The 139,734-nt window shown below is 34.1% G+C and overlaps 10 protein-coding genes across 14 annotated transcripts; 3 read left to right on the forward strand and 7 right to left on the reverse strand.

Annotated features, from left to right (window-relative positions):
- Positions 1–16,290: 16,290 nt before the first annotated feature.
- LOC123924239 (protein DMR6-LIKE OXYGENASE 1-like) lies at positions 16,291–18,349 on the reverse strand. The gene is made up of 3 exons (XM_045977064.1): positions 17,680–18,349; positions 16,838–17,165; positions 16,291–16,637 (listed from the first exon to the last, which is right to left on the reverse strand). The coding sequence occupies exons 1-3, from the start codon at positions 18,240–18,242 to the stop codon at positions 16,380–16,382; spliced, it is 1,149 nt and encodes a 382-aa protein (XP_045833020.1). The 5' UTR covers positions 18,243–18,349; the 3' UTR covers positions 16,291–16,379.
- A 13,736-nt stretch (positions 18,350–32,085) lies between these two features.
- Positions 32,086–34,248, reverse strand: LOC123924241 (protein DMR6-LIKE OXYGENASE 1-like). The gene is made up of 3 exons (XM_045977065.1): positions 33,676–34,248; positions 32,809–33,136; positions 32,086–32,463 (listed from the first exon to the last, which is right to left on the reverse strand). The coding sequence occupies exons 1-3, from the start codon at positions 34,143–34,145 to the stop codon at positions 32,206–32,208; spliced, it is 1,056 nt and encodes a 351-aa protein (XP_045833021.1). The 5' UTR covers positions 34,146–34,248; the 3' UTR covers positions 32,086–32,205.
- Positions 34,249–34,792: 544 nt separating this feature from the next.
- On the reverse strand, positions 34,793–41,465 carry LOC123924243 (jasmonate-induced oxygenase 2-like). 3 transcript variants are annotated; one of them, XR_006814649.1, is made up of 4 exons: positions 37,499–38,057; positions 35,951–36,281; positions 35,201–35,528; positions 34,793–34,929 (listed from the first exon to the last, which is right to left on the reverse strand). XR_006814649.1 is itself a non-coding variant. In XM_045977069.1 (4 exons), exons 1-4 carry the CDS (start codon positions 37,966–37,968, stop codon positions 34,919–34,921), a joined length of 984 nt encoding a protein of 327 aa, XP_045833025.1. In that variant the 5' UTR covers positions 37,969–41,465; the 3' UTR covers positions 34,793–34,918. The 3 variants fall into 3 exon arrangements, 2 of the variants coding, with proteins under 2 accessions (XP_045833025.1, XP_045833023.1); XM_045977069.1 differs by having other exon boundaries at positions 35,357–35,528; positions 37,499–41,465; XM_045977067.1 differs by having other exon boundaries at positions 34,793–35,528; positions 37,499–41,465.
- LOC123924242 (pentatricopeptide repeat-containing protein At3g57430, chloroplastic-like) lies at positions 37,839–41,412 on the reverse strand. Its single transcript, XM_045977066.1, has 3 exons — positions 39,355–41,412; positions 39,153–39,199; positions 37,839–37,973 (listed from the first exon to the last, which is right to left on the reverse strand). Exons 1-2 carry the CDS (start codon positions 41,410–41,412, stop codon positions 39,176–39,178), a joined length of 2,082 nt encoding a protein of 693 aa, XP_045833022.1. The 3' UTR covers positions 37,839–37,973; positions 39,153–39,175.
- Positions 41,466–47,068: 5,603 nt separating the features above from the next.
- Positions 47,069–49,218, reverse strand: LOC123924244 (CCG-binding protein 1). Its single transcript, XM_045977070.1, has 3 exons — positions 48,852–49,218; positions 48,668–48,741; positions 47,069–47,578 (listed from the first exon to the last, which is right to left on the reverse strand). The coding sequence occupies exons 1-3, from the start codon at positions 49,102–49,104 to the stop codon at positions 47,270–47,272; spliced, it is 636 nt and encodes a 211-aa protein (XP_045833026.1). The 5' UTR covers positions 49,105–49,218; the 3' UTR covers positions 47,069–47,269.
- A 5,510-nt stretch (positions 49,219–54,728) lies between these two features.
- Positions 54,729–64,921, forward strand: LOC123924245. Its single transcript, XM_045977071.1, has 16 exons — positions 54,729–54,936; positions 55,062–55,165; positions 55,814–56,216; positions 56,303–56,480; positions 56,573–56,712; positions 58,443–59,289; positions 59,475–59,575; positions 59,715–59,859; positions 59,960–60,028; positions 60,159–60,204; positions 60,906–61,375; positions 62,128–62,207; positions 62,846–62,981; positions 63,750–63,942; positions 64,226–64,308; positions 64,425–64,921. The coding sequence occupies exons 2-16, from the start codon at positions 55,075–55,077 to the stop codon at positions 64,548–64,550; spliced, it is 3,108 nt and encodes a 1,035-aa protein (XP_045833027.1). The 5' UTR covers positions 54,729–54,936; positions 55,062–55,074; the 3' UTR covers positions 64,551–64,921.
- Positions 64,922–69,125: 4,204 nt separating this feature from the next.
- LOC123922224 lies at positions 69,126–73,255 on the forward strand. The gene is made up of 4 exons (XM_045974965.1): positions 69,126–69,678; positions 69,843–70,312; positions 70,361–72,509; positions 72,879–73,255. Exons 1-4 carry the CDS (start codon positions 69,126–69,128, stop codon positions 73,253–73,255), a joined length of 3,549 nt encoding a protein of 1,182 aa, XP_045830921.1.
- Positions 73,256–77,333: 4,078 nt separating this feature from the next.
- Positions 77,334–86,801, reverse strand: LOC123924246 (DNA polymerase I). Of its 2 annotated transcripts, XM_045977072.1 has the most exons (15): positions 86,532–86,801; positions 86,200–86,425; positions 85,550–85,629; positions 84,931–84,969; positions 84,756–84,774; positions 83,726–83,779; positions 82,468–82,595; positions 82,325–82,393; positions 81,880–81,965; positions 80,892–81,001; positions 79,657–79,707; positions 78,670–78,728; positions 78,387–78,431; positions 78,169–78,243; positions 77,334–77,825 (listed from the first exon to the last, which is right to left on the reverse strand). In XM_045977072.1, exons 1-15 carry the CDS (start codon positions 86,697–86,699, stop codon positions 77,706–77,708), a joined length of 1,329 nt encoding a protein of 442 aa, XP_045833028.1. In that variant the 5' UTR covers positions 86,700–86,801; the 3' UTR covers positions 77,334–77,705. The 2 variants fall into 2 exon arrangements, with proteins under 2 accessions (XP_045833028.1, XP_045833029.1); XM_045977073.1 differs by lacking the exon at positions 83,726–83,779.
- A 3,525-nt stretch (positions 86,802–90,326) lies between these two features.
- LOC123924247 (something about silencing protein 10) lies at positions 90,327–99,201 on the forward strand. Of its 2 annotated transcripts, none has more exons than XM_045977074.1 (17): positions 90,327–90,529; positions 90,759–90,891; positions 91,002–91,093; positions 91,271–91,340; positions 92,707–92,852; positions 92,997–93,119; positions 93,298–93,410; positions 94,687–94,774; positions 95,441–95,620; positions 96,891–97,061; positions 97,169–97,246; positions 97,347–97,486; positions 97,566–97,692; positions 98,109–98,380; positions 98,488–98,551; positions 98,642–98,710; positions 98,815–99,201. In XM_045977074.1, the coding sequence occupies exons 2-17, from the start codon at positions 90,774–90,776 to the stop codon at positions 98,944–98,946; spliced, it is 1,983 nt and encodes a 660-aa protein (XP_045833030.1). In that variant the 5' UTR covers positions 90,327–90,529; positions 90,759–90,773; the 3' UTR covers positions 98,947–99,201. The 2 variants fall into 2 exon arrangements, with proteins under 2 accessions (XP_045833030.1, XP_045833031.1); XM_045977075.1 differs by having other exon boundaries at positions 90,354–90,529; positions 96,891–97,058.
- A 1,400-nt stretch (positions 99,202–100,601) lies between these two features.
- LOC123924248 (eukaryotic translation initiation factor 2A) lies at positions 100,602–105,315 on the reverse strand. Its single transcript, XM_045977076.1, has 13 exons — positions 105,080–105,315; positions 104,611–104,965; positions 104,088–104,274; positions 103,712–103,946; positions 103,548–103,616; positions 103,070–103,171; positions 102,767–102,807; positions 101,848–101,981; positions 101,642–101,705; positions 101,458–101,554; positions 101,245–101,363; positions 101,114–101,136; positions 100,602–101,026 (listed from the first exon to the last, which is right to left on the reverse strand). The coding sequence occupies exons 1-13, from the start codon at positions 105,117–105,119 to the stop codon at positions 100,942–100,944; spliced, it is 1,551 nt and encodes a 516-aa protein (XP_045833032.1). The 5' UTR covers positions 105,120–105,315; the 3' UTR covers positions 100,602–100,941.
- Positions 105,316–139,734: the final 34,419 nt, after the last annotated feature.

Raw genomic sequence — 139,734 nt, forward strand, 5'->3', positions numbered from 1 at the left:
GTTCTCACAATTAATTTTTCACGTTCAAAAACTGCAACTCTCTCTTCTCTCTCTCAATATTATTCTTACTTCAAATTAATTTTTCTTGTTGTTTCAGAGAAAGTGGTTTACCACTTCGAATTGATATTTGCATATCAATCTAGACTGGTTCGTAGTAACCATCGGAGGTGTTTTTCTGACCGTTTTCTACAGTGCAGTAGTTAACGGTATTTCGCTTGAATTGGCTGTTTTATCCTGGGGACTTCACGGTTGATAGTCTACCTTGCACAATTTGGGTAGTGCCGTGAAACGTCTTAAAGAGAGCGTATCGAACCGCGACTCGGCCGATAAATTCACAGTTGCTATTATTTTCAAAAACGATTTTCCAAAACCGAAAAATAACAATTTTAAGACGTTTCAAACTATCATGGCAACTGAAGAAGTTATCGGTAATTCTGCTGTTGGTAACACTGAGAAACCGTTTATTTTTGAAGGTCTTCATTTCAAACGTTGGCAACAAAAAATGTTTTTCTTTCTAACTTTGAAAAAATGTGCCTACGTTCTGAAAGAGCCTATTCCTGTTGTTCCTGAAATCCCTGCTGCTTCTGGTTCAGGAACAAAGGACCAAACGGTTACCAACGGTGAAAAATCTGTGTCTGGTGAAAAAGATAGTGACACAGACCAGATAAGAGCCCAGGCTTTGCAAGCTGAAAAGGAAAAACAAATTTGGATCAGTCATGATTATGTTTGCAAAAACTACATAATTAATGGACTGGAAGATGACCTGTATGATTACTATAGAACATACAGTACTGCTCGTGATGTTTGGGAAGCATTGTCAAAGAAATATGATACTGAAGAGGCTGGTGTGAAAAAATATGCTGTGAGTCGGTACCTGAAGTACCAGATGGTGGATGAAAGGTCTGTAGAGGTGCAGTCTCATGAACTCCAGAAAATAGCTCATGAGATAATAACAGAAGGTATGCCTTTAGATGAACAATTTCAGATTGCTGTAATATTCCTAGTGACGCCAGTGTAAAATTATTTAAGAACACTGGTGATAGTATTAGACAGTCTGAGTATGCGAGCGTCATTGGCAGTCTTAGATATGTCACTGATTGCACTAGACCCGACATTGCATATGCCGTGGGACAGCTTTGCCGGTTTACCAGTAGACCTGGTAATGAGCACTGGGAAGCTATAAATAGAGTCATGGGATATCTTAAAAAGACCATGAACCTCGGATTACATTATCTGAGATTTCCTGCTGTACTTGAAGGGTACAGTGATGCTGATTGGAACACCTTGTCAGATGATTCCAAAGCAACGAGTGGCTTCATTTTTAGTATAGCCGGAGGAGCTGTATCATGGAAGTCTAAGAAACAGACCATCTTGGCACAGTCCACTATGGAGTCTGAGATGATAGCACTAGCAACTGCTAGTGAAGAAGCAAGCTGGTTGAGATGCTTGCTATCCGAGATTCCCCTATGGGAAAAGCCAATGCCAGCTGTGTTGATCCATTGTGATAGTACCGCGGCTATCGCAAAAATTGAGAACCGTTATTACAACGGTAAAAGACGTCAAATAAGACGAAAGCACAGCACCGTGAGAGACTTGCTCACTAAAGGTGCTGTTAGAGTGGATCATGTACGCACTGATGATAACTTAGCCGATCCTTTGACGAAAGGACTAGCTAGAGAGAAAGTCTACAATACATCTGTTAAGATGGGACTAATGCCTACTGTGAATTACTTATGATGGTAACCCAACCTAAAAGACTGGAGATCCCAAGAATTAGGTTTCAATGGGTAAACAACAAGTCATGAGTAATAGGGAATGAACATGCAAGTATAAGAAGCATGTATCCTGAAGTGAAAAAGGATGAGTTAATAAAACTCTTAATGAAATCTATTCTCTGTGTCAGAGGAGTACCACACTTCAGGGGTACTTTAGATAGACTCACCTATATGAATGTGGAACTGAGGCCGGTTCCTATGGAGTTTATGGGGCGAACTCCTAGAACGTTCATGAAACTGGGATATACGTGCAGGGCCAGAAATGCACGGGCTGAGAAAACACCTTAGGAAAAGGTTATGTGCGGGTTTGAGAAAAATCTGAGATAGAGTTCAAGACAAGCGTCACTCTTGTTAAATCGGGCTCTTACTCGCTATGTAAAGGTTCAAGACAAGCGTCACCTTTGCTTATGCATAATCTTAAAGAAACGTTTATCGTTACTTCTGAAACAACTTTTTTTAATTCAAGTGGGGGATTGTTGGAACATTGTTGAACAAGTTAGCAACTTAGCTACTTGTATGATGAACTTGGCATAGATGTAAACACAAGTGAAAGAACTAAAGGTGTGAATTTGAAAAAGTTCACTTTTAAGTCCCACATTGGATGGGTCACTACCTTTAGTAGTGTTTATATACCACAAAGTGGCAACCAAGGGTGTGCCCTTGGGGTACCCACTTTTGTAAGAAAGGGAGACCGCACACAATGTCGAATATCACACGCGCGCGCGCGCGCCGCCGCCGCCGCCGTCCGTCCGGCCGGCTCGGCTCGGTTCGGTTCGGTTCGGGCCGGGCCTGGGCTTGGGCTTGGGCTTGGTGATATCCTAATTTTTAATACTCAGAAGTGAAAAAAATTAATTAAAAATTAATTTTCACTAAGTGTGCTTACCGTTTCAAATGCGCACATGTTTTGTGTGCTGAATGTCAAGTCAAACGGAATTGTTACCGTTATTATTTTGAACTCAGTCATAACTGAGATTCCTGAAATCATGGCCACGTTTTTGATGTGCTGGCCCTGATTCTCTCCCACTTCTTGCTCCACATCAGTTGCATTCTTTCCCTATAAATACACATCAGTTCTCACAATTAATTTTTCACGTTCAAAAACTGCAACTCTCTCTTCTCTCTCTCAATATTATTCTTACTTCAAATTAATTTTTCTTGTTGTTTCAGAGAAAGTGGTTTACCACTTCGAATTGATATTTGCATATCAATCTAGACTGGTTCGTAGTAACCATCGGAGGTGTTTTTCTGACCGTTTTCTACAGTGCAGTAGTTAACGGTATTTCGCTTGAATTGGCTGTTTTATCCTGGGGACTTCACGGTTGATAGTCTACCTTGCACAATTTGGGTAGTGCCGTGAAACGTCTTAAAGAGAGCGTATCGAACCGCGACTCGGCCGATAAATTCACAGTTGCTATTATTTTCAAAAACGATTTTCCAAAACCGAAAAATAACAATTACCCATTGAAGGTGTGAAAACACAAGAAGGGGGGGGGTTGAATTGTGTTTTAGCTAAGTTAAAACTTTTTCAAGTTCTTAACTCAACTACGTTAGCAGCGGAAAAGTAACACAATAAATAACAAGTTAAGGAGATAGAGAGAGAGATCACACAAGCAATTTATACTGGTTCCTCTCACAAAACGAGAGTAGTCCAGTCCCCTTGCACTTCCAAGGGAGTTCACTATAATCACACAAGATTACACCTGCTCAAGCACACAAGCAAGAGACTTCTCAACAATGCTCAAGCACACAAGCAAGAGACTTCTCAACAATGCTCAAGCACACAAGCAAGAGACTTCACACTTAAGCACACAAGCTTAAGTTACACACTTAAGCACACAAGCTTAAGTTTCCTCAAGTAAATAGTAAAGTATATAAAAATATACAAATGCTCTTAGATGAACCTAAATAGAGCAAATACAAATATTACAGAGTATTTGGCTAAAGTGCAAAAACACTTGAGAAAGGTTCAGAGCTTGTATATCACAGAGTTCAGAGTTTGTTCAGCGCACGTTCAATTCTTGATAATTGTATATATGTTGTAGCTGAATCTTCTAGTATATATACCACTAGAAAAGAGTCGTTGCAAGAGAACCGTTGGAGTTGATAAACTTTTGTCTTCAAGCAGTCTGTCTTGATGCAGTTGGTTGTATCCAAAACTAAGAAAGAGTTTCAGGTACTTTGACTACTGCAGAGTGGACTTTCCTTATTCAGCTAACAAAACTGAAGACCCACGTTCTCAAGACAGGACAGACAAAACAGAGGTAGCTGAACTGATCAGGCTTGAAAGGTCCTTTTCTCCATTGGTAGAAGAGTTGACTGGTGAAAGGAATCTTCACAGCTTTCAAAGAGATCTTCAGAGTTTGATGAAGCTCGTAGACAGACAGAAGTACTGAAGTCTTCATCCTCTGAACGTTGTAACCTCTGAAGTCCAACATCTTCTGAGCGCTTGTGAACTTCTGAGTTCACATCCTCTGAACTCCACTCAGGACTTAAATGATGCTTATATCTGCGCACTCAAAATAAATTTTTAGTCCTTCCAATTGTTAATTAATACTTTGTTATCATCAAAACCTTTATAGATTTAGGGGCAAACATTTTTAAATCAATTTTGTTCCAACAATCTCCCCCTTTTTGATGATGACAAACATAAGTATTAATTGACAATTGTTGTTAAATTAACTTATCATGTTTCTCTTAGGTTTCTGAGGTTTGCAAGCTCCCCCTAAGATTGATACTCCATAAAGTCTGAACTTTATGTTTTATCCATGATATTTTAATTTAGTATAAGATTAAGATGTTTGAAATAGAACAAATTTCATATCTTTCTTCAGAGTGAGAGGTTTGCAAGCTCTCCCCCTAAGTCTCATAAGGCTAAGTTAAAATTGCACTCTTAACTTATCCTTACTTATGAAATTTATTTTAGTTTCAACTAACTTAGTCTCCTCCTTGAAATACGTAAAACAACTTAAAAGTAACAACTTTTAACATAACAGATAAAAGCGAGATAAAAGGCGTGGTTTCAGTTTTGGAACATATCAATTAATGCGTAACTACTCCCCCTTTTGTCATTATCAAAAAGTAAGACAAAGTTATAAAACCAAGACAGTCAAAGAAGAAAGAGTGGTTGTTACAAAGGTGAATTAATTTTAAAAACAAAAACCAACGCGCTCAAGGGTTTATAAAAAGGAGCGATTTAGCATGCCTGCTTCACGTAAAATCAAGAAGAAACAAGTGAAGCAAGAGAAAGTAGGAATAATGAAAAGATTTAGTTTACGCATCGCAGAGTTTAAGAGAAAGAAGAACGAAGAGAAACGCGAAGACGAAGAGAAGGATAAAGAAGACAACAAGATACCACAAGATGCTGAGATAATAATCATCTCATCAGACTCTGAAGCTGAAGAGAATGAAGATGATGCTGATTATGTGGAGTTCTTGGCTAGCTATGTTCCAGAAGAGGAACAGGAAGAAGAAGAACAAGAGCAAAACCCAGATCCCATTGAAATTTCATCAGAGGATGCTGAGGAGAAATCAGAGATTTCTTCTGAGTTTTATCCATCTGATTAGGATTAGGTTGTCTTTTTCTTTTTCTTTTTACCAATGTACTCTACATTATCAAATCATTAATAAAAATTTTCGTTTTTAAAAGCATCTTGTGTTCTTATGTTCTTATTTATCAAAAAAATTAGCACAAGCAAAACAAACAAAACATAAACCAAACCACATAACAAATAGCTTAAAAAGAAAATTGTTCAGAGGATAAACAGAGCATAAAACATGTGCATAGAATCCTAGGGTTTCTTAAGAAAGGCTAAGAGTTGGTCGAATTTGTCATTCAAGGATCCCACATTGGAAACTAAACCATCCACCTTGGTTTCCAATGTCTCTTGAGCAGCTCTTTGACGTTCTAGACCTTCTTGCTGTTCCCTCAGTGCTTCTTGAAAAATCTGCAACTGATCAGCCATAGCAGGAGCTTGATCTTCAATTACAGGTTCTGGTTCTTCAATCATAGGTGCCTTGCCTTTATCAGAGGGTTCTCCTTCCTCTGGATAGTCTATCATCAGCACATCCTCTTGATTCTGAGAGGCAAGCACATCCAGTACATCCTCTTCTGTGGCATCCTCAGGAGGTAGCTCATTTGCCAACTCAGCAACTCTAGCAGCAGCTTCTTCCAGACGTTCAGTCTCAATCCTTTGATCCTCAAGACGTTGCAGAAGAGTAGAATCAACCCAGCAATCTTGAAATTCAGACAAACGCCTCACAGCAGCAGCTATAGCAACAAGCTTAGCACGCTCATGCTCTTCATGATTGAATGGCGTTAACCTTTTCAACTCAGCCCTAGCTAGATTGTTCCTCATGAAGCTTATACCTTCCAGATCCCGTTTACCAATAACAGCCTTAACCTTTGCAGCAGCAACATCCAAAGCATTGCAAAGCCTTGCCTTAATGCTTGATACTTCAAGATCCACATCAGAAGGACAAACTAAGAACCTGTCCTTTATTGTAGATAATCTAAGCAAGTCTTCATGAAATTGAGTGGATAGATTTCTAAAAGTGTTGGATGATGATGGTGAAGGATTGGGAATGGTAGAGAGAGTAGGTATTTCAGGAGTAGGGTTGTCAATAATCACAACTTCTACCTCTGAAGGCTTGGGAGCACAAGTGTGAATACGCTCAGGAGAAGCAGGTTCAGCACTTGGGTTAGAATGAGGTTCAGGGGTTGGTTCAGATGATGAGATGTCAGAAGTTGATTCAGGGTGAATATGTTCAGGAGATGGTTCAGGGGATTTATGTTCAGGAGATGGTTCAGGAGCAGTTTGTTCAGGGGTTGGTTCAGGAGATTTGTGTGGAGAAGGTTGTTTTGTGGGAGAGGTTGGTTTAATGACAGAAATATCTGGTTGAGGTTCAGATTGTGGAATGTCAGGTTGAGGTTCAGGTTGAGGTGATGAAGGTTTAGGAGGTGAGCTAGATTTGTGTTGAGTTTCAGGAGAAAAAGGGTGATTATTAAGAGGGTCAGGGCTCAGATGTTTTTCAAGCTCAGATAGGGGGTTATCAGAGGTTGGAATATCAGAGGTTGGTAAGATGGTTTTGAGAGGTTTGGTGTAACCTAATCCAATCTCATTTTCATTAAAGACATACGTAGAAGATTTACCTTTATCTTTAGGAGTAGGAGCAGGTCTTTTACGAAGGCTTTCAGCAATAGTCTCCTGATCAGAGTCAGTCTCATCTTCTGATGTAGATCCTTCAGATGAACTGTCAACTTCAACAACCATAGGCTTTTTAGAAGATCCTTCAGCAGCCTTGACAGCAGATTCTTCATGCTTCCTCTTAGTTCTTTGCTCAGCCATAGATTGCTCAACTTTAACTTTCTTCTGAGCCAGAAGATCTGGCTTTGGTAGATCATCTTGAGCTTCAGCCTTTCTTTTAGGTTTCCTCTTAGGATTATACTGACTTACAGGAGCAGGAGGAATCATACTTCTATCAACAACAAATCCTTCTTGTCTGAGCACCTCCAAATAGTCCTGAATAATGTGCTCAGCATCAGCTTCAGATATAAGTGGATAGCCTGCGACATACAGACGATCCTCAAGCCTAACAGTGAACTCTTGTGGGGGAGCAACAGGCTTAGATGCAATCAAACGCATCTTGGACAGAAAGTTAGCATTCAGAATTTCTGGATAGAACCTCTTCTCAACCAATTCAGGGTGGAACTTCCTCAAGTTCTGAACAACATGACCTTGATGCAGAAGGTCAGACAACAGCCTAGGATAAACTATAGTAGTTTTCCTCTGAGATTTACTTGCAAAAATGGCTTCACAGATACGTTCAAAGAAATAATCTCCAAGATTAACCTTCTTTTCAGTCAGAAGAAAGTACAGCAGATGACGATGCGTCCAGGAGATTGTATCAGTCCCACCAACCCTTGGACTGATAGCAGCTAGGATGATCTTGAAGAGAACTCTACATTCATCAGTCAAACCCTTGACCTTCCCTTTCAAAGAGAAATCTGTGCAGATGAGATGCAGAAGATCATCCCTGTATCTTGTATCCTTTTCAAACACATCTAACTCTATCCCAGAGTTAGGTAGACCAAGAAGAGCATTGAGATGGATAGGCGAGATTGCCATGTTCATCCCACAGATATTTGACCTAATCTGTACACCTGTATAATCCAGCAAACCCATTTCCTTCCTAGTTTTACCCTTCAGACTAGGATTCCTCTCAATAGCAGCAAGCTCTTCCTTCTTAGCTTCATGCTTATCAAAAACCTTTGCTTTCATCCAAAATTTCTTCAACAAATCTGGATAAATGGGACCATTAAGCATGTCGAAGTACTTATCCCATCCCTGAGCGATAAAGTACTTTTTAACATCAAACCCATTAGCTTGTAGACCATCAAAATCAACCATCTTCTCTGAGAGAAAAGTAAGTTCAGATTCTGGAAACTCCATCTCGTTCCCAACGATCTGAAGGTTCTTGAATATGAACGGTGGAATCCTTTTTGACGAAGAAGACGAAGTACCAGCCATTGTTGGAGATTAGGGTAAGGTTTGGAAGACTAACGAGAGAGAAAGAAAGTTTGTGTTGGAGGTTTAGAGAGAGTATGAAAGTGTAGGTTGTGAAAGTGAATAGTGTGCAAGTGTATTGTGTAAGTTTATTTAAATGAGGACAGTTAACACGAAAATAGCAAATTTGGGAAGTTACACTAATTGACAGAAAGTTGAATACCAAAAATCATCATTAACCACCCACTACCTGACACACGTAGACCACGTGCAGAAATTTACTCGGTAACTGCTATTTTAATGGACAACTGTTCAGCAGTGAATACTGAACGTTTCCCACTTAAATAGTTCAGAGCCTCTGAGTTATTTAAAATTCTCTATCAGAGTCAAGTACTTCAGAGCTTGTGTTTCAGATGTTCTGAATCATAAGTTCTGATATACATAACCTCTTACACTTTAATTGCCAAAAACAATTTTTCATTCAGAGATTGAAAACATGTTCAGATGTTTCTTTATAAAATCAAATCTTTCAACACATAAGGCTTTAGTAAATATGTCAGCCCATTGATTTTCAGTATCAACAAACTTAATATCTATAATGCCTCTCTGAACATAATCTCTGATAAAATGGTGTTTAATTTCAATATGTTTGGCTCTAGAGTGTAGGATAGGATTTTTAGATAAATGAATGGCTGCAGTATTATCACAATATAAAGGAATATTGTTACTGCTTACCTGATAATCTTCTAACTGATATTTTAACCAGAGTAGTTGTGTGCAACACTTAGCTGCTGAAATGTATTCTGCTTCCGCTGTAGACAAAGCTATAGTAGTTTGTCTCTTACTAGCCCAGGAGATAAGGTTTTCACCAACAAATTGACAATTGCCACTTGTGGATTTTCTTTCAATTTTATCTCCAGCATAGTCAGCATCACAGAATCCATTTAGCACATAATCATTGGATTTCTTATAGAGAAGTCCAAGATTAGTTGTTCCTTTCAGATACCTAAAGATTCTCTTTACAGCTGTAAGATGAGATTCTCTAGGATCTGACTGGAATCTTGCACATAAGCAAACACTGAATAAAATATCTGGTCTAGAGGCTGTCAGATAGAGTAAGGAGCCAATCATACCTCTGTAGACCTTTTGATCTACCTTTCCTTCATCATCTGACTTGCCCATGTTGGTAGTTGGATGCATAGGAGTGTTCATTATCTTGCAGTCATCTAGATTGAATTTCTTCAGAAGTTCTTTAGTGTATTTTGATTGATGAACATAAGTTCCTTCCTTCTTCTGATTGATTTGAATTCCAAGAAAGAACTTCAACTCTCCCATCATGCTCATTTCAAATTCATCCTGCATTATCTTAGAAAAATTCTTGCACAAAGCAGCATTAGTAGAACCAAAAATAATATCATCAACATAAATTTGAATAATTAAAATGTCTTCTTTGGTTGTTTTTCTAAAGAGTGTGCAGTCAACTTTTCCTTTTTCAAAACCCTTTTCAAGAAGGAAATTACTGAGTCTATCATACCAAGCTCTTGGAGCTTGTTTCAGACCATACAGTGATTTCTTCAGTTTAAAAACATGTTCAGGGTTTGAGATATCTTCAAAACCAGGAGGTTGCTTAACATACACTTCTTCAGAAATAAAACCATTTAAGAAGGCACTTTTAACATCCATCTGATATAAGGTTATTCCATGATTAACAGCATAAGATAGAAGTAACCTGATTGCTTCAAGTCTAGCAACTGGTGCAAAGGTTTCAGTATAGTCAATCCCCTCTTGTTGACTATAACCTTGTGCAACCAATCTAGCCTTGTTCCTTACCACTTCACCTTGTTCATTCAGCTTGTTTCTGAATACCCATTTTGTTCCAATAATGTTCTTGTGTGAAGGTTTAGGCACTAGAGTCCATACATCATTCCTTTGGAATTGATTCAGCTCTTCTTGCATTGCTACAATCCACGCATCATCCTTCAGAGCTTCATCAATCTTTGAAGGTTCCATCATTGAGATAAGACCAACTAATGATTCCTCATTTCTCAGTTGAGATCTTGTCTTTCTTGGACTATCTTTGTTGCCTAAGATCAGTTCCTCTGGATGTGATGACTTGTATTTGAAAGTATTTCTTGGGGGCTCATCATCTTCGGACTCATCAACTTCAGGTTCAGCAGATGCTTCAGTTCTTGGTTGTTCAGAGTCTGTAGGAACTATTGTGTTCAGAGGTACTTCAGAGAATGGATGTTCTGAGTAGTTTGGAATATCTGAATATTGATCCTCTGATACCTGAAATCTAGACAAACCTTCCACAAGCTCTGACACTTGGTCAGGCTCTTTGTCATCAAATTTGACATGCATACTTTCTTCCACAGTATGTGTTTCAGAAATATACAGTCTGTATGCTTTTGAGCGTTCAGAGTATCCTATAAAGATACCCTTATAACCTCTAGCATCAAATTTCTTTAGATGGACTTTGTTATTTAAGATGTAACACGTACATCCAAACTGATGAAAATAAGAAATATCAGGTTTTCTTCCTTTGAACAATTCATAAGCAGTTTTGTTCAACTTAGATCTGATATAGATTCTATTTTGAACATAACATGCTGTGTTTACAGCTTCTGCCCATAAAAACTTTGCTACATTTGTTTCATGCATCATGGTTCTGGCCATTTCTTGCAGAGTTCTATTCTTCCTTTCTACAACCCCATTTTGTTGAGGAGTTCTAGGAGAAGAGAATTCATGCAGAATGCCAAATTTTTCACAAAAGTTTTCAAAAGGTTCATTTTCAAATTCTCCACCATGATCACTTCTAACTTTTAAAATAGTGTAGCCTTTTTCATTTTGAATTTGTTTGCAGAAGATGCTAAACTCATCATAAGCTTCATCTTTTGTTCTTAGGAATTTTACCCAAGTCCATCTACTGTAATCATCAACAATCACTAATCCATACTTCTTTCCATTGATTGAAGCAGTGTTAACTGGTCCAAAAAGATCAATGTGAAGAAGTTCCAATGGTCTTGAGGTAGAGACAATGTTCTTAGGTTTAAAAGATGACTTTGTAATCTTTCCTTTTTGGCATGAACCACAAAGTGTGTTTGAGTGATATTTAATTTTAGGTAAACCTCTGACAAGGTCAAGCTTACTAAGCTTAGAGATTAACCTCCAGTTAGCATGGCCTAACCTCTTATGCCAGATCCATTTTTCTTCACTCAAGGTCAAAAGACACATCACTTTTTGTTCATTCAAATCAGAAAGATTAATTTTATAAACATTGTTCTTTCTCAGACCTTTGAATATCATGGTGTTATCAGATTGTTTAGACACAGTACATGATTCCTTATTAAAGACAACTACATAACCATTGTCGCAAAATTGACTTATGCTCAATAGATTATGCTTAAGTCCATCAACTAACCAAACATCATTAATAGATAGGGAGGAATTACCTACTGTACCTGTACCTATTATCTTTCCTTTCTGATTTCCTCCAAAACCAACAGAACCTCCTTCTTTCATAGTCAGCTTAGAAAATAGTTGTTTATCACCAGTCATGTGCCTTGAACACCCACTATCCAGATACCATGAATGATTCATGATACTTCTATGAGTGACAGGCTGTATGAGAAACAACTTTAATCACTACGGTGGAACTCTTTATCACAGTTAATGATAAGGTCATCCCAATATTCTTCCTCTTCATTTATCAAGTTCTGATTGTTATCTTGAGAACTTGTCAGCCATTGGTCAAGGACATAAGCCCTTCTTCCTTTGCATAGGACTTGTTTCCATACTTTAGGTAGGACATATCCTTTCCTAGTTGGTAAATCTGAATGATACATGATTTCAGCTTTTGGTACCCATCTTCTGGGTCCACGCTTGTTAGTCCAAACATGCTTATTATGTTGTCTAGTGTTAGAGAAAGATCTTGGTTTGGAATAATGACCTTTTTGAAATCTTTTCTTTTGAAATTTGTTATTATTCCAGGATTTGGATTGTTTATGATTCCAGGGTTTGTATTTATCATCAATCCCAAGTTCTGATTGATTATATCTACTGACTCTAGAATCATAAATAATCTGAGTCCTGTACTTCATCTGAGATTTGAAATTAGAATTTTTTCTTTTAAAAACTTCTGATTTTTTAGATTGACTAGCTTCAGGTACTGAAGTTCCTTTGGATTCAGAATTTGAAGTCTCAGATGTTGAATCTTTCAGAACATCTGAACTAATGTTCTCAGGTTCTGAACAGCTTCTATCTTCTGAACTTTTCTTTCCAGATCCTGAGGCACTTGGTTCCTCTGAGCTGTCAGCTTCTAAATCATTCAGATCATCATTGTCATTTTCAACACTACCAGGATTCTTTCCCTCTTCACTTGGTGGAACAACATAATAAACCCAAGATTTTCCAACCTTTTTGGCAAAGGTCTTCAGCTTTGAATATGTTCTACCATATTCATAGCCAAGTCCTTCTCCTCTATGTCTCAAGACATTATAAATTCTATTAGCAGCTTTGCTCTTCCCAAGGTTGAGATGCACAAACTGTTGAAGAGCTATTTCCTGCTTATCAATAGGTTTGTGACAAACAGCACAACCCTTTTCAAAGTCATCTACTCTATTCAGAGTTTCTTGATATAGACCTTGAAAATGTTCTGCTTGCTCAGTCAGAGTGTTAAGCTTTTCTTGTAAAACTTTTTGTTTACTTAACACTCTGAGATGTTTCTCAATGACCTTGTTAAGTGCAATTATAAGTTGAGATTTAGAGCAGTCAGAAAATACCTCATCAGTTACTTCTGAATCTGATTCTGATTCATCGTCTGAGTCTACATCTGAGTCAGCTGAAGCCATCAGGGCTAGATTTGCCTCTTCTTCTTCCTCAACTTCTTCCTCAGATGATAGCTCTTCAAAAGTAGCCATCAGACTCTTTCTCAATTTACTCTTGAATTGTTGCTTCTTTGAGCTGTATCTTTTGCTTTTGTCTTTAGCAGACATTTCTGGACAATCAGCAATAAAGTGTCCTGGCTTCTTACAGTTGAAGCAGTTCTTCTGATCATCCTTTTTGCTGACAAAATTTCTGGAGCTGTTACCTCTGAAATTTCTTTTGTTAAATCTGTTCCATTGCTGAAACTTGGTGAATAAAGCAAACTCATCCTCATTCATTTCATCCTCTTGACCATCAGCAGAAGATTCTTCTTCAATATCAAGAAGCTGAGTCTTAAGAGCCTTAGAAGTAGTCTTAGTTGACTGTAAAGCCACTGACTTAGACTTCTTCTTAGTTTCTGAGTCAGCATCCAGAACCATCTCATGGCTTCTGAGATTGCTTATCAGAGCTTCAAGACTCAGAGTCTTGAGATTTTGAGCTTCCTCTATTGCAGTGACCTTAGGTCTCCAAGCAATAGGAAGACTTCTCAGAATCTTCTGAACATGGTCATAGGTTGAATAACTTCTCTTAAGAGCTTTAAGACCAGATACAAGGATTTGAAACCTTGTAAACATAGTCTCAATGTTTTCATCTTGTTGCATAGTGAATAGTTCATATTGCCTTATCAAAAGACTAGCCTTAGCCTCTTGAACCTTTTCATTACCATCATAGGTAGCACACATAGAATCAAAGATAGATTTAGCGGTAGACTTGTTCTCTATTCTGACATAATCCTCATGTCTAATAGCACCAACAACAATGTCCTTTACTCTATGATGCTTAGTGTAGATTTTTAAGTTAGCTGGTGTGAGTAACTTTCTATGCTCAATGGACAATCTTCCATGTTCATTTAAGTTTTCAAAAGTTACTCCCAGCTCAACCAAATCCCACAACTCATGATCAATAGCAGTAATATTGCTATACAATCTTTCCTTCCACCACTCAAATAATGATGCATCACCATTGAATATAGGGGCTTTTCTATTGCCACTATGTTCATGTGATTCATTACTTAAGTAGTCAAAACCAAAAGCATTTCTAGGACCACCACCAGCACCACTGGCCTCACCTTCACCAGTAGTTCTAGTACTACTATCATCTCCTCCAGACATAGTGTTCTCACAAGATCTTTACTGTCTCACTGTTAAGTGAAAGTAACAGACCAGGCGCTCTGATGCCAATTGAAGGTGTGAAAACACAAGAAGGGGGGGGGGTTGAATTGTGTTTTAGCTAAGTTAAAACTTTTTCAAGTTCTTAACTCAACTACGTTAGCAGCGGAAAAGTAACACAATAAATAACAAGTTAAGGAGATAGAGAGAGAGATCACACAAGCAATTTATACTGGTTCCTCTCACAAAACGAGAGTAGTCCAGTCCCCTTGCACTTCCAAGGGAGTTCACTATAATCACACAAGATTACACCTGCTCAAGCACACAAGCAAGAGACTTCTCAACAATGCTCAAGCACACAAGCAAGAGACTTCTCAACAATGCTCAAGCACACAAGCAAGAGACTTCACACTTAAGCACACAAGCTTAAGTTACACACTTAAGCACACAAGCTTAAGTTTCCTCAAGTAAATAGTAAAGTATATAAAAATATACAAATGCTCTTAGATGAACCTAAATAGAGCAAATACAAATATTACAGAGTATTTGGCTAAAGTGCAAAAACACTTGAGAAAGGTTCAGAGCTTGTATATCACAGAGTTCAGAGTTTGTTCAGCGCACGTTCAATTCTTGATAATTGTATATATGTTGTAGCTGAATCTTCTAGTATATATACCACTAGAAAAGAGTCGTTGCAAGAGAACCGTTGGAGTTGATAAACTTTTGTCTTCAAGCAGTCTGTCTTGATGCAGTTGGTTGTATCCAAAACTAAGAAAGAGTTTCAGGTACTTTGACTACTGCAGAGTGGACTTTCCTTATTCAGCTAACAAAACTGAAGACCCACGTTCTCAAGACAGGACAGACAAAACAGAGGTAGCTGAACTGATCAGGCTTGAAAGGTCCTTTTCTCCATTGGTAGAAGAGTTGACTGGTGAAAGGAATCTTCACAGCTTTCAAAGAGATCTTCAGAGTTTGATGAAGCTCGTAGACAGACAGAAGTACTGAAGTCTTCATCCTCTGAACGTTGTAACCTCTGAAGTCCAACATCTTCTGAGCGCTTGTGAACTTCTGAGTTCACATCCTCTGAACTCCACTCAGGACTTAAATGATGCTTATATCTGCGCACTCAAAATAAATTTTTAGTCCTTCCAATTGTTAATTAATACTTTGTTATCATCAAAACCTTTATAGATTTAGGGGCAAACATTTTTAAATCAATTTTGTTCCAACACCCATTTCCATTCTTAAGGTCAAAATATATCCTTCTTAGTTAACAAAAAGTTAGAAATGGATTTGTTTGCTTGTTCAATAAAACTATCTTTGAAAGCGATTGAAATTTAGAAGATAGATAAATAAATCCAAATTCTTGCAACCAATGTAACATAGTTTATTTGCTTCTGACTCAGCACCCCAACAAAAAGGTCCTTCGATAATACCTCCAGAATCTGATTTTGGACGGTTGCTAACCGCTTAATTGTGCATAAACATCAATCATGATTTGCCTCATTTCAACATCATGAACAGAGTAGGGTGGAAAGTTTAGGTGAAGGCTAACTATCTTTTTTTGGATGTTAAAAGTTTAGGTGAAACGAACGTAAATTCATACTCTAAACGAATGTAAGTTCAACTAAACTCATACAGCTGCTATCTTTTTTTTGGTGTTAAAGTTTAGGTTGGGTTTGAGATCAAAGCAGACCTCAAAGTTTAGCAGAAGTTGAACTTATGTTCGTTGAGAGTATGAGTTAACTTTTGTACCAACTGAATTAACTCTGTAACTATTTTATAGTAATAAAGAAATGCATATATTGACAATAATCTAATCAAACATACTCATGTTACACCAAAGCCATGTGTGATTTCAATGGTTGAGATGAATATGTTATTTAGGGATATATATTTTCATAAATAATTATTCCACATACACACACTAGTAATATTTAACAGCAAATTCAATTGTAGTCACCCATCAGAAACACTGTCTTGGATCAATCTGCTGCAACATATTATTCAATTTATTCCAATATACCCAATTTATTTACATGCACAAGCTAAGCTTTTATTATAATCTCTTAAGCTATTTTATAGTGATAAATTTGGACGTTCTCCGCTTTTTTCTTCTGGAAATTGCTACTCTTTCTGTTGACAAGAAACTTGCCCCAATTGTAAGGTCTATATTTTGAAGGGTTTTCATCATTTATCAGCTCTTCCAAAGGCTTGACTTCAGTATCATGTGCAGGGAAGAAAAAGAAAGGAATTGAAAACCTTTCTCTTTGAGAGTTAACCATTACTCTATGTTCCACACTCTCATATGCGTCATTGCTCCAAACCTGCACAACAAAACAATTTAAATAATAAAAATAAGAAATAAAAAAAATGTAGCATAGACACTTCCGATCGAAGATGTGTTTGGTGCCTGATACGTGTTAGTATCCAATAATGACATGATATCAATGTGTTAATGTCGTGTTTGGTGTATGTATCAATGATTCATAAAAAAGCAATGTCGTATGACTTAGGCCAAAAGTACCTGAATGATATCACCAACGTTAATAATGTAAGCATCCGGAGTAGGTTTCACAAGAACCCACTCTTGATCTGATTTACGCTTCACTTCAAGTCCTCCAACCTCATCTTGGGCAAGAATAGTTAAGGCACCAGCATCTTTGTGTCGTCCGACGCCAAGAGCTAGGTGAGGATAAGGGCATGGAGGATAGTGATTGAATCTAATAAAGCTAGTTTGAAGTTTGAAGAATTTTTCAAACCTCTTTGCTTCAAGTCCTAAGCTCAAAGCTATTAGCTCCAGCAACTTATAGGCCAACTTTTCCATCTCTTCAAGATACTCTTCAACTATAGCCCTGCTCATGTTGACATAAATTTTAATCACAATTTGCACAACACCCATCAAATTGAGTATCAATCTACCTTTGAATATTCTAAATGATTCAAACAAAAAGAACACTACCTTTTTCAAATGAGATTATTAACTTTTTAAGTATCTATCTTATAATTTGGATACTCAACTATAAAATCGGCCGTAAGGTGAGAGATGTCCAACTTTATATCTTTTTAGGCCATATCACATATTCTTAATCCACCCTAGTCATACACTCTAGTCATACACTAGACATCCGGTGCGTGACCAAAGTGACTCAATAACTATGAAGCACCGACTCCGACACAGACACTGCTAATGTAAAAAACATAGGACACCGACGCAAATTAAACCAACATTTAAGGCAAACTCTAACATTTACCGACAAATTCGACTCAGAAGGTATTGAATGCTCATCCAATCTCTTAACTTGTAACTAAGTTGTACACACTAATGAATAATTAATTAGTAATAATTGAAGATGAAATAATAAGTACCTGAATTGTGGAGGATATGGAGGGGAAGGATTAGACCATTGAATAACTTGATGATCATCTTCATCAGAATTCAGAGGAACAAAAGTAGGATCTTGAGAAAGAAAATCAAACACTTCTTTCCAATCCCTAACATTCTTGGTATGCTCTGTATCATAATAACCAGTTGGATTAATCTCATCTCTCGCAACTTTCTTCTTATCCTCCAAACTCTGAGCAAAAAACAATCTAGAAGCTTCCTCAAGTCTCTGTCTAAGACTCAAAGGAACACCATGGTTTGTAACTTGAAAGAATCCCCACTCTTTGGATGCACTTCCAATTTCCTTCACTAAGGCATCAACAGCAGATTGATCTGGAACATCATGGTTGAATATTGGTGAGAGGTCAATTTCGGGAATTCCTTTGGCTTCGATTATGGAGAGTTTTGGTCTGTGTTCTTGTTCTTGAACAAAAGCTGGGTCTACTTCTCCCATGGTTGTTCTGTTGTTAGTGTTTGTAAAATCAATGTTGAAGATGGGTTTTGTTGTGTGTTCTCTTATATATTTAAGAGGTTGTTTCAAAAACATGACAAAAAAAGAGACGCAAGGAAATACGTAGATATTGTAAAGCAGAATCAATATAGTCGGCACATTTTATTATATACATTGAATCTGGACTAGTTTTAGCATATACTATGTTACTACTTTTTTTCTGGTGCATATTATATATGTACTCGTCACTCGTGATAAGTTTTATGGACAAATAAATTTAGCGTATGTTTGGTTTCAATTCTGGAGCAGTCAGAATTAATTCTAGACCCGTAGAATTGATTCTGGCTTGTTTGGTTTCTCAAAAGTAGAATTGATTCTGCCTCCAGAATTGATTCTATTTGAAGCTAGAAATTGTAGTTTCTCATTCTAAAATTGATTTTTACACTCAAATTTTTTGTTCAACTCACTTTTGTATGAATATATACAAACATAAATCAATTCTATCAAACTCAATTCTATCAAAATCAATTCTGTCAAACTTAATTATGTCAAAATCAATTTTGTCCACCGCGAAACCAAACACATACTTACATACTTAATCTCCCATGTGGGACTGAGAGCTTTCCAAATACTCTTTTACTCGCACCCTTTTTCAAAAAACAAATTTAACAGATTTCATTAATCAAATAGTAAGTATCAATACAACGAAAAATTGACTCGAAAATACAAGGATTAGTCATGGAATAGGCCGTCATATTGGTTACACCCTTAGTTCACTATTATAACAAAAAATAATAGTGATTTTCTAAAATATATACAGTCACTAATATACATCAATTATTAAAAAAAAAAAAAAAATGATTTTTTCCACATACGCTTTTGCTTACGTCCTTCATTTACTATTATAGCAAAAATCATTTTTGCTTGCCACTAATAATGATTTCCTATTCGGCATGAATTTATTTCGGTTGGTAGGGATATAGTTAGCGTTATAAACACAGGAGTCGGGGTATCGAACACTCCACTTGTTCATCATTGAATTTCTAGCCACTAGACTAGTTACTTAAAAAAAAATAACGATTTCCTAAAAAGTATTAAGGGTGCATTTGTTTTAACTTTTAAAAGAAAATATTTTTTTATTTTAAAAATGATTTTAATGATAATTTAATTAAAATTAGTAAATGTTATTTTAAATTCACATTTTTTATAAATTAAAAGAGTAATTTTGACATTCAATAATTTAAATATTCATGTTAGAGATTTTAATTTTAATTGAATAAAACTTACAATTTAAAAAAAATGAATTTCACAAAAATTATTTTTATGAAAAGCTATTTAAAATAAATTTTTGTTTAGAAATTTTTTTGAAATTTTATGATCTAAATTTTTTTGTAACAAAACGATGAAACACTTAAAACGATTCGTTTTAAGATCAACTATTTAAACAATTTGTTTTGGTAATAGTAAATTTAGGGTGAGGCGATGGTGCCCCAGTCCAATGGAGGAAATACTTTAGGGTTCAAAGAGCGCTTACAAAATTAATTACATTTACCTCCCTCCAAAGACACTAAACGAGGCTCGAACGCGGGGTCTCTCAGATTCAAGACATGTCTTTATACCACTAGACTAAGCCTTTGGAGTAACTTTTTAAACGAATTTTTCATTTTAAGCTTTTATAATAAAAATTTGTTAAAAAAAAGACTTAAATGCGGTTTTACCCCTTATTTTGAATAAATCGAAATTTTGCCCCCCCCCATTTCACTAAAATGGTAATTAATCTCTCTATGTAACTTCAAATTTAGTGTTGTTTGATTATGTGGAAAGCTAACTCGATTACGGTCATTTTGGTACCAGTTTGGTGAATTATTGATCAAAATTGAGTTACCAAAATTGAGGTACTAGTTTGCTTCTGAGCTTCAACTTCAAAGCTTCGCACAGAACTCAATTTTGATCAATAATTCACCAAACCGGTATCAAAATGACCGTAATCGAGTTAACTTTCCACAGAATCAAACTTCATTAAATTTGGAGTTACAGAAAGAAATTAATTATTGTTTTAGTGAAATAGGGGTAAAATTCCAATTTATTCAAAATATGGGATAAAACTGCATTTAAGCCAAAAAAAAAAACTAAACAAACGGGTTTAATCTATAATACTCAGATACACAAATTATTCAATAAATTTATAAAGTATTTTTTGTTTAGAAATTACTTTTTCTTTTGTCAATAGACGAAGTAATAAACATCACTGAAACTCAACTCGCAATTTACAAACAACTACGAGATACCGAATTTTTAAGTTTGTTTTTACAATCACAAAATTAAGACATTTCATTAATCAAAATAGGTTCAATACAAATAGGTAACAACTCAAAATAATAGCGACTAGCCCAAGAAATAACCACTCTAGCAAATGTATGAACAATCATGTTCGTTTGTCGCTTTGTAAACTTCACCTTAAAGTTTGAATTTAAAGACAAAATATTTTGGACATTACAAATTACAGGTAAATTCTAATATGGATCACTTCATCAAGTGGTCCATGGTGGACCAGTCATGAATAACATTATAACGAATATGAATTTTACAAAATCCACCGTTGGATTGAAAGTTTACATCATATAGATCATGCATAGAAAAATTTAGAAAAATTGAAAATCATTTGATATGTTATTGAGACACATCAAGATTAACGGTTTATTAAATAACGTAAATCTTGATGGGTCTCAATAACATATCAAATGATTTTCAAAAAATTTTAGAAAAATTTATGGATGATCTATACGATATAAACTTTCAATCAAACAGTGAATTTCGTAAAATTCATATTCGGTAGATCACTTGTCCACGGTGGACCACTTATGAAGGTGGTCCACCGTAGCATTAGCCCAAATTACAACACTAAATTCGGAAGTCTTCATATGTAGCATTTGTATTGCATCTACCACTCTTGAAATCGGTCTCAAGGATGACATTGTTGATGCCTCGACTAGCTACCTCTTTCATAGCTTCCATCAATGCCAAAGCTTCCCCTTCAAATTCATCAAGGATATTATTTATGATTTATGGAACTCTCTTACTTTTTACTTGTGGCTTTAAGGTTATTTGTGCGGACCAATTAAATCAAATTCATCAAGGATCCAGTGTGGATCTCTCCCTAACTCTAAGGCAGAAAAGCCGTGATGATAAAGTATGTTCTCCGATCCATTACAACTTATTGTATGAGTATCTTCCTAATTCCTTCTTCTCTCCGAGATAAAAGGCATGTTTGTTATAGATTTTTTTTAAAATAATTTCGTGTAAATTTTTTTACAAAGAAACTTTTTATGAAAGCTTCAATTGAAAATTTGGTTATAATAGTTATTCTTAAAATGTTATTTTAGGTATTTGATCATTTTATTGAAAAAATTTTGGATATCAAAATTTCGAAGCTATTTCAAATAGATTTTCATAAAAATCATTTTTGAAATACAACTTTTTGAAAAAATTGTGATTTTGACTATGTTTTGATCTTCAATAATGTGTGTGTATGTTATATGATGTCAAAATTAGTGTTTGAATTTAGAAAAAACGAATATAAAAAACTTATAATATTTTGGAAAAACAGTTTTAAAAAATCTATTTTCAAAAATACAAAAAAAAAAAATCTATTTTTCTAAATCTAAAACAAAGAGGCCCAAAATTGAGAACATCGTGAATTCATTTTGGTTGGACAATGGAGGAAATAGGAAGATGATGGATAATTTTCGCAAGTGAACGAATTACCACGTAGTAATAAAAATATCGATCCACAGGGATTGTGTGATTAAACTAGTCTAAGAGTGTTCATGAACATTATGCAAGAAATACACATAAATTGGGGGTATGTTGAGTGATGTTGTTTGTACGAAAACGTTGAGAAATCAATTGATTAAGAATGAGGTTGGATCGTCGACAATTCCCTAAACAATAGTATTCATATGCAATTCAATTGTATCGTAATGAATCACTCGAATGTTACAACTAGATCAACAATATGGTGAATCGCAATCTCTTGTCAAAATCCACCCTATCCTCTACCGATACTTCTCCAATCTCTTGGATGGAAGCTACCGATAGCGGAGTATTTGAAAACGCGTTGATCGTATGCTACATTCTATGTTTCAATCTCTCGACCGGAAACACTCAAATGCACAATGAATTCAGTTCTGATTTCAACTCATACTCTCGTACATAATCAAAATCTAAGTTCATTGCAAGATTGATCAGAAATTGTAAAGCATTAAGGATAGAACTTCATTGAATAACATTCATAAAAGAGAGATTCAGTACAGATACAATTGATTACATGGAATACATTGGTTTAGTTCCTCATCATGATCCAACCTCAATGGAGGTCTAGCCTCTCATCGTGAAGTAGCTCGATTCTTGCTCCAACTTCAAGGAATCCACTCCCATGATGTTGAATGCTTCCGATCTAGCCACCTTTTGCCTCTGAACACAGGATCAGTCTTCAAATCGTGCCTGAAATTCCCAAGATCAAGATCAGATTCCTCAATTTTCCAACCCTTTAACAGAATTATGCAGAAACCATATATACTGAACGCAACCACGCCGCGCGCCAGATCTATCACGCCGCGCGTGGTTGCAGATCCATCAACTACGCCGCGCGTGATAACGGTATCACGCGGCGCGTGATCAAGTCAGAGAGCAATCTTCTTGACTCAACAAGGCTTCACGCCGCGCGTGGTCAGGTATCACGCCGCGCGTGATCAGAGTAAAAAAACTTGGCTCCCTGTGATCCCCATCACGCGGCGCGTGATGGGCTACGCCCCCAGCGTAGTGAAAATCCTCCATTTCCTGCAATTTTTCCTGTTTTCTTGCAAAACAAGTAATCAACTTTATGATTAGATTTCTCTTATATTTATTGCTAAAAACCTACTAAAATGCATCTAATGTTGCTAAAATAGGCCTGGATTAGAGAGTGTGACGATTCGTCATCACAACCCCAAACTTAAACCTTTCCTTGTCCTCAAGGAAACAACTTTTACCTCAAGCTTTTGTGTCAAGACCTTGGCATTTTCCTTAAATTCACTCGAATCATACATACGTGAGAATCTCCTGATGATCAATGATCCACCTGCAAACAATGCTCAATTGCACAATCGTTCCCGCAAGACATTTTCAAGTAGTTCACACTTTCCGACCAAGGCTCTATGATTTCATCACACTACTCACATGCACTCTTCAGTTTTGGTAATTCACTCAAATCAACACATCAATGCAAGTCAACAATAATTTTGCAAGTAGTCTAAGAATTCATTCGGTTCACTTTGTGCACACACATTAGAGGTCTTTTAGGGTTATAACGTGGCTTGGCTAGGGTGGATGGTGACATTTTGGATAAGTAGTAGAAAAACTTGGAGTTAGATCCCCCTATTAGTCAAAAACTTCATAAACCAAACCCCTTTTGAAATATAGTGGACTAGAGAACTTTTTCAATTCATCAAACAAAATTTTGCAATTCTTTTGAATTCAAGGCTATCACTTCTTTTCCAAATATTTTTTTTTTATTTTTTTTATCGTGTTTGTTTGTTTTTTTTTTTGTTATTTTCTTCTTCTTTGTCTCTTCTTCTTTGCCTTGCAATTTTTGAAATTTTTCAATCAAAACTTTTATAAGTTCTCTAGTACCCTCACCCCAAACTTTATTTGTTGCTAATTCCAAAGAGCAACCCCAAACTTAGTGGTGAGCAATGCGCATCAACCACTAATTAGGTGTCTAACCTCCAAGAAAGTCATTCCTTTTTTTTCAACAAAATTTTCTTAAGGTTTTGCAAAATAACATTTTCTTTTTCAGCTCAAATTGGTTAAGCAAAGGATAATTATATGTAAGGGTGGATAGAAAGGCTCAAAGGTACCAAGGAACATGCCTCGTGTGTGCTACAAAAGTACCAATCAAATAAAAAGACGACAAGCAAAATCGAGAGACAATACATGAGTGGATATCACACATAGAAGAAAAAGGAGTGTTTGGCTCAATACCTCTCGGTTGGGTCGAATCAAAGAACCGGTCAAAAAGTGTGTGTTCCCTTCCTTTGCCTCTTGATCACATGAGTGCAACAAGCTATTGCACTGCAGGTTTCACATATCACACACGGAGAAAATCAAGCAATTGATACTCAAGTAACAAGAAGGAACATGCCAAAGTATTGAAACAAACTCTAAAAGTAAAAACCATTCCACAATCAAACAAAAGAAGATTCAAATTCAGAGTACACAAATAAAACATCCAGCCAATATCCAAGCAACATCAAAATATTATTACAAACCAATGCAAATAAAAGACAATTAAGTAAAGATAGAGTAGTAGAGTAGTAAAACAGCAGCAGCAGCGAATCATAACCAAGACGTCAAACGGTGTCATCCGGCTGGCCAGTGAAGTAGTTTGTGAAAGGGCTATTCAAGTTCAGATTCAGCCCGTCCACATCCAGCATCTCCCTTTCCATAGCAGCTGCCTCATCCTGCTCAACCCGGCGGCGCCTCTCGATCTCGGCCAACTCTGAAGCTCTCAAACCAGAATTGTAAACTTGTCTGGCCTGGAATGATGTCAGCTCCCTTGCCTGATGCGCCTCCCAATCCGCATCCACGGGATACAAAGTCCCGAAAGTGGGAGGAGGGAAAGTAGACCGGTAAGTCATCGCCTCGGTGTACATGGAAGAGGCGGTATCAAAGTAAAGATTCGGCAGCCCGGAGTATTGAGAAATCTCCATCTGATGCAACATAGAAGCAAGCTGATTCATATCATGAGAATAAAGAGGAGAAGCATGAGCTGGCATATCCTGTGGCTCATGTACCGGATCCCCCTGTTGATCCGGATGGTTACCTTCTTCAAAACGGTTGATTTCTTCCTCTTCCCTCATAGCTTCCTCTCTGACAGCATTCCCCTCACCACGGGGCACAATAGGACCTCTCTCATACTTCTTCATGTAATAAGACAAAGACAACGGACGGATAGGTTGGAGATCACCTTCTTGCACTGACATAGGGACATTGCTTGCTCGACACAATGCAGAAATTAAGTTGCAATGTCCCAAAGTAAATGTAGGATTTCCGTTGTTAGCCATCTCATGCAAATCTTTTTGCAACCACAAAGCAAGATCAATATAAGCTCCACTTGCCAACAACCTAACAGCAGCAACATTGTCCAACTGAAGCTCAGAATTGTTACCTACCACTCTCACATTCTTGAGCCAAAATTCACACCAAGCACGGTGAATAGGAGTGAAACTCGTCAAACTCAACCTAGTCGGAAGAGCAGTAGGCGAATGCTGCAGCCACACAGCACCAGGCCTACACACTAAACTTTTCAACTCCTCCCTCTCTACCAACGTCGCAGTCTCCATCCTAACTTTCTCAGGAACCAAAGAATCAGGTTGTCTATTTCCAAAACCAAACAAAGTATTAATATGAGCAGCAGAATAATTAACTCGAACACCCCTAACGGTTGAGTAGTACTCCGGCAACAACGATTGGTCCGGTAGATATGCATTAGCCAAGAACTCCCTCACCCACATTTGATTTCCAGGATTATCATCATCTTTCATTAACAACCTATTGAACTTTCCCCATTTCCTAGTCTTAATAGCATCTCCTAGTTCAGCCACACCCTTCAACAAATCCTCACCAAAACCCTTCTCTTGATTAATAGTAAAAGTTCGGATTTTCGTGTACCTTTTTTCATGAACTTCACTGATGAAGTGAGGATGAACTTGTGGCCGGGTAACAGTGCTCCGACGTGGAGGAGATGCTTGAGTAGTTCGAGAAGATTGGCCCTTGTTGGCACTCATCTTCGTCCTTGGTTTCTTCGGAGGCTCTTGTGTTGGATTAGCATCACTCTTCTTCTTCCCCTTTCCGGTTAGCCGTGTCAACATGGTGATATTAGGGAGGTTGAAATGGGTCAATTTGGGAAAGTGGTGAAATGAGGAATTTTGAGTGAATTTGAAATGATTGAAATGGGTTGTATGTGAATGTGAAGGAATGGGATGATTGGGAGTGATTAGAGATGAAATTGGAGAGGTTTGGAAGATGAAAATGGGTTAACAATGGAGTTTGCCGTGTGAGAGGGCGTGTGGATTGATGATGGGATTGATGGATTGGTTGGGAAGATGAAGAAATTCAAATTTTACACGCTTTCCTGTGTAACCACGCCGCGCGTGACCCCTACTACGCCGCGCGTAGTACCAATTGTAACGGTCAAGAACTTCTTTCAAACAGGCCACGCCGCGCGTAATCACCATCACGCGGCGCGTAAGCACTAGTCAGAGAGTCCATAATTCTCCAGGTTTCACGCAGCGCGTGATGCATCCCCACGCCGCGCGTAGTAGATTCTGCAAAACCCTTTCCTCTGTGTTGAGGGATCACGCCGCGCGTGATTGTACTGCGCCCCCGGCGTAGTAGAGCTCTGTTCTTCCCTGTTTTGCTTCCGTCCTTGCTTCTGCTGCACACCTACCTACATACTTCAAAAACAAAACAAACTAAATCATTAGAACCCGTTGGGTTGCCTCCCAACCAGCGCTTGTTTAACGTCCCGATGCTTGACGTTCCATGCCCCTAAGGGTCATGGAAAAGTAGTGCCACCATGTGGCAAGTAGTGTGCATTCCAAGGTAACTTAAGGGCATCTTTAACCATATGATCATAAACCTGGATTTTAAAGCATTGTGGGTCTCCATCATCACATGTCATCTTATCAAAGACATTGAATGTAACCTGCTGATCATCGGTCCTTAGCATGAGTTCCCCCATCTCTACATCGATTAGAGCACGGCTAGTTGCTAGGAAGGGTCTACCAAGGAGTAAAGGCTCCCACTCCCTAGTTTCTTCTATGTCCAAAACCACAAAATCTGCGGGAAACACAAATTCACCCACTCTAACCAACACATCATGGAGAATACCTTCCGGATGCACAATCGATCTATCCGCCAAAGAGAGACTCATCTTTGTCGGCTTTGCTACCGCTCCCGGTATCTTCTTCATCATTGATAACGGCATCAGATTAATGCTAGCACCCAAATCGCACAAAGCCTTTTCAATAGTGAGATTTCCAATAGAGCATGTAATTGTAAAGCTCCCCGGATCTTTCTTTTTCTGAGGTAGCTTCCTTTGGATGAGGGCGCTGCACTCTTCCGTCATACTTACCATTTCATCATCTAGCGGTTTCCTTTTCTTTGTGAGCAGCTCCTTCAAAAACTTTGCATAACTCGGCATTTGCTCCAATGCCTCAACCAATGGTATAGCCATCTCAAGCTTGTTCAACACCTTCATGAACTTCTTGAACTCCTTCTCTCGCTCAAGATTCTTAACTTTCTTTCTCCTAGGATATGGCATCCTAGCATATGGCGATTCATCAATTCCCTTACCTTTCTCAACCTTCTTGCTCTCTTTTTCTTTTATCTCCCTCTGTTTTTCAACTTCTTCTTCCTCATCCTCACTAATCTCCATTTCCTTAGACATAATTTTACTTTTCACTTCTCCCTCAAGTCTCTCATTTTCGACTACAACCTCTTGTTCATTTTCAATCTCTTCCTCAATGACCTTCTTTTTCAAAGGCTTCTCCACAGCTGGCCTTTCCGGTATCTCTCTACTCCTCAAAGTGATTCCATTGCAAGTCTCATTTTTAGGATTATCATGAGTGTTTCCACCGAAACCTCCTTGGTTTTGCAACATAGAAAACTGTCTTGACAGCTGACCCATTTGCACCTCGAGATTCTTTATAGAAGCTTCATGATTCTTGTTAGAGGTTGCTTGACTCGATTTCATCGCTTCAAAGTTGCTTTGGGTCATGAGCATGAACTGATTTAGAGTCTCTTCCATCCTTGATGGAGGCCTTTGCTGCTGTTGCGGTGCACCTTGACCTTGCATACCGTTCCCCCACCCGGAACCGTTGTTATTGTTGTTGTACGGCTTCCGGAAATTGGCTAAGTAGCGAGCCTCCTCTGAACCCTCCGGGAAGCATCCGCCATTTGGGTGGTCCTGCAAACAAAAATCACAGCGCACATTGTCAATTTTACCTATTGGAGAAGATTGAACTTGTGGATTGGACAGCAGCTTCATCATTGCTTCCATTTGGCTAGTCATTAGCTTTTGCTGTGCCAATAGTGCTGTTTGAGTATCCAATTCCAACACTCCGCCTTTCTTCTTGGCTCCTCTATCATTAGTAGCTCTATACTCGTTTTGAGCCATGCTTTCCACCAATTCTCTTGCTTCAGTTTCGTCACGGTTCTTCAACGAACCACCGGCTGATGCGTCAAGTATCATTCGCGTTTGAGCCCTCAAACCTTGGGTAAACATTTACATCTGATTGTGGCCATCGAAACCGTGATTCGGACACCTTTTAAGACAAACTTTGAACCTCTCCCAAGCATCATACAACGTCTCCCCATCCGCTTGCTCGAAGTTGCTAATTTCAGCCCTTCTTTCTAGAAACTTGTGAATGGGAAAGTAACGATCTAAGAACTTCCGCTCCAGCTGTCTCCAAGTCTCAATCGTTCCGGCGGGTATCGTGTCCAACCAATCTTTAGCACGGCCGGTGAGAGAATGCTTAAATAACCTCAGTCTTTTGTCCGATTCGCTCACCCCCGGTGGATCGGTATAGTCGCAGGCTTCATAGAAGTGAGACAAGTGTAAGTTCGGGCATTGAGCTTCCGATCCTGAATAAGGATTCTCTTTTAGGGCGGAGAGGACTGTGTTCTTGATGTCAAATGAGACAGGATTCGCCGGCTGAAAGCCTTGATTTGCCAACGCGTCATTGTCTCTTCTCCCATAATCGCCAAGAGTACGTCTTTGTGGTTGAGGAACCGGTGGAACGTGGACCGGTGGAACCTGTTCTTCTTCCATTGTGGCTGAGATCTGTCCTTGACAGTCCGGTGTGCCACCTAGCAAAGCTTGTTCTCTTGAAGCTTGAGCTTCTCTTGTTGCCTTCCGAATTGCGCGAGCTGTCTTTTCAATTTCGGGATCGAACTGTAGCTCAACGGGACCTGTCCTCCGCATGCACAAGGAAACACACAAGTAGAACGCTCCGGTAGAAAAAATATCAAACAGAAAAATAAAGAAAACACAGAAAATATGAACACTATCGCCTTGTCGAATCAATCACAATCCCCGGCAACGGCGCCAAAAACTTGATGGATAATTTTCGCAAGTGAACGAATTACCACGTAGTAATAAAAATATCGATCCACAGGGATTGTGTGATTAAACTAGTCTAAGAGTGTTCATGAACATTATGCAAGAAATACACATAAATTGGGGGTATGTTGAGTGATGTTGTTTGTACGAAAACGTTGAGAAATCAATTGATTAAGAATGAGGTTGGATCGTCGACAATTCCCTAAACAATAGTATTCATATGCAATTCAATTGTATCGTAATGAATCACTCGAATGTTACAACTAGATCAACAATATGGTGAATCGCAATCTCTTGTCAAAATCCACCCTATCCTCTACCGATACTTCTCCAATCTCTTGGATGGAAGCTACCGGTAGCGGAGTATTTGAAAACGCGTTGATCGTATGCTACATTCTATGTTTCAATCTCTCGACCGGAAACACTCAAATGCACAATGAATTCAGTTCTGATTTCAACTCATACTCTCGTACATAATCAAAATCTAAGTTCATTGCAAGATTGATCAGAAATTGTAAAGCATTAAGGATAGAACTTCATTGAATAACATTCATAAAAGAGAGATTCAGTACAGATACAATTGATTACATGGAATACATTGGTTTAGTTCCTCATCATGATCCAACCTCAATGGAGGTCTAGCCTCTCATCGTGAAGTAGCTCGATTCTTGCTCCAACTTCAAGGAATCCACTCCCATGATGTTGAATGCTTCCGATCTAGCCACCTTTTGCCTCTGAACACAGGATCAGTCTTCAAATCGTGCCTGAAATTCCCAAGATCAAGATCAGATTCCTCAATTTTCCAACCCTTTAACAGAATTATGCAGAAACCATATATACTGAACGCAACCACGCCGCGCGCCAGATCTATCACGCCGCGCGTGGTTGCAGATCCATCAACTACGCCGCGCGTGATAACGGTATCACGCGGCGCGTGATCAAGTCAGAGAGCAATCTTCTTGACTCAACAAGGCTTCACGCCGCGCGTGGTCAGGTATCACGCCGCGCGTGATCAGAGTAAAAAAACTTGGCTCCCTGTGATCCCCATCACGCGGCGCGTGATGGGCTACGCCCCCAGCGTAGTGAAAATCCTCCATTTCCTGCAATTTTTCCTGTTTTCTTGCAAAACAAGTAATCAACTTTATGATTAGATTTCTCTTATATTTATTGCTAAAAACCTACTAAAATGCATCTAATGTTGCTAAAATAGGCCTTGATTAGAGAGTGTGACGATTCGTCATCAGAAGACTCTTAAAGGCTCGATATTATCTAAGAGTAAAATTTTTGAGGCAAAGAAAGTTAACAACTGAGTTATATTTGGAAGATTATACATGAGGCTATCCCAATTGTTAAGTTCGGAACAAGTTAATTGGAAGATACTAGGTATCAGAGAGAATATAAGGGTGCATCACGATAGGTGGCGATCGAATGGAGCAGTGGCGCACATGGTTTTAAATTGTGGTCGCAGTATTTCTGATGTGATAGTTACTGCAACCGCATCAAACCGTAATTTCGGTGTGATTTTCATTTACGTGTACGGCAGTTACTTAACTGAACCAAGCTAGGAACCGCATAAGACGATTTTGGTCATATTCGTTCAAATTTTCTCACAATAAATTAATATTTATGAACTCCAAACCTAGTGGCTTATATATATTGAGAGTTTGAATTGTTTTATCTTTTAGCTTGTGCGAAACAATTTGTGCAAATAAATAAATTTTTGGGCCTGTTTGAATTTAGCTTATTTTTGAGCTTATGCAAATAAATAAACTTTTATGTTAATTCTTAAATTTTTACTAACAAAAATTGTATTTTTTTTTTTGAAGAAGCTAAATTAACCCACACAAATTGGCACAAGAGAGAATAGAACCTAACACTTTAAGGAGGAGCACACTCCTAGGTCTCGAGTCTATACCACCAGCCAACCTAAATGGGTTCAAAAATTGTATCCTTATAAGCTGTTTTTTCATAAACTACCTTGAAAATTTTATAAAAATACATAAAAGCTTATTTATTAGCATAAGTTGTTTCGTATAACTTCAAAAATAAGTCAATCCAAACAGGTCATTTATGTATTATTATAAGTTTTTCAAGGTAGTTTATGAAAATTTTATCATAAAAGTTTATTTATTTACATTAGCTATTTTCATGAACTAAAAAATAAGTCAAATCAAAACAGGTCATTGTGTATTTAGTTTTTTTTTTTAAAAAAAAAAATATTGTGTACTTGATTGTGACTTCGTTTTGGACAAATGAATTTTTACTATAGGAAAAAATAAGTATTGTGAATTTGAGTTAAGATTTTGATGAAAGTGTTTTGTCTAAAAAATTTAATATTAACAATTAAACTAAATTTTATAAGAGTTAGGATATGGAGAGAATCCAACTCATTTTATCTACGGTATAATCAATTCATTAAAAGTCTAAATCTTAAAATATTTTTGTAAATAAAAAAGTCTAAAAGTATTTTTATTTTTATCTTTATATATATAAAAGTTGTTACTCCTCCAAGTAACCCTAATTCACACTCATGATCTTTTAGCTACAATTCATATTACATTTACCACTAAGTCATTTCAATTAATCTGATATAGTTTTGCTATGACTTTTTATTATCGTTGGAACTTCGGAAATGACTGAGGCTAACTTTGGTTGGTTAATCCAATCAGTTCATCGGTGGTCAGCAAGTATAATGGTCTTAATGATGGTCTTGCACGTATTTCGTGTGTACATAATGCATACTAGTAATTTTAATATATTTGTAAAAAAAAAGAGTAATTTTAATAGTAAATTTGATTGCAACCACACTCACTCATTTCAGAAACACTAAATTGAAACAATCTTTGGTTACTTACATGAGCTAAGTGATACTTTTATTAAACTATATATCTCTCTCTAAGGTAGCTTATAATGGTAAATTTGAAGATTCTCCACATCTTGTTTCTTGAAATTGCTGTGTAGTCTGTGGACAAAAAACTTACCCCATTTATATGGCATATATTTTGAAGGGTTTTGCTTGTTTATAAGCTCCTCCAAAGGCTTGATTTCGGCATCATGTCCTGGGTTGAAGAAGAACGGAATAGAAAACCTTTCTTTTTCCGTGTTCACTGTTGCTCTGTGCTCCACACTCTCATAAGCATCATTACTCCAAACCTATAACAATAAAACAAAGTCTCTCATTAAATCATTTAGGACGCCGATCATTGCACTAAACTTCTATGAAGCGACAAAGAATCTAATTCTAGGATTTAAATTTGAGACTTTTAAGTCACTAGTTAAGTGGAGTGTCTATTTTTAAGATTTAAATATGATCTTTGAGTCATAACGCAACAACATTAGCGTTGCGATATGGCTCACATCTAATTAAGGGGTTAAAAATTAAGCAATTCATAAAATTGGGAAACAGCAAATATGACATTAGGTCTTTCCGTATCAACATTCCTATTAAGCTATTCATAAAAGTGGCAAAAAAAAAAGTGTCAATTAGGCCAAAAGTACCTGAATAATATCACAGACATTGATAATGTAAGCATCTTGGGTAGGTTTGACAGGAACCCACTCTTGATCCGTTTTACGCTTCACTTCAAGACCTCCAACATCATCTTGAGCAAGAATTGTTAAGGCACCAGCATCCTTGTGTCTTCCAACGCCAAGAGCAAGGTGAGGAGAAGGGCATGGAGGATAGCGATTGAATCTAATAAAGCTAGTTTGATCTTTGAAGAATTCTTCAAACCTCTTTGCTTCAACTCCTAAGCTCAGAGCTATTAGTTCCAACAGCTTAAAGGCCAGCTTTTCCATCTCTTTAATATACTCTTCAATTAAAGCTCTGCTTATTTTGACATCAATTTTAAACACAACCAATTAAATTCTGAGTCAACCACCTTTGAATATTCTAAATGACCCTAGGAAAAAGAAAATACGTACTAAATTGGAATTTAGATTTAACGCAACCCTACAAAACTAGTTTGCAAGATGGGGATTGTCCTCACTTATAAACATATATTCAGGTCATCTCGCAACCAATGCAAGACTCTTAACAACCATCAATCATATAGTAACTTAGATTATGTCTAACTCTAAAGTGAGACATGTCCACCAACATATATATTCCATTTTCATTTTTTTCTTTGTCCTTAATATATAAAATCCTTTATAAAATTACATATGTACTAATGATTTCTTACAGGGTGTCGGACTTCAATCCAACGAGTGTCAGAGTTAAAGAAAAATGATTTTTTTTGGACATCAATCAGAATTGTTCAGAATTGTCTGAAACATGTCATACGAGTGTCGGACACCAATGCATGGTGGACACCGCGACACGCCTGTGTCTAATCGTGTCTGTGCATTATGGGAAATGAGTACCTGAAGTGTGAAGGGTATTGAGGGGATGGATTAGACCATTGAATAACTCGATCATCATGTTCGTCAGAATTCAGAGGAACCAAAGTGGGATCTTTAACAAGAAGATCAAACACTTCTTTCCAGTCCCTAACATTCTTGGTGTGCTCTGTGTCATAATAACCAGTTGGATTGATCTCATCTCTGGCAACTTTCTTCTTCTCCTCCAAACTCTGAGCAAAGAACAATCTAGAAGCTTCCTCAAGCCTCTGCCTAAGACTCAAAGGAACACCATGGTTTGTGACTTGAAAGAATCCCCACTCCTTGCATGCACTTCCGATTTCCTTCACTAAGGCATCAATAGCAGATGGATTTGGAACATCATGGTGGAATATTGGAGAGAGATCAATTTCAGGAATTCCTTTGGCTTCAATGATGGAGAATTTTGGTCTGTGTTCTTGCTCTTGAACAAAAGCTGGGTCTACCTCTACCATGGTTGCTCTGTTGCTAGATGTTGAAGATGGTTTTGTTGTAGGTTTTTTCTTAATTTAAAAGGTTGTCAAAAAACATACGTAGATATTGTAAATGGGAAAATTGTTATAGTGGAATCAATATTGTCGGAAGCATATATACATTGAATCTGGACCAGTTTTAGCATATACTGTATGTGACTTTTTTTCTGGTACATATATATAATATATTGTGTATTTAATTGTGACATGGATAAATGAATTTACTACTGAAAAATAAGGTTATTGTGAATGAATCAAATACAGCAGTACTTTTGAGCTAAGATTTGGACTAAAGTGTTCCGTCTAACAATTTTGACATTAACAATTAAACTAAATTTTATAGATGGTCTAATCAATTCATTAAAAGTCTAAAAATATCATTTTCAATACAACTTTGTTTCCTTAATAAGTACATATGAGGATAGAAGTTAACCAAAATACAACCTGCATAGAGCAGAAACCCCAACCGCAAAACATAGAACGCCCCAGCAACAACAGATAACATTAACAACAGTACTCACTCATACAACGAAAAAACCAGCACACAAGTTAAACACTACAACATCAAAAAACCACTAGGCACATGCATTACAGAGGCTTTCTATTGTACTTAATTGTATAACAATTTATATGACCCTTGCTATGTCTTGCTTCCATGAAAGAGAAGTTCATATCAAAACTCTAGTAGAGCGGCTATGCCCTAGCAGAGCACCTTTTTCAATATATTAATAGCTTGAAACATTGTCTTTAATCAATCATTGATTGCCTACAAACATAACATAAGTGATACTTTTATTAAATTGTCAAGCAGGACCGGTCTAACACATTTTGGGGCCCGGAACGAGTTAAAAAATGATGCCCTTTAATCAAAGACTAGAATTAGAAAATAACTGGAACTAAAATTATGCAAAAAGAGTGGGGATGCCGGGAATCAAACCAAAGACCTTACGCACACAAATATCATAGACTATCATTAATACAAATATGATATTTGATGAACATTAAAAATATATAATTATTATTTTAGGAGTTGGGACCTCGGAATTTTGAGGCCCGGTGCCATAGCCCACCCTGCACTTGCTATGGGTCGGCCCTGCTATCTTAGCTTTAGGGTAGCTTATAGTGATAAATTTGAAGATTCTCCACGTCTTGTTTCTTGAAGTTGCTGTCTTTTCTGTGGATAAGAAACTTACCCCATTTATATGGCCTATATTTTGAAGGATTTTGCTCATTTATAAGCTCCTCTAATGGCTTGACTTCAGTATCATGTCCTGGGTTGAAGAAGAATGGAATAGAAAACCTTCCTTTCTCCGTGTTCACCATTGCTCTGTGCTCCACACTCTCATAGGCGTCATTGCTCCAAATCTGCAACAATAAACCCAATTCTCACGTTATATCTTTGCTAGCAAAGTTGTTTCCAAGATTAAATCTGTGACCATTAAGTCCCAAGACAAGCAGAATGACTGTTTTTAAATTGGCGTTAGCGTTCGTTGTGCTATGACTCGCCCTCTAATTAATATTAATGGATATAGATTCATTACAGCCAAGACTGTTTGATTGAAATCAGATGGTCCAAATTTAAAACACGGTAAGTGAATAAAAAAATATTGTAAATCGCTAATCAAAATCTAATGGCGCTGAGATGTTTGTGTAGTCACTATTTGATTGCAACGCATTAATTTACTAATCAAGGGGTTAAATTAAGTGATTAATAAAATTAGGAAACAACAAACACAATATATTTTAGGCCAAAAGTAAAAGTTAAAGTTCAATGTTTTTCGTAGTACCTGAATGATATCACCAACATTAATAATGTAAGCATCTGGGGTGGGCTTCACCAGAATCCACTGCTGATCTGTTTTACGCTTCACTTGAAGTCCTCCAACCTCATCTTGAGCAAGGATGGTTAAGACACCAGAGTCCTTATGAGGACCAACACCAAGAGCAAGGTGAGGGTAAGGACATGGAGGATAGTGGTTAAGTCTGAGAAAACTAGTTTGATTTTTTATGAAGAATTCTTCAAACCTCTTTGCTTCAACTCCTAAGCTAAGAGCTATAAGTTCTAGCAACTTAAAGCCTACCTTTTCCATCTCTTTAATATACTCTTCAATAATAACTCTGCAGTTTTCATATTGAAATAATTTTAAACACTATATATATATATATATATATATATATATATATATATATATATATATATACTCATCTATGATACTAACACGTAAACATCAATAATTAACTACGAAACTAGTTGTAATTGAATGTAATTAAATTATATGTATCAGTGTCGTGTCCATGTCGGACACTAGGACTGTTTATAGTTCGGTTCAGGAAGAAAAAACGAACTGGTATAAAGGTTCGGTGCGCCGATTATATAGTTCCGAACTGAACTAAAAGTACCTTTATCAAAAACCGAACTGATTCTTTGTGAACCAAACTCTACCAAATTGCTATTATTAATTGTTGGATATTCCGCCTTCATTGCGGTCCGCCCCCATCTGCCTAGTTGCGGCATTTGGGTTGCCTTCATTGCAGCCTCCAACACCTTCATTGTGTTGGGTGTAAAGGGGTGGATTTAGTCCCACATTGCTAAGAGATATGGCCTATGTAGCGTTTATATAGCTTTGGCATCCCTCACCTTACAAGCCGGTTTTGTAAGGATGAGTTAGGCCCAATATAAAATCTAACATGGTATCAGAGCCTATCCTAGATCTATTGTTGGGCTTCCCGCATCGTCACGCTCAGGCCCTCAGGCCCATTGGGCCTGAGCGTGAGGGGGTGTGTTGGAAATTCCGCCTTCATTGCGGTCCGCCCCCATCCGCCTAATTGCGGCATTTGGGTTGCCTTCATTGCAGCCTCCAACACCTTCATTGTGTTGGGTGTGAAGGGGTGGATTTAGTCCCACATTGCTAAGAGATATGGCCTGTGTAGTGTTTATAAGCAAGTGGCAGCCCTCACCTTACAAGCCGGTTTTGTAGGGATGAGTTAGGCCCAATATAAAATCTGACATTAATTGATAATTAGGAATTTTGAAAATAAAAATTGAATATTAGGACCATTTAAAAAACCAAAAATTGAATTGAATTGTTAAACCGAACCACACCGAAAAGAACCAACTGTGACAGATAGTTCACAAACAAAATTGTCAGACACAGTTCACCTCAGCAGCTTTTGGCTTTTTTTCATAGTCCTATCAGACAAAAGACCGCGCTTTCAATCTGAATTGTTGGTGTAGGTGTTACATACATTATCATTAATTGATTGCTTGTCTAAGAACTGAAAAAATTCAGAGTTTGATATCAAAGAATAATTAGTATGGATTGAAGATGAATTACTTGAAGTGTGGAGGGTATTGAGGAGATGGATTAGTCCATCGAGTGACTCGATCATCATGTTCATCAGAATTCAGAGGAATCAAAGTAGGGTCTTTGGATAAAAAATCAAACACTTCTTTCCAGTCTCTGACATTCTTGGTGTGTTCTGTATCTTGATAACCAGGAAAACCAATATCATCTATGGTAAGCTTCCTCTTCTCCTCCAAACTCTGTGCAAAGAAAACTTTGGAAGCTTCCTCGATTCTGAGCCTGAGATTTAGAGGGACGCCATGGTTTGTTACTTGGAAGAAACCCCATTCCTTGCAAGCACTTGCTATTTCTTTGACTAAGCTTTCTATGGCAGAGGAGTCTTGAATTGTGTTGTCGATTATTGGGGAGAGATTGATTACAGGAATTCCTTCAGCTTGGATGATGGAAAGTTTTGGCCTGTTTTCTGGAATTTGAATGAAAGCTGAATCCACCTCTCCCATGATTCCTGTTAACACTAAAAACTAATCATTCACACATTTGTGGGTAATGCTGCAGTGTGACCATATATGTGCCCCACATATATTTTATTATATTATATTGTATGACATGAGTTGCACAGGTTTAATATAAAAATATTGTTTTGTTGTTTTGATTATATATAAAAACAAAAAACAAATGAAGTTTACTTTGCAAGTAGCCATTCTCTGAAAAAGCATGCCGTATCAGGAAACTCAAAGATTGCACAAGTTTTTCAAAGTTTCACTAAGGTTTGACTCTTATCATAGGAAACTCCAAGATCTGTTGTGTCATAAACTTCTCTCTTGTATTACATGAATTAAAGAGTTGCATGATGGTTTCAGGAACCAACACATAGCTATAAGGTTCATCTTTTTAAACTAATATCATTGCTATTATGTAAAACACCAAAAACTATCTTTCCCTCTGGACATCTGAAACCCATTTATATAAAGAACTCTACAACAATTTGAGCTTCTAAAGTAGGATATTGTCATCAAATAGCTCAAATATCCCTGTTGTTGACTGTAAAAGAAAAATCACCATGGCTATATCCACAATATGAACCATTTACCTCATAAACCTGCGTAATTGAAAAGTGGTAGAGTTGTCCAACCATGTTGGTATTTCGGCCATAAATAGTTCGTGTTGATATCACCATGGCTTTCTCTAGTCACACCAATATAACAGCTATAATTTTTCACATAAAATCCATAAACAAAAACTTATACATCAATTATGTGGTTTGATCATCAGCAGAATTGACGAAAATTAAAGTCTAATTGTCACTTACCACCACAACCAAAGTTTTAATTGCACTTTTTCAGTCAAGAAAATTGACACAAACAAAAAAACACTACTTTGTATTTTAAAGGTCCCCTGGTATTATAATTTGATGATTCCCACTTCTCCTTAATTTAAGGAGATACATGTCTCTTTTTATACACTCTTTTCAATGTGAAATTTGAGTTTTTTTTCCTAATAACTACAAATCAAGTATTAATGATCAATAGGGCTGTCTATAGTCCCCTTTAACAACACATTCAAGCTCTTGCACAAGAATCACATGCTGCGTTTGCATTCAAGTCTTTGAATATAAATCGTTTTTTAACTGAAATAATTTTACAGAAATCTAAACCATTCAATATTAAGTTTGAAAAAAACTCACCTTTTGGGAGACTTTGGGCTTGACTAAAAATATACAAGTGGGCACATCTGAAACAAAAATAAGATCATAAAGAACAATAGAAAAGCTATACACCATTGCTGCTATAGACATAATTTAACAGTGCGAAAGAGTTAATGGTTGCTGTTATATGCTCTAAAGTTTTGTAAATAACATCAGAATAAGGATGTGTTTTATCTTCTACAGAGAACAGATGAATATTGTTGTTCAGCTCAATCCAGCTGCACCCTTGATCTTTTCTCAATTCCAAACTTTGTAATCTCCTCCTAATTTTTGTCTTTTTCCCCCATCTACCTTGTCTGGCGTACATGTTAGACAGAATAACAAAAGCAGATATCGAATTTGGATCCAAACTGAACAACTTCTCAGCAGCTCTCTCTCCCACTTCCATGTCATTCCAAAAACACGAGGCATTAAGCAAAGCTCCCCAAATTACAGTGTCTGCTTTGATAGGCATTTGTGTAATAAACTCTTCTGCTTCTTTCACATGGCCGGACCGACCAAGAAGATCCACCACACATGTGTAATGTTCTATTGTTGGGGTTATTCTGTAGCTTATCTGCATTGAGTGGAAGATTTCCAAACCTTCGTCAACTAGACCGGCATGGCTACAGGCAGAAAGAACAGCGACCAAAGTAGCTGCGTTTGGAATAACTCCTTGAACTAACATTGAGCGGAAGAGTAAAATTGCCTCAGATCCATGTCCATGATATGCATAACCATTTATAAGAGCTGTCCATGCTGCTACATTTGGTGAAAAAATGCTGGTGAATGACCTTTGAGCATCAGCCAAGCGGCCGCATTTGGAATAAAAGTCTATAAGAGCGGTCCCGACGTAAACATTCGCCTGGTACGGTGTTTTCGCTAAGTGAGCGTGAAGTACCTGTCCTTGTTGAAAAGAACATAGACATGCACAAGCACGAAATAGGACAGAGAATGTTGATCTGCTATACCCGACTGATAATCTGCACATAGTCACATATAATTGTAAAGCCTCATTGTGCTGACCATTATGAATGTAACCCGACATCATCGAATTCCATGTTACACAGTTTCTTTCACCTTTAATTTTGTCAAAAAGCTTCACGGCTTCATCAAGTTCACCGTTTTTCGAATATGCAGTTATCATGGTATTTAAGGAGGTTAAATGTTTAAGACTCATTTTCTCAAACAATTTTTTCGATTTTTCAAACTCACCACTCATCGCATAACCTTTAATCATCAAATTATTAGAGATGAGATTTTTCTCTCTCAATCCACAAAAGATCTGCTCAGCTTCTTCGACCCTCCCCATTGAGATAAGGCCACCAATCAACGAGTTAGCAACGTTCAAAGAAGCTTCTGCTGCTATGCTTTCATAAACTCTCTTGGCATCATCTACAGCATCACAAACACAATAAAATTCAGCAAGTGCACCACCAATTGAGTTATCATAATCAAAACCATCCTTAATGCAAAGTCCATGAACAACCTTCCCTACACACAGAATCTTAAGTCTAGCACAAATCCTTATAACACAATCCAAAGTGAACTCATTAGGCAACACTTCAGAACTCCTCCTCATACACCCAAACAAATCCAAAGCCCTCTCACACCCATCTTCCCTCTTCGCATACCCGGATATCAACGTAGTCCAAGCCACAACATCCCTAACAGGCATCTTTTCAAATATTTTCATAGCATCACCCATCATATCACGCTGCACATACCCCGCAAGCATCAAACTCCACAACACATGATTTCCATCACACAGCTCCTCAAAAACCAGCTCAGCTTCTCCTATTCCACAGCAATGTACATAAAAATACAACAAAGCACTCCCCACAAGTCCAAACCTCTCATGTCCAGATTTCAAAAGGACGGAATGAACCTGCTTTCCAAGAAACAAAGACCCAGTACGCGCGCACGCACTCAAAACCGCAGAGAAAGAAACCTCATTGAACTTAACACAAGAGCTGTGCATGATGGAAACAAGATTCAAAGCTTCAGTGTACTTCCCCCATTGAGAGTAGCCAGAAATCATGGTGTTCCATGAGGAAACAGTTCTAAGCGGCATTTCATCGAACATGTGGCGAGCTTCTTCAAGTTTCCCGATTTTTGCACAGTGAGCGATGGAGATATTGGTGGAGATGATGTGAGGGGGATGGGGTTCCGAAGCGTGCAAAAGGGTCGTGAAAAGTTGAAGTTTTTGTTTCCGCTTCCAAGTGGTGCTCAATGGGTAGAATCTGAGAAACAATGTCATTGTGCGGGAAACAGAACATGGTGGTTTGAAGTCATTGATCAATGAGTTTCACCAGAAAAGACGAATTTTGAGAGAATCTGAGTTCGATTTTTGTGTGGAACAATTTTTTGACCAGACTTTACTTACCTTAACGCCGAACGCCGAACTGAACTACTAGGGCATCTTTCCTAGGAAGCAAGAGGGTTATAAAAAAAAAATGTTGGTTTGCGAGGAATGGATTATTTACCCTGCGTGACACAATGATCCAATCAAATACTCCCTCCGGTCATATATATATATATATGGGGTTTTCTAACTTAGACCCTAGTTAGGTCTAAGTTAGCAAGGTGCACCTTTTCAATTGGACCAAAATACCCATTCTTTTAATTTTTGAAAGAATAGAGCAACAGGGGCATTTCTGTAATTTTACATAAAAAAAAAATACTGACACGCGCCCCCACCTTCTTAAAAATTAATAGACGTGGATCCAGTGTCGCGCGCGTACGGAAGGACCATGGTTACAGACCGTTGATTTCCATCAGACAGCCAAGATGTGATCTCATTAAGGCTGTCTGATTGATTAGACAGCCCAGATCATCCTACCATCTTGTCTGCGCCACACTAGATTATAAGCTGGAGAGAGAAAATTTTACTTTTGAAAAAGGCAGCCACGTGTCAGCATATGAATGGGTCTGCGTGATTTTTTCCATTTTATGCTTTAAACTCGATTATTTCGTCGTAAATTAATTTTTTATTTTTTAATTTTTATACCAAAATTCATAATTTTTTTTTCTCTACAAATAGAGACTTGGTTTGTTTGATTTGGACACCGAAAAAAAAACGCAATTTTTCACTACTTTAAACTCGATTATTTCGTCGTAAATTAATTTTTTATTTTTTATTTTTTATACCAAAATTCATAATTTTTTTTCCTACAAATAGAGATTTGGTTCGTTCGATTTGGACACCGAAAAAAAAAACGCAATTTTTCACTACCTTAAATGAGATAAAACGATAATTAAAAACTAATGTTTGCTTCTGAAACCATTTATCTGGTACAATGGTTTCAGAGAGTTGTAATCTGAAACCATTTTGCTGGTAGAATGGTTTCAGTAAGTTGATTATTAGTTATTTGCTTCTGAAACCATTTAGCTTGTAGAATGGTTGCACATAGTTGTATTCTGAAACCATTTTACTGGTAGAATGGTTTCAGTGAGTAATTTATTAATTGTGTTTGCTTCTGAAACCATTTATCTGGTACAATGGTTTCAGAGAGTTGTAATCTGAAACCATTTTGCTGGTAGAATGGTTTCAGTAAGTAGATTATTAGTTATTTGCTTCTGAAACCATTTACCTTGTAGAATGGTTGCACATAGTTGTATTCTGAAACCATTTTACTGGTAGAATGGTTTCAGTGAGTAATTTATTAATTGTGTTTGCTTCTGAAACCATTTATCTGGTAGAATGGTTTCAGAGAGTTGTAAACTGAAACCATTTTGCTGGTAAAATGGTTTCAGTAAGTTGATTATTAGTTATTTGATGAGATTAAGGTAGTGAAAAATTGAGTTTTTTGTTTCTGTGTCCAAATCAAACGAACCAAGTCTCTATTTGAAGAGAAAAAAAAATTATGAATTTTGGTATAAAAAATAAAAAATAAAAAATTAATTTACGACGAAATAATCGAGTTTAAAGTAGTGAAAAATTGTGTTTTTTTTTCAGTGTCCAAATCAAACAAACCAAGTCTCTATTTGTAGAGAAAAAAAAAATTATGAATTTTGGTATAAAAATTAAAAAATAAAAAATTAATTTACGACGAAATAATCGAGTTTAAAGTATAAAATGGAAAAAAATAGGCGAGCCACCAGGAAGTGACACGTGTCCCATGCAATGCAAAAAAATTTCTCACTCCCCCCCGCGCGTGTGTTGCACGCGCCTGTTTTTTGTGGCTTACAGCTTGCCACGTGTCCTGGGGGTGGGAAAAGAAATGGGGGTGCGTGTGAAATAGAGGAAAATTACAGAAGTGCCCCTTTTACTTTATTGTTTCAAAAATTTAAAAAATGGATATTTTTGTCCAACTCAAAAGGTGCACCTTGCTAATTTAGACCCAACTGGGTCTAAATTAGCAGCCCCCTATATATATATATAGGGAATGGATCAAATTACACTGGTGTAATATTTGAGTAATGTTATACCGATCAATAACGCTTCAACGAATACAAATTTTACAAAATTCACCGTTGGATTGAAAGTTTATATTATATAAATCATTCATGTTCAATTTTACAAAAATCTAAAATCGTTTGATATGTTATTGAGACATATCAAGATTAACGTCCCCTATATGTATATATATATATATAAGTAACACTTTGAAAAGAAAAAAAAAATTATCTTTTTTATAAAAAAATATTCTTTAAATTTATTCTTTATTAAATAGATAAAATCTCTTGTATACCCTTATTAAATTGTACAAAATGCAATTTATTCCAATTTTATGCATTAATTACACAAACACATTCCCAAAGTTAGTGTTGGAATAACACATGACATTTTAGAATTTTTAATAAGAAAATAAATCTCCTTAATATGTGTGTTTTTTTTCAATGTGTTCCTTATATACATGAGAAATGGATTGTAACAAAGAAATTTACAATTAAATAGAACGGTGCAAGCAACCGATTAAGAAACATACATATGACTAACAATATTAATAATTAATAATAATAATTAAAAATATAACTTTAAAATAAATTAAGGTATAAAATATCCTACAAGAATGTCCATCAATTCTCCGATAGGTTTAGGTACCGTTTGATCCAGCTTTTTTTTATGTGCAGAAGCTATTTTAACCTAAAAGTAGAAATAATATCTTTAAAACTAAAATTACTTTTTTTTTTGTACAAGAAAGTCAAGACAAAAGAGAAAAGCTAAAGAAAACTATCAAGAAAAACAAACTCCACTAGCATCAGCTAGTACCTTTATTTCTATCATAAAGGTAGAAATAATATCTTTAAAACTAAAATTAAAGTTGTTTGGTAAACCTTACGTTTAAAAAATAAATAAAAAAGTTAAAAGTTTTTTTTTTGTTACAAGTTTTTTATTATTATTATAACTAGTGGGCCAGGCAGGCGCGTTCCGCGCCAGCCTGTGTCTAACTTATGTCAAAAAAAATATATGCTTTATGTTATGGTCAGTTTGTTAATAAAATATTTTTGCAGCTAAAAAAATATGTCTTCTGTTATGGCGAGTTTGTTAATAAAAGATTTTTGTTTCTACTAACAAAAATCAAGGGTATTGTTGGTATTATGAAAAGTCTACACCAAAAGTTTTGTATCCTCTTTATATATACTAGTGGACCAGGCAGACGCGAGGACCAGACAAGCGCGTTTCGCGCCTGCCTGTGTCTAACTTATATATATCCAATTAAAAAAGATATGTTTAGCAAAAGTTACATTTATAGGTTGATTCCATAATTAATGTATCTGGTCTATAATATAGACCAAATACATTAAATATGTAATGAACCTAAAAGATATTTTTTGCTTATATATTGTCACGGAGAGAGTATATAGTATAGATAAAGTTAAAAGATATGTTTAATGATATATTATAATTTTTCTTAAAGTATAAAAGCCACTCTTTTCTTAAAAGAGATTTTAAAAATTGTTGTTTGACCTAGCTTTTTACTTCTAGGAAAAAAAGTGTAAAAAAAACTAGGTGAAACGGTATCTTAGAGATGGATTGGTTAACATCTTTCACTACGGTGTGAGTATGCTTAAACACAAAATATCTCAACTTCCCGCAAAGAACGGGAATAGATTATCTCAAGTGTGATTTACACTTGAGAGAATAAAGTGTAATCTAACACCATCTAAATTCATTTTCTCTAAATTTTTATATGTTTCTCTCTCTTGATCAATAGTAACAAACCACACTTTATTCTCTTAAGTGTAAATCACACTTGAGAGAATCCATTCCCGATTTTTCTGGTTGTCAATAATTGCACAAGTGTTGGAAGAAATAATTCTCCTTTGTAAAAAGACTCTTAAGTTTAATTTTCCAGGGCACCCATTTCAAAAGAGGAATGATATTTTAACAACTCAATTTAACAATTTTTGTGATAACTCTCTCATACACTCATTATATTTTTACTCTCTCTCCTCATCTCACTTTATTGTTTTTAGTGATAATGAAGAAAACGAGAAAAAAAATTGTTCCCAAAAGTTGTCAAATTAAATTGTTAAAATAACATTCCTCATTTCAAAATTGCACCGGGGCAAAAATCTACGAAAAAAAGATGTGTCTTGTAATGTTGCCTAAGTACGGGTACGATACCGGTATCCGGTACGGGTATGGTACCGGTATCCGGTACGGTACCGGTATCCGGTACGGGTACTGGTACGCGGTACGATATTTTTAGAAAATTTAAGGTACGGATACGTTAATATAAAATATTAGAAAAATTATTTTTAAGTGAATTATTATCATCATGCTTTGAAGATTTAATTTTTTTTGGTCCACCGTCTCAACTATTTTCATAAAAAATGAGATATAATTAAAATATAATAAAAAATTATAATATTTTAAGAGATTTTTCAACAGCCAATATGTTTTTTCCGTATTCATCATCATAAATCAACCAAATAAAAATGGGTACGAAATCGGTGCATACCACACGAGTACCATGAAGTATCCTGTACTGATATGTACCCGGTACGGATACTTCACGATTTTAGGAGTACCCATGCTACATATAATACCAATAAATTCTTATAAAACAATAATTGATATTATAATAACAATAATTTTTAACTTTTTTTTTTCATAAAAAAGTAAGATTTAACAAACAATTTAAATTTTACTTAAAAAACTATTATTTCTAGCTTTATGGTTAAAAGAACTTCTAACCTAAAAAAAGTTGGGTCAAACGATACTAGTTCATTCATGTGCCTATTTGCAAAGATTTTTTTTGTTACAAAAGCAACATATAAATATCAAACTTCATTAACGCTTAACCAAGGTCCTGGGTTCGATCTCTGACTTGGGCATGCAACAGTGTTAAAACTCTTAGGGAGAGTTTGCCACCCATTTAGGTTCCACAGGCTCAAGGGATTAGTCTCTGTAGTTGCGTGTAGAGGATACCCGGTTTACACAAAAAAACTTCATTAACGCTGACTTTCAACTCCTTAACACTTGACCCAACCAGTTCAATCAATTGAGCTACCCGCCCTATTAAGGATCTGTTTGTTATAGATTTTTTTTTTTAAATACATTCTTATAGTGTTACATAATTTTGTGTAAAATAAGTTTACAAATGATAATTTGGTTTGAATAGTTATTCTTAAAATGTTATTTTAGGTATTTGATCATTTTATTCAAAAAAAATTTGGATATCAAAATTTCGAAAATCATTTATTTTTGAACCTATTTCAAATAGATTTTCATAAAAATCATTTTCAAAATACAACTTTTTGAAAAAATTGTAATTTTGAATATGTTTTGATCTTCAATAATGTGTGTTTATATTATACGATGTCAAAATTAGTGTTTCTTAGAAAAAAAATGAATATAAAAAACTTGTAATATTTTGAAAAACGATTTTAAAAAATCTATTTTAAAAAATAAAAAGAAAAAATCTATTTTTTTAAAGCCAGAAGAAACATGCTCTAATCAAAAGTTAAAAACAAAAAGACCACAATGTACATTACATCCTGAAATTAACATTAGATCAGGATTTATGAAAAGCAATAACCAAAGTAAAAAAACAAAAAACCTCACAATTTTACAGCCATTTCATTCATATAGGGTTATAACTATCCTATTAGCACAACTAACACATTCACATCATTATCCTTCCCTATAGCAAAAGAAATAATCATCAATCTGTTTCATGATCTGGTGCTTTAGAATACCATGCAGGATACTTTCCCATTGATCTAAGAAGCTTAGTATATGATGAATCAGGCATTTTTGCTTGTTCCTCTTCCATAATTTCATCAGCAGATTTTGGTAATCCATCTGGTCTAGGACAAAGGTTTTGTTCTTCTGATTCTATTTCTTTGGTTACATTGAAACCTTTCTTTTTCAATTTGTGCATTAGTGCAATTCCATGTAAACATCCTATTAAAGATTTTACACCACCAATTTGAATGATTAACCTCTCTATCTCTGCTTTTGGTGACTCTTTCTGTAAAAGATTGTGAAGAATATAATTGTTAATAAAGTTCATGAATATAAGCCACTAGGTTTGGTCTAGTGGTGAGGGGTTTGAGTAGTATGTTATAGGTCATGAGTTCGATCCCCAGTTCATTGTAAACAAAAAACAAAAAAAAAAGTTCATGAATATATACTTCTAAGCATAATTAAGATGTTAATGAAATCCTTTTTGTTTGTCATATATACAATCATAGGTTGAGATCTTGAAACTAAAATCAGTGAAGTGTTTGAAAGAAAAAATGTTTATAATTGAAGGGGTGTAAAATAGGACAATATATTCTCATAAAACACGTCACACATGAAAAATGAAGTAAAAAACAAAGAGTAAAACATATGCATAGAATATTTGATCTCTAAATCTAAGAACACGACTACTCTTGAAATTAAAAATCCTTCTTTTTGGTACGTTGACTTTAGGGTACGTTTGATCTGCTAAAAGATAAGAGATAGAATCGTAAAGTTCCTTATTTTTTAGGAAATCAAATGCACTTTTACTGTTCTATCGGGTACTTAGATTTGCAGATCAAACATACTCCAAAGAATACTAATTATTAAGAGTGTTATGTTAATAAATTGGAGCGGTCTTCATTTTACAAACCATTTTTGTAAGAATAAATTTATGCATTTAATTTATTTATTTCTTTTAAAATAAACTTAGGAATTTTGACAAAATATTTTTCATTTAAATTATTAAAACATGTTCTAAGGGCACAGTGCTAACTTTCTATTTAATTATTATACTTTTCCTTAATTTATTTATATATTTGAAAAATATACATGTTTCCTTAATTTAGAAGAAACAAATCATAAGAGTTTGAACTTATCCACTAAACTACTTGAGAAATAAAATAAATCTATATTTAAAAATAAACTAATTATTTTATTTTTTTGAGAATTTTTTAAAATAGAAACAAATAAAAAAATACTCAAAAACAGAACACACACACAAGGGAAAACACCAAATCTTTCAAGGACTTGTATCGATCTCACACAAACAACTAAAATAGATGAATAATAATAATAACGTCAGAAAGAGAAGAGGAAGAAGAAAGAAACATACTTCAAGATCTTTGAGCTCAGAATATGCCTGCCAGCAACTATAACATTCATCACCTTCAAGTGTCGAACAATAATCTGCCAAACAATGAAAAAAAACATAAATTGGTACCATAAAAATTAAAATAAAAGAAAAACACATATGAAGGAAAAATATAAAAAAAAAAAAAAAAAAAAAAAAAAAGTACCCAAGAGATCGTTCTCAGTTTTTTGAATCAAAGGAAGGTCTTTACCGATTCTGTCAATCTTGGTTCGGTTAAAAGGTTCAAGCTTGGGGATGTAAGATTGGTTTCTAGATGAACAACAAATGATAGAAGAAGAAGAAGAAGAAGAAGAAGAAGAAGAAGAAAGTTTATTGGTTCTGTTGCGATGAAGATGATCGTGTGTCTCAAGAAACAGAGGTCGTGGAGGAGAAGGACCAAGTAGTGTTGCAGAATTCATCTTGTTCTGAAAATTGTAATTATTAGAAGAATTTCGAGAGTGGTTTTTAACAATGGCACACACAGAGCAGTGGGCCTTAAATACTGCCAAAAATTCTGTGTGAGTTTCTCTATTTGGATAAGAACGATATTTTCCTAGATATTTTTATAGTACTATTGTCCTTCCCTCAAGTTATTATTAAAATAAAATACGTTCATATCCTCTGCTTTTTTTTTAAATAAATAAATAAATAAAAGAAAAAAGAAACAAACTAGGTCTCAAATCTCAATAGACCAATAATGGGTATATTTATAGGGTCGAACAAAACTCAATATAACTCTAATTTATAATAATTTTTTACCTCTTTATTTCTTCCGACTACTTATTTGAGACTTCTTAGATGAATATCCACTTTGACACAATTTAAACTTTAAAAAATTGTTTTATTTACTATTATCAAATCATTTGAAACTTCATGAGTTCTTTTGTTTTATTTTAAGAAAATATATTCTAGAAAAGCTATTAGAAATAGAAAATCATTTTTAACCTTTAAATTAAGATTTTTTGTTAAATTATTTTTATATTAAATTTTGTCCAGATTCTATGATTTTTTTTTTTTTTACGACGCCACTAGTTGGCTCATTTGTATAGAATAGAGAAAATAATTTTCTAGAAAAAGAATAGAAATATCTGTTTTGTTTTATTGACCAATGGAAATCAATTTCAATTAATCGAAATATTGAGCTTATCAAAAAAGAAAAAGAATGATAGTGGGGTTTGATTAGTTTGGTAAAAGTGGGACATGTTGTGGACTATGGAGGACGGTCGAGTACACTATATTTTAGGTTGATCTCATCACTTAATTAGATGCAACAAGTGGGAGAATGGTCTCAAAACGTGGAAGCCAATCATTGGGTGGATGGATGGTGTGAGGGGATTGGTTTGGCATATACATACGGCGATGGTTGTTTGACTGAAACTGTGTATGCAAGTGTAGTACTGTGACCAATTGTTTTAAGGATATGTTTTGTTAGAGTGGTCCATGTGGACCTGTATCATTTTGTTGCGGATTATTGAAAACTAATAACCTGCAGTGTGTTGTCACTGAATTAAGGAATTATTGTGCGATTCTCGAGACGATCAATAGAGACGATAAGGCAATCTTAGACACTTTGGTGAATTATATTATTTAATTAAGTAAGCTATGGTGGTTTTAAGAAGAAAACTATATCGTAAGGGATAAAATTCATCACTTTAGTTAAGGTAAATCCAAAAGGTAGTCCAAGTAACTTGTAGGTTTTTTAGTATTTTATAAAATATTTTCATGGAGAAAGGCCGAAACCATTCAGGTTCCGGGAGTAGTTTGGCGAATCCAAATTGAGCATTTGGTAGAGGAGGAACCATCAGAAGTAATGTTTGAAAGAAGAATCAGGGTCAGATGTCGCAGATGATTCAGATAGAACAGCTAGACCATCATAATATAAAGCATTCGAAAGAGCAATGACATAACGAAATCTGGGAGGATAAATGGCATTCAGCCATAATTGGAGTAGCCAAAGGGGCCAAGGTTAGGTAGTGAAGTATGATCTTGTGACAAATTATGATACAAATCATTCATAGATTTGTACAAGGAGGCTAGCAATATCTTGTTAAGGCCAATTTTCTGACCATCTAATAGTAAACAACCAAAAGCTGAACCCTAAAAACAATAAATCCTAATAAAATACAAGAAAATAGAATTGAAAGAATAGTCAAGAAAAAAAATAGAAAACTCAAATGAGAGAAATTGAAAAGAATGGATCTTAGAAGTAAATATGTCACCTAAAGTTCAAAATACACCACAATTTTATCTAGAGTAATAATCAAAACATAACCATAGAAGTAAATATAATGTCTACAACCAAGAAAACCTTAAAGACCGCAAAAAAGAGCCCTACAACCAACACAGTTGCAACTAAATTCATTACAAATTCATTCTCTAACATTTTTAACTACATCCTATTGATACTAGAGAATCCTACAACATATAAGTCATGCATACTAGCCATACGAAATGTGAAAACTTATGAACATTTTATAGAAAAGCTAAAAAAACAACCACATCGATTCTGAAGGGAGAGCTCTCTTATCTAACCACATCGTTCTTCATTATGATTATGGTTTAGTTGAGAGAGATTTCATGCCATCCTCTTATTTTGTAAAACATTACTTCCTACATTTTAATTTTAATAATAATACTACAAACTTTAATTGCTCAAAAGCATAAAGGTCTTCTTTGCTGACATCAACACCACAAACTCGACCCTCTTTATATTCCCTTATCATATACAATTCAGTAGATCAATAGTTGCAGAAGCTTGATCTATGCAAGAAGAAATAAATTGTGGCAGAAAATGACAAATCAGCACTTGCGTCAAGAAGAGAAACGTAGAAAACAAGTATAGAAAAGAATAGCTTTCTGAATAAGAGACAGTGAAGAAACGAAGCGAAGAAAACAAGCATAGAAAGGAATGCCTTTCTGAATGCAGTGAAATATTATAACTTAAATGCTATAAGTCAAATTAAAATCCCGAGTCTGATTTGGATGGAAAATAATCATTTCTCTTTAGATCTACTTGTTTCACTCCAATAGAGTCAATGCATAGGAAATGAATACATTTATTTTCAAACTACTCCCTCCGGTCCTTTTTATAAGGAACACTTAGAGCAAAAAAATTTGGTTCTTTTTATGAGAAACTTTGATCAATTTTCAAATGTTTTAAATGTTCAATTTCACTTATGCCTTTATTTATTATGAGAGAGAATTTAAAAATAAGTAAGTTAGTTGAATAAAGAGTAATTAAATAAGGGTATACATGGAATAAATTTAAATTTATAAGAGTATTAAATGAAAATAACTATGTTAAGTGTGCTTCATTGGTCTGTGTGATTTTTTCAAAGTGTTCCTTATAATAAGGACCGGAGGGAGTATTAAGTTAAGTGAAATACATAGGACAATCTGGATTATATCACATTACTCGTAGGTTTGGTCTAGTGGTGAGGGATTTGGGTAGTATGTTATAGGTCATGAGATCGATCCTCAACTCATTGTAAACCCAAAAAAAAAACCTAAATAGCAGCACCATCTTCCTGCCCGCCGTTTCAATTCTTTTTCTGCATTAGTTCTTCCCAGCTTGTGTTTTCTTCTGTATAATTTCTTGGCATGCATCTTCTCACTTTTCTCTGTTTTCTTTCTCTTGTGTTTTCTTTTTTCTTCGATGGGTACAAAGATAAAATTTTAGGGGATTCAAAGTGCAAAATATACAAGATATATACATAATTTTTTCAAGTTCAGGGGTTCAGTTGAACCCCCTCAGCTCTACCTAACTACGCCCCTGGACGGAATCAGAAAAAATTATCGAGGGTGGCTAAAATATAAACACTTGATAAATAATATCAACCATAAATAACATCTACTATTTAATAATTGCATACACCTTAATTTAATGATGACAAATAAAAAACTAAAAAGAGATCAAAGAACAATATATTTTATGTTTGTTAAAATTTATACAAACATCTTTGTATAGTCGATATATTTGATGACAAAATATGCTTTTTTAGGATTTTTTTTTTCTCTATGCTAGTCAAGGGTTATTTTCTCTATGTTTTTCAAAAACAAAAAGAAATCAAAGAACAATATATTTTCAAATGCTTAAAAGCTAAACTTCAGTTCCCAAGTTTTTAGTGAAATGATAATCCAATAATCTATATATAACTTATTATGTATTACAGGGGTTTAGTGTTATTTTGTGGACTATGTGGAGTTATCTTTGTATTTGATGTGGGTCAAAAAATATATTTTATTTATTAAGTGGAGTCAAATTATTATTTTTTACGATAAATACAACTCAAATTATCATTGAATCTACATTGATTTTGGATTGAAACAAATCTGTAAATTTAAACAAAACAAACATTGTACAAAAACGGATAACAAACAACTCTGCACTAAGACGAGAATAAAACAACACCAGACAAATAAATCACAAAGGAAAAAAACTCAAATGAAACAAAAAATTATGTGTAAACCATTTATTGAACATGTCATTATTGGTTAAAATATATTAACCAAGTTGGATCAGGTGCCCTAATCTACTCGTGCCCGCAGATACCCATATTATTAATAAATTAGTAAGACTATTTAAAAATTCATATTTAAATATAAACTATAATATTTTTATCTTGCAAAAGAAATAGTCCTTTTTTTTTACTCAAGAAATAGTCTTTTTATATTCTTATGTTTTGTTTTCATATATTTATTAAAGAAATCTTTTCATATATTTTTTTAAATTTTTTTGAAGCAAAACTTTTCATATTCGGTCAAAAATCTATTTAGCAAAATGGGTCAATTTAGAATTTTTGTTGGTCAAGATTTAGACCCATTTTTGTGTCTCTTTTTCATTAAAATTATATTTATATATTTTCTATATGAAAACACTATACTTATATGTTTATTTATTATCCAGGTTCAACATTGGTTCAAGTTCAACAATCTATTAAACCTTAATTCAGAGGTCTCATTTAGGGATGACAAAAAACTCAAACACGAGAGACTCACTCAAACCCAAGTCAACGGGCGAAACCCGATTTGATTGAGTTTGGGTTCGGGTGACACCCGATAATATGGGTGTGGGTTTGGTATCAGTCAAACCCACACTTGAAACTCATACACTCACCCGAAATATTTTATAATTACCTAATTACCCCCATAGTCTCCCTCAATTTCCTTGGAAGACCTTAAATTTTAGTTGTAATTTAATTTCTTGAAAGTCTATGTTGCAATTTCTTGAAAGTCTATGTTGTCATTTCTTGAAAGTCTATGTTTGAATTTTCTTGGAATACCTTAATTTTAGTTATAATTTAATTCAAAGTCTATGTTGGAATTTAATTTCTTAAATTTGCAAATTATTTTCAAATGTGCTGCAAGTTTGGGTGGAAAAAACCCGAACTCAATGGGTGTGGGCGTGAGTGTTGTTTTGCCACCCGAACAGCCTTTGGGTTTGGGTGGTGATTTCGGGTGTGAGTTTGGTAAGTGTCAAACCCGCACCCATGGGCGCCCGTTGCCATCCCTAGTCTCATCGGTTTAATTTTCGATCCTATTTGAAAAACTAAAAATATCATGAAAATGAAACATTGAAATATCATGAAATGGAGTAGTAAACTAGAAATTCAACATTTTTTATTTAGCTTAGCAAAAAACATTTTTTATTTAGAATAAAATTCAATATTACATGTACTCTTTTCCTTAAAAAAGATAAAAAAAAAAGTAGGCTAATGCTACGGTGGACCACCTTCACAAGTGGTCCACCGTGGACAAGTGATCTATCGAATATGAATTTTACAAAATTCACTGTTGGATTGGAAGTTTATATCGTATTGAGACCCATCAAGATTTACATTATTTAATAAACCGTTAATCTTGATGTGTCTCAATAACATATCAAATAATTTTCAATTTTATATAAACTTTCAATCCAACGATGAATTTTGTAAAATTCGTATTTGTTATAATGTTATTCATGACTGATCTACCATAGACCACTTGATGAACGGTCCATATTAGAATTTACTTAAAAAAGTAGTAAATAAAAATTGTACATGTCATGCACTTTATGGTTATCACATCTTCCTTCCTCTAAATGGATCGAATTCAACCTTGGTCGTGTTGGACTCAACTGGGTCTGGGGGTAGCACTTTAGAAAAGTAGAGGACCAACTCATCCATCATACTAGTCACAACCCACAACACAAAACAATACGTATTTATTAATTAATCTAATATATTTTCACAACAATAATTCTTCAATTCCAGGTATTATTCACTGTCTCTATTTCAAAGTTCAAACCAACAAAACAAAAAAGCGAATCAAAACAAGACCTAGGTAAAGTTTATATCTTCTAACGCTACTGTTATTGTTTGATTCCAACATATAATAGCAAGTGTCGTTCAATGGAGAGTGTTAGTGATCTGATTCATGAGCTTAAACTCCGCACTCTTTGGTGGGCCATCTCTATTTTCGCCGTTTCTTATTTCCTCACCAGTAAGTTCTTTTTTACTTCCAATTTCTCATTTTTCTTCTTCTTCTTGTTGTTGAAAATTAATTAGTAGAGCTTATGTTTGATCTATTTTGCTTGCTTAGTCTTTATTGCTGCTATCTTAGGTTCATTGCCAATACTCATGATTAAGGAATTCCATAGATTCACTCAACTTACTCTGATTGTTTAGTTAGGAATGATGGATCATAGGAGGACTATTGTAGGTTTTCGGGGGGAAGTGCCTCTTGGTAGTTCGACTGCGAGGCAAGTAAAGTCTGACCAAGAACTGTTCCTCTCAGGAATCAAACTCGGGTTCTCCCGAATGATTCATCCTGGGGGGATTGTTCATTGTGGTTTTGGTTGACTTCAAGTGTAGTGTTTATGTTTTTTTACGCAAATGTTACGTTTAGTTTCTTAGGGGAAGGGGAATTTGTTAGTAACAAGGATTGAATTATGAACCTCCTTCTTAATACTCCTTCAGCATCCCTGTCCCATCCCATGCCACTAAGCTACACGTTTGAGGATGTAGTGTATTTGTCTGTGTTTGTTAAAAGGAAACAAGAAAGACTATATTATGTTTGTACTGTGTCGTACAATCGGTGTGTTTTGTTTGTGTTTGTACTCATGCTGTGTATGATGATTATTTGTGACAGATACAAGTAAATCAATGTGGATGAATGTACCAATGTCAATTCTATTTGTTTGTGCTCTGCGCATTCTGGTAAATAATGTGGAATTTCGTTGGAAGGTTAGACGACCTAGATCAAATACATATCTATCTCATTTGGAGAAAAAACAGTTGTTTTTGAATGATCCGCGTCTCTCAAGTGCACCTTCCCCGGCTAAGTGGAAGAGGAAAATTGATTCTCCTGTTGTGGAGGATGCAATGAGTGATTTCATTGATAAGATTTTGAAGGATTTCGTCGTTGATTTGTGGTACTCAGAAATTACTCCGGATAAGGAGTTTCCTAACCAGATACATGCAATAATCATGGATGTTCTTGCTGAAATATCTGCAAGGGTTAAAGAGATAAACCTCGTTGACTTGTTAACCAGGTATGTTGTGTTTTTTCCTCTCCTATAACTGCTGCCAAAGACAAAGTAAAAACTACTAACTGTCTTCTGATGCATTTACATTCCAGGGATTTAGTTGATTTAGTAGGTGAGCACTTGGAACTTTTCAGAAGAAATCAAGCTGCTATAGGTGTCGATGTTATGAAAACATTATCTTCAGAGGAGAGAGATGACAGATTGAAATTTCATTTGTTGAACTCTAAGGAGCTTCATCCAGCACTAATATCTCCTGAGAGTGAGTACAAGGTGTGAGTGAATCAGTGGAGTGTTCCCATGTTATATATGTTTCTTTTTAGAATTATTTCTTTTATCTTATCTGACGAATGCTCTTTATGTAGGTTCTTCAACGGCTAATGAGTGCACTTTTAGCTACAGTACTAAGGCAACGAGAAGCACAGTGTCCTGTGATTCGCTCAATATCTCGGGAACTTTTGACGTGCTTGGTGATGCAGCCTGTTATGAATTTGGCAAGCCCTGGGTATGCAGTTTAATATTTTGTCAAACATTTATTTTTGTGATTAATTCATTTTTGGGTAGGTGGATCTTAACAATATAGGCTCTATGGAAGGGTTTCTACATCATATTCAATATTTAAATATAGTCTTTTAAGTTTTGTGTGTTTTTATAGGGAGTCGAGTGTTTTTTCTTTGGTTAAAAACATATGTAGGGCCCATTTGGTTAAGTAGGCTGAAAGTGTTAAGATGCAAAAACGAAGGCAGATGAAAATGATTTTAAACATCATTATAGAATAGCGCAGAGTATGGGATTACCTTATTGTCCACCTTCTCATATTTGTCATGTCATTGCCAAACAAGTCCAGAGTGGATTTAAAGCTATGAAACTAGGAAATGGTAGCAACTAGAACAGTAGCAGATTTCATATCTTTTGAATGTCTAAGTAGAGTGCGGGGGAAATCATTATGAGATTTCGATTGTCAGTAGGTACTAAGTTGAGTGACGAGTCTTCGAGTGATGCATGCACAAAAATGAAAAGAACATAAGAAGCTGTGAATTAATGAGATATTATGGAATAAGTCTAAGATGTGATAAGCCTAAACATTGTGTTTCCATTTCAAAGCAATGGTTTTGGGTTTTGTCCATCTATCATACCATCCCATTTCATCAAAAACCAATTCCTAAACTTTAAGATTTATATTTAGATTTAAAAGAGTAAATAATATTGTTTAATTGAGAACATCATTAACCAAGTATCCCATAAAAGTTTAAGCTGTTAGAAGAGGACACTTGAATGATTTTATACGATATATGTTTATGAACCTTTTGAGCTTGCAGAGTTGATAATACATAGGTACACCTACCTTGCGCTGAAATTCAACTTTTTATTCAATGAATGGTGATGGCAAAGATCAACCTCTAAACCACTGGGTTATAGAGACTCCAATACCATGTCGTGAACCAATTATAGCAAAAGCTTGTGATATTTGGTGAAAACATGTGAATGATTTTATGCTACACATGATTACCTGCAATAATTGAAACATTTTTGTTGGATATTCCGCCTTCATTGCGGTCCGCCCCCGTCCGCCTAATTGCGGCATTTGGGTTGCCTTCATTGCAGCCTCCAACACCTTCATTGTGTTGGGTGTGAAGGGGTGGATTTAGTCCCACATTGCTAAGAGATATGGCCTGTGTAGTGTTTATATACTAGAGGCAATCCTCACCTTACAAGCCGGTTTTGTAGGGATGAGTTAGGCCCAATATAAAATCTGACATGGTATCAGAGCCTATCCTAGATCTATTGTTGGGCTTCCCGCATCGTCCACGCTTCAGGCCCATTGGGCCTGAGCGTGAGGGGGTGTGTTGGATATTCCGCCTTCATTGCGGTCCGCCCCCGTCCGCCTAATTGCGGCATTTGGGTTGCCTTCATTGCAGCCTCCAACACCTTCATTGTGTTGGGTGTGAAGGGGTGGATTTAGTCCCACATTGCTAAGAGATATGGCCTGTGTAGTGTTTATATACTAGAGGCAATCCTCACCTTACAAGCCGGTTTTGTGAGGATGAGTTAGGCCCAATATAAAATTTGACAATTTTAATATAGAATCTGCAGAGCATTTATTTCCTCATTTAAAAAAGAAACATATCGTATTAGTCATATCTGAGATGAAAAAGGGGGGTTAGCATATTTCAGCTTCGTTTAATTTAGTTTTTACAACCTACTTGCAATAAAATATGTATATCTTTTTATCAGGTTTATAAATGAGCTGATTGAATCCCTTCTACTTCTCCTTAACGATGATGGTAAAAAGTGGATGGGCAGTGATCAGTCGACTAATGTAGGAAGCCATCATCATGGTAATTCTGTTGCTACTGGCAGCAGACATGACAATCTCACAGCCTCTAGTAAGCATCCACCTTTAAATCAAGGAACGGAAATGACATTGGCTAAAACGAGTGACCGGGGAGAGACATCATTACAATATAATCCACTCCATCAAGAATCTTCACAGGCCAAGCCTGCTGATTGGGCACGAATGTTGGAAGTTGCAACTCAGAGGAGATCTGAAATTCTTATGCCGGAGAATCTTGAGAACATGTGGGCGAAAGGAAGGAATTACAAAAGGAAAGAGAACAAAATTGTCAAACCTGGATTTCGGGATCTTCCCACTAAGAGTCCTGCTACTGAAAGTTCATTACCAAATAGAAAAATGGCGCAGGAAACATTAGTGAGTAAACGTGGAAAGTATGAAGCAGCAGAAGAGAAGTCCTTGGCTTTGGATCTCGTACAAAGTGTTGCAGGGACAAATAGTTCAGAATCTCCTCAAAAACCTGACAAGAAGTTATTTTTTGATGGAGAGCTTAGAGTTGATAAAGTGAAGGGTACAAAGGATGTTGCTTCTGATGGGTATAAAAGTTCACTAAAGAGGTCTAGCAGTGCTTCTGCCTTGGGAGTCCAACCTAATCAAGAAGGCAGCTCCATTATTTCAGAGTTTTTCAACCCAGAATTTGAGAGGCACAGTGAAGGATTTCGGGGAAAGAGTTCTTCTGACATGATAGTTAGGAAAGAGGTGCAGTTAACTCCAAAGCTCCGATGCCGGGTATGCACTTTTTGGCTTTTAATAGTTTTGAGATATAAAATTATAGAAAGCATATCTTACAATCTATTTTAGTATTTTCTTTATTTGTATACCCTTTTCTATATCAGAATGAATGGGACTTCTGATAAAATATTTCACTTTGGGTACTTGTTCATTGTTGTTTTTGTCTACTTTAAACATTGCAGGTTATGGGAGCATATTTTGAGAAAATTGGTTCCACGTCTTTTGCTGTCTATTCAATTGCAGTGACTGATGCGCAAAATAGAACTTGGTTTGTAAAAAGAAGGTGCTTTACTTCTTTCTTACAATTGTATAGTAATGAGAGTTAACAAATTATAGTTTTTCTATCTGTAAAAATGCCAGGATAATTTAGTTGTATTTTCTTATCTAATATTTATCTTTCCCCTATCTTTTGGTGGATACAGATACAGGAACTTTGAGCGATTACATCGACAGCTTAAAGATATTCCAAATTACACATTACATTTGCCTCCTAAAAGAATATTTTCCTCAAGCACCGATGATGCCTTTGTACATCAACGTTGCATTCAGCTTGATAAATATCTCCAGGTATTTTATTACTTGTTGCATAAAAAAAGTCTTTAAATAGATAGGTTCCTTTTTGTATTTCTTAACTATGTCTTTATAACAATATGCCGTCTTACTTCAGGATCTTCTGACAATAGCTAATGTTGCTGAACAACATGAAGTATGGGACTTTTTTAGTGTTTCCTCAAAGGTGTGTATCATGATCATCTTGATGTTTCTTATCAGTAGTTCTGATGAGTTACCTTTTTGTATAATCTCGGTAATTTTTGGGCGTGAAAAATGACAATCTAACAAACTATTGTTTCGTTTTATTCTTGAAGAACTACTCTTTTGGGAAATCTGCTTCAGTGATGAAGACCTTGGCAGGTATCCAGATCTTAGTTGTAGCATTTTGTATTATGTCATAAGGAAAATTAAGAACTCAGGCTATGGCTATTCTATGTATGGTGTCCTCTTATGTCAATCATCTCTGATTTAATAGAATGTTTGACTTTGATTGGTAATTCTATTTTGTAAACTTGTGAAATCTTTAAAAGCCTAGTTACCATTAAAATATGATCAAAAGAAAGATCAAATAGAAGTGGAAGAAAAAGCTTCATGATATGCCGTTCTAGTAGTATGCCTTTTCTCTGTTTCTTGAGGATTCAAGCCCAATAGACGTAGGTTTAGCAGGATATAATAGGGACCATGCAGCTACTATGATGTATTGTATGGTATAACTTTCTGTTGAAATTAGGTGTGTCTCTCTATGTCTATTAATATGAAGTTCTCCCTTTCAATGAATTTACTTATCCCTAGTTGATAGAAACTGTTTTGCACCTAGAGCTTTTACTTTCTTTTTCTTTAAAAAATCAATTGGATTGCTATATAAGAGGATTAAGTTGTTAAACAAAACATGTCATTTCCTTATTCTATATCACTTTTCTTTGTTTATCAATGATATCAAGTATTTATTTTTTGAACTTAATCCTAATTCGTAAAAGGTTATCTAAATCTAGAGTTTTTTTTTTGTTGGTTTTTCTGTGTACTAATTCCAAACTCAATGTTTGAATGTATTATATCAACAGTCAATGTAGATGATGCTGTGGATGATATTGTACGGCAGTTCAAGGGGGTTTCAGATGGTTTAAGGCGAAAGGTTAGCGGATCACCATCCCTCCTCAACGAAGGACCTTCTGCATCTACCACGTTGTACTTGCCATGGAGTGCAGATGAATTGGATAGAAGTACCCTACAGCAAAGTGCTACCGCAAGTGTGTTAAGCACTGATACCGAGGAAGGTGATAGGAGCAGTAATTTAGGCCATGATAATATTGATAGAGAAGACGTACAAGATAACGAATGGCAATCTGACAATGCATTGATCTCGAAGGGTTACCCGTCACAGGTAACAGACCATACTGACGAGTCCAGCAACTTGAATTTTGATAGAAAGCGTGATCTGTCGGGGGAAGCAAGGGTTAACAATGATGTTCCAGCTACAAATTTCAGTCTTACTCGCGATACTTGGGAGGATCCTATTAGAGTGCCACCTGAGGTATGTGTAGTTAGCGGAATTTCCTTTTCTAAGTCACACGTTACATTTAACTTTTGATTAAGAAGCTTGGTTCTCTGCTCCAGTACTTATTTGTGTGTGCTTAGATTATTTATTAGCTGGTTATTGTTTCTGCACTCTAGAATGCAGCATATTTTGTCAAGCTAGGAAGATATTTACAACCAAGCCACAATGAAAACTATACAATATTTATAATAATACTTCCATTGCTTTATTTTCTTCCTTTATGAAAAATATAGCGCTGAATAATAAGAAGAAATGAATCTGCACTTGACTAAATTTATTCATTAGCAAGCTAAAAGCTTGATTCATTTTCTTGCATGGGCTGTTGACTGTTGTGTTGTCCATCGGATGTATCCACCAAATATTTGAAGAAGCTGAACTATTATCCTAATTTTCATAGACTGTTCTTGTGTGTCTTTAAAACTGTTACCCTGAAAATTTGCCAAATGCTTAGTTGTTTCCAATGACTTCCTATTTGTTTGATAAATTAAAAAACGAGAAGCACGAGGCAAACATATTGCTGGTACTGTAATCCCTTATTTTCTCCTTCTCCCCAAAGGGAAAGATTAGTGATTTGAGAACTTGTAGAAAGCAGGAATGGAGTTTTACATGGTATTACACAAGACATATTTGGACCTACGAATTAATTCCCTTTTCTTCCTTTTTTATGAACAATTTTTTTGGTTTAAAACACATTTTATGAACATTAATAAGTTTGATATTTTTTGCAGTGGTCGCCATCTAATGTTAGTGTCCCTCTTTTGAATTTGGTTGACAAGATATTTCAGCTGAAGAAAAGAGGTTGGATAAGGTATACTACTCTATCTGGTCATTCTGTAATATTCAAGTCGGTAACTTCTAGAAACAATGCCTAAAAATCTATAGTCTAAATTTTATTCTTAGACCAATTTGCAAACCTTTGGTGTTGCTCTTTAAAATATATTCTTAGCTTGCAATTTATCTTGATGTACTATGCAATTTTGCATGTTGTTAGAGACAAGACTCATTCCTAGACTTGCATTACACCTAACGCCTCATATTTTAGAATTAAAGGTCCTTTAGATATGGTATGAAACCTTACTAAGTTTAAATTAATTTTTACCTCAACACAGTGATATTGAAACTTGATCAATCTATGCTTCAAGCCCCATTTTGTGTGTACTTTGTATATCAGGTGGTGCTGTAGATTTTTTTGGTTGATAGGGTACTATTTTGAATTCTTTTTTCAATCTGATGTTATAAAATAATCTAGATAGCGTTTTACCAAGGAGTAGAGATTAATTTAATTTTCATCTCAACTACATACAAACCATTAACAATCATCATGTTTTAAATTTTGTTACTTTTAGGCTAAGTGGATTTGACTACACAAAATAGGTGTCATGACACTTGATTTGCTTAATTTCCTGGACTTAGAAGTAGCTAATATTGTCATTTCTGTTAATGCAGAAGACAGGTCTTTTGGATGTCAAAACAGATATTACAGTTGGTGATGGAAGATGCTATTGATGATTGGCTCCTGAGGCAGATTCATTGGCTCCGGAGAGAGGACACTGTTGCACAAGGGATTCGGTGGCTCCAAGATGTAAGTATTTTCACACGTCTTTTACTGGGACATTATATGCTAACTCAGATAAATGAAGCTTTTTATGTCTTGAATAGTTTAGAATGATTAACTATTATTCACAATGAGGTTATGCAAACTTATATACAAGAGATTATCTATCTATAAAGGAAAACTAGAAAATAAGGAAACTATATCAATGCTAATAAATAGAGAATCTTCAACATTATGCAAATTAACAGAGTAGACTAGGTTACTTGGATGTGGGCATTTGGCGAATTCTTGGCCTTCCACCATCGACAACACTGAGAGCACTACATTCTTGATCTAATTGCTGTTTGCTAATAGATACTATAATTTTAGATAACATATCTGTCTCACCTTTACACCAAAAATCTCCCATATACGTATATTGTAACAAGATTAGTTTAAAAGTTTACTGCTAAAAATATACGACCATTCAATTCCTCCTAAAGACACCGCAGAATTAAGTTGGTTGTGCACAGGCACAGGCACAGGCAAAAAGGTGTATTAGGAAATGATATACACGTCCTGTGTGTTTTTATGTTTTCTGTTTGGTGTACAAAAAATCGAATTGCTTATTTGCTAGTGTTTCTTGTTTTGGTGAAAGATTACTTATGAAGGGATATACTGTTGCCATAAATTTCCAGTTACCTCTTCTTGAACTTGGATGATATCATCACCAGACAAAAATGTAAAAAATAAAAATAAAATATGTTATCACATTTGCTTGTGCATATATTTCATGTCTTGTGGCCATGTTTTCAGATCCTTTGGCCTGGTGGTACATTTTTTTTGAGAGTAGGGATACCTCAGATGAGAAATAGTAGCAGTGATCAAAATCCTTCTCAAACAATAAGTGGATCTGGGGGACGCAACATCGTGAAACACGAATCTGGGTCTTTTGAGGAACAGCTTGAGGCTGCTCGTAGAGAAAGTGACATCAAGAAACTGCTCTTTGGTTAGTTTTTTTTTTATGTAGAATCCTCCGTAATTGATTAATTTGAGATTGATTGTTTATGGACACGTTCTTCCGTTTTTGAAGCGTTATTTATTTTTCTTACCTATATATTTTGTTATTTTCGTAGAAGTTGAGTCCATGAGTGTATAAACAACACCCTGTAAAATTTGTGACATTTTTGCATGGACACCTCACATTTTATTTTTCATGGCCATGCCGTTTTGTCTTTAGAATCTGTTAATCCTTAATCTCTGACACATGAAGTTGTCTCCATTTTCATCAGACGGAGCTCCAACAACTTTAGTCAGCTTGATCGGGCATAATCAGTACAGACGTTGTGCAAGAGATATATATTACTTCAGTCAGGTTAAATTTCGTCTGCATTGCTCAATTCACTTGGTGCAATTTTCTTTCTTGTGTTTGCATTAGTTTTTGGTGCCTGCTTGAAATTTTCACTAACAATTCTATATCTTGTTTTTTAGTCTACTGTATGTATGAAGCAACTCGCCTATGCAATTTTGGAACTTCTACTTGTCTCCATCTTCCCTGAGATGAGGAATGTTGTGTTGAGTGTTCATGAGAATGTGAATGTTCACCACGCCTCATGAGTTCATTATAACACGTGGCAGTGTCTTACCTATGCTGTACATGAAATTGTGAATACACGACAGATGATTTGGGAAATTAGCGAAATTGGTTTTGAATCTCTTTTTCTAACTGTATAAAACTTAGATATAGGTTGTGTACAGAAACAATCATGTTGTGTTACTATGTTTTGTCTAGGCATATACCCCATTTTCATGGGGATTTTGTATCTAGTGAATATTCTTTATTTTATTTTATTTTTGGTTTACAATGAGCTGGGAATTGAACACAGGACCTCTAGCATACTACTCAAACCTCTCACCACTGGATCAAACCTAGTGGCTTGAATATTCTTTATTTGTTAGTCATTGGTATTTGAGGCTCTTTTGCTTAACTTTGTGTTTTTCAATAGTTACTACATAAATGTTTTGAATTTTGAGCGAGAGAAATGAACTTTTCCATGTAACCATACATGAGTGATGACTTTAAAATGGTCATTTGGCCAAATAACCACTATTAAAATGTCACGTGATTTTATATTTTAAAATGATTATGTATGGTTTATAATTATAATTAATGATGACTGTAACAGTAACATAATAGTTAATGATTATTGTACCGGGCAAGATACCGGGCGACCATTCACCTAAGCCCAACACGCCCAATTGGACCACTTGCCCAAGCTAGAGGAGACCCAACACGCCCAATTGGGCCACTTGCCCAAGCTAGAGGAGACCCAAAAAGACTGGGTCATAGAACTAGCCCACTACTACCTATGTTTACCTCACCATCACTCCACTACTCCATGATCTCTCAACTACTCCTTCCATTATCTCCTATGAAACTCCTATATATATAACATCACGAGCACCAGGAAATGACCCGTTCAAAATACACATTCACTCAACAATCATCACATTCAGTGGATAGAGAACCGTCTCTTACTGAATAGACCCCATACTTTTTAGCAGGAGCAATTATAATCACTTGTTAAAAAGTCTTTAAAAAATTATTTAAGTTAAACTACTTAATTTGGAGATCAAGCTCAATTGTGTATTTTTTTTTTTGGATTCAAGGTTATACAAATCAACTAATATTGCTAATGAATTAAATAGATAAAGAGAACCCAATAACAATTAGATTAGATGGCGCGAGTTTCTTCTACCTTAACCCTTTCCTGAGTTCGATCTCTGATTTGGGCATGTACCAATATTAAAATTCTTAAGGAGGGTATGCCACTCATTTGGGTCCCACAAAATTTGAGGAATTAGTCTCTGCAATTGCGTGCATAGAATACTTGGTTTACACAAAAAAATTAGAGAAAGAGAGAAAATTACTCATTTGTTCAATCACAAATTTACAAATTTGTAACATATATATTCAATTCTTGTCGCATACAAAATCTTAGGAATTACAAACCTTAATGCAAATTGAGACACCTCAATCAACAAACAATTCAAAATTACAGAGATTACACAACAACTAATAAAAAAAAAAGTTGAACTTAGAGTGCATTCTGAAAAAGTACATAATATGAATATCCTAAGTAACGAACTCAGTTCGCATTCTAAGATGGGAACTGTTTTTCTCCAATTTTTGCAACTTACATATTCGCATTCTACGTCGCAAGGGGGTAAAATTGGAAGGGGGGGGGGGGGAGAGACTCGGGGGCGCGAAGAGAAGAAATTGGACCCATCTAAGCCCCAAAACAAAAAATGGGTACCGGTTTAAATTAGGGTTTAGTAATCGAGTTTCATCTTCTCATGCCTCAAAAGTCACGACCTCTATTTGAAATTAGGGTTTGCATTTAGGAGACATCTTATTCATTCTTTAAATATTTGAAATATAAGCCCATCATGTACGATCCTTACCCTTTATGTGAATATTGTATATACTTTTTACACTCGAATTGTGATATTATTTGAAAATTGATGTCGTCGAAGATCTATTTGGAATATAAGTAATATGATTGTATTATCGCGTAAATGCCTGCAATATCTTTTGAGATGATTGAGTATTTTTATATATTTGATATCATTTATCGTCATGTGTATATGTATGAATTTTGTGATTTGAGTAATTTTATTCTAATGTAAAATATTATAGCTCATTATGTTTTTAGATACTGACATGATATGTTTGTTAACAAGTTTTTCAGAGGCTTTTGAATGTTCAAGTCGTAAAAGCGCATTTTAATTTATATTAGAAACTATTATTTAAAAAACTCGTGGTTATTATAAGATCATAGTAAGATTTTATTTTAAGAGGAGTTCTCGTTGAAATCGAATTAAAATGACTTAAATCAGCCATAGATTGCACAATTTATTGCTTCTTCCCCTCTGTTAGCCCACTACAACACATTTGTTCAATCTTTATAACTATTCCCCATTACTTTTTCTCGTGTGATAAAAACTGAATTTCAAATAAAATATCCCTAGAAACTCCAAAAAGTATCCGATCACTTTGTTAAAATATTTATGCCTAGAAAAATTATACTTGGAAAAATCATTCTAGGTATTAATTTTTTAAACTGTGAAACAAACACCCTCAAAAAGTATAAAATTTGGTTAGCTAATTTTCTTAAAAAGTACATGATGATAGTAGAGACCTATGAAGCACGGACACCGCGACACGACACATACATTGTGACACTGCGACACCGCTACATATTTATAAAACATATAAATTAAGAATCAAAATATATACATATAAATCTAATTTGAACAAGATATTTTTTAAAAAAAAGTTTTTAAACAAGATATGATAGTATTTTAGCTTTATTTGTCCAATTACGATAGAAAAAAAATAAAAATATTGTAATCAAAATGTAATGTCTTCAATCACTCATTGATCAATATTGTTGTTTCGAGTTTCGACACATCTTTAACTCTTGTAGATATGTCTGATATGTGCCTAAGGAGAGTATAAGCAAAGAAAAAATATATATTTTTGGGACATTTGTCCGACACGTGTCATACGAGTTATTTACAGGAGTCGGACACCGATCAAAGAAGTATCAAAGTAAAGGAAAAATTGAGTTTTTTCCGACATCGGTATATGAGTTATTCGACACGTGTCGGACGAGTGTCATACGAGTGTCGGACACTGCGACACGCCTAATCATAGAGGTGTTTGTGCTTCATAGCGACTTTAACCTTTTTTTTTTTAATATAACTATACTACCGACGATTTTACCGACGATGTATATCTATTAAACTTTTTTTATATTAATTAATGTTTTTAAAAATAAATTATAAACTAATTTAACTTATAAAATATCGTTACTTAATAGTAGTAAAAATTTAGAATACCAAACTAATTTAACTTATAAACCATTGTTGTTGTCGTGGATCTATCCTCTAGCTGGTATCAGCTTGCCTCGCGGACAAGGTATCTACACAGTACACAAGGGTATCTTTGGTTATGTCCCTCTTTTGAATTTGGTTGACATGATATTTCAGCTGAAGAAAAGAGGTTGGATAAGGTATATCTCGTCATTTTGTAAGATGCAAGTCAGTAACTTCTAAAAACAATGCCTAAAAATCTATAGTCTAAGTGTTATTCTTAGACCAATTTGCAAACCTTCCTTTGGTGTTGATCTTTGAAATATAATTTTAGCTTGCAATTTATCTTGATGTACTAAGAAATTTTGCATGTTCTTAGAGACAAAAGAGTCATTCCTAGACTTGCATTACACCCAATGCCTCATGATTTTAGAATTAAAGGTCACGCCTCATAAGTTTAAATTAATTTTTACCTCAACATAGTGGTGATTGATCAATCTATGCTTCAAGCCATATTTGGCTACACAAAATAAGTGTCATGACATTGTTGATTTGTTTAAGGCTTAAATATGAAAAAGGTCCATGTAATTACGACTTGTTTTGATTTTAGCCCCTGCAAAATAAAAAGTTTGATTTTAGTTCCTGCAAAATACCAAAATTTTTAAAAAGATTCTTAAGGTGAATTTTTGACTGACATGTCAAGTAATTGATGATTTGACAGATGCTAACTAGGATTTTTGACAACGTGGAATTAACATGTCATTTTCATAAAAATAGAAAAACAAAAAATAAGATATTATTGGTTGCTGAGATTTTTATATTTTTATCTCATCCTTATCATTTGGAGTCAATTATTTCATAGTAAATTTATTTTTTATTTTATTTTTTTGACCAAAATTCATGATTTTTTTTTTTGTTTATAAATAGAGACTTGGTTCATTTGATTTGGACACATTAAAAAAAAAAAACGAATTTTTCCTTCTAATTTTCTATTTAGCCTTCAATAAACTCTTGTTTGTAAATTGTAGCTCTAAACCTCTTTTTAGTTAAATAAATCCCAACAATAACTTTTTTAATACCCAAAATTCTACTAATTACCCTTTTTTAGTTAAATGTCCGTGCTAGATCTACGATGCGCGATTCAAATGTACATCACAAATTGCAAGCAGATCTAGTCAAACACATATGGGCAAAGTTCGGAATGTTTCTTGATTAAATAGGTTGTTTGTGAGTTGAGTATATTTTCAATAGGTTTGTTTGGAGTTTTTGTTTTCTGAGATTTTTTCCAAAGGTTAGTTCCCCTAAGCCTTTTAAATGAAGTGCCTTTATTGGAACATAAGGGGTTTGGCCAACTCCCCTTCAAGATTGGCTTTAAAAAGACTTATAGTTAGAAACAATCCTGATTTTGTTGTAGTGGCTGAGCCTTGGATGTGTTTCCAAAAATTTCCTAGAACTTGGTTAGCTAATTTGAATCTTAAACTTGTTGCAGTGAATGATAGAGTTAATTTGTTACCAAACCTTTGGTGTTTTTGTAAAGCTAGTATTAACCCTTCCTTGATTTCTATTAATGACCAACATATTGCTTCCTCTTTTTGTGATAATAACAAAACCTTTTGCTTGTCTGTTATTTACGCTTCCACTTGCTACATTAGAAGAAGAAATCTTTGGAACGCATTATCTATGTTGCAGCAACGATTCCCTCATCCTTGGTGTTTCATTGGGGACTTTAATACAATATTGGGAGCTCATGAACATAATGGGGCTGCTTCTCCTTCAAGACAACCTATTGAGGACTTCCAAACTTGGACTGATTCTAATTTTTTGATCCATCTTGACACCTCTGGAGCCTTCTACACATGGTCTAACGGTAGAGAAGGACAAAGATTCACCGAAAGAAGATTAGATAGGGCCATCTGCAATCAAGAATGGTTAGACTCATGCACTTCTCTTGACTGTTCCACTTTGATGAAGACTAGATCTGATCATTATCCCTTGCTTTTAACTTCACATGTCACAATATTAAATTCAAAGCTAATTTCAAATTTATGAGAATGTGGTCTCTCAAAGAAAGTTGTAAAGAACTAATAGCTTCTAGTTGGAATGACACTGTAATTGGTTGTCCTATGTTTATTTTAAACACCAAGCTGAAAAGGTTAAAGGATAGACTTCGAATATGGAACAAAGAAGTTTTTGGAAATGTTCATGACTATGTTAAAACTGCTGAGCAAAATTTGCAGGACATTCAAAGTCAGATTCAATCTGGGGGTCACTCTGATGCTCTTAGATCCTGGGAAAAAAATGCTCAGTGTAATCTTGAAAAGGCCCTTGATAGACAAGAAGAATTTTGGAGAGAAAAAGCTAGAATTAATTGGCATCTTGAAGGTGACAGGAATACTGCTTTCTTTCATAGATTATCCAAAATTAAAAATTCCAGTAAACTGATAACCTCCCTCAAGCATGAAAATGAAGCGATAGCTGATCCTACCATGCTATCTGAACATGTGGTGAATTATTTCAAAAATATTTTTTGCACTAATTCTTTTTTGCAGGAGCATTCATTTGTGGAGGAAGTTATTCCAAACTTAGTCAGTGACAGTGTAAATGCACTGCTTACTTCATTACCTTCTTTTGATGAAATCAAGAATGCGGTTTTCAGTCTCAACAAGGACAGTGCACCCGGTCCAGATGGTTTTGGAGGTTTTTTCTATCAAACTTACTGGGACATTATTCATAAAGATGTTGTCAATGCAGTACTGCAGTTCTTTTCTTCAGGGTGGATCTTGCCTAATTTCAATTCAAATACTCTTATCTTGATTCCCAAGACCTCCAATGCAGACTCTATTGATCAATACAGACCAATAGCCTTAGCAAATTTCAATTTCAAAATCATTTCTAAGGTGTTGGCTGATAGACTTGCCAAAATTATGCCAACCATTATTTCCAAAGAACAAAGAGGATTCATCCAAGATAGGAACATCAAAGACTGTATATGCTTAGCCTCAGAAGCTATCAATCTTTTGCACAATAAGTCTTATGGAGGGAATGTTGCCATGAAGATAGATATCTCAAAAGCTTTCGATACTTTGGAGTGGCCTTTTCTTCTTAAAGTCTTGAAGCAATTTGGTTTTAACTCCACTTTTTGCCATTGGATAGAGGTAATTCTTTCCTCCGCTCATTTATCTATATCCATCAATGGTACTCTTAATGGTTACTTCAATTGCTCTAGAGGTGTGAGACAAGGTGATCCTTTGTCTCCACTTCTCTTTTGTCTGGCTGAAGAGGTTTTGAGTAGAGGAATTTCAAAGTTAGTCTTTGAAGGTAGCCTTGATCTCATCAAAGGATCCAGAAACTCTCTTGTTCCCAGCCATTGTCTTTATGCTGATGATATAATGGTTTTTTGTAGTGGGAAGATAGCTTGTTTAAATGTTTTGAAAAACCTGTTTGTTAGATATGCTAACTGCTCAGGACAAAGCATCAATGCTTCAAAGTCAACCATTTATAGTGGAGGTATATCTTATGTTAGGCTTCAGAACATAGTTAATCTTTTTGGCTTCAAGGTAGGGTCCTTGCCTTTTAACTATTTGGGGGCCCCCATTTTTAAAGGTAGACCAAAGGCTAGATACTTTCAACCCATTGCTGATAAGATCAAGTCCAAACTCTCTTCTTGGAAGGCATCCTTGCTCTCAATAGCTGGCAGAGTCCAACTGATTAAATCAGTGATCCAAAGTATGACTATCTACAGCATCACCATATATTCATGGCCTATTTCCATCATTAAATCCATTGAATCTTGGACAAGGAATTTTATTTGGAGTGGTAATATAAATCAAAAGAAACTTGTTACTGTGGCATGGAAAAAAGTTTGTACTCCTTTTGAGGAGGGTGGTTTAGGTTTGAGATCTTTAGTTGTTCTCAATGAAGCAGCTAACTTAAAGCTTTGTTGGGATTTATTGCATTCTCAAGAGGATTGTGCTCTTATTTTGAAAAATAGGGTCATAAGAAATGACAATGTTGTGAAATATCATGTGTATTCTTCCTTATGGAGCAGTATAAAACAAGAAGTTTCTGTTATTCTAGATAATTCGAGCTGGAAGGTTGGCTCTGGTACAAGTATCAAGCTTTGGACTGATGTTTGGTGTGGGAATGTATTGACTGACACCTTAAATATTCACTCTAATACTTTGTTGTGGCTTCCTAGCCTTGTTAGTGGTATTATTCATAACCAGCAATGGAATATTCCCCAATACTTGGACTTTATGTTCCCTTCTCTCAAGACTCTTGTTCAACAAATTACCCTCCCAGTGGAACCTCTGTCTGATGAACTGGTTTGGAAAGGCTCTGTTAATGGTTTTCTATCTCTTAAGGATGCTTATGACTTTAAGAGACATCATTTTCCTATTCTTCCTTGGGCTAAGGTTATTTGGTGTAAGGACATCCCTCCTTCCAAATCTCTTCTTGCTTGGAGAATAATGTTAGGCAAGGTGTCAACTGATGATAAGCTTTCTGAACGCGGTTGCAATCTTTCCTCTATGTGCTCATTATGCTATTGCCACTATGAAACCATGTTCCATCTTTTCTTTGAATGCAAATTTGCCTTTAGCTTATGGCGCTGGCTTGCCACAGTTCTGGACACAACACTTCATTTTCAATCATTGGAGGACATATGGACGTTGTGTGATAGAGCTATTTCTCCTCAGTGTAAAGTAGTGATCAAAGCTGTAATCATCAACATTCTGTATGCAATCTGGATAGCTAGAAACAATGCTAGATTTAACAGCTGCATACCAAATTGGATGTCTTCATTATCTTGAATATCTGCTAACATCACTCTTACTGGTAACCAAACAAATCTTACTTCTTCGACTTCTATCAAAGATTTTTCAATTCTCAAAGCTTTCTGGGTTATCATCCACCCTCCTAAGCCATCTTTCTTGAAAGAGATTATATGGCAACCTCCTCCATCTCAGTGGATCAAATGCAATATAGATGGTGCTTCTACTTCTCTTGCATCAGCATGTGGTGGGATTTTTAGAAACAACTCTGCATAATTTATTTGTTGTTTTGCAGTTAATCTTGCTTTGTCCTCGGCGTTTTATGCTGAACTTTGTGGCCTCATGTCAGCTATTGAAATTGCAGACTCTAGAGGATGGAATAACTTATGGATTGAGATAGATTCCATGCTTGTGGTAATGTCCTACAAGTCTCCTAATATGGTGTCTTGGCCTTTAAGAAGTCGTTGGTACAATTGCATGGTGGCTTCTAGGCGCATGAATATCATTGTTTCTCATATTTTTAGGGAGGGGAATCAGTGTGCTGATGGTTTAGCAAATTTGGGCTTATCTTTAAACAGGCTTACTGTATGGTGTGAGCTTCCTCATCAAATTAAGGAAAGTTTTAATTGTGATAGACTTGGTAAACCCTTTTTTAGGGTTGTACATGGTTAGGGAGGTTTTTGGCATAGTCCCCCTCCTTCTTTTTGTAACTCTTTCCTCATCTTATTATATATATATTTTGAGGTAGTGGCCCTTTGCTACTCCTCTTTTTTTTATAATAAAAAAAAAAAAAGTTGGGTATATTTTACTAATTAAGTTTTATGTGTGTTTCATTTTAGGTGTGTTGTGTGCTTAGTGTACTGTATTGCATTTTAGGTGTGTTGTGTGCTTATGTGTGTTTCATTTCTTGATTAAATTTCGTTTGTAGTCCCTATAAATTATTTTAGCAAATTTTGATCCCTCAAATATTTTTTGTCACAATTTTTTTGTCCTACTTTTCGGTCAACTCTTTGAGTACTTTCAAATTTTTTTATGATTTTTTGTATTCATGTTTGTAATATTATAATAACATCTCCCATAAAAATTTAGAATTTTTTAACAATGAATTTTGTAGCGAAAAAACTTAAAAAATCATATTTAATTCATCAATTGTTATAAATAAATTTTTGCAAGCGATATTACGATAATGTATAAAAAAACATTACCGGGAAAAAATTCAAAATTTCGATTAATAGACATGAGTTGAATAAAAAGTAAAGACCAAAACTTGTGACAAAAAATATTTTAGGGACTAAAAGTGACTAAAAAAATTATAAGGACTAAAAATAAAATTTAAAATATTTATAGAGACTAATAAAGTAATAAAAGAATATAAGATTTGGATACCCATCTTTTTTCCTCAATTTCTATAATAATAATAATAATAATAATAATAATAATAATAATAATAATAATAATAATAAAAATAAAAAATAAAAAAAAAATGAGCTGTCAAAAAAAAAAAGATAAAATATAAACGTTGAGACCGAGATACAGAGTCCATACTTGTTCACCAAGCACAGTTACTAATATTACCGTTACTAAAATCACATATATATTTACAATCAGTCATTAATTATCTCATTCTTACGATTCCATCAAACGGGATACTCTGTTTCTTCTCGCTTACGCCTCCCTCCCTCATTCAAGTTCTGTTCTTGATTTGGAATTTATCGCTTCTTTTTGTTCTCTTCTTGCCCCTTAGAAGAATTGTTCAACGCTAAGGTTGCCCAGTTCGTATTGTTTCCGCCTCCCTCCCACTTGAGGTTGGTTTAGTGGTGTTGGTTTGAGTCTTTGGGGTATGCTACTTACAAGGTCTCAGGTTCGATTCGCTTTGGTGCCAATTTCGGTGGACTAGTCCATACAGAGCAAAAAAAAACTCTGACTTTAAATGGGACCCCCGCAAGTGGACGGTGAGATTTGTCCCCTTAGATTAGTCGATCCTAGGGCCGGATACCAAGTTTTCAAAAAACACATTTATTACCTCCACCATTATTTGATTTTTACAACACATTTATGAAAAATATATAATAAAAATCTTTTATTATCTTTTTTATTTTTTTACAACAAATATTATCCAAAAAATATATAATAAAAAATCTTAGTTTAAATTTTTTTATGTAATTGTCATAAAAGAATTTAGTTTAATTATTTTCTCAAAATTAAGAAATATTAAATATTAGCATCTTGGTTAGGTAATCGTCTAGGTCATTTATTTTGGGACGAAGGGAATAATATTTTAAACAAATAAAACATAAAAAATTTAATTTTTTAGTAAACAGTAATACTCCCTCCGTCCCAAATTATAAAGGAAAAAACCCAATTTTTTTGTCCCAAATTATAAGGGAAAAAACTATTTTCAAGAATATTTTTTCCTTATTCTCATAAAATTAAATGTAAATTGCGTTTAATTTTCTCTCTCCTTTTTTCTCAATAAATAACAACCAATAAAAATTGATTTTACATCATTCTATGCAACTTATTTTAAGGAAAACCCACAAAAATATATTTTAAATTTTCATATTTTACTTTTTCTTAATAAGTGTGTTTTTTTTTCTTTTATAATTTGGGACGGAATGAGTATGAGGTGAAAAAATGGATGACATATATGCATCGATTGTGGATTGTGCAAAAAATAAGAAGTAAATGCATACCAAAAAAATGCTTAATAAAGTCACACGATTTTTTTTGTCAAAAAAAAAAAGTCACACGATTTTTTATAGGAAATTATATATGACATATATGCATCTTTTATATGGATGTATAATAAAGTCACGTGATAATAATTTCCTCTAGAGTCTAACATAATTTGTGGATGTGTATAATAAAGGACACATTATAATAATTCCGTTTACAGTCTAACATAATTTAACAGAATCATTTGAGGATATAATAAAGTCACATTTTTTCTTTGTTTATTCTTATACGTATGTTTAGTGGAATAAGAGGAATTAATTGCTTATTAACAAAAGATAAATGTATTAATTAATGAAGGTTAATGAGACATAATAGCATTGACATAAACGAAAATTTTAAATCGATATAAAAGTTGTCAATTTATGAACAGGTTGACTAAAAATAAAGGATTTTTTTTCCTAGTAATCATAGTGTATTTTTTTTCATCCTTATCGCGACTAAAAATATGGGTTAAGGTGATAAGGAGCAGTTTTCTAATTTATGCTTTAAATAAATATATTTTTGTTTTCATGATTCTATTGATCTGCTATTGCAAGCAACCGAAGCAAAAATGTTTTTTTGTCACAGATTTGATTCTTTTATCTGCTATTAGGTTAGTATTTTCGGTTAAAACAGATGAAAGTAAAAAAAAAGTTTTTTTTATTAAAAAAAGGAGTAGAGAATAAATGACTTAAAATTGTTTTGATAAAAATAATAAAGGTCTGCAGAATACACGACTATGTTGAAAATCGGCAACATTACTTGCAGCAAATAAAATGAAACAAAACTAAGTTAGATACTCCCTCTAGTCCTATATATAAGAGAGAATTTACTCTTTAGATTCATTAAGAATCTAATGTATCTGAAGCATATTATGGTCCAAATACATTAAATTTTTAATGGATTTAAAAAGTAAATTTTCTCTTATATATAAGACTGGACGGAGTATATTCTAAGCTTATTCCCAAAAGCAATATTTACCCTAATTTCATTTTCCCTCTTTTTTTTTATGTGGTCCCCTTACTCTTCTTTGGATCTCAACCGTTTAAACGAGATAAATCTTGTTACATAATAATACATAGTACAAAATACCATACACTTGATGTTATGTATACCTTAAAGCTAGGATGTTAATAGCGGCGCTATAGCGCGCTATAGCGTAGCGTTTTACCACCTCTCTGCTATGCTATAAGACTGCTTTCCGCTATTTAGAGAAGCGGAAATAGCGGCCGCTATTTGCAGGAAAATAGCGTTTTGTTAGCGGTGGCGTAGCGTTTTTGTAGCGCTATTTGGCCGCTTTAGCGTTTTGGAGGGGAAAAAATTGATGAAAATCTTTATTTTGGAAATAAATCATAAGTGAGCGGTATTTTGCACTTTTCTACACATCAAAAAGCTACCAACACATCACAACACGTGATTTACTTTTCTATTTGAGTTGTTTCTTCTTTCTTTTCTCACATCACGCTCTTCTCCTCTTCTCCTTCAACATCTCCTTCACCAAATCGACTCATCTGTTTCCTTTCTCCAAATCAACTGCTCTTCTCCTCTTCTTACAAGGTTTGTTCCTTTCTCAAACCTTAATGTGGTGGAGCTTAGAAGTGAAGATGAGGCAGAAGCAGATGTGGTCTCAAGGGCTTCAAAAGATTAATGGCTTGTCATTATTTTGTTTACTTTTAGAACTTGCTTATGCTTTATTTTAATGGGATGTCATTTTGAGTACTTCTAGAATTTTAATGGTATGTCATTTTGAGTACTTCTAGAACTTCATGGAATGTTATTAGTCCTTATTTAGAACCTATTTTGATGGTAAATGACAATATTTAGTATAATTATTAAGTAAGAAAGTCCTTTTAATTTTGTGTATTTTCCTATTTTAGTATTTATGTATGTTGTTGAGATTTATGTTTAATTTGTACATGACCGCTATACCGCTATAGCGCTACCCGCTATACCGCAATAGCATTTTTGAGGTTCGGCGCTACGCGCCGCTATCCGAGATTAACAACATAGCCTTAAAGTGCGCTTAAAGTCTGTACTCTAATTTATCATTTTTCTTATACAATCTGCAATAAGCATATCCTAAAACATCCACCTAAGTAAATACTACAACTCATTCCATTTTGTGCTTCTCTCTACTATATATGCTTTTCACCTTAAATAAAAGAACCGTCAATTAAATTTGGCTTACATAAAGTCAATTAAATTTGGCTTACGTAACCAAAAAAATTGTTTTCATCGCAGATCAATCACTGGAATGCATTGTTATCTGCAAAAGAAAAACTCATACTCCGTATAATGCTATGTACACTTAAATCCACTCCCGCTGTATTGTGGTTCCAGTATTGACATGCTCCATTCAAAGTATTCCATCTATACAACAAAAGAAAACCTGATATCTCGATGAACTTCACTTTGAATCTAACTTTTCCCACAAACGAGACGCTCTTCTGATGATAGGATCGGCTGAAAAACCTTCTGCGTATGCACTGATAGCTGTTAAAAGGCTGTTGAATTTGCTGCCATTGTCCTGTACATAATTAATTTTTACAATATTAGATGTTTTCGTGGAATGTCAAGCTTAATAGTGTACTGGCAAACATTTACAGAACTGATACTTTATTGCATTTATTAACAATACATTAGATTATGTACAGTGTTCGACTATGAATTCAGAAATGCTTGAATGTCTTGGGTAAAGTTACAGCGGATCATTTGTTCCCAAAAAGTATTCAAATTCAAATAATAAACCACAAACATTTTAGCTGCTGCTTCTATTCTAAATGTCATCTACAGATGGATCGAAAACACCATGCCAAAAACTAATTAAAAAATATAAATTGAAAATTCAAACTGCCTTAGGTGCCACAAACCTCGGGTTTATTAAACAAGAGATCGTTAACGGTAAATGGTACCATGTAGGATGGTAGATCAGAACGCAGCAATGCCTGTCATAATATTAAACACTATCATATAAATGCAAATTGCAATTTAAAGGATAAAAAGACATAATATTAATAAGAAACAGAAAAAGGAAAAAAAAGTGTATATATAAATAAAAAGAAAGAATATCAAAGATTGAGATGCTTGCCAGCTCCTTGCTTAATAGAGCCTGCTCAGAATTTTCAATCAAGGCCTGCAAAGAAAATGGCAAAAGAAATCACAATGTCAGCATTGACGTAATAATTGTGAACTAGATTACATCCAAAAGGTAAAACCAATAATATCATATACAGTATAGTTTCAAAAAAGGAAGGGGTTTACATTCAGATGCTAAATAGATCTTATTAATCATGTTGAATAAGATATAGTAAGTTCAAATGAGAAACGTTTTAACCATTACTCGAATAACTTTAACCCTGAAGTGGGAATACCTTTCTAATGCGATCCTCTTTGATTTGATCGACAGATTCCAACAACCTCTCTAATGTGCCTATTCAAATAAGTGGAAAGAGATGGCTTAAAATCAAAGATGCATACATACAAAGGTATATGAAGATACAAGACCGAGTAACAATACACACTATTTTCAAATAAGTTTGTTCTACAAGGTTAGATTATTTGGATAATAAATAATTGAATGCCAATCAAGCAACCACCCAATAAAGTGTTAGTAATTCAAATAGTTTTCAAAAACAATACCGAGAACCAAAAGCAACAAGGAAATGAGCCCAAAAAAAATGAATTGTTACATATGCAGAAATAGTCAAGTTTTGGTTAATAAATTTACATTTATATTTTCTTTACAGTCCAGTGAAGGTACAATTAATATGTGATTTTCCAGCCATGCCAACCACTTCAAAAAGAATATAACAAAAGAATGATGATAAGAACCCAATTATTTGATTACAGAAGGAGAAGTAATTCCAAATGACAGACAATACAGTGCATAACCTATCAAAAACAAAAACAAAAACAGAAAGAAAAGAGAAAAACAGATAGACCAGGACTTCAGTCTACAACCTCTGGTGTAAACCCTACCAAATTCTAGCCTAACCTCTCTCCTTTCCCTGTCTTATTTATCTGCCTCTGAGCTAGACCCTACTCTTTCCATATCATCTTCTCTCCTCTTGCCTCATCAACATTCAGTTATTCCAGTTATAACCATAAAGAAAATTGACTCTTCCCTGCTAAACATTTTATTTTCTCATACCAAGTCTCCTTAGAAGCTTACTTTTGGGCAAAGAAAATAAGAAATAAATAAAAATAAAACTGGCTTATTAGATAAGAAGACAGACAACTCTTAGTAGTTGACTCTGGAAATAAAATCAGAAATCACAGTACATGCTGTATGTTGACTTCTCATGATGGCAGAACATTATTTAGTTATGAAAAAAATGAGAAAGTTAATGAAACCTCACCAAATTTGCTGATCAATTGCACAGCATAAACATCTCCAATTCCATTAACTCCTGTATTTACAAAATACAATAAGTATTAAATACTTAATAAAATTTGAGAAGCTTATATAACTTATCCCCTAAAAACTGAAAAGCATGCTTCGAACAAAACAGCGATTCCATTCTCGACTCTTTTTTTTTCTTTGGGTTACCATGATATTGTTACGAAGTTTCCACCGCCGTTAGCGATGACTAATCTCCGTCAGGGAACCTGTGGGGCACACAATGTGGGTTCTCCCCCCTCCCAACCGAATTCTCTCCATACGCATGAGCCAGGAATCGAACCCCTGACCACATGCTTTAGGGGACCAAGACCCTTACCACTTGGACCAATTCATTGTTGGTATTCCATTCTCGACTCTAATATTAGGTAATGACGATTCATTAGTTTGGCATGTAGAAAGACATTAAACGATGATTCCATTATAGGTCTTGATTCCACAAAACAGGAATGACCCTAGAGGAAGGGATTCCTTGTAGAATGGAATGCATTGAAGTTTTCTCCTCTTGTATACTTTAATTTGTTTGTTATAATTATAATCTCATTACATAATCTGCAAAACATGGGAGATAAACATCCAATGTTTTTAATTAGGATATGCAGTGAAAATTAGTGAGAAAACACCTGAGTAAGATATGATCCAGGGAAACAATTAAATGGGGTAGATATATTATTTATTTTTTTTGTGCGATTTCAGTCTGAGAGGAATTAAGTTAAGATGTATTAGAAGTAGAAAAACAATTAAATTTCATATCGATCAAAAGAGTTACACCATACCTAGCATGATTATCATATTTAATAAGTTGATTTTCCTATTTTACTTTAGTCAATCATCTTTTTTAACTGACTCTTTTCTTTTTTACCTTTTCTATAATGTTATATACTGTATAGGATATAGGATAATGGTCTTCCTGAAATTATAGGAAACATAGAAAGGAGAAATGGGTGAACATATTTCACTAATAGGATACTGGATCAGGCACAAGTACGGAACAAAACACTCACGACATAAGAAGACTTGTAATAATGAAATGATAATCCTAATACTCTAACAAATCTTATTACCCATTGATTTCAAAAGTGACGACGAATAAGAAATTAAGCATGGCCTCATTTGAAAATCTTCCTGTAAACTCGCTCAATTTTGACTCATGTTTAATAGAATGATGTTCCAAATAGAGGTGCGCAAAATAACCTGGAATATTATCAGATCTGTCACCAGAAAGTGCAATCAAATCCACAAACTGGGATGGTTTCAGACCTCCATATTTCTGTGCAAAGTCCTCAACTCCAAATGAAACCATCCTATTGAGAAAAGAAGAAGAAGAAGAAGAAGAAACTGTCTTAAAACATAAGAGCAAACAACTTTGTTACTTAGAAAGGGATATTACAATCAAACAAATAAAGGTCCGTTCACTTTCCATTTTTCATGTTTTCATTTTCCTTCAACTAATAAACATAGGAGAATATAGATGCAATCTACCTCACCATTTTCTTTTAGGATTTTTTAAAATAGATCTACAATTTTCAAAAATGTTGAAAATGCAAAAAAAAAAAAAAACACATTTTCATTGTTTCTGAAAAATGTATTCTTCCTAGCTTGCCTTTTATATTCTCTCTATCACAATAGTTCACCACAAATTTTTCATCTCCTTGTTAACAATTTAAAATGAACACAATTTGGAAAATGAAAATTGAAAATGAACACATATTTTGAAAACCTTTTTGCCATAGCTTTGTTGCAATTTGTATATTATTTGGTATGAGAAAGTATACTATTTTTACTGAATTGACCAGTGGCAGTATATGGTACCAATAATTTTTCATGTAATACAAAACTCAAAAAGTAATAGAAACGAAAAAAAAAAAAAAAAAAAGAAAGATATAGAGCATCATCATTTAGCATAATGTTTATATAGCCCATAAGTTAAAATCGTCCCCACTCTGAAAAACTGCACAAATAGAGAGTTTAAATGCAATGTCAGCATATTCCCTTTTCAATTTCTTCCTCAGGTAATGTAAATCTTTATGAATAAAAGGGTAAGAGGAAAAAGGAGTAAAAACCCTTTATTGCACAATCTCTCATGATTTAAAGCATAGATAAATATAAAATGCTATTAATCATTGCACTAAATCATTAGCTAGTGCATGATGTTAAACTATAAATCATGTTTGATACTTACTGGTCACCACGTGGAGCAAGTCTTAGGAGGCGTAATGACGGAGATAGAATCTGAAAGAAGTCTTTGTCTGGGGAAACAACTCGTACCTAACATCAAGATGAGACAATCATTAGTGACAGGGACTTGGTAATATCCCTGAGGACATTTCCATGACAAAAGCAGCAACACCAGAATAGTCCCATTAGAAATTGCCACATCCTCCTTTTCAGTAACCGAGTGCATGATTTAACATTCATCATAATATTATGGTTGATACTCTCTAATAATGTGAAGTCATGTCTTAAGGAATGGTTTTATTCAGCAACATGACCGCACTCTAATAATATATAATGGTAGACTTTTCATTTGGTCAAGAAAATATTTATGTTTATTAAAAATTCGTAAAGGTGCTTTGGAATTAGAGAGTATCAACCATTCTCTATCTTGAAACTATTAAAGACATCACCTTGTACCCAGCATCAACACTCCTTAAGGCTAATGTTCCAATCACATCATCTGCTTCTACACCTGGAACCTATCATTTAATGATTTTATATCAGTTATATACACCCTCTTAAAACTTGTAAGCAATATAAACCCACAACTTGCCTCAATGACTTTAACGGACATAGCTTTGATGGATGCTTTGAGGTATTGAAGTCCCTGAACAATGGTATCAGGAGTAGGAGGACGATTGCTCTTGTAAGAAGGGTATAGATTGTGCCTAAAGTTCTGGCCTTCAAAGAAAGTGCACATGAAATTAGGATGCATCACATTAAGAAGCTGTAAAACAATGCGTTTTAAAAACATGGTCAAAGAATCAGGTAAATCTCAAATAAAAAGGTTAACTAGTCATTTAAAATTTATTCTAAAAAATATACCACAAAACACAATATTAACTATCCCAGTCCAATTGAATCAAAGCATCATTAAAACCCAAAGTGAGACAAATAAGAACAGAATAAAATGTTAAGGTATACCACATTATTACAGCCTACAATTCTACGCAGATGGATATTGTGGGCCTGGGTGAAGCTTGGCGAAGGAACATAAATAAAAATGAGAAAGAACGGGCCGGGGAAGAACCTAATTATTTATGTTTTTTGGGGGGAAACAAGGTCGAAGCCCAAAAGGGCCAAACTACAAGGAAATCAACCGAGGAGTAGAAACTCCGGTACTTTCAGCTTGAAATGTCACTGAAAATCATTATATCCTTCAAAGTCTAGAACCTTTCGTTCTTGTTATGCCTCTCCAAAACAGTTGAGATTATTATCTGGATTACCGACAAGGTTTTTTTTTCAAAAAGAAATAAAAAAAAAAAAAGGAGCGAGCTTATGATGACCAAAGTACTTCATCTGAATGAATTAACCTAGACAATATGATTTTATGAACATCAAAAATTATTCCTAGTATGTATCACCAATAGGAAGGCCGGGAACCAGAGGAGCTTTGTTTAAGGTGGGCAAGGTCGAAGTGAAAGAACAAATATGTCTGAGGAAGCCTGACATATTTACACAAATAGGAGAAATTTGATGGAAACTGTGGAGAGAAATGCCCAAATGGTTCACAGGGACAGAGAATGTTATTATTGCTATGCTGTTTTTTACATCTCTTTAAACAGCCAGGCTCTGGAACAACAGGGAGTTTTTATTATGTAATTGTTCCTTTTTCAATAAATAAATAAAAAAATAACCGGTCCATACTGTTCTCATACCTTGGTCCTCTGTCAAAATTAAAGGACGAAAAATGAAAACTCACTCTACCCTTGCCAATATATAACCACAAAAGAAAGGGGTTCAAATTCTGATATTAGTCTTACACTCCAATTTCATCACGCAAAAATACTGAAACTCAGAACTTAACATACCTTTAGCAGTAAAACTTTCTTTTGATGAATTAGAAGTATGACGAAAAGGAATTCCTGAAATGAAAAGGATTCCTTTATTAAGATTTTACTTTGACAGTTGAGAGAGGCTTTACAAGACAAAGAACTTGAAAAATGCAAGTTAGACCCTAAGGAGAAAAAGACACAAAATGATGCATTCAAATCCTTGGTATGCCCAGATAGATACCACCAGTGCATCAATAGCTTGTAGAAGCAACTTGCACTCAACTGAACATTAATCCGCCTATGAAACTTTCTTCATTGATCATAATAAGTTTCACAACACATCCTTGGTTATCTGTGCAAGAGTTTGGTGGGGAATCATGTATCAAACTGTAATTCATTTATCTATTTATGCTTTCCAAGGGTGAAAAGATTCCCATCTCTTTGATTTCTAACCTAAGGATGCAATTATCTCAGAAGTTAGAGAATGGGCATCAAATTGCTTCTATCCCCTGTCGTATATATTTGTCTTCTTTTATTTATGATTAAAATAAACCACAATATGAATGCACTAGTACAAGATAAGATGACAAAAAGTGAATAAAAACCTTGCATGAATAGCAATAAAAGCATTCAACCCCGTTATTTTTTTGTGTAAAAACAACTCATGTGATATGTGTTTATTGACGCTTAATTAAGATATTTACACAAATACCCCCAAGTCCATAATGTCGTCTATATTGTCCATGTTTTCTCCCATTATATATACTGTCATTGTAATTATAGTCAATAATTTTTTTATAATGTTTTGGTCGGTGACAGAATCCTAATTTGGTCAAGAAAACCAATATGGTCTTGATCAAAACATAAGGTTCATAACACAAACACTGTGCAAACTAAACTTCAACTCAATTTATCATCAACGCATTGCAAGCGCACACACCAAAAATAAAATAATCAAAATAGAAGTACCATAATAATTAAAAGAAACTTACTTTCTATTACCATGAAGGATCAAATACGATACTAAATATACTAGCAAATATAGAAGCGGGATTTCATATCTTACCATCATGGTCAAACACTACCTGCATACAAAAGATACCATAGTATTTAGCCAAACTAACTGATTGTAAACACGAGGGAAATGCAAGCTTTTTCGACATAGATAAATAGTGAGGATGATACATTTAAAGGAAATGCAAGCTTTTCATGCAGATAAATGTATAATGGACAAAACATACCACCACATGGGAAGGGATAAATTCCAGAACATCTATTATCTGCAAGGGAAAAAAAAGTAACTAAAAGATAAAAACACATATCAAACAAAACAAAACTTCTCTGTACATTCAACCATAGTTAAAATTATCATATACAATTTGTATTGTTACTGAAACAAATGAAAAACTTAAGATTCAATTAGAATGACTTCCAACAACACAGCAATATTAATTTCCTTTCTTGATTGAGAAAAAAAACACTGCAAAGTTTCGTCAATGTAAATTAAAATTATTGTTCATTAAGCCCGTGTGTTTCATCAACAACACAAGTATGCTGGAACACAGTTAAATTGTAGCACTTCTAAGACCATGCATTTGCTACCGTACTTCAACATTTTCAAACACAATAGACACTGTTAATTAACTATTAGACAAATGGCTTACATTATAAGGCTGAGTCTATTTTTTAACCAAAGTTGAGCATTGAAATTAGAATTTACCATGAAATGTTTAGATTTTCCACAAAACTCAGAATAGCCTTGATGAGGGGAAAAATCCCCCTCATCCATAGTTCTACTGATCAGATATCAATCAATATACAAGGTAAAATCAGAAAACAAAAAATCTACAAATAACTTACAAATGATAATGCTGAAAATATCATTAGAACCCAATCTCCATTTCCATCAGCGTGTGCTAGATGACCGTGGTGCAATTTTGCTATTAAAACCAATGTGTGTTAACAACAATCAGTTGCATTTCTCAAACAAAACTACAAAAAAAAAAAAAAAAAAAAAAAAAAAGGAAGGCAAAATCACTTCTAATTTAATCAATACCAAAATACGCAAATATAAACCAAAAGTTTCTCAAACAAGTACTAACATGTTTAAATTCTCTTGCTCAAAAAAATTGCAAATGCATATCTCCAAACATAAAACAATTCACCAAGGACCTGCTTGGATAAACAACTTATTTGCAGCTTATAGCAAAGGCAATTACCATGATAAGCGCTTATGTATAAGCTTACATCAGCAATTTTTATAGCAAAAGACAAAATAAACATAAATTGTTATATATGCTCCGAGCTAATTTCATAAAAGCTATATTGGAGAACTTATGAAAATTGACATAATTTCTTTCATAAGTTCTCCCAAACGGTCTCACAAACTTATGCCGGTAGATAAGCTCAAATAATTCAATCCAAACAGACGATTCTCCAAAACATTCTACAAGGCATAAAAAGAAGCTAAAGAAACAATAACACAATTCAACATAAACAAAAAAGCATACCTAAAAGCTTGTAGTATGCTCTATGAATTACCGACGTTCCGTCAATGAGCATGACTCTACCATTACCAGAATCACCGTTTGCCGCAGCTCCGACATTGCTAACAGAACCAAGCTGCACAGGTTGAGCAGCTCCATAACTAATTGCCGGAGTGAAAGTTGCAGCACTCGAAGAAGTTGCAGAAACAACTCCATCACCATGCGAATCCAAAGATACACTACAATAACCCTAACAAAGAAACGCACAAAGCAAAATCAAATTTCAACAACGAGAATAAAACAATTAAAAAATTAAAAAAAGTTTGTAATTATTAATTACTACGCGAGTGTGTTACTTTGGAGATTGTTGCGCGTGAAGAACGAAGAAACTTCGGTGATTGAAATTTGCAAGAGGAGTTCCCGGCGGTGGCGGTTACGGTGATGCGACGGAGTGGAAATGGAATTTTTCTCCGTAAGAAATGAGAGTGGAGAAAGAAATAGTTGAACTTATAGCAGCATGCCATTTGAATATGTTTTGGTGTTATAGTAGAAAGAGTAACGGCATTGAAGTGAAAAGCATGCTATGGTATGGGAGAAGAAAGCGCGCGTGTGAAATGGAGGAGAAGGAGGAGGATTGTAATGGGATTGGGTAGATTTGTTAAATTGGGCTGGGTTTGTGGTGCATAAGGCCCAAGTTAATTGTTTCCTTGTTAAATATACCGCTAAATATTTGCAGTGCACCTCTACATTTTTCACATTGTACAAAATTATTACTGTAGTGAGTGTAAACTAAAATTATTGTGAATACAAACTCTCATAACTTTGAAATTCATATACACTTGCTCTACTCTTCAAGAGGTAAATATTTCTTTTTTTTTCGCATTTTCTTGTTATATTTTTACACCAACAAGAATAAGATAGAATACTATAAGAACTAGATAAAAACTAGACAAAGAATGAAAGATAAGTGATCGTAACAAACTGGTGTACAGAAGAAGAATGTGAAAACATTATTACTTGCTACTGTTTTTTTTTTTGTAATTCTACGTTAAATCTAACTTGCTTTCAAGGTCCAGATCCTCTCCATTTGTGGAAAAATAACAATTTCCATTTCCATTGATAAAAAAGCAGACACGTAACAACTTAATTAATGTGATTGTTCATAAATCAATATGGGTTGAACATGAGATGGATGGAAAATGATGTAAACCAGGGGCGATTTCACCGCCTGGCTAGCTTGGGCACGTGCCTGGGCTCGGCATATAATTTTTTTTTTAGGGTTCTTACTATAATATGAAAATTCGAATGTTTGAATAAAAATTAATAAACGTTAAGTGTATATTCATAATCCCCATGAAATTCTGAGCAAAATGGTATATTTACATGTCCAATTTGGTGCAAGAATTAAAAAAAAAACGATTTTTGAGGTTTTGGTGATGGTCAGCATGAGGTTGAAGACGATGATCAGTGTTCAAAGAGTAACTTTAATATATATATTAGTTAAGCTGTACTTATGTCATCAGGCGTGCGTTTGGCCAGTGGTCCTACATTTGGTTGATCACGTAGAGGTTTTGGGTTCAACACCCGGTGTACCCATTTATTTTTTTACCCTTTTGTTTTTTTTACTTTATTTTATTTTATTTGTTTATATACATTATTAAAAATTCCAAAAATATACTATTTATTTATTATATATATATTTAGTTAAAAATGGTCTGATCCGGTTGAACTCCGATCCGAAAACTTTAAACCAATAAATATTTGTACTTTGCGGTAACATTGTGCCTAGGCTTGATAATATTTCTGAAGTCGCCACTGATGTAAACCAATCTTGCAATTACGACAAACTCGTACTAGGAAACAAGAGTAAAAGCAGTGCTACGACGAAACAATGATATGTGGTAGGCGATGACATGTTTTAAGTTCTCGTATGGGCTTTGAGAAACATAGATAGAGAGAGAGTGTGTCTCGTTCTCTGTTTTTTCTTTTTTTTAAGTAAAATTGAAGTAAAATAAAAATGATTCCTAAGATGAATCGAGACCATTGATGTTTAATTTGCCACATGTCTTCTTATTACGAAGGAAATGGAGAAGGCCGTTTTCTCTCCAAAGGGAAAGGATTCGGACTCTTACTTTCATATTCTTGTAATTGTTAGGCTAACCCAAGTGGCATTACTTCTCAAAAAACAATTTCCTTTATGCAACAATGACTCTTTTAAAATGTTTTTTTTTTCTAAATTGCATCTATCGGAACACAATTTTTTTTTTTTTTTTAAATTAACCAACGCTTATATTTTCTACCCATAACTAAGTAGCTTTGATTTATTCATCATACCAGGAGATACGTAGAGCAATAGACCACTCGTCAAGCACAATAATAGCAACACATTGTTTCTCTCTATTTAAAAACAATTTTTCGTTTCAAATTTTAATTTGCAGTCAATAATTTGCAAGTCTTTTTAATTCGTAGATTATATATAACGTCAAAAAGAGACATCGTAGATTATATATAACTAAGCAGCTTTTTTACGCCTCATAAGACTTGCTCCGTCAATAATTTTTCATTTCAAATTTTAATTCGCAGTCAATAATTCGTAATCTACGATGTCTCTTTTTGACATTATACGTAAAGATAATTATTTTTTATGTATTTTGAATTTTTTTTATTAGGGTCCATTTTTAATATTTAAACAAGGCCTTCAAATAATCGGGACCTGAAAATTTATAATAAACACAAGTTAACAAATAAATGATGTGTATAAATGCTATTTAAACACAACGTTTACGATACATAAGCGACAACATACAACATTGTGCACAAATACATGATTAAATTTAACAAATAAAACTTACAATGAACACAAGTTAACAAATAAATGATGTGCTGGGAAGTGATGAGAAAGGTGGTGGCGAAGAATAATATTTTCAAAATGACGTCTTAGCAAACATCGAAGAAAACAAATGAAAATATGCTTCAGAAGAAACTTTCATTTGTCTCTTGAAACTCAAAAGTGAATAACAAAATTTGAAGTCTTGTCAATTCCTTCCTAATTGTTTCACCAAATTCTTCAACGAACAAAGTAAACAACTCGCTTTCCGTGCCTGATACGCTTTCCGTGCCTTCTCCCTTTCCCGCTCAGCAGCAACCCTCTCGCTCTCGCTCTCGCTCTCGCACTCAGCAGCAACTCGCTCTCTCTCCCTCTCAGTAAGAAGCCCCTCTCTTTAGGAAGCACCGACACCTCTATGATTATGCGTGTCGCGGTGTCCGATACGTGTCGGTGTCCGACACTCGTATGACACTCGTCCGACACGTGATAGCTCATACCGGTGTCGGAAAAAATTCAATTTTTCCTTTAGTTTGACACTTTGATCGGTGTCCGACACTTGTAAGACACTCGGATGACACGTGTAGGACAAGTGTCCCAAAAAAATAATTATTTTTTCTTTGCTTGTACTCTCTTTAGGTACATATTAGACATATCTGCAAGAGTTAAAGATGTGTAGAATCAACAATATTGATCAATGTGAGATTGAAGACATTACATTTGATTACGATATTTTTAGTTTTTTCGATCGCAGATGGATAAATAAAGATAAAATACTATCATATCTTGTTTTAAAACTTTTTTAAAAAATAACTTGCTCAAATTAGATTTACATGTATATATTTTTATTCTCAATTTATATGTTTTATAAATATGTAGCGGTGTCGGTGTCCTATATTTTTTACATTAGCAGTGTCGTTGTGTCTGTGTTCGTGTCGTGTCGTGGTGTCCATGTCGGAGTCTGTGCTTCATAGCCTCTCTCTCTCTCTCTATCAGTAAGAACCCTCTCAGTAGCTCATTCCCTCGCCTAATTTTAGCTTAACTGTCAGAAATGTCAAAACTTTAGTGTCAAACGTCATGACCGGATTTCGAACCTCGACCACTCCACTTTGTGTACGCGAGTTTTTAATGATTTTGTGATTTCGTCTATCAACTAAAAAAAATTTGACCGGAGTGATATTTAAAATTATCTTTTAATTTTATTTATTAATTTTTCTGACAGAAAACTATAAAACCTCTCGTTAATAAAAATCTGTGAATATTTCTGTCACAATTTTTTTTAAAACTCTGTCAATAAAAAATAAATAAATCTGTTAGCGTGCAAATAAATAAAAATAAGAAATGGCAAAAAAAAAAAAAAAAAACTGAAATTAGGTTCCAAAATATGAAATTTTCGTTTTCCTTGTGACAGTAAATTTGAGCTCTCGTAAACCCTAAACCCATTCTCCCAAGCAGAGCCTGTTGCCGCCACGAAAGGAGCTCGCCACCACGCCTTTCGTCGACGACGTCAAGCCCTCACGACCAAACCCAGTAAGTTCACATAGTACCCATTTCCTCACTATTTTTCTTTATCATTGCTTCATCTAAGAACACTTCAAAATCTCAACGTTTTTTTTTTTGAGTTAATCTGCACGTGTTAGTTCAGGTTTTGTTATTGGTGTTTCTGATTTTCTCTCATGCATTTGCAAATTAACTAAAAAGCTTTGCTAATTTCTGTTTTTAATTATTTAATTTGGTATTATTTTTGTCCGATCCTTAGAAAACATAGCACAGGATGGGGAAAAGAGGAGGGAAGAGTTATCAGAAGAAAGATGTCAAAGATGCCACAACAACTTCTCGGCGCGACCGTCATGTCTTTACTGCTGAGGACATGGACGATGACATTGATGCCTGTAACTATTTTATTTTTACTTTTGCTGAATAAAAAATTGATTATAAGTTGTTTGATATGAAGTTGGATTTGTTTTACTGACTAATTTGTGTTGATGATTTTTATTTGCAGTTCATAAGCAGAGGGATATTGTTCCGCTTGACATAAATGCTGATTCTGGAGAATCAGATGAAGATGATGAAATACCTATTTTCGAGTCTAAGGTTTTGATTGCGATAAACTCTTGATTTGTAGTTATTATAATGCGGAATCTGATTTTGTTTTTAACTTAAAGATGTTAATTTACTTCTGAGATTTTATGCTGTACTTGTTTTTAACCTTTATTTTTGTTGTTGTGTGCTTGTCTCATTTGTTTTCATTCTTTTGGATGGTGGTTAAAGGATATTGATAATGAAGAAACCGATGAGGACGAGGAAGAGGATGATGATGGCAAGAGCTTTATGTCAAAACGTAAGTATGATATTTATTCAATTACTGAACTAAATTTTATAAAGATGGATGATGATATATATCAAGTGGAAAAATTAAGTATTATATTTAAGGATTTGGTGTAATTGTAAATGTATCATTCCTGCCCAAGAACTGTTGCTAGGGAAACTGTGAGCGTGAGGTTGAATCACAATGCATGCCTCTACTGTGTACTTACTTGCTCTGTGTCCTTGTAGAAACCTGAATGACAAACAATCCATTCTATTATGGACTTCTAGAAATTTAGGGATTATTAACATGCACATGTCTTTTGTTTATGTGAAATCTTAATGGCCACTAGAGCAAGACAGACCTAAAAGTCTTATGTATAGTTGTTAGCATATAGCATATGTTCTTGCTCACAAGTCGCCCCCCGGTTTTTTATTGAAACTACTTTTATCAAATCCTACAGTCTGTTTGTAGTGTGCTTAGTTAGCTTTGATTCATAAACCAAAAAGAGATAATCAAAGATAAATTGGACTTAAATAGTTGTTAACATCAACAACAACAACAATCAAGTCTTTTTCCACTAGGCGTGGTTTGTTACAGGAATCGATCAACACCAGAAATGTCAAAAAATAGGACATTTGCTCAATTTGTCTTACTGATGGTTTTGTACGCTGTCTCCAGACATGTCAAAACCACGTTAGACCAGACTATTTTCCATCCTTTTTCCGATGGGAAATTCCCCAATTTTCTAATCTTACTATGTATTGGACAACCACTCTTCTATTGTAGCATTCTTATCTTTACGACACAATTTATATTATAAAAATCACATGTATGTAGCTTTGATTGCGTGCTCAATTTCACGTTCTGGTTGTTCAAACTTCTGAAAACTGGTCGAGGCTGTGTAAAAAGTGATTTATTTATTAGAAATTTTACGTAAAGCGGAAGCTATGTTTCATTTTACTTTAAATATGAAAATCACATTTGATTTTAAAAAGTATTTACAAACTTACGATTACGGCATTTTCAGAATCTACTAAAAGAAGTTTCTCAAAATAATCATATATTTGTTTTTTTTCCTTCAAAAAACATTAAACAAAGATTCTAATAACTTTTTTCATGTTATTTTTCTTTTTAAGAAAAAAGTATGCGATTTTATTTTTCAAGAAAATGGTGAATCAGTGCATTTGTAGTTAATTCATATCGAACATTTTGCATTCCTTCAGAGATACATAGAGACTTATTAATCCACCACTGGTAGTGTTCTGTTTGTTAGAAATTGAAATTTCTGGGTTTTAGAAAATAATATTCAATTAATTTCCCTTGTCAATTTTGGAAGTTTTTAGAGTGGAATTTTTTTAAAAGGTGTGATTCTAATAAATATGTTTGTTTTGCGTAGTAATTAGGCAAAAGAAATTTTTAGATACAGAGCTTGGTGGAGATGAAGACGTAAGTCAAGATGATGATGATGAAGATGACGGAGGTCTGAAATCAACTACAGGTGGACGAAAGTATAAGCACGGTGCTGAGAATCTTAATTTTGAGGTAAGGATTTGAGCATAGTATTTGGAAAGGATTTTGCCATGTGTATAGATGTACATAGATGTACTCCTGGTTTGATCAAGTTATATTTTTCTCCATACTTTTTATTGTTTCTCTTGATTAATTGCAACTTTTTGTTGGCTTAAGCAACAAGCAAGTGATGATGAAGATGCAAAAGAAGAAGAAAAAATTGCATTACAAATGCAAAGGAAAAAAACAACATTCTTTACAGAGGAAGAATTCGAGCTTGCGGGCATAAGTGAAGACAAGGTGAGTTCTGCTTATTATCTCAATGGAATGTGTTGCCTAGGCATGGTCATTTTCCACATTTTTGGATGAAAAACATTTGGGAGGGAGGGATGATAGTTAGAGAAATAAGGGGAAGACATGTTCTTACGAGGTGCAGAATCTGTCAACAAACATTTAGTAAACTTCTATATCTTTACAGCATGCAAAAGATAAAGGAAACAGAGAAATAAAATCACTGGATAGCAATGCAACTTTCAAGGTTGAGGATCTGAGTGCTTTGTCAAAGGAGGAGCAAATGAACGTTCTGTATAGGTTAGAATATTGTCCTTATCTTACCATTGATATATATTGATTGTGTCTTATTAATTATGTTGCCATTTCGTGCGTTGTACCCCTTACTACTGAACCACATAAATGACGTTGCATCCATATCATTCATAGCCGAGAATTACCTTCGGATGATTTTTTTTCTCTCAAAAGTGTGCATATATTGGATTTCCATTTAAAAACTGATATTTTCCTTTTGAATAAAAGCCTAAGCAATATTGCTTTTGAAGGAAAAAAGGTGAGAATGGAGGAAATTTGGCTTTGGTGATTCTCAATTGGAAAACTGATTAGTCAAGGGTAGACTAGTTAAGACCACCTCCTGAAACCATTGGCGAATAGAGAAACATATCTATATACTCAAAATATTAACGACATCAACTAAAAAGCACACTTATCGAAAACTGTGATTAGAAATGACCTACCAAAATTGATTGAAAACGAAAAAGAATGTAAGAAGGGAATTTTGTCCTGCTTTAGATGTAAAGACCTAATTTGAGGATAAACAATGAAAAAAGGAAACCTAGGCAACTCAGTAGAAATCTGAGCTATTTCCTTGATGATCTTATACGCAGTTTGAGAAATGTCTTTGATTGTGTTTGCTGATTCCATTGCTTTGAGTTTTAAATAAAATAATTTTAATTTTGTGATGTGGTTTATGATCTTATACGCAGTTTGAGAAATGTCTTTGATTGTGTTTGCTGATTCCCATTGCTTTGAGTTTTAAATAAAATAATTTTAATTTTGTGATGTGGTTTGAATGCATTACCAATCAGCATGACTTTTTTTGTTGGAGCAGAACCCTTTCAAATGTCTGATATGCTATTACCCAAGATAGTTTTAACCTGCATTCAGCATTAAAATTAGCACTTTTCAGCATAACAGCATTAAAATGGGTACTTTTTTTCAGCATAACAATTGATTTCTGGCAATATTCAGCACAGATCTGGATGAACTCCCACCTTGAGGGGAGCTGTTGAATGCAAATTTCAGCCCATAGTTTCCTTCTACTAAACTAACCTTATTAACTATTGGTGTATTTTCCACCATCATAAATACAAAGTTGAATATAATGTTTTGGGATAGTGTACATAGTAATAATTAGACGGCACAATTGAAAAAGATAATTAATTCTAAATCGAAAAGTGAACATGACATTCATTTTGAAACATATTTTCTTAGCTAAAGTAACAATCATTTTGAAACAGAGGGAGATATAGATTTGCCTGTGCTTCTTGAATTAGTGATTATCTTCTCTTTGCAGGTCTGCTCCAGAATTAGTTGATTGGTTGTCAGAATTAAATGAAGCGCACAAACAGCTTGAATGCAAAATTAAACCATTTTTAAGCAAGGTTTTTCTTTCTTTTATGCTCTTTTTTTTTTACCTGCCCATTTTCTTTACAAGTAGTTACCAAAACCGTGTGAAGAGGTTGACATGTATTTATAGTAAGTTTAATGAATATCCTCTTTTTGTTTGGTGAAAAATGCCATATTCATATTGTGATGTCATGGAACCTAATGAAAGCATGCTCATTGTGATGAATTACTTGAAGTGGCATGTTGCCGGAAAATTGTTCTGGCCGTCTGGGGTCTGTGGACTCTAGAAGAGTAGAATCAGTCACTTAATATATCTAGAGAGGATTTATGGTGTATTTCTTCCTTTCATTTTTTGTGTCTGTAGGTCTTAGAGGTACTTTTTGTTTTATTCTTTTTACCTAGACATTTGAGACATTGTTAGGAATTATATTACTAGTATAATTATATTTCCACTATGTATTTCTTCCTTTCATTTTTTGTGTCTGTAGGTCTTAGTCTTAGGTACTTTCTGTTTTATTCTTTATACCTAGACATTTGAGACATTGTTAGGAATTATATTACTAGTATAATTATATTTCCACTGTCTTTAAATGTATCAATAATAGCTTTCTTTTTCATATTGCATATTTATGTTTTTCTTTCCCCTTGGACGTGGCATGAATTCTATATTTGTTTTACAATTTTTTTCATCTTTCGTGAAGGTTAAAAATGGGGGAATAATTACTGAAGGAGGAGTGCGTTATTTTGAGTTGAAAGAGCTTCTTTTGCTGTCCTATTGCCAAGCTATAACCTTCTATCTTCTACTCAAGTCTGAAGGGCAGCCAGTCGATGATCATCCTGTAATGGCTCGCCTTGAAGAGATCAAGGAATTAATGAATCAGGTATTTTATTTTTAAACTAGCTAATATTTGTGACCGTAAGGATTTTAATGTACTTTACATAGTCATTTACTTGTCATATGAAACATGTTGTTAAATAGCGGGGCAACATTGTAGCGGAATTTAACTAAATTGCTTTTGTGGTACATTATTTAGTACAAAATGTTGTCAAATAGTGGCTATAGCCAGTGTTTTAAAACTGGACCGGTCATTGACCCAGTCAGAGTACTGGGTTTGGTGGTCAAACCGGAGGGCTACTTATTGAACCGTATGACCCAGTCTTTATTTTTTTATTATATTATTTTATAAATGATGGCGCATAGCTTACTATTGGAATCCCATAAAATAACTTACTGTTGGAGTTTTGTTTTTTGCTATTGGAGTTGTCTTATTATATTATTTTTTTAATTAACTTTCATATATTTATAGCCCAAACAGTGTTACCATCTACATTTTTTTAGTGTCATCTTCATTTGATAGTGACCTCTTTTATTTTTCTTCTCTCAAGTCTCAACCCAAACCGTCATTGCTTTTTCCTTTTCACTTGGCTCATCATGTATTCTTCCACCTTCGATTTTCACAGGATTTCAGTGCTTCACGTTTTGGTTGCTTTTCTTTTTGTTTTCATTTTTGTTTTTTCTGCTTCTGGAGCAAGTTGAGTCAGCTGTTTGATACCGGTTTAATGACATCATCACCTGTATCAATGCATTGCCGGCCCGATGACTGTACCATACTGGCAGTAATGGGCAGTCCAGTCCGAATTTAAAATGCAGGTTATAGCACAGTTGTATAGCATAATTTTAACAAACTGCTATTTTTACTATTTGCGATTGACAACACTGCATATAAGCTTGATCGAAATGAATACATTATACATGTTCAGCTTCTGCTAGATGGAGTCGAATATTAGTTATTAGAATGTCTATAGCTTTCGCATATTGTGTACTACCCATTAATGACGGAATCTGGAGGAAGTATATGTAACAATATTGAACTTATTATAAATTAATAATATTATTATCATTTTAATCCTGTATTTTATATTGGATAGTTTATTATACAGCATACATCTTACATTGGTAGCCTTGCTTACACATGGAGGACTTTGTATACTTCATGCTAGATCAATGCAAGAACTCTCTAATGTGAAAAGTGCATAGTTATCTTTATTTAATTTACACCTTAGGTGCACAATTACACGGAAACATCAGATCTGATATGTACTTGGTTGTCTATAGATTTTGCAATTTTCTAATCATGCCTCACTCGACAGATAAAACAACTTGACGAAGAACTTCCAGTTGAACTTGAGGACATCCTTAAAGGAAGTAGCGCGTTAGAAACAGTAGTCAAATCAGATAACAAGGATGCTCCAATGCAAGCCGATTCTATCACTAAAAACCAAGAACAACCTCTGGTCTCTGTTAGATCAACAGAAGCAGTGGTAGTGATTACTTCTTATTCTTGGCTTATATATTTATATGTCTTAATTATAATCTTAAAATGTGACTGCAAGTCCTCAACTGTTAATTTGTTTATGTATTGCTGCAGTCTAGCAACATAGTTGAGATGAAAAAATCAGATGCCTCAAAGGACAGTGTACAAAAAGGAAAAAAAGTAAAAAATCAGGTGAGTTATAGATCTCAGTTTTTTTAATCTCTGAATTTATTTTATTTATTGCTGTGAAAGGGGTTAATAATAATTTGACTGTTGCACCTTAACATGGCAGAAGGATCACATTGGCGCACAGAGTTTGGAAATGTTGAAAATTAGAGCTTCCCTTGAGGAAAAATTGAGACAAAAGGGTTTGTACAGTCAAATTGCTCCAAATCCTAGTAATTCTCTGAAGCGTTCAAGACCAGCTAATGGGTATAGCTTTACTCTTATATATCCCTTACTTTTTGTTTCCAACATCTGTGAACTTACTGGCAATTTACAAATTTCACAGCCAGCTTGCAACATATGACGATTTTGATGATGATGCTGTGGGTGTTAATGGTCCAGCTGGAATGTCTAATGGTCTTGTCTCCAGTAAAGTTTCACCGTTTGTTAGTGCTAATCTGAAGAAACTCAAGGTACTAAAATTGAGATTTTGTGGACAGATTCTGATTTCTAATTTCATTTGCAATTGTAAACTACTTACAATTAGTGTCCTTTTGGCAGAACCTTTTCTGTATAAATTTGCCTTTTACTACACAATTCTTTTTCAAATATAGATTAAAAAACGTCAAACTTAAGAAAGACTAAAATTTAGACAAGTTCAAATAACATTGGTGCCCGTCTTTCTGCTAGTATCTACGATTCTACAGTGCTTCTTACAGGCTAACCACTGAATTATTACCCAAACTATTGCTAAGTGTAGTTTGTTCATATAAAAGTACAGAATCTGCTGTCTGTGTTATTTCACGATCTCAGATGAAATCTTTTCATTGTTATCATTTTTTATATAGTCTGTTTTTGAAACATCTGACTAATCCCTTTTTGTGCTAAGGTGGCTTCTGGTGATGATGATTTGCCCAAGAGAGATGTTTTTGGGGAACGACGGAGGAAACATGAGGTTCGGGTGATGGCTGGTGCTGGAGTTAAGACTGAGGATGACAATGGTGATGATCAAATGGATAATCTTGAATCTCATGAAGTTGATGATGAAGAGGAGGACTCTGAAAGTGGGGGAGACTCGGAAAATGAATTATACAATCAAGCAGAAAGATTGCAAGCTTTAAAACGTGCTTCGAAAACTGCAACCTACTCGTCCAATTCAAGGTGAAGTTTTGGATCCCTTTTGCCTGGCAATTCAAGTTGCGACCTACAAGGATATTTATTTTTGCATCTTTTTCTATATGAAAATAAAGATTGTTTTGCTTTTGCAGTAAATCAGCTGTCTCCTCTCTGGCAGAGGACACTGTGGATGGAAAGCGCTATATCACTTCTCAGGTTCTTAATTGGTCTCTCAGGTTTTCACTCTAATCGTTCATATGTTTCTGCAAATTTGTAAGCCTTAACTTGGTCACCAATGTGTTGTAGATGTCGAAGAACAGAGGGCTAACTAGAAGTCGCAACAAGAATAAAAAGAATCCTAGAAAGAATTACAAGGTATTTCCACTTACTCTGTTGTTAACAGACTCTTCAAATTTAAATGTTCAACTGTTGTCTTTATTGTTTACTATTTTTCATTTTCTTGCTAACTCAATGTGCAGCTCAAGCATCAAAAAGCCCTTAGGAATCGCAAGGGACAGGTTCAGGCTATCAGAAGTCAAAGTGCGCCTTATGGTGGGGAGTCCACTGGAATTAATGCAGCTATCAGTCGAAGCGTTAGATTCAAGAACTGATATATTATCAATACGTTTGACATTGTAATATTACACTACAATATCATTCTATTTTTCGGTTAATTTTGAACCGCCGCACCTGCGTAGATGGGAGTATAACTTGCATGATTGTTGGTTGGAAAAGGAACATCTTTGGCATATAAAATGTTGTCAAGTTGTCAATTTTGGTAGTATTTCAGATTGTTGTATTTTACTTTTCAACTTTTTAAATGACAACCTAAGTTGCTCAAGATATGCAGACTTGAGATTCAACTAGGTAAATGAATTATTTCCATTATAAAATTAATGTATGGTAATTAAAAATAAAACAGCATTTGTTGCATGAGAAATTGAGTTTTTCAACCTTGTCATTGGTTATATAGAATTGGTTGATGGTGCAATTAAAATTCAGTTTTTCAACCTTGTCATTTTTTATATAGAAATGATATTTGGGCACAAATTTGTCAGCAGTAGTAGACAGTAATTAATGTTTGTGTTAGTTCTGGAAGGGTAGCTCTGTTTGTAGATATTAGAGATATTATTGGAAGAGCTGAGGTTTGAAATTGGATTCTCCACTTTTCCACATTTAGTGAGTATAGTTTAGCTAATATACAATTTGACCAAAATATTTAATATTGGTGTTATAATTTAATAATTTATTATTGATTTATTTAACGTGGTTAATTATGATTTTGAATGTCAATACTGGTGATTTTCAGGTGTATGAATATACATGATGGCCATTATAATCATTCAAATTGTGTTTAAATTTACATGATTTTCAAGTTTTTAATATACACGGTCTACAATTTGTGTTTAAACTTACATGATTTTCAAGTTTTTAATGTGACTACATAAAAAAAAATATTTGTATTCTTTAATTAATGAATTTTGACACATTTTTATATTCATTTAATCGCGTACTACCTGTGTTCCTAATGTTTCTTATTATTATAAGAGTAAATTTACTTTTTAGAAATACATTAATTATTTAATCAATTTAAAAAAGTGATTTTTAATACTAAATATAATTATGTATCTAAACCGTTTTAATTATCTAAATTGTTATCGTAAAAAAAAAAAATTATCTAAATTGTTGTATAGTTTAGTCCCATGTGTCAAAATAGCACACCTTCATTTCAATATCATATTTAAGTTGCTCTATAAACAGAACTACCTAGCCCTATCAAACCAGTTGTCATAATCTTCTAAAACAGCTTTAGCTAGGCTGAGTATGGAGAGGAAGCAAGGTCTTGCTTTTGGAGAAGGGGGGTAGAATAAAAAGTAGAGAATTTTGTAGAAAATGATAGATAATTGCTTATGATTAATATTTTAAATTTTAAAAATATAACACTAGATTGAATTTGAAAAATTAATATAATCCCACGAAAATCCTTTTCCAATACAGATTTTGAATGCTTGCAAAATTACTCCAAACACCAACATGTCCAAGTGAGAAATCGGCATAGAATCACGTGCATTACATAATAACTTATAAATACAACCCAATTTTACATTCATTGATTAATTAAACGCATTATAATTGCTAAGTTTGTAAGCCTTTCGATGTTTCTTTTTTATGATTATATGCATATACGGTAAAACCAGTAGAAAGTGGAAGTTCAATCTCAGCAATGGAACTTAAGTTCCTCATCGAATGGAAAAGAGTGGGCGCGTGAATGTAATATCATGCATGTAAAATATACTTAGTAGACAAAATATACTGTGTATGTTTGTGTAATCTATTTCACTTCTCCGATAAATGCTTCTATTATCGCGAGAAGAAATGGTTTATCGTCTCTCCCAACTTATGTTGCAATTGGAAAATAAACAAAGGACAGAGCCAATACAAAATTTAATCATCTCAAAATCTGATCAAACCAAAACTGCCTAAAGTTTGCTACCGGGACCTGATACAATTAAATCTAGGAAATTTAAGCTGAATATCAAATTTTTCAAGCATTTGATAGCAGTAATAGAGGTGTTTAGAATGAGGCCGGGAGAATTGTGATGCAATCACGAACTGGCATCTGCAGCAGCCTTTTTCTCCTTCTGTTTCTCCCTCTTTTTCTTGTTTCGTAAAGCATTCTTGCTCAATGTTCTGAAATAATCAATCATTAACATATTTTAAAACAGCATATAAATCGTAAGAAACTTAAAACTAAGAAAGGGAGGGAAAGGTGCTTACTCTGCCGAGCTCTCTCCTAACAACTGCAAATACAAATAATTTTGGCATCATCAGAACATTAACTAAAAAATGTATTGCTGAAATTTATATTGATGATTTAAAAAAAAAAAAACAATGACAGATCATGTTACCTGTGCCTGAATAACAGCCGCAGTCTTAGCATGTGGCGGACGATATGCGGCAGGTTTTTGTGCAGTTGGATTGGCAGAAGGGGCTTTTGTAGATGCCTGGGTTGGTTTTGATCCTTGACCTGCAAAAAGTTGATGGTCTTCAAACCTCAAAGAACAAAAGATATAAAAAGTCATCACAAAATGAAATATTACAGAATAAGCATGTCAAAGAACCTGATGGTTTTTTATCTTCAAGTTTTACCGAGTCTAGAGACTTGATTAATTCAGTAATGTCACCAAAGTTACTTGGTGACTCTGGTTTCCAATCAGCCTGGAAATAGTTTCCACACAATTCAATGAAATCTGTGAAAAGGATATACAAAAGTCATAATCAGCAAGAGTTCGAGATACTACTGACCTGGTACAATTTGTCAAACATCTTCTTGAAGTACAATGACCCATTATAGTGAAAAATCTTGATCCTTCAATAGAAAAAGAACAGAATAAAATGAAAAATGCATTCATAGTGAATGAAAAAGTATGACCTATCAAGCGCCGATGGATAAACAATGGAATATTTTCAGGCAATGACTAGATCAAGGCCCCACTAATGGCCAAACATACCCGTTGTCAACTTGAAGCCTTGGAGCTGTTGTCGCTGTCATGAAATAGCACCCATCTGGAGACCATTCACTTGTCACGGACCATTCAGCCTTGGTTGCTGCAAGCTGTTTCTTTTCTATGTAATCCCAAAATACCTAGAACATTATAATGGAAAAAATATATGAATTCCTCATAAGAAGCATGTATTTGCAATCGTGCATGCATTTGAGCATACTTAGCGGAAAAAGGAAAAAAAAAATTCAATTATTGTTTTAATCTTCTAATTATTTTATTTTTATGTTGAAAAAACTCTTGCACGTAGGAATCATACTATCATAGTGACTTCATGTCAGATGACTACTCGCTATGGTCACCATGAGAATTGCTTATGACATTCACATAACTATTATGCAACATTCTCATAGTGGGCCAATGTAGTATACATGTTACTCTTATAACCTTTATATTTGTGTGCCCACTTTATACCAAATATTCGTTATACCCTATATTCTTATCATTGATATCATGTATCCTTGATATCACGTATCAATGACTCATGAGATGTAGTGATCGGTCTACTCACCCAATGTCTTAACATGTTATTATAGTCCTTATTAACACTAGTCTTCCAAACTTGAAAAAAGAAAGAAAAAAAAAAAGAGAAATGCACTGGATTAATCCTCGGAAAATAGAATAAGAATGAGAAAGAGAAAAGAGCAAGAACCAAAAACAAGCAGAAGCATAAAAAATGTAACATATTTAGTGATACTATCATACTACTAAGCATCTAAAAGTGATTGTAAATCATAATTTTATTTTCTATTTTCTATTGAGGTTAATTGGTACTAGTACTCCTAAACCCAATGATGCACAAAATATCTTCCATCAGAAAGTAAAAATCAAAGAAAGCATAATGATTTAATCAGTCGGGAGAACATACCATATCACCAGGCAAGTTACCGAATCCAGCCAAACATAAAACTGCAAATAGTCAAGGGCACACAATACAATAATGTTTTTACTTTTTAGTTTTACCCAGATCTAGATACTTTATATCAAAAGAATAATGAACCTCTACAAAGTTTCTATCCCTCCCCAAAACCCTCAAGGTCCCTTAGATTTAAAAGAGAAAGAAACCTCCTGGGCTAAGCATATAAGTTTTTTTTTTTTTTTTTGACTAAAGCATTATAAGTTTTGTTTATTAAATAAATACAATGAATGCCAAATCAACAGCTGAGGATACATTTCCCTTTCGGGTTCCATCGAATAGTGTTGTAAGGACCAGTTCCAAGCTCCAGTAGAGGATTGCACTTCTTGTCAAACAGAGTTGCTTTAGCAGGCATAACTAAAAAATGTTAAGGAAAAAAAATCCAACCATTGAAAAAAAATGGATTAAAGGAATGCAGAAACAGAATAACTATCTGACTTCTTAAAACCGTAAAGCATATATAAGAAGGCTTAGGTTTTTTAATACACACAGAAGATAGAACCAGCTCTACTGTTTTTGTCAAAGTGTTTCCTGATTTAAGTCTAAAATTATCCCAAAAAGTATAAAGTGATCTTGCAAAATGGGTCATGACTTTACCATATGTCCTGCCTGTGAATAATAATCAAACCAAGCTCTGGTATCTTCAATAAATATCAAAATTCAAAAGCAGTATATTTAGTACACATCATTTATTTCCATTTCCATATTGTACATATCACATAGAAAAGGATACATCCATACACAACAGCAAATTCTAAGCCTGAATATGACCACTGAGCATCATGAATAGGCCCCTCTTTCCCTGCCAAATATTTTTAAAAATAAAATAAATTGTTATCCACCTTATGGATTTTCTAGAGCCAATCATCAGTTCTTTTAATAACAATAAGAACTTACGAAGAGGAACTAATCCTTCATGCACCCCATCTGTTGTAAGGTAGTATAACTTCGATTCTCCATAGTAACTCTGATTGGTTTTATCAACATCAGACTGCACCAAAATTAGAAGTCCAGTTGAACCATGATTCCATTTAAGTTGGGTGGTAGAACATCGGAAAAAGCTCCGTCGGGCCACAGGTTGACCTTGGGAAGCATTTCCACAAGCAAATATTTGTACACTAGCAGGAACACCCTACAACGATTCATGGAATTTTATATATTAGAAACCTAAATAACAGCATGCCAAATAGCAATAATACCAATTCCTCATTCATTTGGTCACAACAAGTTCGCCAAGTCTCCATGATTAAACACTACAATGGGGGACACAAACCTTGGATTCCGGAACAAATGCAGCTACATGAGAAGCAGGTGAACTAGAAAGCTCGGCAGAAGCAACTCCTGGAACTCTTAACCGATTAATAAATCCTTTAGAAAAATCCCCAGAGTCGAAAAACTGCACCTCATTAGTTGCTACACGGCATGCAGTAGCTTCATCGGAGCTGAATTGAATCGAAGGCCTGAACAACACACACAGTGACAGTTAAAACATATGCCACGTTGAAAATGTTAGAACCTGTTTGGTTTGAGAAAACATTTTCCATTTTCATTTCCTGCTTTTACTTTTAAAATAGCAAGTTTTCATTATTTCCTCTACAAAACAAAACAGGAATCAAACTCAAAACAGACAGTTTTGCAGAACATGAAATAACAACAAAAGTTACAAAACAAAAAACGTTTTCTCAAACCAAACAGTCTCTTAGTATCAGGCATTCACAAACAAATCATATATCAACATTGCATCATGATAAACTCACAATAAAAACTTATTCATTTCACAATTGAACAATACATACCAATTGGTTTTTGTCAAATTCTTCTGAGAATGTTGATAAGCAATATCACCGGTCTCCGTTTTCCATAATGTGACATTCTTATCTTGCGGCCCAGAAGGTTTTTGAAATGTTTGCAAATAAGTTCCACAAGGAGACAAAACAGAAGCCACGAGATTAGGAACTTCAAAAGACCTAATCTCTTTAGAATTCTTACAATCATAAATACTAATCACAGAATTAGATTTCACAACCATAAGCAAAGATCCATTATCACTAAATTTTGCATTCAAGCAATTAACTTTATCAAGTTTGACATTAGGTTGACCATTTGGGAATGGAGGTCCAGTCCATAGTGATAATTCTTCAGGCCTTCGAACTGAAAAATTAGCAAAAAAATAAAAAATTTAAAAATTACAGTGATACAAAAACATAGCAATGGTTACAAAAAAAATGAAATATAAAAGATAATGAGTATTTATTTGATACGTACCTAATATCTCGAGAGAAGGTGAATGGTTATCTAATGCCATTGGAGAAAATGCTGAGCTGACAGAGTAAGAAAACAACACAGTAGCACCGCGTTCCGACTACTACGTCACCTGCCGACGTGTCACCGAACACCGAGTATCCCACCACTGTGTCCGCGGTCACCGTGAGTTGGTGGTGTCGAGGGATTCAGTGTTGTTGGAACTATACGGAGATTTTAGGGATTTAGTTTACAACTGTACATCATTTAATTATGGGATTTGCTATAACACACCCACCCATTTTTATGAAGGTGTGCATTAGCAACATACACCTTAGGGTGTATTTAATTACTTTTTAGTTATTAGTTGCTAAAACACACCTTCTAAAAAATTAGTGGGTGTATTCTAGCAAATGCTTATAGGAGTTGCTAACGTACACCCACTTATTTTTTAGAAGGAGTGTTTTAGCAACATGCACCTCAAGGTGTATGTTACCACTTTTTAGTTATGACTTGCTAATACACACCTTCTAAAAAACAAGTGGGTGTACGTTAGCAAAACCCTTTAATTATATATATATATATATATATATATATATATATATATATATATATATATAGGGAGGGATCAAATTACACCGGTGTAACATTTGAGCAATGTTACACTGCTCAATAACGCTTTAACGAATTCAAATTTTACAAAATCCACCGTTGGATTGAAAGCTTATATCGTATAGATCATCCATGTTGAATTTTACAAAAATCTAAAATCGTTTGATATGTTATTGAGACCGATGAAGATTAATGGTTTATGCGTTTTTATTTAATACCGTTAATCTTGATCTATCTCAAAAACATATCAGACGATTTTAGATTTTTATACAATTCAACATGGATGATCTATACGATATAAGCTTTCAATCCAACGGTGGATTTTGTAAAATTTGTATTCGTTAAAGCTTTTGAGCAGTGTAACATTACTCAAATGTTACACCGGTGTAATTTGATCCCTCCCCATATATATATGAGGAGGGATCAAATTACACCGGTGTAACATTTGAGTAATGTTACACTGCTCAAAAGCTTTAACGAATACAAATTTTACAAAGATTAATGGTTTATGCGTTTTTATTGAATACCGTTAATCTTGATCTATCTCAAAAACATATCAAACGATTTTAGATTTTTGGACCGTGGGATATTGATCGAGTGGTCAAGATTTTAGGAAAAAGAGAGAAGGAGACGATTGAGAAAAGAGAGGATGCATTGCATTTCAATCTAACTCAAGTATACTTTATTAGTTTATTTTATTTTTTTACACACAAAAACTCGTTTTTTTTTTTTTACTAAAATAAAAGATATTCATTCAAATTGGTAGAGTACATTAGATTCAAGTAAAAATTTAATGCCACTAAAAACGAAAAGGATGAAATTGCGAACAAACTCACAACATCCAAGTTAATAGCGTAAAACGACATCCTCATGCCTACAAATAATGTGATAAAATTAAAGTAACTGAAATACTTATGCCTCCGGATCTGCATCGTTGACGAACTTAATCACCGTGTGAATCAGTAGTTGACTGAGGTTGATCTGCTAATTCAATCAAACGAACACCGCAACAAGACGAGAATATAAACACCGCACAAAGACGGGACGACGAAATCACAAAAAAACACACAATTTTTTTTTAATCTATGTGAAAACCACTTATTTAGATTAAAACAAACCGAAAAAAATGGAAATGGGTGATTTTGGGTCTTTTTTATGAAAATAGGAAAAGAAAACTTAGAGAGAATGAGGAGTTTGTCTCTCTAAAAGTAAAAAATTAGGGCCGACTTTCAACACAAAAACTCGTATCATTACTCAAACTAGTATCAATACAAGATGAAATAAAATTAAAAACTTTGGAACAGGCATAAAATTTTGACGCACTTCGAGGTGAATGAACAACGAAATTAGCTTGTCTCTTTACAAAAACTATATCAAAGTTTTGGTGATTTCGTAATAACGTGCGACAATTTTGTATAATAGAATCAAATTTCGTTTGGTGGAATTTACCACTAGCTAGCATGCAATCTAGATCAATAACTACTCATGAACACTCCAATTCGCCATAAACACCATAACATCATCACAAAGTCTTGCTTCCTCTCGCCTTTAAGGGTTGTTAACGCAGAAAAAATAAGCTCTGCAAAGCCTACAGGGCCTGCAGCCACACCTCTCATGCCTTTGGTCCCTTTTTGTTGTAATTGATCTCTTGTTGGCAAGCATTCTCTCGCAATTCTCCACGCAATTTTTTTACTCTTTGTGGAATCTTCATTCTCCATATTTGCATCCAACCACTTGGAATTTTGCAACTCTCGTTGTCAACGTATCCATAGCATACCGATGTAGCAAATGGGCCGACCTACCCAGATCAATAGCTCTTATGAAAATACTGTGTCATTTCATACCATAATGAACAAAGTTTATTATTTATAGGAATCATAAGATGTAGGGCTAGTTTTGATTGATTTATTTTTGAGTTTATGCTAAACAGTTTATGCAAAATAAGCTTTTATGTATTATTGTAAGATTTTTAAGGTAGTTTATCATAAAATAGTTTATAAAAATATAATTTTTGTCGATGAAAACTTATGAATTATAACACAAAAATCTATTTATTTGCATAAGCTATTTTCATAAGTTCAAAAATAAGTTGAATCCAGACGGGCCCTTAATCACTCAAAAAACAAAATTGTAAAAAGAGAAAAGAATTAAATAATATTTATTTTCAAATAATTAAATAAAATGTATTATTATGTGAGAATGATCAAATCTTGTGGCCAAACTCCTATGTCCTTTTCAAGTATTTTTCTATTTAGAGTTAAAGTAGTTTTCAATCTACACACACACATATATATATTAAATTTCTTTTATTGTTCTAATTTTTTTTTTGAAGAATTTGTTCTAATTTTTTTAGTAAGTTTTTATCCCTATTTTTAAACATTTTGGTACAACATTTTAGATATTTATAGAACTTGGGCTTAAAAATGCATCCCCTTATTTTACAAAATGCATACTTTTGGTTTCCCTATTTTGTTATGCATAGCTTTGGTCCCCTTGTTTTTTCTTGCACAATTTTAGTCCCACTATTTTAAAAAATTAAGACATTTGGCCCCTCATTTTTATTTATCCTTCAATTTTGATGACATGACACATTATTTAAATGGGTTGGCACGTCATATTTAATTTTTTTATTTATTATTTAAATCATATTTTATTATTTCTTAAATTAAAAACATAATTAGAAAACATAAACTAATAAATTAAAATTAAGAGTGTGTGTTCCTTCCTCTTCATCATGTTCTTCGTAAACATAAGCATGCACCATGTGCCATGCCATTTAAAGAATATATAAAATCATCAAAATTGAAGCTTAAATGAAGAGGGAGGCCAAAAGTTTGACTTTTTCAAAATGGGAGGACCAAAATATATTGCATAAAACAAAATATTGGGACCAAAATTGTTCATTTTGTAAAATATGAGACCAAAATTGCATAAAATAAAATAGGGAGACCAAAATTACGCATTTTGTAAAATAAGTGACTAAAACAGCATTTAAGCCTAGAAAAAAAAACGTATTTAGGCTCTGTTGAACAAAAAAAAATTTGTTGATAAATCGGCTTACGGGCTATAGCGAATGAACTGATAGCTTATACACTAGTAGTTGAATTTGGTGTGAGGTAATATTAGCTATTGAACTGACTTATAGATATGAAATGATATAAATATTATATGTTTAATTAATATTTGAATTAGCTATAACAAGGATAAAATTGGAAGAAAAAAATAATAAGCTATAAATTAATTGAATTAGTTTGTCAAAGTAAGCTATAAACTAATAAAAATAAGCTATAAATTTGTGAAAATATTTTTTTTACCAAAAAAGTCTTTTTATAAATAAAAAATGAGTTTATAAATTATACTCCCTGCGTCCCAAAATATAATAGAAAATTGGTCAAATAAAATTGATGTATTTGGTTAAAATTTTGGAGTAGATACATCAACTTTGTTTAACCAAGTTTTTCTTATATTTTGGGCCGGATGGAGTAAGTCATAAGTTCAAATTTTAGAAAGAAAAAAAAAAGTTCAAATTTTAGCAACCAAACAAAGACTTAAATGTAGGAAATTATGACGTTAGAGAATCCAAATTCCAATCGAACAAAACAAAGATGTTAGTAGTATTTAATTATAGGATTGTTAAGATACTCTCTTTAACACTCGTACTCATTTTTTAATTGGATGAAACTAATATAAATCTTGTACGGTGGCAGAGATGTTCGCTTTAGGGTGGGGTGCAGATGGAGGGGCGTGGGAGTGGCGGAGGCAGTTAAGAGCGTGGGAGGAGGAGATGTTGGGGGAGTGTTAGTCTCTATTTTCTAACCTTTCCTTGCAGACCTTTTCTTTGGACAGGTGGCAGTGACATCCTGATCCTGACACATGTTATACGGTTAGGGGGGCTTACCAACTCCTGATATCTCATGCTTTGGTTACTATGGATGTTGCGGAAAATGTCATTTGGCACCCTCAGGTTCCTTTGAAGGTTTCCATCCTTGCGTGACGTTTATTGCGTGACAGGTTGCCCACGAGAGTGAATCTGGTTACTCGACGGGTTTTATCTCCTACAGTTCACATGTGTGTTTTTGGATGTGGTAAGGCCGAATCGGCCCATCACTTATTCCTATCCCGCGGTTTTGTTGGTTCTCTTTGGGATTTAGTGCGTTCGTGGATTGACATTCCTTTGGTAGATTTCGTGTCTTTGCGTGATCACTTTATTCAGTTCACATCTTCAGCAGGTGGATCTCGAGCGCGTCGATCTTTTCTACAGCTTATTTGGCTTGTTTGCGTTTGAGTTGTATGGACGGAGAGAAATCACCGATTGTTCAGAGGCTCAGCAGATATGCCCCATATTTTGTTGGACAAGATCAAGCTGTTTTCATTCAGGTGGTTGAAGTCGACGAGTATTACGTTAGCTTTGTGATGGTGATTTTCGCAAGTGTACGAAATCGTGCAAGTAATATATTTAAAACGGTAAGACCGAGTGTCGAACTCAAGGATCGCGTTATACTGTTGAATTGTGATTTTTACTCTATTGAACAAAAGGTTTCAGTTTGTTTGGTTGCAATAGCAATAATAATAACAACGAAAGTTACTTTGAAATTTGATAATAATAAAAATGTCAGGGATGAGTATCCTTTGGGTTCTAACTCTATATTATAAATTTGATCCTAATATAAATTTTTTCCAAACTTCTTGCTTGAATCACTAACTCTCATAGTTGACTTCCCGAAACTCCTTGGACACTATTTCACTTCAAATACTAAGAGTGCACCTGATAACACACAAAAATATAATAATACTCCAAGAATTGTTTGGTTAGGGAAAAATCAACACAAATCAAACTATTTTCTCTAGTTATTGGATGAACTAAATTTCTACACAAAAGTGATTAAAATTGGAATAAACTAAGAAAATTAATTAAAATAAAGTCTAAAACTGATTGAAAAATTAAATAAAAATGATGAACAATCACAACCCCAAACTTAGCCTGTTACTTGTCCTCAAGTAACACTTGAACAAACCGCAAAGAGAAATACCGCCAACCAGGACCCATCTCCTCAACCAAACTCATGGCCTTTCGTTAGGGTTCTCCCATCACAATTTCAATCTTCACCAAGTGCCATTGCTTCAAATGTCACAGACGAGCAATTCGGACAATTCACCACAAGACTTTCGATAGACACCTCAATTTCAACCTTTCTTTTCACACTCTCACCAATATCTCACAAGTGTTTATATGGGTTATCTCTCAAATTCCACAGCAAACATCATTCTACCATAGGCTTGAACAAGTTCTATACAGAAATTACAATGCAATAGTACACACACTTTTAGAGGTCTTTAAGGTTATAACGGGGCTTGGGTAAAGGTGGGATATTTTTGGATAGTAGGCTAAAGACTTGGAGTTAGAAGGTGAATCACTTTTTTTGCTTAATCCCCGGCAACGGCGCCAAAAACTTGATGGCGATTTTCGCAAGTGTACGAAATCGTGCAAGTAATATATTTTAAACGGTAAGACCGAGTGTCGAACTCAAGGATTGCGTTATACTGTTGAATTGTGATTTTTACTCTATTGAACAAAAGGTTTCAGTTTGTTTGGTTGCAATAGCAATAATAACAACAACGAAAATTACTTTGAAATTTGATAATAATAAAAATGTCAGGGATGAGTATCCTTTGGGTTCTAACTCTATATTATAAATTTGATCCTAATATTGAATTCATTCAAGATGTTGTTACCAATTTCCTAGATTGTTTAATCCTAATCTCTTAGTGATTAAACCTTTATTCTTAAGATAACCCCTAATCTCTTAGTGAATTTAAAATTAAGAATAAGCATATGAATATCAGAAATTATAATGATTTCAAGGGTTTGCATCCATCTCTAGACTACAAAGGCAAGAATATGTAATCTCAAGCATTCACAAATTCCACTCTCGTTTCAAATCGTGAATCGTAAATCAATTTAAAAGTGATCAAGTCATAAAAAGCATTAAGAACGGAGATTACATAAACAACATACTTAAATTCATTCAAATAGATAGTATCAAATCATAACATAGAGTTTTCATCCAAATTCAACTCATCCCTAACAATAGAGAATTTAGTTACTCATGAAGAATTACAAAGAATCAAGAAAAGTGAAAGAATTACACATAAGATTGATGTTGAGAAGCTTCAACTCCAATGATTGTTGTTGAACGGCGGCTCCTCTCAAACCCTAGCAAAGTGTTTCTCTCAATTCTATGTAAAAATCTCTCAACCCTAATAAAATATGACTTTTGGGCTTATATAGACTTCAAAAACGCAGGATCTGCGCCTTGGCGTAGCAGAGCTGCGCCTGGGCGTGGCTGACGTGGCAAGTGAAAATCAGAGCTACGCCTGGGCGTGGCAGAATTGCGCCTGGGCGTGATAAGTCAGTGTTGAACCATGTTGAAGTGAGCAGAACTGCGCCTAGGCGTGGCAGAGTGGCGCCTGGGCGTGACAAGTCAGTGGCTGATTTGATTAATTTTTTCCAAACTTCTTGCTTGAATCACTAACTCTCATAGTTGACTTCCCGAAACTCCTTGGACACTATTTTACTTCAAATACTAAGAGTGCACCTGATAACACACAAAAATATAATAATACTCCAAGAATTGTTTGGTTAGGGAAAAATCAACACAAATCAAACTATTTTCTCTAGTTATTGGATGAACTAAATTTCCACACAAAAGTGATTAAAATTGGAATAAACTAAGAAAATTAATTAAAATAAAGTCTAAAACTGATTGAAAAATTAAATAAAAATGATGAACAATCACTTTGAACTACCATAGCTGGTGGTCTAGTCCTCTACTTTGTCTAAGCCTTGTATGACTTTTGTATATGTTTTTGATTGTTTGTCTCATCTTTAAATTTTTGTAGTCTACCTCGGTACGTCTTGTGCTAGGGAGGCTGATTTAGTTAATATATCTCATTTTGGCTTGTTCAAAAAAAAAATCTCTCACTTTGTTAACTAGAAATAAATAAAAAAATTCCACACTTTAAAATTAAGTTATACAGTAAAACTCATCAATTTCATCCAAAGAATGAATATTAAAAAAAAAAGACTAAATTGTACTTTTAGCCTCTTAAATTTTATAAAGTTGCGATTTTGGCCCCCTATGTTTCTAAATAGACTTTTGGCCTCCATATTTACCCTATTTTGCAAAAGGTCAATTTTGACCAAGTCAGCGCTGATGTGGCAAGTCACTTAATTGACTCAGCTGCCACATCAGCTTTTTTTGTCATCTATAATTTATTTTTTTTAAAAAAAAGGAAAGGAAAGAAATCATGATTTCCAACTATTGACATGTTTTAAGGAATTATCATTACCGCTTATTTGCAAATGACAATGTCAGTTTAGATCTTTGCTTATATTGTATTTTGACTATTTTCTGATTAACAAATGTTGATTTTCTTTTGATGAATCTTTGTAAGCCTCCATCATGAAAAATGTCTAGGCTGTTAGGGTTGGATTAAAAGCAGAGAAAAGTGGTGATGTTGGACGTATAATGATTGTTGCAATCACCGATGGTTGAGCCAACATATCATTGAAAAGGTCAAATGACCCTGGAGTTGTTGCCGCTTCCGATGCCCCTAAACCTACATTTAGGGATTTACGTGGGCCGGATTGGGTTGGGTTTGGTCAAAACCAAAACTCAAACCACATATGGTATTCCGGGTTGGGTTTAGTAAAATAACCACCCGTTATAACATTGGGTCGGGTTGGGTAAATCCATTAATTTCCGGGTTGGATTGGGTTGGGTTGTGGGATACCCAAATTATTTTTCTATTTTTTTTATATTAAATATCTAAATATTGAATCATCATATTTTTTCATAAAAATAACTCAATCAATGTATTTTCTTGAAAAGTAGGGTAACTTTTTTTCACTATAAAAAATAATCACACATTTGTTGGAACAAAATTGATTTAAAAATGTTTGCCCCTAAATCTATAAAGGTTTTGATGATAACAAAGTATTAATTAACAATTGGAAGGACTAAAAATTTATTTTAAGTGCGCAGATATAAGCATCATATAAGCTCTGAGTGAAGCTCAGAGGATGTGAATTCAGAAGTTCACAAGCGCTCAGAAGATGTTGGATTTCAGAAGATACAACCTTCAGATGATGAAGTCTTCAGAACTTCTTGAGTGACTAAAGCTTCATCAACCTCTGAAGATCTTTTGGATATCTGTGAAGATTCCCTTTGCAAGTCAACTCTTCTACCAATGAAGAAAAGGACCTTTCAAGCCTGATCAGTTCAGCTACTCTTGTTTTGTCTGTCCTCTTTTGAGAACGTGGGTCTTCAGACTTGTTAGCTGAATAAGGAAAGTCTTCTCTGCTGTAGTCAAAGTACCTGAAACTCTTTCTTAGTTTTGGATACAACCAAACTGCATCAAGACAGACTGCTTGAAGACAAAAGATTATCAACTCCAACGGTTCTTTTTACAACGACTCTTTTCTAGTGGTATATATACTAGAAGAATCAGCTACAACAATATAATATATTATTAAGGATTGAACGTGCGCTGAACAAACTCTGAACTTTGTGATATACAAGCTCTGAACCGCTGTTAAGTGCTTTTGCACTTTAGTCAAATACTCTGTACTATTTTGTATTTGTTCTCTTTAGGTTCATCTAAGAGCATTTGTATATTTTCATATACTTTACTATTACTTGAGGAAACTTAAGCTTGTGTGCTTAAGTGTGAAGTCTTAAGCTTGTGTGCTTGAGCATTGTTGAGAAGTCTCTTGCTTGTGTGCTTGAGCAGGTGTAATCTTGTGTGATTATAGTGAACTCCCTTGGAAGTGCAAGGGGACTGGACTACTCTCGTTTTGTGAGAGGAACCAGTATAAATTGCTTGTGTGATCTCTCTCTCTCTCTTATCGTGTTTATTGTGTTATTTATCCGCTGCCGTTGTAGTTAAGTTAAGAACTTGAAAAAGTTTTAAACTTGACTAAAACACAATTCAACCCCCCCTTCTTGTGTTTTCACACCTTCAATTGGTATCTAGAGCTCTGGTCTGTTACTTTCACTTAACAGTGAGACAGTAAAGATCTTGTGAGAACACTATGTCTGGAGGAGACGATAGTAGTACTAGAACAACCGGTGAAGCCGGTGAGGCCAGTGGAGCTGGTGGTGGTCCTAGAAATGCCTTTGGTTTTGACTACTTGAGTAATGAATCACATGAACATAGTGGCAACAGAAAAGCCCCTATATTCAATGGTGATGCATCATTATTTGAGTGGTGGAAGGAAAGACTGTATAGCAATATTACTGCTATTGATCATGAGTTGTGGGATTTGGTTGAGCTGGGAGTAACTTTTGAAAACTTAAATGAACATGGAAGATTGTCCATTGAGCATAGAAAGTTACTCACACCAGCTAACTTAAAGACCTACACTAAGCATCATAGAGTAAAGGACATTGTTGTTGGTGCTATTAGACATGAGGATTATGTCAGAATAGAGAACAAGTCTACTGCTAAATCTATCTTTGATTCTATGTGTGCTACCTATGATGGTAATGAAAAGGTTCAAGAGGCTAAAGCTAGTCTTTTGATAAGGCAATATGAACTATTCACTATGCAACAAGATGAAAACATTGAGACTATGTTTACAAGGTTTCAAATCCTTGTATCTGGTCTTAAAGCTCTTAAGAGAAGTTATTCCACCTATGACCATGTTCAGAAGATTCTGAGAAGTCTTCCTATTGCTTGGAGACCCAAGGTCACTGCAATAGAGGAAGCTCAAAATCTCAAGACTCTGAGTCTTGAAGCTCTGATAAGCAATCTCAGAAGCCATGAGATGGTTCTGGATGCTGACTCAGAAACTAAGAAGAAGTCCAAGTCAGTGGCTTTACAGTCAACTAGGACTACTTCTAAGGCTCTTAAGACTCAGCTTCTTGATATTGAAGAAGAATCTTCTACTGATGGTCAAGAGGATGAGATGAATGAGGATGAGTTTGCTTTATTCACCAAGTTTCAGCAATGGAACAGATTTAACAAAAGAAATTTCAGAGGTAACAGCTCCAGAAATTTTGTCAGCAAAAAGGATGATCAGAAGAACTGCTTCAACTGTAAGAAGCCAGGACACTTTATTGCTGATTGTCCAGAAATGTCTGCTAAAGACAAAAGCAAAAGATACAGCTCAAAGAAGCAACAATTCAAGAGCAAATTGAAAAAGAGTCTGATAGCTACTTTTGAAGAGCTATCATCTGAGGAAGAAGTTGAGGAAGAAGAAGAGGCAAATCTAGCCCTGATGGCTTCAGCTGACTCAGTTGCAGACTCAGACGATGAATCAGAATCAGAATCAGATTATGAAGTAACTGATGAGGTATTTTCTGACTGCTCTAAATCTCAACTTATAACTGCACTTAACAAGGTCATTGAGAAACATCTCAGAGTGTTAAGTAAACAAAAAGTTTTACAAGAAAAGCTTAACACTCTGACTGAACAAGCAGAACATTTTCAAGGTCTGTATCAAGAAACTCTGAATAGAGTAAATGACTTTGAAAAGGGTTGTGCTGTTTGTCACAAACCTATTGATGAGCAGGAAATAGCTCTTCAACAGTTTGTGCATCTCAACCTTGGGAAGAGCAAAGCTGCTAATAGAATTTATAATGTTTTAAGACATAGAGGAGAAGGACTTGGCTATGAATATGGTAGAACATATTCAAAGCTAAAGACCTTTGCCAAAAAGGTTGGAAAATCTTGGGTTTATTATGTTGTTCCACCAAGTGAAGAGGGAAAGAATCCTGGTATGGTTGAAAATGACAATGATGATCTGAGTGATTTAGAAGCTGACAGCTCAGAGGAACCAAGTCCCTCAGGATCTGGAAAGAAAAGTTTAGAAGATAGAAGTTGTTCAGAACCTGAGAACATTAGTTCAGAAGTTCTGAAAGCTTCAACATCTGAAACTTCAAATTCTGGATCCAAAGGAACTTCAGTACCTGAAGCTAGTCAATCTAAAGGATCAGAAGTTCTTAAAAGAAAAAATTCTAAATCTCAGATGGAGTACAGGACTCAGATTATTTATGATTCTAGAGTCAGTAGATATAATCAATCAGAACATGGGATTGGTGATAGATACAAACCCTGGAATCATAAACAATCCAAATCCTGGAATAATAACAGATTTCAAAAGAAAAGGTTTCAAAAAGGTTATTATTCCAAACCAAGATCTTTCTCCAACACTAGACAACATAATAAGCATTTGTGGACTAACAAGCGTGGACCCAGAAGATGGGTACCAAAAGCTGAAATTATGTACCATTCAGATTTACCAACTAGGAAAGGATATGTCCTACCTAGAGTGTGGAAACAAGTCTTATGCAAAGGAAGAAGGGCTTATGTCCTAGACCAATGGCTGACAAATTCTCAAGTTAACAATCAGAACTTGATAAATGAAGAGGAAGAATACTGGGATGACTTTATCATTAACCTTGATGAAGAGTTCTATCGCAATGATTAAAGTTGTTTCTCATACAGCCTGCCACTCAAAGAAGTATCATGAAACACTCATGGTATTTGGATAGTGGATGTTCAAGGCATATGACTGGTGACAAACAACTATTTTCCAAGCTGACACTGAAAGAAGGAGGATCTGTTGGCTTTGGAGGTAATCAAAAAGGAAAGATAATAGGTACAGGTACAGTAGGTAATTCTTCCCTATCTATTAATGATGTTTGGTTAGTTGATGGACTCAAACATAACCTATTGAGCATAAGTCAATTTTGCGACAATGGTTATGTAGTTGTCTTTAATAAGGAATCATGTACTGTGTCTAAACAATCTGATAACTCCATGATATTCAAAGGTCTGAGAAAGAACAATGTTTATAAAATTAATCTTTCTGATTTGAATGAACAAAAAGTGATGTGTCTTTTGACCTTGAGTGAAGAAAAATGGATCTGGCATAAGAGGTTAGGCCATGCTAACTGGAGGTTAATCTCTAAGCTTAGTAAGCTTGACCTTGTCAGAGGTTTACCTAAAATCAAATATCACTCAAACACACTTTGTGGTTCATGTCAAAAAGGAAAGATTACAAAATCATCTTTTAAACCTAAGAACATTGTCTCTACCTCAAGACCATTGGAACTTCTTCACATTGATCTTTTTGGGCCAGTTCACACTGCCTCTATCAATGGAAAGAAGTATGGATTAGTGATTGTTGATGACTACAGTAGGTGGACTTGGGTAAAATTCCTAAGAACAAAAGATGAAGCTTATGATGAGTTTAGCATCTTCTGCAAACAAATTCAAAATGAAAAAGGCTACACTATTTTAAAAGTTAGAAGTGATCATGGTGGAGAATTTGAAAATGAACCTTTTGAAAACTTTTGTGAAAAATATGGCATTTTGCATGAATTCTCTTCTCCTAGAACTCCTCAACAAAATGGGGTTGTAGAAAGGAAGAATAGAACTCTGCAAGAAATGGCCAGAACCATGATGCATGAAACAAATGTAGCAAAGTTTTTATGGGCAGAAGCTGTAAACACAGCATGTTATGTTCAAAATAGAATCTATATCAGATCTAAGTTGAACAAAACTGCTTATGAATTATTCAAAGGAAGAAAACCTGATATTTCTTATTTTCATCAGTTTGGATGTACGTGTTACATCTTAAATAACAAAGTCCATCTAAAGAAATTTGATGCTAGAGGTTATAAGGGTATTTTTATAGGATACTCTGAACGCTCAAAAGCATACAGACTGTATATTTCTGAAACACATACTGTGGAAGAAACTATGCATGTCAAATTTGATGACAAAGAGCCTGACCAAGTGTCAGAGCTTGTGGAAGGTTTGTCTAGATTTCAGGTATCAGAGGATCAATATTCAGATATTCCAAACTACTCAGAACATCCATTCTCTGAAGAACCTCTGAATACAACAGTTCCTACAGACTCTGAACAACAAAGAACTGAAGCAACTGCTGAACCTGATGTTGATGAGTCTGAAGATGATGAGCCCCCAAGAAATACTTTCAAATACAAATCATCACATCCAGAGGAACTGATATTAGGCAACAAGGACAGTCCAAGGAAGACAAGATCTCAACTGAGAAATGAGGAATCTTTAGTTGGTCTTATCTCAATGATGGAACCTTCAAAGATTGATGAAGCTCTGAAAGATGATGCTTGGATTGTAGCAATGCAAGAAGAGCTGAATCAATTTCAAAGGAATGATGTGTGGACTCTAGTGCCTAAGCCTTCACACAAGAACATTATTGGAACAAAATGGGTATTCAGAAACAAGCTGAATGAACAAGGTGAAGTGGTAAGAAACAAGGCTAGATTGGTTGCACAAGGTTATAGTCAACAAGAGGGGATTGACTATACTGAAACCTTTGCACCAGTTGCTAGACTTGAAGCAATCAGGTTACTTCTATCTTATGCTGTTAATCATGGAATAACTTTGTATCAGATGGATGTTAAAAGTGCTTTCTTAAATGGTTTTATTTCTGAAGAAGTGTATGTTAAGCAACCTCCTGGTTTTGAAGATGTCTCAAACCCAGAACATGTTTTTAAATTGAAGAAATCACTGTATGGTCTGAAACAAGCTCCAAGAGCTTGGTATGATAGACTCAGTAATTTCCTTCTTGAAAAGGGTTTTGAAAAAGGAAAGGTTGACTGCACACTCTTTAGAAAAACAACCAAAGAAGACATTTTAATCATTCAAATTTATGTTGATGATATTATTTTTGGTTCAACTAATGCTTCTTTGTGCAAGAACTTTTCTAAGATAATGCAGGATGAATTTGAAATGAGCATGATGGGAGAATTGAAATTCTTTCTTGGAATTCAAATCAATCAGAAGAAGGAAGGAACTTATGTTCATCAATCAAAATATACCAAGGAACTTCTGAAGAAATTCAATCTAGATGACTGCAAGATAATGAACACTCCTATGCATTCAACTACCAACATGAGCAAGTCAGATGATGAAGGAAAAGTAGATCAAAAGGTCTACAGAGGTATGATTGGTTCCTTACTCTATCTGACAGCCTCTAGACCAGATATTTTATTCAGTGTATGCTTATGTGCAAGATTCCAGTCAGATCCTAGAGAATCTCATCTTACAGCTGTAAAGAGAATCTTTAGGTATCTGAAAGGAACAACTAATCTTGGACTTCTCTATAAGAAATCCAATGATTATGTGCTAAATGGATTCTGTGATGCTGACTATGCTGGAGATAAAATTGAAAGAAAATCCACAAGTGGCAATTGTCAATTTGTTGGTGAAAACCTTATCTCCTGGGCTAGTAAGAGACAAACTACTATAGCTTTGTCTACAGCAGAAGCAGAATACATTTCAGCAGCTAAGTGTTGTACACAACTACTCTGGTTAAAATATCAGTTAGAAGATTATCAGGTAAGCAGTAACAATATTCCTTTATATTGTGACAATACTGCAGCCATTCATTTATCTAAAAATCCTATCCTACACTCTAGAGCCAAACATATTGAAATTAAACACCATTTTATCAGAGATTATGTTCAGAGAGGCATTATAGATATTAAGTTTGTTGATACTGAAAATCAATGGGCTGACATATTTACTAAAGCCTTACCTGTTGAAAGATTTGATTTTATAAAGAAACATCTGAACATGTTTTCAATCTCTGAATGAAAATTTTTTTTGGGGCTTTTAAAGTGTAAGAGGTTATGTATATCAGAACTTATGATTCAGATCATCTGAAACACAAGTTCTGAAGTACCTAACTCTGATAGAGAATTTTAAATATCTCAGAGGCTCTGAACTATTTAAGTGGGAAACGTTTAGTATTCACTGCTGAACAGTTGTCCATTAAAATAGCAGTTACCGAGTAAATTTCTGCACGTGGTCTACGTGTGTCAGGTAGTGGGTGGTTAATGATGATTTTTGGTATTCAACTTTCTGTCAATTAGCGTAACTTCCCAAATTTGCTATTTTCATGTTAACTGTACTCATTTAAATAAACTTACACAATACACTTGCACACTATTCACTTTCACAACCTACACTTTCATATTCTCTCTAAACCTCCAACACACTTTCTTTCTCTCTCGTTAGTTTTCCAAACCCTACCCTAATCTCCAACAATGGCCGGACCTTCGTCATCTTCTTCAACAAAGATTCCACCGTTTATGTTCAAGAATCTTCAGATTGTTGGGAATGAGATGGAGTTTCCTGAATCTGAACTCTGCTTTCTGTCTGAGAAGATTGTGGACTTTGATAGTTTGTCTGCCAATGGTTTTGAAGTTAAGCAGTACTTTACATCACAAGGATGGGATAAGTACTTCGACATGCTTAACGGTCCTATCTACCCAGACTTGCTTAAGAAATTTTGGATGAAAGCAAGAGTGTTTGATAAACATGAAGCAAAGAAGGAAGAAATTGCTGCTATTGAGAGGGATCCTAGTCTGAAGGGTAAAACTAGGAAGGAAATGGGCTTGGTGGAATTTACAGGTGTTCAGATTAGGTCTAACATCTGTGGGATGAATATGGCTTTCTCACCAATTCATTTTAATGCTCTTCTTGGTCTACCTAACTCTGGGATAGAGTTAGATGTTTTTGAAAAGGATACAAGATACAGAGATGATCTTCTGCATCTCATCTGCACAGACTTCTCTTTGAAAGGGAAAGTCAAAGGATTGACTGACGAGTGCAGAGTGATGTTCAAGATAATCCTTGCTTCTATCAGTCCAAGAGTTGGAGGGACTGATACAATCTCCTGGACGCATCGTCATTTGTTATATTTCCTTCTGACAAGGAAGAGAGTTAATCTTGGAGATTACTTTTTTGAACGGATTTGTGAAGCAATTTTTGCAAGTAAGACTCAGAGGAAAACTACTATAGTTTATCCCAGGTTGTTGTCAGACCTTCTATTTCAAGGTCACGTGGTTCAGAACCTGCAGAAGTTCCACCCAGAATTGGTTCAGAAGAAGTTTTATCCTGAGATTCTGAATGCTAGTTTTCTATCCAAGATGCGTTTGATTGCATCTAAGCCTGTTGCTCCTCCTCAAGAATTCTCTGTTAGGCTTGAAGATCGTCTGTACATTGAAGGCTACCCTGTTATTTCTGAAGCTGATGCTGAGCATGTAATTCAGGACTACTTAGAAGTGCTCAGAAGAGAAGGTTTTATTGTTGATAGGAGTATGGTTCCAAAGGCTCCTGCAAACCAGTATAACCCTTCTAGGAAGCAAAAGAGAAAGGCTGTAGCTCAAGATGATCTACCTAAGCCAGATCTTTTGGCTCAAAAGAAAGTTAAAGTTGAACAATCTATGGCTGAGCAAAGGACTAAGAGAAAACATGAAGAATCTGCTACCAAGGCTACTGAAGAAGCTTCAAAAGAGCCTGTTGTTGTTGAAGTATCCAGCTCATCTGAAGAGACTGAGTCAGAAGATGAGACTGAATCTGATGAAGAGACTCTGGCTGCAAGGTTGAGGAAAAGACCTGCTCCTACTCCTAAAGGTAAAGGTAAGTCTACTAAGTATGTCTTTAATGCAAAAGAGATTGGAATAGGTTACACAAAACCTCTCAGAACTGTTTTACCAGCCTCTGAAACTCCAACCTCTGATAACCCCCTATCAGAATTAGAAAAACATCTTAGTCCAGATCCTCTGAATAACCAAACCTTCACCCAGAAACCTTCATCACCTCCAAAACCTAAATCACCTCAACCTCAACCACAAAAAGAAACACCTATCATATCACCATCTGAACCTACATCACACACTCCAAACCCTGACAAAGCTTCTCCCACTAAACAACCATCTCCAATTCTGTCATCTGAACCTGCATCCCCACAACATCAAAATCCTGAACCATCTAACCCTGAACCAACAGATAATCCAATTCCTGAAACAATTCCTGAACCTCAACCAAGTGCTGAATATGCTTCTCCTGAGCGTATTCATACTTGTGCCCCCAAGCCTTCAGAGGCAGAAGTTGTCATTATTGACAATCCTGCTAATGAATCAACCAATATCTCTACCATTCCCAATCCTTCACCCTCATCATCTAACCCATTCAATAATCTATCCACTCAATTGCATAAAGACTTGGTTAGATTATCTTTGCTAAAGGACAGGTTTCTAGTTTGTCCTTCTGATGTGGATTTGGAAGTTTCAAGCATTAAGGCAAGGATTTGCAATGCTTTGGATGGTGCTGCTGAGGAAATTAAGGCTGTGGTTGGAAGAAGAGACTTGGATGTGATAAGCTTCATGAGGGAAAGTCTGGCTAGGGCTGAATTGAAAAGGTTAACCACTTTTAATCATGCTGAGTCTGAACGTGCTAAGCTGGAAGCTCTTGCTGCTGCTGAACATCGTCTGAACGCTTTCAAAGTCATCTGGATAGACTCCAAGCTGTTTCAGAGTCTTGAAGCTCAGAGGTCTGAGTCTGAACGGTTAGAAGAAGCTGCTGCAAGAGTTGCCCAGTTGGCAAATGAGTTGCAACCCGAGGACTTTTCAGAGGATGATGTGCTTGCTTTTCAGACTCAAGAGGATGTGCTGATGATTGACTATCCAGAGGAAGGTGAACCCTCTGATAAAGGCAAGGCACCTTTGGTTGAAGAACAAGTGCCTTTGGTTCAAGATCAAGCTCCTGTGGTGGTTAATCAGTTGCAGATCTTTCAAGAAGCCCTAAGAGAACAGCAGGAAGGTTTGGAAAGGCAAAGAGCTGCTCACCAAACATTGGAAACCAAGGTGGATGGTTTAGTTTCCAATGTGGGATCTTTGAACGACAAATTTGATCAACTCTTAGCTTTCCTTAAGAAACCCTAGGACTCTAAGCACTTGTTTTAAGCTGTGTTTTGTTTTTCTTGTTACCTTCTGAACAATTTTATTTGTCTGGTTTTTTATTTCAAGCTGTTTTGTTTATGTTGTCTTTACTTTGTCTGCAAAAATTTCTTATTTTGGTTATGTGGTTTGTTATTTTTTTTGTTTGTGCAAATTTTCTTTGATAAATAAGATCATAAGAACACAAGATGCTTTTAAAACGAAAATCTTTATTATTGATCTAACCATGTTGAGTACATTGGTAAAAAGAAAAAGACAACCTAATCCTAATCAGATGGATAATACTCAGAAGAAATCTCAGATTTCTCCTCAGCATCCTCTGATGAAATCTCTATAGGATCTGGGTTTTGCTCTTCTTCTTCTTCTTCTTCTTGTTCTTCTTCTGGAACATAGCCAGCCAAGAACTCAACATAGTCAGCATCATCTTCATTCTCTTCAGCTTCAGAATCTGATGAGATGATTATTATCTCAGCATCATGTGGTTTCTTGTTGTCTTCTTTATTCTTCTCATCTTTTTCGCGTTGTTCGTCTTCTTTCTTTCTCCTAAACTCTGCAATGCGTGAACTAAACCTTCTCATTCTTCCTAATCTCTCTTGATTTACTCGTTTTCTCTTGTTTTTACTTGAAGAAGGCATGTTAACTCGTTCACCTTTTTATAACCTTTTAAGCGCGTTGTTTTCTGTCTTTGAAATAAATTCACCTTTGTAACAACCACTCTTCTTCTTTGACTGTCTTGGTTATATAAATTTTTTTTTACTTTTTGATAATGACAAAAGGGGGAGTAGTTACGCATTAATTGATAAGTGATAAGTTTCAAAACTGAAACCACGCCTTTTATCTCGCTTTTATCCGTTAAGTTAAAAGTTGTTACTTTTAAGTTGTTTTACGTATTTCAAGGTGGAGACTAAGTTAGTTGAAACTGAAATAAATTTCATAAGTAAGGATAAGTTAAGAGTGCAATTTTAACTTAGCCTTATGAGACTTAGGGGGAGAGCTTGCAAACCTCTCACTCTGAAGAAAGATATGAAATTTGTTTTATTTCAAACCATCTTAATCTTATACTAAATTAAAATATCATGGATAAAACATAAAGTTCAGACTTTATGGAGTATCAATCTTAGGGGGAGCTTGCAAACCTCATAAACCTAAGAGAAACATGATAAGTTAATTTAACAACAATTGTCAATTAATACTGATGTTTGTCATCATCAAAAAGGGGGAGATTGTTGGAACAAAATTGATTTAAAAATGTTTGCCCCTAAATCTATAAAGGTTTTGATGATAACAAAGTATTAATTAACAATTGGAAGGACTAAAAATTTATTTTAAGTGCGCAGATATAAGCATCATATAAGCTCTGAGTGAAGCTCAGAGGATGTGAATTCAGAAGTTCACAAGCGCTCAGAAGATGTTGGATTTCAGAAGATACAACCTTCAGATGATGAAGTCTTCAGAACTTCTTGAGTGACTAAAGCTTCATCAACCTCTGAAGATCTTTTGGATATCTGTGAAGATTCCCTTTGCAAGTCAACTCTTCTACCAATGAAGAAAAGGACCTTTCAAGCCTGATCAGTTCAGCTACTCTTGTTTTGTCTGTCCTCTTTTGAGAACGTGGGTCTTCAGACTTGTTAGCTGAATAAGGAAAGTCTTCTCTGCTGTAGTCAAAGTACCTGAAACTCTTTCTTAGTTTTGGATACAACCAAACTGCATCAAGACAGACTGCTTGAAGACAAAAGATTATCAACTCCAACGGTTCTTTTTACAACGACTCTTTTCTAGTGGTATATATACTAGAAGAATCAGCTACAACAATATAATATATTATTAAGGATTGAACGTGCGCTGAACAAACTCTGAACTTTGTGATATACAAGCTCTGAACCGCTGTTAAGTGCTTTTGCACTTTAGTCAAATACTCTGTACTATTTTGTATTTGTTCTCTTTAGGTTCATCTAAGAGCATTTGTATATTTTCATATACTTTACTATTACTTGAGGAAACTTAAGCTTGTGTGCTTAAGTGTGAAGTCTTAAGCTTGTGTGCTTGAGCATTGTTGAGAAGTCTCTTGCTTGTGTGCTTGAGCAGGTGTAATCTTGTGTGATTATAGTGAACTCCCTTGGAAGTGCAAGGGGACTGGACTACTCTCGTTTTGTGAGAGGAACCAGTATAAATTGCTTGTGTGATCTCTCTCTCTCTCTTATCGTGTTTATTGTGTTATTTATCCGCTGCCGTTGTAGTTAAGTTAAGAACTTGAAAAAGTTTTAAACTTGACTAAAACACAATTCAACCCCCCCTTCTTGTGTTTTCACAACATTTTGTTGTGTAAATCTACTAATTTACGGGTTGGATAGCGTGCTATCCAAATGATTTTTTTGTTTTTTTTAATATCAAATAACTAAACAATGAATCACTATATTTGTTTATGAAAATTATTCAATTTTTTAAAATTTTAAAAAAATAATGCGAAAAATTATCATATTTGTTCATAAAAATTATTCAATCTTTTTGATTTTCGTAAAAAATAGTATAACTCATTTTCAATATAAAAATATTTAATAATCAAATGAAAAAATCTTTAGTATTTTCATAAAAAAATTCAAGAAACATAGCACTAGTGGGTTAGTGGGTTTTTTGGGTTGGGTCCAGTTTTACCCGAAACCCGACTTTTTTAATGGGTTTTTCATTTTTAAAATCCATATCCATCCACTTGCCCAACCCAACCCACTTTTTTGGGTTGGATTGAATGGGTTTGACCGGATCAACCGGATTTGCCCAACTCATGTACACCCCTACCTACATCGCAAGAATTGAAGGTACAACTAAGCTTTGTAATTAGACACATTAGGACGTCCGAATGAGATGAACCATCTCCTTAGACCTTAGTAACCATAAAAATGATAATCTAAACTTTACGTTTCATTTCATGCATGGTGGTGTCTATTTACGATCTTCCTTTCCTTTTTTAAAAAAATATGGGTCTTGTTAACATGTGCCCTAAGGACACATGTTAAGATATACCAAAATAGAAATTTAACATTTAATTATACAAGAAATTTAATGCTTCAAAAGTCAAAATACACAAATTAGCATTTAATGATTTCTATTTTTGCTTCCTTAACATGTGCCTTAAGGGCACAAGTTAACATTCTCCAAAAAATATATATATATGTGACAAAAACAGCTGATGTGGCAACTGAGTCAGTTAAGTGACTTATCACATCAGCACTGACTTGATCAAAATTGACCTTTTGCAAAAGGGGTAAACATAGGAGCCAAAAAATGCTATTTTGAAACATAGGGGCCAAAATCACAACTTTCTGAAACTTAGGGGGCCAAAAGTACAATTTAACCTAAAAAAACTGTTTGTAACACTCCTAGTATAATTATCTTTGTTTCTTTATGAGAAAAGAATCGCCAGCGGTGCCACGCAACGGTTTCTTTGAGATATTCTTCTATAGCACAATCACAAATCAAATTTATTTAGGTGCACACACATAATATAATAAATTAAAAAAAATATAGTAGTCAAATCAATCAATATCAATTTAATTATTTCTTTTTAATTTTTTAATTTTTTATCCCTTGATTATATTTGAACAAACTTATTTTTCTTAGTGACTATAGTGGTTGAATTGTGTTAAATGAAAAATTAGGATGACCGGGTTTCGAACTCCGGCCCTTGCATATATACTGTAATGTTTTATCAACTAAGCTAAGTCAAGGCCGGTTCCGACATTCTGGAGGTCCAGGGCAAATAATTATAAGGGCCCCTAATAATTATTTTTTTTGTTAATTTTTTTTTTAAAGAACATCATCTATTTAAATTGAAAATAACATATAGCCGTTCTAATACATTTGGAGCTTCCAGATAAATTGGATAAAGAAGCCTTTTAAAGGTAAATAAATTTAGTAAAATTAATGTTTTTTATTTAAAAAAATGCAATTTTTAAAAGAGAGTAACTTTAAAAAAATAAATGAAAATAACATCAATAATATAAAAAATGTCATATTCTAATCAATAACAACAAAATACACCTAAAAAAAATGATAGTATTTTTAGTCTTGTAAAAAAAACTTATGGTTTTTTAATAAAAATTGCAACTTAATTTTAAAAATGAATTATTTATTTTCAAAGAAATAACAAAATATAGTTTTTTTTTTAAAAAAAAAATAGTAAAACTATTTGTAAGCTATAGAGTTCTATTTATAAAATACTCATTATTTTATAAAAGGAAACAATTTTTGTCATATTCAATACGAACTATAAATAATATTAAATTAAAATTAACTATATTTATTATGAATTGATCTCTTAAAATAAAATAAAAAACTAGCATAGGTGGGATTTAAATTTTAAACCCACCACCCTAAGCACTGGCACTTAGCAGCCATGCGCACACCAATAGACCACTCAACAATTCACGAGAAGTTTTCACCAAAACATTTACTTAACCAATAACTACGATCATGGACTTGAAAATTTTTTTGAGGACCCAATATTTTGGAGGGCCTGGGCTGGGGGCCTGGTTGCCCTGACCCAAAACCGGGCCTGAGCTAAGCTTATGGGACGGTTCAAAATAGTTGCTTATTTAATACAATTATATATATAGAATTTTTGTCTAACATGTATAAACCTCCCAAGCGGTGCATGTTGTATAAGTAGTGAATAATATTATAAAGAATACGAATTTTATAAATATAAAATTTATCATTTAATTGAAAGTTTATATCACATAAACCATCAATAATTTTTTTAAAAGAAATTGAAAATCATTTGATATGTTATTGAGACATATCAAGACTAACGGTTTATTAATTTTTATTGAATTCCATTAATTTTAATGGATCTCACTAATATATCTAATGGTTTTTAATTTCTTTAAAAAAATTATGAATGATCTATATGATATAATTTTTTTTAAATAGCCATCCAAAAAGGGTTGACGTAAGTAAATCTTATAAAAAAATAGTCTATATGATATAACTTTTAATTCAACGGTGAATTTTATAAAATTTGTATTTGTTATAATATTATTCATTACTTGTTCATATTATATGATGCATATTAGACGTTGTCATATACTCTCTCTGTTCCAAAATACAAATGTTACAGTTTGACCGTGTGCACTATTCCTATAAGTTACTTTGACCATTTTTTTTTTTACTAATGTATAAAAATAAATATTAACATATAAAATTTTGTTAGATTTGTCTCGATTAATACTTTTAAAATATCAATTTTTTTATAATTTTTTCACCCTCTGGTTCATCTCAACTCATGGTTCCTAAGGGAAGGGGTTCCTAGTAGTCCAGAGTTCGGAGCGAGTTCTGGCATTAAGTGGTTCCAGTCCCCTCCCAAATTCCATTGTGGGGGATCGAACTGTGGTCCTCCCTACCAAGTTCAGAGTCAATAACCACTGAACCAACTAACATTTGATTTTTAATAATACATAACTAAAAATATTAATGATTAAAATTGTGTATTGGCAAATGTGCAATAGTTAAACATGACACTTATATTGAAAGGAATGGAATGGAATATTTATACGTGGAAGGAAAAATATGTTCCCAGAGACATTTTGGGCCCGTTTGTTTTAACTTTAAAAAAATGATTTTTTTTCTTTGTATTTTTGAAAATAGATTCGCTAAAACTGTTTTTTAAAATATTACAAGTTTTTATATTTTTTTTCTTCTAAATTGAAACACTAATTTTGACATCATATAACATAAACAAATATTATTGAAGATCAAAACATAATCAAAATCACAATTTATTTAAAAAGTTGTATTTCAAAAATGATTTTTACGAAAATCTACTTGAAATAGCTTTAAAATTAAGTAATTTTTTGAAATTTTGATATTCAAAAAAGTTTCAATAATATCAAATACCTAAAATAACATTTTAAAAATAACTATTCAAACCAAATTTTCATTTAAAACTTTTATAAGAAAATATATTTTTTTTACACAAAATTATGTAACACTATAAAAATTTATTTTAAAAAAATCTATAATAAAGATGCCCCGTCTCTCAAAATTCTTTTTAAGCTTCTACTACAAAAAATATTTAATAGAGGAGTAGTAGTACTACTCCATCCGTTCCAAAATGTAAGTCACTTTGGAAAAAAAATTTGTACCAAATTATAAGATACTAGTACTTTACATTATCAATGACGCATTTAATGTTATTTTTTCTATTATACCCTTAACTATTTATTACTCTCTCATCTTTCAATTATTCAATTTATCTTTCTTATATCATTAATAAAAAATAATTTTATAAATTAACTCATAATTTTATTTTTTTTTTCATACAACATTACCGAGCACTATTGAAGGAAGAAAAGAAAAACAGGAAAAGGAAGAATAGACAAAAAAGACAAAGCAAAAGCGTGTGGGTCCGCAAAGGATGACGAAAATCGTTTGGTTGTGGACTTTTGGGGAGCACGGTCGATTAAGAAAACCTTTGTGGACCCCACACTATCTTGAAAAAATGAGTAGTAGTAGTATTTTGGCTGCACTCGCGGCACAACACGTTTTAAGCACGCGTTTGTATGGCACTTAGTAAAAGACGCGCGTGGATATAGTGGTAGGGTCACGGGTTAGGTTTTTAAGGAGAACTAGAAAGAATGTGGGACCAAATGTCTGAAAGAGGGTACCCGATGATTCTTAAAAACTGCTCTGACATTACATCCAAAACTAGTTTCCCGCCAAAAATAACTAACGTACTACTTTGCTGGCTAATTCAATTATTGTGATTACTTCTATTTGTATTGAATTTGATGAATAATGAATTTATTTGAGATTACTTCATATTGATTGAATTTGAGATTACTTCTTTTTGTATTTGATCATATCTAAGTCGTTCCATGTGTAAGATTAGAAGGTCAAATTTAAAACTCAATTAAAAAATTAACAAAAATTTGAACTTAAAATCTTAATCACACAATCTTGATTGAACAATCAATATATGTACTGACACATAGTTTAACCACACTAAATCTGAATCCATTCCGTAACTTGTTTGCATGACCAAAAATAGAAATAATACAGTACAACTGCAATAGTTCGGTAAAAAAAACATACAAACACATAGTTTAATTCATCTACTTTTACAATTCATTCAATAAAAAACCACAAATTTATCATATCATATAAATATATATTTTTATTTGACAAAATATAACATATGTATTGAATCTCAATATAAAACTTTTTTAGATCATTAGTGTTATGAACTATTCCTAGAGAATAACAAGAATAAAGAAGAAGAGATGAAGGAGAGAAAGAGAAGAGAGAATAGACTCTTGTATTGTTCTATTCAAGGTGTGTCTTTTACATTGTGAGATAGTCATATATATAGGAGATTACATGGGCCAATAATATGGGCCTAGACTAATGGACATCCACATCTATATTATTCATAACACTCCCCCTTGGATGTCCATCGATGATATGCCTCATTAAAACCTTACTATTAAAAACCCAGTGGGAAAAATCATAGTGAAGGAAAAAGAGTACAACATCCTTTGTGTGTGAACTGCCTCGTTAAAAACCTTACCAGGAAAACCCAGTGGGACAAAACCACGGTGAAGGGAAAAAGAGTGCAGAACATATTTATATCTCCCCCTCATAAAGACAATTATTATACATGAGATGAAAAATCAAATAATCTTCTGTACTAGCTGCTCCAAAGTTTTACTAAAAGTTGACTCTGTAGAAAAATCTGTCATATCTTCTTTATTATACTCTTCTCTAAATTAGCACTGCGTCTGATATTATCTTCATGTTGAGTTGTTGCAGGTACCATCATTTTGTAATAAAACAACGAATTTCTTGTATGTGTTGAATTACAATCCTCAACAAAAACATCTTCTCAACTTGCTTGATGTAGTGCTAAAATCTTCACATGATTGGATGATATTGTTGTTTCTTTAAAGTATAAATAATTGTATGCTTTGCTTTACTTCAATATTTGGGTTGGATGAATAGGCAAAAATAAAATACTACGAAATTATAGCAAATATATTAGTGAGCTTAATTGAATTAAGATATGGTACTTCAGGACCAATTCAAATTGTTCATCATTTTCTTGAGGCATGACACATCAAATGACATTGTAACCATTTTTAGTATACAACAAATTAGATTTGTCAATGTTAAACTGTTTTAACACTTTTGCTAGATAATCTTATTTAAATTATAAATTTAAATGAGAATATCTCATAAGCTCTTCATGAGTCTAGATGATATTTTATCATTAATATAAGCCTCAGATATAAAAAATTCATTCTCAAATATAACTAAATCCTTCAGGGATCATCATTATCAAGTGAGCCAGTCAAATGCGTTAAAACACATATTTCACATGAATTGAGTATTTCATATGCTACTCAACTTAATTAATTTTTGAATTCACTTCAGGTGAATATACTTCTTGAAAATCAATGATAGACATTTATCAATATACTTGAATAACAATTCAAACTCTAAATATTTTGTTTTCATTATTTTTCTCTTGAAAACTTATTCATATCGATTTGTCTCCATCTGCAGATGAAATGGACTACTGGTCCAAAAATATTTCGCTTTGCAAAGCTACTTTAATATTGTATCAATTGCGTCTATCAATAATTTCATTGTCTATAATCTTTAATAGACTTTGATCAGTGATCCTCATTGTCTTCTATCACATATAGCGCTTTATTATGTGCAAAAATATTGTCAACGTTGACTTCATCTCGGTTTCATCGTATTCCATTCATGACATAATTTATTGAGATCTCTTTATTTTCATAAATTTTAGGTACCTAATAAGTTCTTCTTGAACTGAAAAATCAATTATGTCAAATGCTCTTTTGAGATTTTCATATCCTCACTTGGGTCATCTTTCTTTTTTTTTTAGCTCCATATCTTATTTGACGAATTTATCCTTGAAACCGATTTGCTTACCATGCTTCAAGCGTGGTTAAGAATCATTTGCAATATTAGATTGTCCAATAGACACATTCATTTTTATTGGAGCATTAGCAGCTGTTGATTGATTTCATAAATTTTGCAAATGAGTTATCTTTTGAACTTCTGGTTCATATTGATTTCTAAGAGGATCAAAATAACAATTATTAATTTATTTCAAAACATTTCAATTGAACTTCTAGTTCATATTTTTAGCTGCTTATTATCTCCCCCTAATATTGGGAAAACTAATTCACCAATTGATAATCAACCCATAAAGTTGTAAAAAAATCTTCAATTATTGGCTCACTTTGGAGATTCATATAAAAATTATTTTCCCAATATTCTTTTACTACCCATTTAAATCCATTATATTGGAGCAATTGAGACGTACCCAACACATCCAAAAATGTTTATATGGGAAAATAGGTTTATAAACTAAAATTCAAATAAATTAGGGGAGAGCTTATGTATATAATAATTTGTTGGCATGATGCTATTCAATATCTCAACATACATGTTTGAGTGTTCCCAACTATAACTTAGAATGGATCTTCAGGTCCATTATTTTTTGTTTGTATGAACATATTTCACAAGATGTTTGGTATAAATTTCAATTAACATATGATATTTATCAAATACTTTCTAGAATAATATATATAAAATGATCTCTTAAAAATAATCTCACAAACTTCTGGTTGTGAGTTTATAACAAACATACATGTGACCATTTAGTTGATGCATCAATTAAAATTTTAGGAATCTAATCGGTCCACATGATCGATGTATTGATTTACAAATATCACCTTATATATATTCTAAAAAATAAAAGATGCTCATTTACTTAATTTATCAACTTCCTTCGGGAACTAGTAACACATAAAAATTATTAGATTGAAGAAACTTCAGGCCCTTCAATTCATATAAAATTATTTTATATTTCACATCATAATAGATTCGGGATGACCCATCCGATCTTGCCAATTACAAACTTAATATAATTTAAATTGTAAACTTCTGGTTTACTTAAACATGTGCTTAAGTTGCACTAATATCATAAGTACACTACAAACTAGAGACAAAAGTTGATAATATGTCTCGTAATATAGAGATAAAATATCTCCGTCGTTTCTTGTTTCAATATGATATTCATTTATGTGAATATCCTTCGGTAACAAATTTCTTTAAGACTTAAAATATAAAATACATTAGCAAATTGCAACTTTGTTTCTCGATATAACAATGCATTGACTCTTCTGGAGCCTTCAATAATTTTCGTACCACCAAATATAAAATTTAATTTTTCATTAATAGTAGTATTTATGAATATTTTCAAGCTAAACAAATATGTTTCTACAAAAAAAATCTTTTCGGTGGAACACAATAAAAAAATAGTAATAATTTATTTGTATGAGAATTAAAAGAGTAAAAAATAAAGTATAACAAAAAAAATTTTTATGTGGATTTCAGTAGAATTAGAAATTAAAATATAGTAACAATTAAAAGATTTTAAAATTAAAATCAATCAATTGATTTAACTATGTAACCGGAATAATTAAAATCAGTTTATATTTACAAACTGTAACCGAATTATAATTATAAGTAATTAAGAAAATAATTGTATTCAAAGCTTAAGAAAACATAATCACCATAAATTCAAAGTTTAATGTATAAAAAGCTAAATGTAACTTTTTTCTTAGGCATATATTTCATAGGGAATAATAATCGTCTACCTCATAGTAAAATATAAAATAGATAGATAGAGATCTTACTAAGTTGTACATCGAGAAATAAAGTCGAATTATCATGTAAAAACTTTCACATTTCAATTGATAATTATTGAAATTATACCAATCTAAAATATGATTAATCAAATATTTTTGAAATTATTTTCGTAAGTTTGCTACTTCAGGAGCATATTCAAGAGACATACATAATTGTTCTTTTAATTTTGGTCCAATTTATACTAAGATCAAATAGATCATATGGACTTTAATCATGTAAAAAAAAATTAGTTCTTCAGGAACTCAACAACAAATCTCTATTCAGAATGGCTAGAGAAAAACACAATTTTACAATCTTTCATAATATTGGTTAAGAAAATCCATATTCTTTGAGCAATCCATCAAAGATGCGCTAATATTAAAGCTTTAGCTTTTCAAGAACTATATCACAAGTGATCTTCATATGATGATCATAATAATCTTCATAATTTCTTCAAGAAAATTTTATTCTTTGAGCAATCATTCAAAGATGCTTCAATATTAAGGTTTTCCCTTTTTCTTCTTTAATTAGTTCTTCGGGAACTAGCTAATATCACATATATTTTCATTAGTTTTGCTAATTTGTCTACTTTTCCTTTTTTTTCTTTCAATTCTAGCGAGAAGCCGAGCTTTTAAAATTAACACGGCCATGACTATTACCTCAACGATGGGCACAATTTTGTCCATGGTAATCGTGTGTTGCTACATTCACTTCCGGGAATGGAGTAACATCAATGGGTTGGACTTCATTCACTTCTGGGAATGATTTTTCATTCATTTATCATTGATATATACTATCATCAAATAATAAAATTAAGCAAATACTTAGATAAGCATAATAAACATAGTCAAATAAAAAAATTAATTCCAATTATTTTTTATTAATACTAATGTAATGTAACGTACTAAAAATTTATAATGCAAATTAAATAGTAACTTAATAATAATTATAATGTAACCTATGTTATGAATAAGATTAATTAGTAACTTATTGAAAAAATAAAAATAAATTGGCATATAACGTATTGATAACAAAATTGGCATATGATATACATTTTTTATGTTTTGTACAATATAGAAATAAATAAATAAATCCATTGAAAATTGTAAATTGCCAAAATTTTATAAAAATTGGTAAAACTATCCTTTAGGGATGCATATGTATATTGAATTCTTCTGGAATTCTTAAGAAATAATTTGATTTTTCTTTTAAGTTCTTCAGGAACTATATAATATCGTTATAATGTAAGAATAATCCTTTATGCAATCCTCATAAGAATAATCCATATTCTTCGTTATATTATAATATATCTAATTGTACAATCCTTCATAGATGTATCCATAATGAATTCTTCAAGAATTCGTGGAGTATAATTGGTTTTTAAATTGTTCAAGAACTATATAACAGATCAAATCAGTTATTTATCCAATCCTTCAGGGATTGATGTTCATTTTACTTATATCTATGAATCTTCAGGATTCATATTTTAAAAGATATTTTACGGTACTTTTAGAAGCGTATGCTTATGAATCTTCAGGATTCATATTTTAAAAGATATTTTACGGTATTTTTAGAAGCGTATGCTTATGAATCTTCAGGATTCATATTTTAAAATTTCATCATACTATGAATCTTCAGGATTCATAATTCAAAAATTTCACTACGATACTTCTGGATTGTAGAATTCATATTTTAAAATTTTGTCAAACTATGAATCTTCAGGATTCATATTTAAAAAATTTTACTACGATACTTCTGGATCGTAGGCTGTGAATCAATATAAAAAAACGAGAAGGAATAAAATGATCCGATAAAAAATAGAATAAAAAATCATACAGAAAATAAAATTATCACTTCCCATGGTTGTTATACCTTTCTTGAAAGAGGAGAGACTATCGTGCTGATAACGTGTTATGAACTATTCCTAGAGAATAACAAGAATAAAGAAGAAGAGATGAAGGAGAGAAAGAGAAGAGAGAATAGACTCTTGTATTGTTCTATTCAAGGTGTGTCTTTTACATTGTGAGATAGTCATATATATAGGAGATTACATGGGCCAATAATATGGGCCTAGACTAATGGACATCCACATCTATATTATTCATAACAATTAGTTCATTTTCTATATTTTCAACGCGGTAATACTATTACACTAAAAAAAACACAATATGAGATTAAATTTTTAATATCACATCACCTTTTAAACTAAAGAAGAGGAAGAACACTCTTTCTAACACTCAACGTAATGGGGATTTTCTTTAATATTCTTGATTATTTTATGCAGTATTTTTGCATTTCTGTCTTTTCTTTTCTTGTATATATCCATGATGATATGAAAATCAATCTTTTACGAGAAAGTAAATTCTTGCCTTTTTCTTCTACTTTTCCTGCTTTTGTGGTCTTACCTGATTAGATTGATCTGTGGTCAGTGAAACGCCTCTTCAATACGGTTATGGTGAGGGAAAATGTACCAGCAAGTTACTCATCTGACACTCAAGTCAATATTTGCGTGAAGTGAGAGGTTAAAATAAAATATTTGACCCTTATGCATGAGAAGAGTTTATATAACACACCCAACAAAGAGCCAAGAGAATCAATGTGAGAGTGAATCTTGTGAGTTGTGACCTCGAGGTTGATGATTGTCAGAATAACGGCTAAAAAGTCATGATTAACATATCATTAATGATATCGACTGTTACAGAAGTACCAACTTTTGTGATCGTTGAGCAGTAATTATGACCTTGGATTAGCGTGTTATTGGACCGAACTCGACACCTAATTGAGCCAAACTCGACGACAAGTTGGGTTTAGGCCCAACCTAGAACAATTACATTCAATTTTTGTAACCATTTTTTGTAACCACCAGAGGGAAGATGGATACTATTTATATTGGAATTCAAAATAAGACCCCCAATGATTTTAATTATTAGACCAAACAACCATCACATTAGATCATCTTTTATTTAAAGTCAATCTATTAATTACATGGACTACACTTATAGAATATTAAAATAATCTAACATATTTCATCACTTCATATAGGAATCATTTCCAAATTGTAGAATCTACATTGATTTTATCCGGTAAGAAAGTGAATGTTACTCTCTCTGGTCATATTTATCACCAAGAAAATATTTCAAATTTTGGTCACTATTATAAGCAAAAATTAACTACTTTTAAACTAATTAATACTGTTATTTCTAATATACCCTTACTTTTCAAAAGGTGCATGTGATTTCCAAGAAAAATAAGGTTTATTTCCAGTAAATTTACTCATGTTTTATATTAAATCAAGAAAATTAATTACACTTAACTAAATTCCTTAAATATCGCGTAAGTAATCTTTTTGCCTATAAATATGACCGGAGAGAGTAGATAAGATATTGTTCTTAGCGCTTCTTAACAAATTTCCAAATTGTAGAATCTACATTGATTTTATTAGAAAGTGAGTGTTAGAGAAAATGTAGATAACAAAGTCTTGTTATAACGCTTCTCATGCAAACGATAGTTGTAGTAGTTTTTTAGATGAATCTTATTCGATGTTTTTTTTTCTAAAAATCTTATTAATTTCTATTTATCGTTTGCAATGCAACATTAATGTTATTCCTTTTTTTTTCTTGGACTACATGATACAGGTAATGTTCTTATTGTAACAAACTCTAGCATAAATTACATGTATTAAGAAAAAGGATAAATTGCTTTTACTTTTATTTTTCACAAACTTATAATTTAATTTACCTCTTAATTTTCATAACAGCACTTTTGATCCATAACTCTAGCCCCTTTTGTCAAAGGATGCGTCTATCCAGTTTGACCAAGTCAACGCACACGTGACTCACATACAACGTCAGCATATCACGCCACACATGCTAACGTGGCATGTGAGACATAATTCACATGACAAGACATGCTTACGTGACTTGGTCAAATTGTGTGGTATATTGGTGTGAAGAAGAGAATTCAGATTCTAAAACTGGAGCATTATATATGACACAACACAAAATATTAGGTTCTTAACAGTTCATGAACAACTTTTAACAATTAATTTTTTGTTTTCTTTTGGTGTTGATGTATATTATTTTTTTTTTGTTACAACTTACAAGTATTGTATACAATCCGACGTGAGAACTTGTTTTCTAAATAGTATGTTCTCACACGCTTTGGAATTTATGTGTAATCATTACATTATTCTTCTTATTTTTTTATTGTTCATGTATTTGCAGCAAACCCCCAATAAATGTTCTTACAAAAACCACTTTTATATCTTTTTGGTCGTGTTTGTTTTAGATTTATTAAAAAATTATTTTGTTAAAATAAATTACTTTTAACATTGAATTGACAAATCTATTTGTCTCATACTCACAAAGTAATTTCTAATTTTATTTATTCTCTTACATATTTAAGAATATATAATAATGTAATTTCCTTTTGAGACTCTACCCTATTATTGTGTTTTACCAAGAAAGAATAAGACCATTCCTAGGCTTTAATCCCCAAACACAAATTAAAATTCATTATTGTCATAAACAAGGAGGGAAAAATTCAGTGAGTTTTTTTGGAATTTTTTTCGTTTATAATTTTTTTTTTTTTTTACTGATTTTTTTTTAACAAGAATTTAGAGTGGAAGGATCATACTACGTCCAAAGCAAAAAAATCCTTAAAACTTAAAAAACGCTTACAAATATTCATCCAATATTTAAATTATGATTAAAGATTACATTACAATAAAACTATTATAATTACACAATTCTTCAGTAAAAAATACACAAATTCTTTTGCCTACAAATTTTTACTCACCTATTTTCAGAGGAAAAAAAATGTAGTATTAGAAACCTGGTCCACCTTAGGGAAGGACTATTGTCAAATTTTTTTTGATAATTTAATTGTTTTTTTAGTACCACTAGTACTAAACAGGATTTTTAATATAATAAATGATGCTCATGTGGATGTCACAAATATTTGTCTTCTCGGGGATGGATAGGGATCCTTGAAGTAGACGAATAAATATGATATTCCCAAACAATGTTTGTTAATTATTTATTTTTTTTACAATAAAATAAACTTACTTCATTCATATGCTAAAATAACAATTTTAATACAATAGATAAAGATAACTAAGTACTCAATAGAGATACATATAAAATTTTCAGCCGACAATATAGCGTTAATAAACCAAGATCTAAATCTTAACAACCAGACTAAATTCTTCTACATATAACCAAAAGTCAAAAATAATTTGAGATCCATAGTCTATAATCGCATCCAACTCTGAAAAAGATATTTGCATGTGTTCGCACAAAAAATCGACTATATGTGGTCTATGAGATGACAGATTCTGCCACAGACGACAAGAAATTTGCGAGATTGAGAGAAAATTGACCTTAATGATAAGCGCCATAAGCCCCTTAATCGAACTAACAAAGACGGGACAACCAAAAAATATCGCACAAGACGACAAACAAAGCTAGCTATACGACAAAAACATAAAACAATAACTCAAATATGTGTGAATAACACTTATTTAAATAGATGACGAGAATAAAT

Source organism: Trifolium pratense, linkage group LG4 (assembly GCF_020283565.1).
Source record: "Trifolium pratense cultivar HEN17-A07 linkage group LG4, ARS_RC_1.1, whole genome shotgun sequence".
In the NCBI taxonomy this organism is placed as follows: domain Eukaryota; kingdom Viridiplantae; phylum Streptophyta; class Magnoliopsida; order Fabales; family Fabaceae; genus Trifolium; species Trifolium pratense.

Coding starts and splice junctions, on each gene's coding strand:
- LOC123924239 (XM_045977064.1), bottom strand. CDS start 18,242: ATGTTTTTGAAACAACCTCTTAAATATATAAGAGAACACACAACAAAA. Junction 17,166..17,679: donor CCATATCCTCCACAATTCAG/GTACTTATTATT, acceptor CAACATGAGCAG/GGCTATAGTTGAAGAGTATC. Junction 16,638..16,837: donor ACGTTGGTGATATCATTCAG/GTACTTTTGGCC, acceptor TTTGTTGTGCAG/GTTTGGAGCAATGACGCATA.
- LOC123924241 (XM_045977065.1), bottom strand. CDS start 34,145: ATGGTAGAGGTAGACCCAGCTTTTGTTCAAGAGCAAGAACACAGACCA. Junction 33,137..33,675: donor CAATACCCTTCACACTTCAG/GTACTCATTTCC, acceptor CAAAATAAGCAG/AGCTTTAATTGAAGAGTATA. Junction 32,464..32,808: donor ATGTCTGTGATATTATTCAG/GTACTTTTGGCC, acceptor TTATTGTTATAG/GTTTGGAGTAATGATGCTTA.
- LOC123924243 (XM_045977067.1), bottom strand. CDS start 37,968: ATGGGAGAGGTGGATTCAGCTTTCATTCAAATTCCAGAAAACAGGCCA. Junction 36,282..37,498: donor CAATACCCTCCACACTTCAA/GTAATTCATCTT, acceptor TGAAAACTGCAG/AGTTATTATTGAAGAGTATA. Junction 35,529..35,950: donor ATGTTGGTGATATCATTCAG/GTACTACGAAAA, acceptor TTATTGTTGCAG/ATTTGGAGCAATGACGCCTA.
- LOC123924242 (XM_045977066.1), bottom strand. CDS start 41,412: ATGACATTGTTTCTCAGATTCTACCCATTGAGCACCACTTGGAAGCGG. Junction 39,200..39,354: donor ACAATATTCATCTGTTCTCT/GTAGAAGATAAA, acceptor TTTTTGTTTCAG/ATGTGCCCACTTGTATATTT.
- LOC123924244 (XM_045977070.1), bottom strand. CDS start 49,104: ATGAATTCTGCAACACTACTTGGTCCTTCTCCTCCACGACCTCTGTTT. Junction 48,742..48,851: donor AACTGAGAACGATCTCTTGG/GTACTTTTTTTT, acceptor ATTGTTTGGCAG/ATTATTGTTCGACACTTGAA. Junction 47,579..48,667: donor CTGAGCTCAAAGATCTTGAA/GTATGTTTCTTT, acceptor AATCTTTTACAG/AAAGAGTCACCAAAAGCAGA.
- LOC123924245 (XM_045977071.1), top strand. CDS start 55,075: ATGGAGAGTGTTAGTGATCTGATTCATGAGCTTAAACTCCGCACTCTT. Junction 60,205..60,905: donor AGTGATGAAGACCTTGGCAG/GTATCCAGATCT, acceptor TTATATCAACAG/TCAATGTAGATGATGCTGTG. Junction 63,943..64,225: donor CATCAAGAAACTGCTCTTTG/GTTAGTTTTTTT, acceptor CATTTTCATCAG/ACGGAGCTCCAACAACTTTA.
- LOC123922224 (XM_045974965.1), top strand. CDS start 69,126: ATGAAGTGCCTTTATTGGAACATAAGGGGTTTGGCCAACTCCCCTTCA. Junction 69,679..69,842: donor CTTCTACACATGGTCTAACG/GTAGAGAAGGAC, acceptor TTAAATTCAAAG/CTAATTTCAAATTTATGAGA. Junction 72,510..72,878: donor TAGAGCTATTTCTCCTCAGT/GTAAAGTAGTGA, acceptor GTTGTTTTGCAG/TTAATCTTGCTTTGTCCTCG.
- LOC123924246 (XM_045977072.1), bottom strand. CDS start 86,699: ATGGCATGCTGCTATAAGTTCAACTATTTCTTTCTCCACTCTCATTTC. Junction 86,426..86,531: donor CACGCGCAACAATCTCCAAA/GTAACACACTCG, acceptor TTTCTTTGTTAG/GGTTATTGTAGTGTATCTTT. Junction 78,432..78,669: donor AAGAGGATCGCATTAGAAAG/GTATTCCCACTT, acceptor TTTTCTTTGCAG/GCCTTGATTGAAAATTCTGA.
- LOC123924247 (XM_045977074.1), top strand. CDS start 90,774: ATGGGGAAAAGAGGAGGGAAGAGTTATCAGAAGAAAGATGTCAAAGAT. Junction 97,247..97,346: donor GAAAAAAAGTAAAAAATCAG/GTGAGTTATAGA, acceptor TTAACATGGCAG/AAGGATCACATTGGCGCACA. Junction 98,552..98,641: donor AGCGCTATATCACTTCTCAG/GTTCTTAATTGG, acceptor AATGTGTTGTAG/ATGTCGAAGAACAGAGGGCT.
- LOC123924248 (XM_045977076.1), bottom strand. CDS start 105,119: ATGGCATTAGATAACCATTCACCTTCTCTCGAGATATTAG. Junction 104,275..104,610: donor AATTTGACAAAAACCAATTG/GTATGTATTGTT, acceptor TGTGTTGTTCAG/GCCTTCGATTCAATTCAGCT. Junction 101,364..101,457: donor TGAAGATAAAAAACCATCAG/GTTCTTTGACAT, acceptor AACTTTTTGCAG/GTCAAGGATCAAAACCAACC.